This window comes from Elephas maximus, chromosome 13 (genome assembly GCF_024166365.1).
Source record: "Elephas maximus indicus isolate mEleMax1 chromosome 13, mEleMax1 primary haplotype, whole genome shotgun sequence".
Taxonomy (NCBI): Eukaryota; Metazoa; Chordata; class Mammalia; order Proboscidea; family Elephantidae; genus Elephas; species Elephas maximus.
Window position 1 is genome coordinate 41075576 of NC_064831.1, and position 129189 is coordinate 41204764.

General features: G+C 40.0%; 1 protein-coding gene across 1 annotated transcript; it reads left to right on the forward strand.

Annotated features, from left to right (window-relative positions):
* Nucleotides 1-2552: 2552 nt before the first annotated feature.
* Nucleotides 2553-120519, forward strand: FREM3 (FRAS1 related extracellular matrix 3). Its single transcript, XM_049852823.1, is given in 24 exon segments — nt 2553-2680; nt 2975-4048; nt 4050-4173; nt 4176-4356; nt 4359-4740; nt 4742-5061; nt 5064-5378; nt 5381-5704; nt 5707-5752; nt 5754-5968; nt 5971-6246; nt 6249-7077; nt 7079-7527; nt 7530-7610; nt 7613-7726; nt 7729-8214; nt 9610-9699; nt 66659-66805; nt 70311-70541; nt 73329-73454; nt 87818-88069; nt 115794-115943; nt 120279-120452; nt 120455-120519. Coding segments are annotated over 24 exon segments (6579 nt in total).
* Nucleotides 120520-129189: the final 8670 nt, after the last annotated feature.

A 129189-nucleotide genomic window follows, 5' to 3' on the forward strand; every position in this document is an offset into this window, starting at 1 on the left:
GCATAACTGGATATCCATTTGCAAAAAAATGAAACAGGACCCATACCTCACACCATGCACAAAAACTAACTCCAAGTGGATCAAAGACCTAAACATAAAGACTAAAACGATAAAGATCATGGAAGAAAAAATAGGGACAACCTTAGGAGCCCTAATACAAGGCATAAACAGAATACACAACATTACCAAAAATGATGAAAAGAAACCAGATAACTGGGAGCTCCTAAAAATCAAACACCTATGCTCATCTAAAGACTTCACCAAAAAAGTAAAAAGACCACCTACAGACTGGGAAAGAGTTTTCAGCTATGACATCTCCGACCAGCGCCGGATCTCTAAAATCTATATGATTCTGTCAAAACTGAACCACAAAAAGACAAACAACCCAATCAAGAAGTGGGCAAAGGATATGAACACGCACTTCACTAAAGAAGATATTCAGGCAGCTAACAGATACATGAGAAAATGCTCTCGATCATTAGCATTAGAGAAATGCAAATTAAAACTACGATGAGATTCCATCTCACTCCAACAAGGCTGGCATTAATCCAAAAAACACAAAATAATAAATGTTGGAGAGGCTGTGGAGAGATTGGAACTCTTATACACTCCTGGTGGGAATGTAAAATGGTACAACCACTTTGGAAATCTATCTGGCGTTATCTTAAACAGTTAGAAATAGAACTACCATACAACCCAGAAATCCCACTCCTTGGAATATACCCTAGAGAAATAAGAGCCTTCACACAAACAGATATATGCACACCCATGTTTATTGCAGCTCTGTTTACAATAGCAAAAAGCTGGAAGCAACCAAGGTGTCCATCAACGGACGAATGGGTAAATAAATTGTGGTATATTCACACAATGGAATACTATGCATCGATAAAGAACAGTGACGAATATGTGAAACATTTCATAACGGAGGAACCTGGAAGGCATTATGCTGAGCAAAATTAGTCAGAGGCAAAAGGACAAATATTGTATAAGACCACTATTATAAGATCTTGAGAAATAGTATAAACTGAGAAGAACACATACTTTTGTGGTTACAAGGGGGGGAGGGAGGGAGGGTGGGAGAGGGTTTTTTACTGATTAATTAGTAGATAAGAACTGCTTTAGGTGAAGGGAAGGACAATAATCAATACATGGAAGGTCAGCTCAACTGGACTGGACCAAAAGCAAAGAAGTTTCCGGGATAAACTGAATGCTTCAAAGGTCAGCGGAACAAGGGCGGGGGTCTGGGGACCATGGTTTGCGGGGACTTCTAAGTCAATTGGCAAAATAATTCTATTATGAAAACATTCTGCATCCCACTTTGAACTGTGGCGTCTGGGGTCTTAAATGCTAACAAGCAGCCATCTAAGATGCATCAATTGGTCTCAACCCACCTGGATTGAAGGAGAATGAAGAACACCAAGATCACACGATAACTAAGAGCCCAAGAGACAGAAAGGGCCACATGAACCAGAGACCTACATCATCCTGAGACCCGAAGACCTAGTTGGTGCCCGGCTACAACCCATGACTGCCCTGACAGGGAGCACAACAGAGAACCCCTGAGGGAGCAGGAGATCAGTGGGATGCAGACCCCAAATTCTCACAAGAAAGACCATACTTAATGGTCTGACTGAGACTAGAGGAATCCCAGTGATCATGGTCCCCAAACCTTCTGTTGGCCCAGAATAGGAACCATTCCTGAAGACAACTCATCAGACATGAAAGGGACTGGACAGTGGGTAGGAGAGAGATGCTGATGAAGAGTGAGCTATTTATATCAGGTGGACACTTGAGACTGTGTTGGCATCTCCTGTCTGGAGGGGGATGGGAGGATAGAGAGAGTTGGAAGCTGGCAAAATTGTCATGAAAGGAGAGACTGGAAGGGCTGACTCATTAGGGGGAGAGCAAGTGGGAGTACGGAGTAAGGTGTATATAAACTTATATGTGACAGTCTGACTTGATTTGTAAACGCTCACTTAAAGCTCAATAAAAGTTAAAAAAAAAAATGAATATGAAGCTGTTAAGTGCCTAACGCTACACCAAAGGACAAGAATCGCCCTTATCTGAAAGTGAGGTGTTAACTCACAAAAAATGACCCAAGTATCTGTGTTGTTTCATCTGTTACTGTTGCACTTCACCTCCTCCCGTTTGGTCACTATGCATTTTTCTCTAAAGAAAGTAATTAGAAAACAGCATGTCTAATAAACTCAGGAGAGTCACTGTTGAGCAGGTATGGAAACCACAGCCTAAGCAAATGGAAGAAAGCCGACCTACGTGCCAGATTGTGGTATGTGACACTCACGGACTACTAACAGATTAAAAACTGTTCAAGATCACGAACCCGGATGCTAATCGTGTTTCCTAAACGCCGAGCAAAAGAAAAAATGTCAGGGTTGTTTTGGAAGCACCGAATTAAAAGCTCTGAGATAAGCTGCTTCATCAGACAGCCAGCCAGAAAATCCTATTTTGCAGAATTGCTCCCACTGGCCTTCTTTCGTGTCCAAAGTGAGACTTAATTTTCCGCAGAGCAGGCATTGTTGTCAGCAGTAAGGATGAGGAATGGTATCTCCCGCTATCAGAAACACCATTCCCTAGAGGAACGGACTACGGAAGCGCAGTGTCTCACGCGCGCGCGCAGAAGCAGCCCTGGCACAAGCGCCATCTGTCTCCCAGCCCTGAGGTACGATCCTTTTGAGGCCCTGGGAGGGGACAGTATCCAGACACTCTAATCAGAGGGAGGCAGCCCAGCACTGCACTGAGGCCAGCCACTCCTCGGCGCGCGAGAGTCTGTGAGGTAGCCCGCGCAAAGGCACAGAGGTGAGGAGGCGCGAACTAGGTCTCTGGGTGTTGGGGCGTTATCTGTGCAGTCTCCGGTTCCAGCAGAGGAGAAAACGCCGGACCCGGGTGGGGTAGAGAGTGGACAGACGTCCTTCCTCTCTCTTTCCTCCAATGTTTTTACCTGCTACAGCTGAAGGGTCCGCGCGTCGCTCCGACTGGAGAGCAGCCACCACCTAAACCGCCACTTGCCGCTGAGCGAGCCACCTTTTGGGTTGGGCAGCCTCCGGCAGCCCAGCTCCAGAATGTCATCCCTGGCCAGGGCTGAGGTTTCGCAGCGCCCGGCAAGGACACACCGGCAGCTTGTCGTGGCTCTCGCCTGCCTGCTCCTGAGCTGCCCTGCGCTACAGGGACAGGTACCTCCGCCTGGGACCGAGCCCCATCCGGCGCTCTACCTGCCAGGACCCCCAGGATCACTTGGTCGCAGCATCCCCGAAGGCTCCGGTGTCCTGATCGCCAACCCCGGGCTCCGGGTGCGGGTGGGGAGTTCGCTTTGGCTCGATCCGCTCTGGGACCTGGTGATTCTGGTACAGCCTGAGGACAAGCGAGAAGTGACGGTGCTGGATGCCCTGCCGCTGCAACAGGGCGCACTGTCCCCAGGCCACTTTCCCTGCGCCTTTGGGCCCCACCAGATCCAGTATACTCACTTTGGCAACCCAGCACACGCCCTAGTGCCGCTGCAGCTGCGCTACGACGCCCTGGCTCACTCGCTGGTGCTGCCCTTCACGCTGGTGGTGGACGTTGTCTTCTCCCGGCTGGAGCTGATGACGCGCAACAGGCCTTTGGCGGTGGAGAAGCTGCAGGGCTGGAGCCACACCATTGACAGAAGAGTGCTGGACTTCGCCTCCCCGGAGTCCGGAGCCGCGGTCTCTCGCAGGTACCGGCTCACCCCTCTTCCACTGGAGGGCGGCCCACTGCCCAAGTATGGGCGCTTGGTAGACGCAGTGGGGACCCCTCTCCCCAGGGCCAGGGGCATAGACTGTGAGACTTTCATCAGGGCTGGTGTGCGCTACTAGCGCACGGTAACCACCCCCTCACTCAACTGGGACTATGCGCCCATTATGGCAGAGCTGCTAGGGCCAGAGGATCCAGGCACTGGGTCAGTGGAGGTGCTGTCCTAGGATTATTTCCAGGTGCTGGTGAGGATCCGCCAGGGAGCCAAGTACACAGCGCCCGGGCCCACCTTCCTGGCCACGATGATGATGGAGGTTGATCACCTTAACAGCCCAAACGCCTGACGCCCTGGCCCCTGAGGACATAGCGTCAGACCCTGATGACCTGGTTTTCAGCGTTCTTAATGTCCCCCACAGTCTGGCCAGAGTACCTGGATCAGCAGGGGTAGGTACCTGGTCAGCACAGACAATCCCCTGGGCCTTCCAGTCTTCTCCTCCACTCAGCTAGAACTGTGGGAGCTGAAACTTGCGTATCAGCCCCCTACAGAGGATTTGGATGAGGAGTTCCTCTTACAGCTGAAGCTGGAGGTGATGCATGGAGATGGTGCCACCTCAGAGCCCTTTGCCTTACCGTGGTAGTGAACCCTATAAACACCCTGGCCCCAGTGGCAACCCATAACAGGGGACTACTGCTTTTTGAAGGCCAGTCAAGGCCCTTGACTAGCACCCACAGCCTGCAAATAAGTGACAAGGATAAGCCAGAAGAGGTCAAAGTGGCTGCTGTCAGGGACTTAAGACATGGGCAGGTGGTGCTTGGGGCACCTGCCGGGTGCAACCATTTCACACCAATGGGCCTGGCAGCAGGGCGAGTAGTGTACCTGCACAATGGCAGCGACACCCACAGTGATAATATCATCTTCCGAATGGAGGATGGGCACCACCAGGTGAAATTCCTCTTCCCCCTCACCATTATACCTGTTGATGATGAGCCACCAGTAGTCATTACCAACACTAACTGAAGGGCAGGTGGTCCAGATCTCCCCCTTTGTCCTGAGTGCTACAGATATTGACTCTGAGGACTCCACCATCAGCTTTGTGCTGGAGAATCAGTTTAAAGAGGGAGAAGAGGGAGGAAGAGGTTGGGAGCCGGTCCCTGGTTCTTCCCACTCAAGCCAGCACCTGGTGGAGATGCTGCTGTGGCAGGCTGACCCACCTCTGTCTCCCATAGATGAAGAGTGGCATTATGTGGAAAAGAAAGGACTTTATGAGAAGGTGGTGATGGAATGGCTACAGCGAGATATAACGGAAGGGAGACTCTTCTATAGATATCTTGGACTCCACTATCTGTAGTGACTCACCTGACTTCCCATGTGCAAGATGACGATGACCCACCCTATCTATCTAACCAGCACTTTTTCACTATCAGGTTTCAGCCAGTAGACGTGCTGAGTCCAGAGCTGTATCCTAGAACTATTCTAGAAATGAATGTGCAAGAATACCAACTCACTCACTTGCAGAAGAAATTCCTCTGATATATTGATTAAGACTCAGATGATCAGAACCTGCAGTATACCCTACTGACACCTCCAACTGATGCAAATGAGAATCACCAAGTCCCAGTTGGAGAAATTGTGCTCACTGATGTACCAGACACACCCAGGCCCAGGTAAATCACCAAAAAGTTGCCTACCAGCCTCCCCAGACAAAGCCAGATATTGCACTCTGGGTTGTACAATTCACCTACCAGGTGGAGGATGCTGCAGGCAATAGTTTACCAGGAACATTCACATTATTCCTGTAGCCTTTGAACAGCCAGCCTCAACGAGTCACTAACAGAGGCTTTATTGCCTTGGAGGGAGGCAGCTTTATCCTCAGCAGTAATGAGCTGGATGTTACAGACCCTGACATAGGTGATGACCAGATCATCTCCATGTTAATCTGGGATCCCCAACATGGACACTTGCAGTACTTGAAAAACTTATGGTCCCAGGAGACTCTTTTATGCAAGCTGATATTATTAATGGAAGTCTCTTAACAGCACGGCAGAGACCAGACTACTAGTGATACCTTTCAGCTAGAGGTAAGTGACAGGGTATACCATGTACCCATTACTGTCCAGATTTCTGTGCATCCCACTGCTGATGAGAGTTCTAGGATCTCTATAACAGGTAATCCATTACTGGATGTCTCCATAGATGTACCAGAGAATAGAGCCACTGAAATCACCATGGATATAATCCATGACAAAAGGACACAAGTGACTAAATGCTGACTTTTATTTTAGAGGACAGCCCCAAACTGGGCACCATTCTGGTGAATGGTTTGCCAACAGAATGATTCACCCAAGAGGATCTCATTAGTGGGGCAGTAGCCTATACCCACACTGGAGGTGAAGTTGGCTTCCAAAAGCAGCATGATGCCTTCAACCTTACCCTCTGTAAGAATTCTTATCAACGGGTGGTGGGGAACAGCGTAGAGAAGAAGGTGCAAGTACAAGTTACTGGGCTGCCTGTAGACAATGTGGCCCCCAGGTCTCAATGGGGGAGTCCTACATTGTCTATGAAGGTGGAAAGAGTCCCTTGACCTTGTAACATCTCAGCATTGAAGATGTGGACACTCCCCAAGATAAAATATTATGCACAATTACCGGCCAGTCAGCCTCCAGCTACCTGGAAAACAGTGCACCAGCTCCTGGCTCAGATGTGTCAAGGATGGGTAGCTCCATCAGTGCTTTCTCCATCAGATATGCCCAAGTGAGGCTTATCAACTATGTATAGAGTATTCACAAGAGGGTAGAGCCACAAGAAGATCAATTCAACTTTTATTGCTCTGATGGTATCAACTTCTCCCCCAATGTCTTCTTCCCTATAACCATCTTACCCACCTATGATGAACAGCCTAAACTTTTCATCCTTGAGTTTGTGGTGTTAGAGGGAATGAGCCTGGTCATAGACACCCCACTGCTCAATGGAGCAGATGCTGACCTGCCACCAAATGAGCTTCACTTTCAACTCACAGCGCTCCTTTGGCATGGACGAATCATACAGCAGCTGGCCACAGGCAGCCATCCCATCTACAGCTTCTCCTTACAGGAGATCCAGAAGGCCTCCACCACTGTGTATGAATATGATGACTCAGAGACCACAAAGGACAGTTGTGAAGTCTGGCTGAGCAATGGCAAGCACATCACCCACAGGAAGGTACCCATCACAGTGATCCTGGTGGATGATGAACCTCCTCAACTGGCCATCAACAATGGGCTGAAAGTAGAGACTGGACACACTGAGGTCATCACAAACTGGGTACTCAAGGCCACTGACCTTGACTTAGATGATAAAAGCCTCAGTTTTTTCTGGGCATCAAAAAGGGTTTCTATAGCAACTGAGAAAACCCAGAGGGGAAGTGAGGAACAACCTCGTTCTGGGAATGAACTTTACCCAGGATGAGATTGATCGAGTCCTCATATGTTACATCCACACAGGCCAAGAAGGAGTTCTAGACCTTATTAAGTTTGATATGACTGATGGGGTTAACTCTTTGATAGACGGCTACTTCTATGTCACAATTGGCAGCTTAGATGGAATTTTCGCTGAGGTGGTGAGCAAAGGGATTCCCTTGAAGGAAGGTGGCAGAGTGACACTCACTACACATCTGCTTAGCACCAGTGACATCAACAGCCCCAATGAACAGCTTCGCTTTAGCATCACACAGGCTTCTCACCAAGGCCACTTGGAAAGCTCTGACCATCCAGGGGAATCCATTGCCTCTTTCACTCAGCTTCTATTGCCTGACAACAAATATTCTACATCCACACTTCAAATGATGAGATAAAGATGGACAACTTCAAGTTGCACATGACTGATGGACATAACACTGTGTTCAGAACTTCAGGATCTTCATCATGGATGTGGATAATAAGAAATCTGTCTTGACCATCCACAAGCTGGTACTGCAAAAAGGTGATAGCAAACCAATCACCCCTTTTGAGTTGACAGCTGAGCCCCAGATGATCTTCTACTCTTTACTATCATCCATGTCCCCATCCATGGTAGAATTTTGTATAATGGCAGTCATCCTGTTACCACCTTTACCAAACAGCACCTGAACAAGAACCTGATCAGCTACTGGATTGATGGCAGAGAGACCAATGAAAACAGTTTCTCCTTGATTGTGACAGATGGCAATCACACTGAGTTCTATGTCTTCCCTGATGCTGCCTTGGAGACACGCAAACCACAGGTAATGAGGATCCAGATAAGCTCCCCAGACAACAAGCTCCCCCAGATTATCGTTAACAGAGGTGCCCCAGCCTTAAAGCACCTTCATGCTGGACACATGGGCTTTTTGATTACCAATAAGTCTCTGAAGGCAGAGAATCAGGACACATTTCACAAGCTCCTGAAATATAAAGTGACCAGAGGACCAGAGCATGGTTTCATTGTCAACACTAGACTTGGAAATGAGAGCATGCAAATGTTTACACAAGGTTAGTACTTATTTCCCCTTGCCACTGTTCCTCTCCTTGAGTATATCAGTTTTCTGTGTAAAATTGTACTGACCTGAGACCATATGCAGAAAGATTTGGATTCTAATGAAATACTGTAATGCCTAATAATAAAAAAAGCAACAAGTCCTTTTGTTTAGCTCTTTCAGCAGAACGGTCACTTCACAAGAACCCACGGGTATTTAATAAGGCTATAGTTATGCCTTAAAACTGTAAAACATGGGCAGATTCTGCTCCTGAAACATAAATTAAGGCTATGTGTTGATAATTTGGGTTTGAATTTTAATTTTAAGAATGACATATCTAAGAATCATTTGCATAGTTTATTAGTAAAGCTGGATTTTTTAAGATGTCTGGTACCCAGATTTGGAAATAAATTATACTATAAACATTTGAATTGTACTATGTAAATGTAATTTTTGCCTCTATAAAAAAGCATAGAACTAACATTGCATGAATGTGTAGGGGGTATGTTTTAAAGACCACTTTCTTTATAGATGATGTTGCTATTAATTTTGAATGGGAGATGAAGGAAAAGGTCCCTCTGATTTCCCAGGTGATGTGACACAGACGTGTGTCTTTTGGTTGCTCTTTAGGTAGTCTTCCAACTTCTTTATGTAGCATTACAGAAGTGATGAGAAGAGATGTATGGAGTTTCCAACATATGATACATTTATACCTAGATGCAATCTCAGAGTAAAGCGACCTTATGAAGAAGATTTTAAAAATAGTTTGGTTACATTTTCAGAGGCACTACATTGTGCAGGTGAGAATTTTTGTTCTTAAAGCAAATGAAATCATATGTGGTTTGATAAGGACTGTTCTTATACATAAAAAAAAAAAATCCCCCAAAACCAATTGTCTTTAAAATAGTAGTAATTAGCAATATAAAAACATAATTATAGACACAAGTGAAAAATTCTTTAAAATCCAAGAGAATGGGCAATTGAAAAATCAAGATTTTAGTCTCCTTTTCTTTTTTCTTAGAAGGCAGCAGTTATTTTTCTTTCAATTCAACTCAGCAGGTAGTTGAGTACCTACCATATTCCAAGCTCTATACTTGTGCAAAAGAATTAAAACTAGATAGACTTAGCTCTCCACAGAGTGACAGAACGATGTAGCCATGCGTAACTAGAATGCCCTTCTCAGTGGGTGTCATCCCAGGGATCACACACACAGTAGAACTGTAATATATTTTTTAACTGAATTTCTATTTTTGCCATTTTACTATAAGAAAAAGTTAAACTCATGTTCACTTAGTTGTGGTTTTAAATTTTATTTATTGGAGTGTTTCCGTGTCCTATTAAAAGATTGAAGTTCTTGACGTATTAATTCTCTGTTATGCTAATATGACTTGGTGTGATGCTCTTTTTGTAACTGATATTAATGAGATGAGAATCTGCTACATCTTAAAAGAGGGCAGCAATGCAACACAGGACACTTTCTACTTCTCTGTTGAGGACAATGGTAAGACAATATTGAAACTTTATACAGATTTTTTGCTAATTAAAATCCATATGAAATTAAATTCCATATGAAATTAAATTAATATCATAAATTACCAATAAATGAATTCTTTTTTTAAACTTATGGTCCTATGCCAAATGATCCTTGACAAGTACCTTTTCAGGAAGAGAAGCAACAAGGAACTTTAGTAATGTAGTACTTCAGTAATACATGAAGTATTTACCCAACCTAGATTATATGTGACATCTTATAGGCAAGTATAACCCAACTGAATGTAGAGACCATCTCAAGAATAGATTTGACATGTTGAATGCTAATGACCAAAGATCAGATGCGTTGTGGAATGACAATAAGGACATCGTACATGAAGAAAGCAAAAAGTCATCAAAAAGACAGGAAAGAAAGAAAAGACCAAAATAAATGTTAGAAGAGACTCTGAAACTTGCTCTTGAACATGGAATAGCTAAAGCAAAAGGAAAAAATGATGAAGTAAAAGAGCTGAAAGGAAGATTTCAAAGGGCAGCTCAAGGAAACAAAACAAAGTATTTTAATGAAATGTGCAATGACACAAAGTTGGAAAACCAAACAGGAAGAACACACTCAGCATTTCTCAAGCTGAAAGAATTGAAGAAAAAAACCAAGCCTCAAGTTGCAATACTGAAGGGTTCTACAGGGAAAATATTGAAAGACGCAGGAAGCATCAAAAGAAGATGGAAGGAATACACAGAATCACTGTGCCAAAAACAATTGGTTGACATTCAACCATTTCAGGAGGCAGAATATGATCAGGAACCCATGGCACTGAAGGAAGAAGTCCAAGCTCTAATGAAGGCATTGGCAAAAAACAAGTCTCCAGGAATTGACAGAATACCAGTTACCAGTTAAGATGTTTCAACAAAGGGATGCAGCTCTGGAAGTGCTCACTCATCTATGCCAAGAAATTTGGAAGACAGCTACCTGGCCAACCTACTGGAAGAGACCCATATTTATGCCTATTCCCAATAAAGGTGATCCCACCGAATGCAGAAATTATTAAACAATATCTTTACTATCACACACAAGTAAAATTTTGTTGAAGATATTCAAAAGCGGCTGCAACAGTACATCAACAAGGAACTGCCAGAAATTCAAACCAGACTCAGAAGAGGACATGGAATGAGGGATATCACTGCTGATTTCAGATGAACATTGGCTGAAAGCAGAGAATACCAGGAATATGTTTACTAGTGTTTTACTGGCTATGCAAAAGCATTTAACTGTGTGGATCATAACAAATTATGGATAACATTGCAAAGAAGGGGAATTCCAGAACACTTAATTGTGCTCATGCTGAACTTGTACATAGACCAAGAGGCATTCATTTGAACAGAACAAGGGGATACAGTGTGGTTTAAAATCAGGAAAGATGTGTGTCAGGACTGTATCCTTTCACCATACTTAGTCAATCTGCATGATGAGCAAATAATCCCGTGAAGAAGAACATGGCATCAGGATTGCAGGAAGACTCACTAACAACCTACAATATGCAGATGATTCAACCTTGCTTGCTGAAAGCAAAGAGGACTTGAAGCACTTACTGATGAAGATCACAGACCACAGCCTTCAGTATGGATTACACCTCAACATGAAGAAAACAAAAAATTCTCACAACTGGACCAATAAGCAACATCATGATAAATGGAGAAAATATTGTAGTTGTCAAGGATTTTGTTTTACTTGGATCAGCAGCCAACACCCATGGAAGTAGCAGTCAAGAAACCATTGGAAAAATCTGCTGCAAAAGACCTCTTTAAAGTGTTCAAAAGCAAAGATGTCACTTTGAGGACTCAGGAGTACCTGACCCAAGCTCTGATATTTTCAGTCACCTCGTATGCATGCAAAAGCTGGACAACGAACAGCGAAGACAGAAGAAGAATTGATGTCTTCGAATTATGGTGTTGGTGAAGAAGGTTGACTATACCTTGGACTACCAGAAGAACAAACAAATCTGTCTTGGAAGAAGAACAGCCAGAATGCTCCTTAGAAGTGAGGACAGTGAGACTTCATCTCATGTACTTTGGGCATGTTTTCAGGAGAGACCAGTCTCTGGAGAAGGACGTCATGCTTGGTAAAGTAGAAGGTCAGCAAAAAAGAGGAAGACCCTCAAGGAGATGGATTGACGCAGTGGTGGCAACAATGGGCTCAAGCATAGCAACAATTGTGAGGATGGTGCAGGACTGGGCAGTGTTTCATTCTGTTGTACATAGTGTCGCTGTGAGTCAGAACTGACTCAACCACCTAACAACAATGTAGGCAAGTGAGTCTTCCCTTCAGGGGGTTTCTGACACTCTAGCTGGTGGTTTCTATCATTCTGACACAAACCAGAAAATCCACCTTTCAATTTTGTTAGTGGTGTTTTTACCTCCAGAATGGAATTTTAGGGGCTTCCATGATCTTAGAATTGCAGTCTTCTTGAATGGAGTGAAAAATATATTGACTGGCGTAAAGGAAGAGAAAACTTGCCAAAAAAACCTACCTTTTTATGAAAAAAAAGATCTTTCTTTCTTTTTTTTTCATATCAGTGTATTATGTCTTCAAAGTAGCAAAATGAGCAGCAACTAGTTAATAAAAAGTACATTCTTTACCCAGCTAGGGATATGCTGATTATGTGGTCAAGGGAAAATCATTTTTGCAGTATGACAGAATAATAGCAGAAATTATGTCTACGGGCTTCTTGCCACTCAGTAATCTCTTTCAGTATAAATCATTACTCATTCTCAGTGAGTAGCATGCGTTTTATGCCTAAATTGTGTGTAATCAGCCAAGGATATATTTATTACAAAGTGGGCCTCTGTTAGAGGCCATCTGGTATACTGGGTTAGGATCCCAACTTGCCTACTGTGACCTTGAGCAAATTATTTATCTGCCCTGTGATTCAATTTCCTCATGTATGTAATGCTGGTATTCATACCCATCACAAAGTGTTGCTAAGAGGAGTAAGTAAAATAATTCATGTAAAACCCTTGGCACACAGTAGGTGCTCGTTAAATGTTAGTTACCCTCTTCCCATCTACTGACACTAAGTCAGGTGGAAACCACTGATCTCTGCCCCACATCGTCTCACTTAAAGTTTAGAAACAGATCATTTCTCCCTTTCCCAGGTTCTCGAAAATCCAAGTTATTCAGAAGACGAATTCACCCCTTCTAAACTGATTCACTAAAGTAAAGCTAATGTAAGATTTGAATATTTTATGGCAAATATTTTCCTTTCTGTTATTGAGAAGAAGGATACCCTGGAAAAAACACACAACTGATTCTGACACTTTGCTTTCTGGCCAACATTAGAAATGGGAACCAAGGTCGTGATGAAAAATTATGTTAATTTTAGGTAGACACTTTTTTTTTAAGTGCTTTCTATGGACTAGGTACTTCTTTATATACATTGACTTTTGATCCTCACTACAAAATAAGAGGGGGTGGTGGTGTTTCAGTGGTAGAATTCTCGCCTTTGATGCAGGAGACTGTTCGATTCCCAGCCAGCGCGCCTCATGCGCAGCCGCCGCGCATCTATCAGTGGAGGTCTGCGTGTGGCTCTGATGCTGAACAGGTTTCAGTGGAGCTTCCTGACTAAGACAAACTAAGAAGAAGGTCTGGCAACCTACCTCTGACAATCAGCCTATTAAAACCCTGTGGATCACAATGGTCTAGTTCATAACCAGTCATGAAGATGGTGCAGAACCAGGCAGCATTTCCTTTCTTTGTGCATGAGATGGCCATGATTCAGGGGTTGCCATGAATCGAGTCAGTGTAAATTGGGGGTTAACTCTAACAACAGCTAACAACAGCAAAATAAGAGATAAATGATATGATGTCCATTTTATGATCCCCAAGACACCAGGGTTTAATAACTTGCCCAAAGTCATACAGATAATAAGCAGATGAACTGGAATCAAATCCAGGTTTTGAAAATTCCAAGACCAGGATCTCAATCAGCTTCCCAAAGCTACGCCACCTCTTTTTTGGGAAGCTGAAACCATGGAGAGATGTCAGAGAGCAGGACAAAGGCTTCACTTTCCAACCTGACAAAGAAACACTTTGTAAGTTACAGTGCTAAGAAAGATCAAGCACAGACTCGAAAACATTTGAGGCCACATTTGTTCATAGTTGGATCTTAAAACATGTATGTATATCCATAAACTAATTAAATATTTTGTTGTTGTGTGCCATTGAGTCAATTCCAACTCATAGTGACCCTCTACTAGAGAATAGAACTGCTTCATAGGGTTTACTAGGCTATAACCTTTACGGGAACAGATCACCAGGTCTTTTCTCCCACAGAGTAGCCAGTGGGTTCGAACCACCAACCTTTAGGTTTGCAGCTGAGCACTTAAGAATTACGCCACCAAACCCATTGCCATTGAGTCAATTCTGACTCATAGCAACCCTATAGGACAGAGTAAAACTGCCCTATTTTTTTTTTTTTTATAGGGTTTCCAAGGAGCAGCTAGTGGAGTCAAACTGCCAACCTTTTGGTTAGCAGCTGAGTTCTTAACCACTGTGTCACAAGAGCTCCACTGGTTGTGCCGCTAGCACTTCTTAATTAAATATTTAGGCGTTCTTTTCTTCAAAGGATTTTTTATTGCCTTCTCAATGCCATGCGCAGTGCTAATACCCATGTCTGCCTGTGGTGAGCATTCTTGGAACAGCTTACGACTACTAATGACAACTCATTTTAAAAGTTTTTACATCTGAAACGTTCACATTCTTTGGATATCTTTGTAGTAGTCAGCTTAATTTTTTTTTCTTTCAAAACATCCCCCATTTAAAAAGACTGTCCAAATGGAATGTTTAATGAAAATTATAATTCGATTTATTAATATTTTTATTTCCTGACAGCATATAGCAGTAAGAAAAGGTACTATTTCCAATTACAGTAAATGTTTTAGATGGACATAGTTTTAGGGGTCCATTTTTCACCACTTGGCTGGAGAAGAATTTGTTAATGTTGTTGTTGTCATTTGTGGTCCCAACATTCAAACCATTAAGAGAAGATTATGCCCTCCTTCCAGAACTGAACATCAGGCAAACACTACAGGTGAGCTCATGGGTCTTAAATGTGGAAGCAGTGGCCAGATGCCCTTAGAGCTACAATTTCTAAGACTCCAAGATTAATACCAAAAAACTCCTGTTCACAGGCTCTGGAGCCAGGCTACCTGCATTCAAATCCCATTTCCACCCTTAGAGGTTGTGTGTCTTTGAGAACCTGCCTGTACCTCAGTTTTCTCCTCTCTGAAATGTAGGCAATTATAGCAGGTACCTCATAGGATTGTTATGAGGGTTGTATTGGTTTCCTATGGCTGCTGTAACAAATTGCCGCACATTTAGTGCCTTAAAACAACACAAATGTTTTACAGTTCAGCAAGTTTGAAGTCCAAAATGGTGCTTACTGGGCTAAAATCAAGATGTTGGTTGTGCTGTCTTCCTTTGTGAGGCTCTGGGGAAGAATCCATTTCCTTGCCCTCTCCAGCTTCTAGAGGCCGTCTTCTTTTCTTGGCTCATGGCCTCCTACCTCCATTTTTCTTCCTCGAGTCTTTCTTATACTTCACTACTGTGACACTCACTTTCCTCTTTACTTCCTTCACTTGTAAGAATCCATGTGATTACGTTGGACTCACTCAAATAATCCAGGATAATCTCCACATCTCAAAATCCTTAACTGCACAGTCTCTTTTGTCTTGTAAAGTAGCATATTCACAGGTTCCAGGAATTAGGATCTGGGCATCTTTGGGGGGTTATTATTCTGCCTGCCACAGGGTTGAAATAATTAACATACAACAGCACTTAGAAGCCTGCCTGGCACATAGTCAACATTCAATAAACACTATTACCATTAGAATAATAAAGTGGAATACCAAATTTTGTTTGTTTTTTGTTTTTTCTGGTTAAAAGGCAGTTTAATGATATATTCTGCCAAAGCTTCAACTAGATCATTTGATAATACAGGATCACTTTTAAACTATTAAGAGTAAATTCTTTCATTCAGGTATTGCTTGGAACCCTTGGTTTCTCCCCTCTTTCGTGCTTCCCACTTCTAAATTGATTTCTTATTAGATGTCCACCAAGTGGGCAAGAGAAAAAGAAGTACCTCAAATTCACTGTTCAATTCTGTTTTAATTATATAGTGCTGCTGTAACAGAAATATCACAAGTGGATGGCTTTAACAAATGGAAGCTTATTCTCTCACAGTCTAGGAGTCTAGAAGACCAAATTCAGGGTGCCAACTCCAGGTGAAGGCTTTCTCTCTCTGTCAGCTCTGAGAGAAGGACCCTGTCATCAATATTCCCCTGGTCAAGGAGCTTCTCAGTCCAGGGACCCTGGGTCCAAAGGATGTGCTATATTCTTGGCTGTCATTTCTTTGTGGTATGAGGTCCCCCTGTCTCTCTGCTTGCTTCTCTCTTAGAGATTCAAGATACAACCTGATCTTGTAGACTGAGTCCTGGCTCATTAACATAATCTCACCTCATTAACCTCACAGAGGTAGGATTTACAACACATAGGAAAATCACACCAGATGACAAAATGATGGACAATCACACAATACTGGGAATCAAGGCCTAGCCAAGTTGACAGATATTTTGGGGGATACAATTCAATCCATGACACAGTCTTTGAAGGTACACACTGAACTGCTGCACAAGGAAATATCTTACCTATCCACATCTTGTTTTCTGTGTAAATTGTGCCTTTTTCTTATTTCTGTGCTGTAATTAAATGAAGTAACATATGCTAAAAATGTAATATGATGCCTTACATATAGGAATTTACCAATAAATATGAGTTCTCTTCTCTGCTTAGCTACAAACATAAATATACTCGTGTATACAGCTTAACCTACAATTTAAATTGAAATTTTTTACAATGTACCTGATTTGTATGATCCATCAATTTCTGCAGTTGAGTGATCTGGGCTAAGACTGTTTTCAGTGTAAGCATTACTCAGTCTACTTTTGTTACCCCTGAGGGCACGAAGGCCCTCCAGACTCAATGGGTCCTTGTCTTTCTCTTGTAAGAACACACAGAGGAGACAATTTTGGGTTCAGCTCTAACAGGTTTATTTTATTTGTGACAAGTAAAAGGAGTCAGTGGGGGCTCATGCCACTCCAAAAGACTGACACAAAAAGGAAAGCAAGGCTAGCGCTTATATGTGTTCAATGGAGTCAATAGGGTAATGAATATTTAGTGGGTTTCTTTCATGGAGCAGGTACTTCTCAGAATGGCAGTGCATACTAATTATGTTGTGTGTGCATCTGGAATCCAAGATGGAACCCACTGATATTCAAGATGGAGTCCTCCCGGCAGCCCTTGGCATCACCTATTACAGAATATAGCCCAGACGCACTGATCTTCTGCACTACTTCTGCCCTCTTCGGTAGGCCAAGGAAGGTCAAACAGTGATCACACTTTGTTCTGCACATGCGGAGCCTGTAAAAGGGGGCAGGGACTAGAAAAACACTAAGGAAGAGCAGTAATTCACTGGTTGTTCTAACCTTATTTCATGTCGACAGGATATGGTTCCCGTTTACCCAACTTCTAGGTGGTAATCTTTTAACAGCTCTTTTATTCCGCCAGCACAGTTAACCATATTTGTCTCACTTTTAACAGTGGTGGTAAAACTTCATTATGCTCAAGATTATCATGAAAGCCATCAGAAGAAATGTGGATACATTTTAGATTTCTAAAGCTCTGAACCGTACCAATTAAGCATACTGTCAGGTTCATTAGACTTCCCCTTCTTATACTCAGAAGTTTGAATTAAATTTGACATCTCTCTACAATACATACAATAATGAATGGGTATTTTCCACTTAACATATAAAAATATTACCTTAGTTTTAAACAGCACTAAACATTTCTACAGAGCATCCAGGTCATCCAAACAGTTAATGCACTTGGCTGGTGATTGAAAGGTTAGAGGTTCCAGTCAACCCAGAGGTGCCTTGGAAAAAAGGCCTGGTGATCTGCTTCTGAAAAATCAGCCATTAAAAACCCAGTGGAGTATAGCTCTATCCTGACACATATGGGTTCACCATGAGTCGGAGTCAACTCTACAGCAATTATTTTTTTGTTTTTGTTTTTATGATTTCTACAAAGTAATTTGCCAGTTTTTTTTTTCCTTTTAACCCTTACCACAGTCTGTGAGGTAGGAGCTATTGCACCAAATTTTAAGATGAAATTGGCTTGAGGAATTAAAATGATCCGTACAAAGTCATTCCGAGGAACTAAACCTCTTCTGCTTTCTAATACACCACATCGAATAGATAGATTGGTATGAGACCGTTTTGATATTGTGATATACTATAGACATTTAACTTTCTTCTTAAGACTGCAAACAGATTGTTCTCTTATTCTCTTATTACTGTTCAGTGTTTAAAGCCAATTTGACTAATGCTATGAATTTTTGATATTTGACCTGAAACTTGCCTGAGGATTCCTAAAAGTACAAATTTTCTGTTGAGGTGAGGTGTCTTTTTCAAATGAGGTATGGAAATAAAGCAATAAGAAATAAACAGATTTTCTCTAGGAGAATGAGAGAACTAACCATAAAATCAGTGAGTTTGCCCATGCAGTTAAAGTTAATATACACTTATTTAGAACCTTAAACCGTCTGGAACACATCTGAAAATTAAGAAGCAATTTTCACGCTTGAATCAAAAGAGCTCTTATCTGAAGTCTCCTTACTCTTCTTTCCCAAACAATGCTAATTTTAGTTCATATTAAATTAATTTTAATTTAGCTTATATCAAAACAGTATGAGTTAAAAGCAAAGACGGGCAGAATGCTCAACATATTTCTATAGCTCCTTATAGTAAAGCAGAAGACTGAACCGTAGCAAAAATATAAACATTCTATGGTCTTTAAGAATGATGTAATGATAAATTTATATTCTTCGACACGTAAAGAGATTCACAATTTGTTGTGAAATGAAGAAAGCTGGGTGGAAAACAGTATTAAGGATGTGAAGTATATATATATATATGTATGCATAGAAAACGCCTGAAGTATATATAGCAAGATGTTAAAATGGTTTATAATGGCAATGATGGATTATACATTGCTTTTATTTGTTTTAATTTTTCTTTGCATTTTCTTTTGTAAATACTTCATAAGGAGCACTATATTACTAGAAAAAAGCAATTTCCATTTAAGAAAATAAAACACTCGAATACATCACAACAAGTTTGGATCAATAATATTGAATAATATGACTAACCAAGTTATTCTGGTTTACGGATAATTAAAAAATGTTGCTTCTTAAGCAGGAGAGCAATGGGATGCAGACCCCAAGTTCTCGTAAATAGACCAGACTTAGTGGCCCGACTGAGACTAGAAGGACACTGGTGGTTATGGCCCCCAGACCTTCTGTTGGCCCAGGACAGGAGCCATTCCCAAACCCAACTCTTCAGACAGGGATTGGAGTGGACAATGGGTTGGAGAGGGATGCTGATGAGGAGTGAGCTTCTTGGATCAGGTGGACACTTGAGAGTATGTTGGCATCTCCTGCCTGGAGGGTAGATGAGAGGGGGTTAGCAGCTGGCAAAACGGACACGAAAAGAGAGAGTGGAGGGAGGGAGTGGGTAGTCTCATTAGAGGGAGGGCAATTGGGAGTATGTAGCAAGGTGTGTGTAAGTTTTTGTGTGAGAGACTGACTTGATTTGTAAACTTTCACTTAAAGCACGATAAAAATTTTTTAAAAAAAGTATTCCCTTTAATAATGTAATGGGTTCAAAACTATAAGCAAAGGAGAATCAATGTGGATTCTTCTAAGAGAGGAAGGAATCAACAATTATAGTTATTGACAACTCTTTCTTTCATGAGTCCTTCCTGGTGTGTACTCTTATTCTTTGACAAATATTGACTAAAAATGAATTATAAGCACGTGGACAAGTTATACACGGGCAGGTCCCTAGATAACAGAGCAGATCATTAGAGAGACAGATGATACTCACCAACCATGCTCCCAGGCTCAGTAGAGCCAGCCTGTAAAATGGAGGAAATAGTCACAGATGGTTGTGTTTATTAATCCTAAGCAAAATTTTATATAACCCACACTCTTCTATGAGATATGTTGGATAATCTTCCCCAGTGTTACTTGTGATTTCATTTGATTTTTTCATTTTGGTTATATGCTGAAAACCATTGATTCTTTATAGAAAGATGGGAAAAGTATTTCCCATTTAACTTTTGGAGTCTCTGGGTGGTGCAAATGGTTGACACACATGGCTGCTAACCAAAACGTTGGAGTTTCAAGTCCTCCCATGAGCACCCCAGAAGAAAGGCCTGGTGGTCTCCTTCCAAAAGATCCCATGAAACATAGTTCTACTTTGACACATATGGAGTCACCATAATGCCAACTGGCTTTTTTTTTTTTAGCTTTTGATCACCTTAGGATTTTATCCAAAGAGACTTAGCCATGCTTTCTCTTTTTATTATGGAGGCTAGATTTTGAGTTCAACTGTTGTTGCAGGAAATTTTTTGCTACAAATTATCAGTTGCCATCCAGTCGATTCCGATTCATGGCGACCTCATGTGTTACAGAGTAGAAATGTGCTCCATAAAGTTTTCTTGGCTGTTATCTTTTACGGAAGCAGCCCATTAGGCCTTTCTCCTGTGGTGCTGCTTAGTGAGTTCAAACCACCAACCTTTAGGTTAGCAACCAATAACAAACCACTTGTGCCACCCAGGGACCTTCGCTACAAATTAATTACTTTAAAAAGGGCAACACCTTTTCACAACATCTTTTTAGAAGTAGATTCAGTGGATAGGAGAATGGTAAATCTGGGAGTCTCTGGGTGGTACAAATGGTTAACACACATGAAAAAAGGTCAACAGTTCAAATCTACCAGGCGTTCCTTGGAAACTCTATGGGGCAGTTCTACTCTGTCCTATAAGGTTGCTATGAGTCGGAATCAACTTGACAGCGATGGGTTTTATATCCATATCTATATATCTATCTATATCCATAGCAATAGATGGAGACCTGCTGGCTCAGTGGTTAAGAGTCTGGCTACTAATCAAAATTAGCACCACCATTGGTGGTTTCTGGCCATCCCTCAGAAACCCTGTGGGGCAGTTCTACTCCACCCTATAGGGTTGCTATGAGTAGGAATTGACTCGATGGCAACAGATTTGGTTTTTTGGTTTTTATAGCAACAGACAATTATAAACTAGCACAAATCTTCTCTGCCTTACTCACCTTATTCCTTTTCAACAGCTACATAGTATTTTACCTCATGGCTATCTTGTAGCTTAATTGTAGTCATTCCCCCCTCTCGTTTACAATGCTGCCATACAGGACTGCTTTTGTGAACCCATATTTTTCTTAGCATTGGAAATGCTGATTCGACATGGATACTTAAGTGTTCAAAACATTCTAACATCTTTACTAAATGGCATAGTTGCTTCAGACAAAGAAGTCTTTTTTCATAGGAGGATGCCAAGACAAAGGTGTGGTTAAGGCAGAAAATGTCAGAGCGGTATGTTCCAAGGTTAACTATTAATCCTTAGAGGTAAAAAGTATGAACAAAGAAACAGACAACAAAGGGTTTCTTGCTAGTAGATGCTCCAAGAAACTCCTCACATTGTAAGCGGTGTCAGTGGTGGTTCACGCTCCCCTGGCTCTTTGGGTGGTTAAAGGTCTGGGGGAGCCTCTGTTGCTATCGTTAGTCACCGATTCCAACTCATGATGACCTCCATTGTTACAGAGCAGAACTGCTCCATAGGATTTTCTTGGTTATAATCTTAATGGGAGCAGATCACCAGGCCTTTCTTCCACAGTATCCAAGGGGGTATTTGAACCACCAACCTTTAGTTAGCAGTCGAGTGCAAACTGTTTGTGCCACCTAGGGACCTCGAAGGAGCCTCTACCTCTGGGGTTTAGAGGCTTGTCATGCTGTGCTGGTAAGGAGGGTCTTATAGAATCAAGTCAGTGAACTGCCTCAAGATGGACTGTTCCTCTGACAACACGTCTGTATTAGTCTCCTACGGCTGCTGTAACCAATTACCATACAGTGGATGGCTTAAAATAGCAGAAATTCATTGTCTCACAGTTGCAGAGTCAAGAAGTCCCAATTCAGGGCAGCAGCAGGACCCTGCTTTCTCCAGAGTCTCTCTCTAGGAAGGATCATTCCTGTCTCTTCCAGTTTTAACAGGCCCAGGTGTTCCCTGGGCTATAGGTGGAGTATCACTCCAATCTCTGCCTTCACCTTCACATGGCTGTCTTCCCTCTGTGTCTGTTCTCTTTTTGTTGGGACAGCAGTTATATTGAATTAGGGCTGACCCTACTGCAGTATAACCTCATGTTAACTAATTACATCTGAAAGACCTTATTTCCAAATAAGGTCTCATTTACAGGTACTAGAGACTAGAACTTCAACATATCTTTTTTGGCGAACACAATTCGACTCATAACAGTATCAAAACTAATTATGCTAATTTCTAGCTTGCTAATCAGTGGAGTTATGAGCATTACATGTACAGACAATGAGACAGGGGAAGATCATCCAGTTATATTTCACATGGAAAAGTTGGGTGTCACCTCAACAGTTCATGAAGTAGTCTACATTGATGCTGGGTGCTTAAATGTTGAAACTTATTCAGATCGTAGGATCAAAGCGGCTTTTACACCTTCTAATTTTAGATAATACCTGTACCTGTTTTGTATAATGTATGCTTGCCTACATTTGAGAAAAATAGTTGCATTTTCCATGTATTTACAACAATTAGAATTCTTTACATCTAGTTTTCATGTAGAAAATTAAGTGGGATTTAAGGTAAATGTTCTTCATATTTGAGGCAAAGGCGAGATGATTTCCAGATAGTTTTCTGTTCCCTATTTTATTCTGCTAGTGCCGAAATATTCTTAACGTTTTTCCTCATGTTTTAAAAAATAGAAATAATACATACACACGATGGAACAAATGCAAACCATACAGAACAGAATAAAATAGAAGCCAAAGTTTCCTTTTCTGCCCTCATTCCTTGTCTGATTCTAGAGAAACTCAAAAACTGTATCTACGTAAGCAAACAGATAGATAGATAGATATAGATATACAGATACACATTTATTTTTAACACACACCTTACTCTGCCTGTAGCTATACTAAAAACCAAATCTGTTGCCATTGAGTTAATTCCGACTCATAGCAACCCTATAGGACAGAGTAGAACTGCCCCATATATCTTTCATTAATTTTTTAAAGTCATAGAAGTCTAAGAGATAGCAGAAAAATTTAGATTTCGTTTACTCATTGTCTAAGTTTTTAATCTTTATGTAAGAGGGAACTGTTTAGAATTTAGCTTTGCCTGTGTATAGTTTTGGCTAAGTAAAGAAGAGAAGATAATATGACTAATTAAATTAATATAGACAATCAAATATAATAATGACATGATAATGATTATCATCTATGTTGGAATTTAAATGCCTCCCTGACAGTTGCCTAGTGCCTGACATATAAAACCCAAAACCCGTTGCCATTGAGTAAATTCTGACTCAGGTAGTAGGTACTCAAATCGTATTTATTGAATAAGAGGACACATCCAGTCAAATTAATGAAACAATTACCAAATTCATTTTGTGATTTGAAGGACTGAACGTTTAGTATGGTTTTGATTTAACAAATTGTGGATGATTTGAAGATGGTTTTTTTTTTTTAATAAAAATTAAATAAACTATTGTGGGGTATAGGAAACCCAGGCGCTCCTTGGAAACTCTATGGGGGCAGTTCTACTCTGTCCATAGCATCGCTATGAGTTGGAATCAACTCGACAGCAGTGGGTTTGGTTTTTGGTTTTTTTTACTGTGGGGTATAAGATCTACAAAAAAAATAGCCTCAGAGAAAATAGCTTTTTTCTATTTATCTTTGAGTATTTGCATGTAAACGTTTTTGCTCATATTTTTTTCACGTAAAATAAAGCCTGGGTTTATTTTCTCACTGTAGTTTTTTTTAACCATGCAATTCCATGTGTGAAAATGGAAGGCCAGCTGGAGCATGCAAAAGGAAGTTCTGGTGGAAGAAATAAGTACACTTCAGAAACATGATTCATGGAAGGAGAAAACACTTTTCGAAAGAAGAAAATATTACTAAATGATATTCTTTGAATATTCTCAGCTAGTGAATCGATACCTACTTGGAGAGGAGGCCATTTGAATCACATTATTGTGCACCACTGCCTCTCATTTTCCAGTTGCTAAATATCCTGGTTACTGCATACTTCAATTTAAGAAACATTTCATTGCTTGAAAAAGTCAAAGCTGTTTTTTCTTTCATTATGTAAGCAGGCTTTTAAATAGTCCCTTCAAGGATGAATTTAAAATAACACTTTACGACCCAGGATTAAGTTCTAAATTCCAAGCACACACACACACACACACACACACACACACGTGCCTCGTAAACAGATGAAAATAAAAAGCACATGTGTATATACATATTCACATGCATATGAGCATAGGAGCTATATATGTGCACATACAGCTCTCTAAAGAGAAAAAAGTTTTTGATTTAATTGGAATGGTTATTTAATGGATCTGTCTTGATAATGAGAGAAAATACTTCAGTTTCAAACTCAGGCTCAGCACTTATTGAGCACCTATCTCATCCCAGGTGTTGTGCTAGACATTTGAGCACACATTGTTTTTTTGTTAGCTGCTATGGAGGTTGCCCTGACGCATGGTGATGCCACACACAAAGGATCACCATTGTGATCCATAGGGTTTTCGCTGGCTAATTTTTTAGAAATAGGCTGTCAGGATTTTCTTCTCAGTCCGCAAGCTCTGTTGAAATCTGTTCAGCATCACAGCAGCATGCAAGTGACCACTGACAGGTGGCTGGTGGCTGCTCCTGAGGTCCACTGGCCAGGAATCACACCCGGGTCTCCGGCATGGAAGGCAAAAAATCTACCCCCAATACAAGCACACATTAAAAAAAAAAAAAAAAAATTTTTTTCTCTCATTTAATCTCCACAGCACCATCATGAGACAAGTGTGATCCCACTTCATAGACAAGGAAATTAAGTATTGAAAGGATTGAATGAAATGGTCAATGTTATTAGAGCTCAAACATTCTAGGGGTCATGTGGAGGGGTACAAAAATTTTGAAATCCTTCCGAAATTAGGTCAATATTAAAACTACACTTAAATGTGTTAATCTATACTTTAGTTCAAAAATTACATGTCTCTCTGGAATGTAGACGCCGTTTAATTTAAAGCAAAAATTACAGGCAAACACCGTATGGTGATGTTTACATAGGGTGTGTGCTTGAAGACAAATCCTTTAGAGAGAGGTGAGCAAGTATCACAAATGACTGAATCATTCCAATGTCACTTTTAGAAACCAGAAATCACTGTTTTAGCACGAATTAGATGACTTACCTGTAGTCGTGATTGTCTACAGTCACTGAACATGATATTTTAATAGAGAAATTACCTTCGGATGGCCATCTGATGGAGCTTCAAATGTGTTGGGGCTGCAGAGCATTTTGCTTATCACTATCAGGACACACATACACTGGGTTGTCTCCATGTATGATAATTATTTGGGCTTTTAAAGATTTATTTGCAATAACTAGAGTAAATACACATATATCCTTCTGCACATGTTCTCTCAGCCTACATGTATGCAAAACACATGTAAGAAGCACAGAGTCATCATCAAACCTTGGCCTCATTGGCAGGAGGCTGTATACTAAAATGTGCAAAACATGCATGGTGCTTAACCTGGTCAGGTTTTGAGAGGCTCCTGCTGTAGCAAATAGTTCAAAACTGGAAAGTCAGGAGCAATGTGATTTCAGAAGTTTCAGGCCAACTTTAAGGGTGAAGGATGGTTAACTTTTTCAGGAGCCGCCAGGCAGTTTTCCACAGTGACTGTACCATTTTACAGCCCCACTAGCAGTAGATGAGGCTTCCGATTTCTCCATATCCTCACCTACACCTGGTTTTTTGTTGTTGTTGTTGTTTGTTTTTTCTGTTTGCCATCTTTGTGGGCATGAAGTGATATCTCATTGTGATTTTGGTTTGCATTTCCCTAATACCTAAAATAAACAGATACATGTACACCAGTGTTCATTGCAGCACTATTCGCAGTAGCCAAAAGATGGAAAGAGCCTAAACAGTCCATCAACATGTGAGTGGATAAACAAAATGTGGTACATACATACAATGGAATGCTACTCCACCACAAAGAGATAGGAAGCCACGATACATGCTCCAACGTAGATGAACTTTGAAAAGATTATACTGAGTAAAGTCAGCCACAAAAGGACAAATATTGTGTGATCTTAATTATACGAAATATCTAGAATAAGCAAGTGTATAGATACAAAAGTTTATTAATGGTTTCCAGGGGTAGGTGGGAGAAAGGGGAAAAGGGAGACTCATTGCTTAGAGGACACAGAGTTTATTAAGATTGAAGGAGAAATTTGGAAACAGATGGTGGTGATAGTTGTACAACATGATGAACACAATGCCACCGAACCGTACGTTGAAGAATGGTGAAATGGCAAAAAGGTTTTGTTACATATATATTTACCGCAATTAAAAAAAGAAAAAAGAATTAGGGATGGACTTGATCCAGGATGGCAGTATCCTGTTAACTACGTTTGTTGTCAGAAACAGGGCATGCAAGTAGAATGTTACAGTTTTGCTTTTTGACAATTGTTTGAGAAAGGGACTACAGGAATGTATTGTTACCCAATTGTGGCACAAGCAGAGATAGGCTTAAGGCCTCCAGAGAGTTGTGAGTGACGCCATCAGTATTCCAGTTCTTTCCTGTTACTATTTTTTCCTTTCTACTTCCACTTCTACCTTCTATTCTTGTTTTCTTTGTCATTGACTTTTTATTCCTGGCAGCCAAGATTGTAGAATTAGATCTGTTTGTCCATCATATACATGCTATTGTTCCCCTGGTTCTTGGTTCTCTTTCCACCCCTCCTATATACTCCACCTGTGACTTTATTTATATTACTTAATCCTACTTATGGCTTTGGAAACCCTGGTGGCGTAGTGGTTAAGTGTTACGGCTGCTAACCAAAGGGTCAGCAGTTAGAATCCGCCAGGCGCTCCTTGGAAACTCTACGGAACAGTTCTACTCTGTCCTACAGGGTTGCTATGAGTCGGAAGAGACTTGACGTCACTGGGTTTGGTTTGGTTTTGGTTCAATTATGGCTTATTTTCCATTCTGAAAAAAGAATTTTAAGAAATAAAAGATCTTTTGGTGTGTTTATTAAAAAGTGCTTCATAAAAAAAAATTCTATTTTCAAAGTAGCCTCTTTCCCATTTGCCATTGAGTTAATTCCTACTCATGGTGACCCTACATGGGTCAGAGTAGAACTGTGCTCCATAGGGTTTTCAATGACTGGTTTTTTTTAAGTAGGCCATCCAGGCTTCTCTGGATGGACTCAAACTTCCAATCTTTCAGTTAGCAGCTAAGCACATTAAAAGTAGTCTCTATATTTTCTAATAAACAGCATTCATTATACCTGACCTTGCTGTTGTTAGTCACCTCTGACGCATGACAATCCCATGTACAATAGAACCAAACATTGTCCAGTCCTGCACCATTTTCATGATCATTGGTATGCTTGAGTCTACTGTTGCGGCCACTGTGTATTTTGAGTGCTTTTCAACCTAAGGAGCTCATCATCCTTCACTATGTCAGACAATATTCTGTTGTGATCCATACAGTTTTCATTGGCTAGCTTTCAGAACTAGATCACCAGGCCTTTCTTCCTAGTCTGCCTTAGTCTAGAAGCTCTGCTAAAACCTGTCCACCATGGTGGCCCTGCTGGTATTTGAAATACCTATGGCATAGCTTCTAGTATCATAGCAACATGCAAGCCATCACGGTACAACAAACTGATAGATGGGCCGTGGTTTATCCAGCTTAGTCACATGTAATAAATGTGCAGAGGAAGGTTTGCAATTAGTTATTTTTAGGATCAAAAATTCTCTGAAACAGAATGATTTGTTATGAATTTTACAATAAAAGGGCAACAACACCAGAAAACTATGCTAGAAAATAAAGTCTTACCAAAGAGAAGGAAATTGAATTCCGTTTAAGACTGGCTATGTAAAATGTCTTATTCACACAATGAGTTTCAAGGAGCTAGACATCTATTTAATAACCAGAATAGGCACTAAGCCACACTCAGGGCAGGCGCTTTGTAGTGTTGGCAGTATTACAGCTGGAAGCATCCTGGCTCAGGAGGGCCAATTGCGTACTCAACTGACAAAGTTATGACAGGCTGAAAATGGCCTGTAGTCCTGGCATCCTGTGTTGAAAGAAAGTGAAATATGCACCAGTTGGCAAAGAACTGGGAGAAAATAAAATGGATTTCTTGAGACAATGACTTTCTAACCTTTTTAAGTGATTGGATATAACTGCTGGAGTTGAATGATGATTTGGAGAAAGACTTAACAATAGATATATCATTTCCTTTTTAAAAACATAGCTTGATTTAATATGCAATGGTAACCTAATAAATGCTGCCCAGCATTAGCTTCTCAGTTGCTACACTTACTTATGCAGATGAATTAAAGGGAACCGAGGCAAATCAATTTTCCCCTAATGTAGTTTATTTTCAATAGCTCTTAACCCAAGAGATATGTAGATAGAATCGGGGAGCCAGTGAACTAGGAGGAAAAAATACATATATAACATCTTTATTTTTACTAACCTTCACCTAAAAATAGCTTTTTCACCAATTATAAATGTGGGTAACAAACAACAGTACTACTAGCAGTACCCCTGACTTTGTAACCAGTGGAAATAACAGATATTTTAATATCAAATTACAGGCATGGTGGCGATCTCAAAACGTCTTTTACAGTTATCATTACTTTAAAATTTCTTTAGTAATTACGTTCAGAAATGTCTTTTTAAATATTCTGGTAATGGTGTTATAATGTAATGATTTTATGTAACCCTATGCATTTTCTTGTATGCATTTAAAAACATTATTTTAAGAAGGAGACCATAGGCTTCCCCAGACTGCCACATGCACTGCCAAATGGCTCCATAGCGTACCTAGATTCTCATTCATCTAAGGCAAAATAGCTGAAATCTGCAAGATTTGGGTGGGTGCTTGGTTTCTGGAACTAGAGGGACAATCATTATAAAAATGGTGATTTTCCATAATCCTGGAGGTTTAGTAGAGTAAAGCTGTGTTAATGACTAATGGTTCTGCTTTCAGAATCAAATTTTTCGTATTGGTGACATAATAAACATGGTTACAAACAAGTATAAGCCAAGAAGACGGAATATGTACTTCAGTGGGTAAGTATAAGCATAAGGCTTAGCTGGGTGACTACACTTTGAAAAGCCAGATAGTTCCTGCAATGTGGTTGGTTTAAGCAATCAGTTTTATTGGAATTCTGAAAGGGGGATATGAAATGCTCCAACAATTTGCACCTCTTATATAGAACTGTACTTAATTTAAAACTTCATAAACCCCATTCATTGTCATTAGCGTTACTATGTCAGTTTATATAGTTTCACTTGATTTCTATATTTTATAAAGAGAAAAATATTTTAACTACTTGCTCAATTTATTTGAAATTCAGAATATGATTATCACCAAATATGAAAAAAAACACATAGCCAGAACTTGGACTCAGCTTCAGAAACAGCATAACTATTCCGATGTTACTATAGTGTCATTCACGCAATAAACATTTACTGACTACTTGCTATATGCCAGGAGAGGAGCCCTGGTGGTGCAATGGTTAAGCACTTGGTTGCTACTTCAAAAGTCAGCGGTTTGAACCCACCAGCCACTCTTCAGGAGAAAAATGTGGCAGTCTGCTTCTGTAAAGATTTACAGTCTTTAGAAACCTGATGAGGCAGTTTTACTCTGTCCTAGAGGGTCAATGGGGCTGTTCTACTCTGTCCTAGAGGGTTGCTATGAGTCAGAATAGGCTTGATGGCAATGGATTTGGTTTCGGTATATGACAGGGCATTGGATCGACAGAGAAAAGACACAATTCCTGCCCTCAAGGAACTTACAGTCTGTCTAATGGGAGATAACTTTAAAAGGCAGAGTAAGTGGTATATCAAGAGTAAGCTTAGTGGTTATCAGGGGTGAGTGGGATGGAGGGGAAAAGGGAAACTCACTGCATAGGGGATTCTGAGCTTCTGTTAAAGGCAATGGGAAAATTTGAAAATGGATAATGTTAATGGTTGAACAAGATGATAAACATAGCTAATTACACTGGATTGTACATGTGAAGAATGTTAATATGGCAAACAACTTGTTACATATATATTCACCACAATGATTTTTTAATTTGATTTTTTATTAAAAGAGTAAGTTTAGGTTGCTATAAAAACAAGATGCAGTCTTTGGGGATCAAGAAAGGCTTCCCAAGAAAGTGACATTGAAGCTGAGACCAGAATGAGTAGGAGTTATCCAAGTAAAGGAGAAAGAAAGAACAGCACAGAAACCTAAAAGGGAGAAAGAGCAGAGGAAGTTTGGGGAGCTGCTAAGAGTTTACTCTGGCCACATGCTCCAGAGTGCAGAAGGCTGGGACAGGCTGAGGAAGGGTGTTCTAAATGATCTCTTTGGATTTGGACTTCATCCTGAGGGAAATGGAGAAATGGTAAAGCGTTTAGACAACGAGAGGATATGATCATCATGGGCTTTGCACACATAACTGTGGTTGCAATATGGAGAGCCATTTGCAGGTAGATACAAAACTAGAAAAAGGGAAAAACAAAACCCATTGCCAATGAGTCGTTCTGGATCATAGGCACCCTGTAAGACAAAGTAGACCAGCCCATAGGGTTTCCAAGGCAGTAAATCTTTACGAAAGCAACTGCCACATCTTTCTCCTGTGGAGTGGCTGGTGGATTCAAACCCGAGTGCTTAACAACTGTACCACCAGGGCTCTTTTCAGAAAAAGGGAGATTGTAGTAAAATAGGTGAGGGATAATGTTGGTGTAATCTTGTTACATGCTGTTGAGTTGATTCCTACTCATAGTGATTCCATGTGACAGAGTAGAACTGCACCATAAGAGTTTCCTAGGCTGTAGTCTTTACAGGAACAAATCTCCAGGTCTAGATGGTGGCAATAAGGGTAGGAAGAAAGTGGAAGGATTAAAACAAAAAATAGAAGTGGGATCGACAGTTCATAGGCGTGGAATCAACAGTTCTTAATGATTGGTTGGATGTGAGGGAGTAAAAAAAGGAGGAAGTCAAGAGCCTGGCACGGGGAAGTGGGTAACATGGGGGCACCATGCACTGAGATGGGAAATAATGAGTTCAGTTTGAAGAATATTGAGTGTAAAGTTCTCATTCCAGATATAACACTTACTAGATGTATGCCCTTGAACTTTTTTCTAAAATAACCCATTGCGGTCAATTTTGACTCATAGCAACCCTAAAGGACAGAGTAGAGCTGCCCCCATAGGGTTTCCAAGCAGCACCTGGTGGATTCAAACTGCAGACTTTTTAGTTAGCAGCCATAGCTCTTAACCACTATGACACCAGGGTTTCCTTTTCTAAAACAGAGATAATATTTCCTGTCTAGCACATAGGATTGATGAGGACCTAATGAAATTATTTCTGTGGATTGCTGCTCCAAAAACTATTTCAAACTTGATTCAATACCATCACTGCTATCATGAATTATCATTTGGAGGCAGCAAGGCTTAGCCGGGAGAGCATAGGCCTGAGACCAGGAGGCCTGAGTGGCAGTCCCCGCTGTGCTGGGTGCTAGCTCTGTGATCTAGGGCTGGTCACCCCTCTTTCTGCCTTCATTTCCTTTCCTGAAAAATGAACAGATTGGACAGTTCCTCTCCAAAGGCCCTTCCAATCCTAAAATTCTAAATGCTATTGACTATCCTATTGAATTCTATTGAATTTTCAGCAGGATCCCAGTAGGCCTAAGTAGATAATTCTTACGGAAAGCATTTCAAGAAGAATTTTCAGTCAACATTAACCTACTTCAGGAGAAAGGAAGGCTTAGGCTTTCTGAGAAACCATTATTATACAAACAAGCACATATGTGATTAATATGTTACTTGACGAATTTGAGTGTGTTGCAGAAACAATATAATTGAGTATGACAAAGGGATGGTAAAACGTAATTCATTTGCTGCAGTGAATAGCCAAGAAAGGTATGAAATGATTCTAGCATCTCTTGTTGAATTTCATTTTGTTGGCATGAATACATAAAGCTTGGTTTTCCCTTGTGTTTTAAATTACAAAGAGCAGAAAATTTGTAACACTCTACACAATTACCCTGCAGATTATTTTGTATTCAGCACTATAGAATATAAATAAGCAGTCACCCCTGGGGATTCAGTTTTTGTTTGTTTTGTGTTTTACAGAATCTATTTATTTACATAAAATACTATCCTAGGCTGGATTGTCTAAAGAAGCAAAACCAGTAAAGAGTATAAATATATATATAAAGAGAGAGATTTATATCAAGGAAATGGCTCACGCAGTTGTAGAGGCTAGAACATCCCAAGTCCATGGGTCAGGACAGAGGCTTCTCCTGATTTATGTAGCCAACAGGGGCTGGAAAACCCAAGATCAGCAGGTCAGAGAGCAGAGCTCTTGCTCACAGGCTCCAAAGATCAAACAGGAGCCAGCTACAAGATCCAGAGCAAGAAAAGCCCACTAGCCTTCCCAGAAAGTCCACTTAACATTCAATAGAGGCCAAGCCCCCAAGGAAACTCCTTTTCAACTGATTGGCTGCTCACACCAGATGCCATCATGGAGGTGACCCATTATATCAGGCCATCACGGAAGTCATCACATCATCTATGACTGCCAAACTACATCACAACTGCCAAACCACTGAGAATCATAGCCCAGCCAAGTTGACACACAATCTCAATAATCACACACACTTACCACTATTTTAACATCTTTATTGAGATATAATTCACATACTCTATAATTCACTATTTAAGGGGCACAATTCAGTGTTTTTTAGTATATTCACAGAGTTATGCAACCATTACCACAACCTAGTTTTAGATCATTTCCAACCTCCCCAAAAGAAGCTCCATTTCACCAGCCATCACTCATATTTCTCACCCCCATCCTCCACTCCAGCCCTTGGCGACAACTAATCTACTTTCTGTCTCTGTAGATTTGACTATTCTGGACATTTTCTTGTGAACGGAATCATGCAATATGTAGTCTTTCATTTCTGGGTTAATTTCACCATGTTTTCAAGGTTCATCCATGTTGTAGCATGTGTCAGTACTTCGTCCCTTTTTATTGCAAAGGGATATTCCATTGCATGAATATATCAAGGAACCCTGGTAGCACAGTGCTTAAAGCACTTGACTGCTAACCAAAAGGTCAGTGGTTCGAACCTACCAGCTGCTCTGCAGGAGAAAGATGTTGCAGTCTGCTTTTGTAAGGATTCATAGCCTTGGAAGCCCTATGGGGTAGTTCTGCTCTGTCCTATAGTGTCACAATGAGTCAGAATTGACTCAATGACAGTGGTTGGTTTGGTATGAATATATCACATTTTATTTACCCAGTCAGCAGTTGATAGACATTTGGGTTGTTTCTACTCTTTGGCTGTTCTAAATAATGATGCTATGAACATTTGTGTACAAGTTTCAGTGTGCACGTATGCTTTTATTTCTCTTGGGTAAATAACTAGAAGTGGAAGCCTTCCTCTCAATTTTGACATCTGCTGTCATTGCTGTCTTGAGGAATCTTTTATTTCATCAAGAAGAGTAATGAGTGTCAACAAACAGGAAAGCAGTAGGATTTGTTTTGAACACGAGCATAGGCATTTTCTCTAATATTATACAGAACACTTGTTTTCAAGCTTATGATTACCATGGGGTGAGAAATGTTTAGTGCATTTCATCAGAGAGGTCAGTAACCTACGTTTGTGATGTGCTTTCTTCACTAACACTTGTCCCAAGTGACACTGATCATTTAATGTAGGGGTTGTGTCTGGAAGCTAGGGGGTGTGAGAAGACTTATACTAGTTGACGTATATTCTTTGAACACAGTTCTACTTTTATAATAATAACCCAAAACTGAACCCATTGCCGTTGAGTCGATTCCAACTCATAGCGACCCTATAATACAAGTCCTTATATTGTGAAGTAGAATACAAAATTCACAGTGAATTTTTAAGAAATCTGTGAGACTTCAAAGCTCCTAGCCTGGCTGCCTCTAACCATGCCCCAAGTCCCTAGTCCTTGCCCCTGCTCAGGACAGGTTCACTCTCATTTGCTCAGTAGGGTATTTTGGTGTAAGGTTTGGGGAGGGCTTATGGAATGAATTTATGTTTTTTCATGGCATTTTGATACAAATTCAGAATAATTTAAACAGTATTTCCTAAATGGAGTCCTGTAGAACTCGTTGTTAATTGGTATTACATTAAAAGAAAAAAAAATATTCCTGTGTTCAAATAAGTTTGAGAAGCACGGGATTTAACAAATTTACAGTTTCTTTAAATGAAAACTTCTCAGATCCCAGAAAGTTCTCTTATCCCTTGCTCAGAATGAAAGATGGAGAACTACCTGCTACAGCCTCATACTGTGACCCCTGTCAGTGGGCCCTTGAGCATATAGAGCGTTTTGGCAAAGTTGCACATTTGCCTTTTATTTCTAAACTCAAGTTGACCAAAGCAATAAATTAGAAATTATCCTAAATATTAATCTTAGAGCACTGAGAACAGAATAATGAAAGAGTGCTCTGTGGACATAAAACACTCCAATTTATTACTTACTGGATCCATTTTTGTTCAGTTGCAATTTTTCTCTTCTTTCATTTTATTGTGTGTTAACAGTGTCGGGTCAGTAATGCTGTTTCCCGTTTCACCTGAGTTATTTTCTGAAAAAATGGCTTCATGCTGGCAGACACATTTTCTGTGATTAATTAGGCACGAAAGGGTGCTATTTTTCTACATAATTTCACCTTTTATGCTTTAAATTGATTTTCTTTCGCAGCTCCAATTTTTCTTTCTTGTAAGTTCATTTGTTAGGAAAAAAGAATTCTAAATAGGAGAATGCTGGTGCACGAGATAACGCGGATATTTGGAAAGGATCTCCATCAGTCACTGATTTCTACCCAGAGCCATGGCCTTTCAGCAGCTTGTGGCTCCCACAGGCTCATCTGCCTCACCTGGAGCACCTGAGGAGCCCCTGGGCAGTGCAAATGGTTAACGCACTGGGCTGATAAAGAAAAGGCTGGACATTCAAATTAACCCAGAGACACCTCCAAAGACAGACCTGGTGATCTACTTCCGAACAACCAGCCATGGAAAACCCTGTGGAGCACAGCTGTAAGTCTGACACACATGGGGTCACCATGAGTTGTAGTCAACTCTAGAGCATGGTTTTCTTTTTCAGCACTTGATGAGGAAATGGAGGGAACAGCTCCACTATGACTCTTTCCATTAACATTGCTCCTCCATGCTTGCTCTGATTCCTTCACTTGCTATCTCTTTAACCTGTTTCCCCGCATACTCTAACTTAGCACCCTCTGGGTGGACTAAAACCTCCAACTTTTCGGTTAGCAGCTGAGCATGTTTACTCTTTGCATCACCCAGGGACTCTACAATGCAAGGTAGTAAGACTTTATAAAAAGAACACAGAAAGATAGGGAGACAGAAAGCACGGGTTCCAGTCCTGGTGCTACCATTTCCTTGCACAGGTGTTCCAAATGCCAAGGAAAAGGAGGTCACTCCCGATTAGTGGCCATCATTGCTTTATTCACAGTTGTTTGGGAAGCACATGGTATATTCATCATATGGAAAAATGTATAAAACACATTTAATGGGAAGCAAGTATAGCTAGAAGACCAGAAAGAGTTGGATTCACCCTAATTTATCTGTTCTTTTATTCTTCCCAAACATCTTTCCCTGAGTATTTGGTGAACTCATTTTACTTGACTTTTTTTTCCTCGAGTGTACTTTACTTGAAAATAATTTTCTAACAGGTATAGTTCTCTCAATCATTTTAAATAAATTTTTCATTATACACCAAGTTATTAATGTTAATTTATAGACAGAAAAGATTGTTTAGTTTATTGTGCTAAACCAGGATTTAAAACAAGAGTTCTTCTAAAGGTATTATTAGCTTACCTGCTAGACATTGTTTTGCTTATTCTAGAACTCTCACTTTATGCACCTTCTAGTGAAAAGAGCTTCATTTTTTTAATATATTGTTTTTAATTTTGGGGGGTTTTAATCACTCTGGTATCAAAAGAAGAGGGTCCCCTACAACCAAAATTTCTCAATGGGCATACATGATCCTTTCAACAATATCTGTTATATAATTAAATTACCTGAGAAGTTTTATAAAAATAGAAGCCTGGTGGTTCAGGTGGACTCTTGAGACAATGTTGGCATCTCCTGCCTGGAGGAGAGATGGGAGGGTAGAGAGGCTTAGAAGCTGGCAAAATGGTCACAAAAAGAGAGAGTAGAAGGAGGGAGTGGGCTATCTCATGGGGGGAGAGTAATTGGGAATATGTAGCAAGGTGTGTATAAGTTTTTATGTGAGAGACTGACTTGATTTGTATTCACTTAAAGCACAATAAAAATTATTTAAAAGAAAAAAATAGAAGCCTGGGATCAATCCTCCAGATACTCTGATTTAGTTTGTCTAGAGTAAATTTGAGCAGTCCGGTTGGAAACCACGGTAGGCAAAATTCCAAGATGGCCCCCATACGCGCTTGCTGTATAATCTCCTCCCCTTGAGTGGCTTTCTGCTAACCTGTGACTCGCTGCTAACCAATATAATATGGGAAAGGTGATTGAATCTCACCTCTGTGATCAGGTTACTGCATGCATATGGCTCCATCTTGCTGGCACACAGTAAAGAGACTCCTTGGCCTTAAAGGGTCAAACAGCCATGTTGTAAACTGCCTGTTGAAAAAGCCCCATGGCAGGGAACTGCAAGTGGCCTCTAAGAGCTGAGGCAGATCTCCAGGCAATAGACAGTAAGAAAGCGGGACTCTCAGTCATACATCCACCAGAAAATGAAATCCGCAACAATGCAAATAAGCTTGAAAGCAGGTTCTTCCCAGTTCAGCCTCCAGATGAGAATGCAGCCCAGCTAGCACCTTGAGTGCAGCCTTGTTGTTGGTGTTAGTTGCAGTCAAGTTGATTCTGACTGATGGCAACCCTATGTGTGTCAGAGTAGTACTGTGCTCCATAAGATTTTCAAGACTGTGATCTTTCAGAAACAGATCAACAGGTCTAGCTTCTGAGGTACCACAGGTGTTTCAAATACTAGCAGAGTCGCCCATGGTGGACAGGTTTCAGAGTCTGTGATAATTAGAGTAAAACTAGCAGCAGAAAAAAGCGAGGTGGGGGAAATGTGTTTTAAAAAGCACGCAAGGATGCTACTGTGTCTTAACTTCTGGAGGCACATTGCTTATTTGTGCTTCTGGCAAAACCCAGATAGGCTTACTATCTCCTACTTAAATAGTGATTAAAATAGAAACATGAATATTGTTAAGATAAATACTAAGACCACTGAAGTGATCAGCTAACCAAGCACTGAGTTCATTTACTTGCCAAACAAGGGAACTCACACCAAGGAAGAAATTCAGAGTGGTTCACTAACAGAAAGAGGGAAGTCAGAGACAGATGGACCCTGGAAAGATGCAGTTCACTGTGATTATACTTAAGGACTAATGTTTGCATGCAGAAGAGGGTAGAACGAGTCCATAAGCATTTATATAATTGATTAAAACAAGTCCCATTGTTCATTGATCAGACTCTTCATCGGGCAAGGATTTAGCATACCAGAATCATTGATCATCTTTGGCTGGTGGGTTACTTTAAATTCATTGTGGTGTATCAGCTTTGGCTGGTTAGAACCAACTGTGGGTAAACATAGCACCCAAGTTTTATATATCCTAGGCAAGAGCTACTGTAAGTAGAAAGTTCTCCTTTTATAGTCCCTTCTCTTAGTTCTCATGCAGCCAGACAAAACAAGATGACTGCAAAAGGATAGGCAAATTATCAGATTTTCAGGCCTATACCATTTTGGCTTGGGGGACTGATAACTGTGTTTATTAGAGCTGCTTCAGGCTCCTTGTGTTGTAGAGTCGTAAGATGGAATCAACTGATGGGATGGTGACAGTGCAACAGCATTTATGATTCTATTAACAGTTGACATGACAATAGCAGTGACTGAGAACAAGGATGTTGTTGTTGTTGTTGTTGTTGTGTGCCATGGAGTCAATTCCAACTCATAGTGATTCTATAGGACAGAGTAGAACTGCCCCCATAGGGTTTCCAAGGAGCAAATGGTGGACTTGAACAGCTGACATTTTGTTTAGCAGCCTGAGCTCTTCATTACAAGGGCTCCAAAAACAAGGATAGAAATCACATAAGTAATGTTTGTAGAATGACCCTCAGCTAGCTTCCTATTTTGCCAAGCCCAGGCTTTGAGAGTAGATGCCATGGACTGGTTAGCTCAATTTGAATGACCAATTGGTTTGTTCTTAAATTTTATGTAAAGGCCTCTCAACTGGTCCTGATACATTTATCCAGATTCAACAGGAGGTGTTAAACAGCATGCAAACAGAACCTTCGTTTGGCAGTAAATCATCTGAAGTGATTCTGTTATCTAGTACCATTCTAGGAAATGAGTAAAGGTTTATTTGTCAAACCTAGATACAGCTAAACCTGTAGGTATGGTTTTATTTCAATGACAGACAAGGTGAGAAAAAGATTGTATACAGTTTTCTAATTCAGGTACTCCAAGCCAAGGAAGAAAACCTCATGGAAAGTGATGGTAGTCTTCAACTCTTCCAGGAAGGCTTAACTATCATTGAAAGTGTTGTCACTAGGTATTGTTGATGTCTGAAGAAAATGAGAGGTTTAAATCTTGTGAAGGATGTTAGTAACACTCCAAGATTCCAATTCTTTCCCCACCTCCAGATTGGTGTTAATATATTTAATTTTCACAAAAGAAAAATAAACAAGAGTCTATATCATCTGCATATGGCATTTTACTATGAGTGTCATTTGTTTAAACTGACTGTTATTTGCTTAGGAATAAATGCGCTTGCTCTCCTCTCTCTAATGTTGGCCTAAGGCTTGGTTATTGGTCTAAACATCAGTTTAAAAATTTTATTTTGAATCAGTAAATTTTTCATGTCTTGGATACTAAAGGAAACCCTGGTTGTATAGTGGTTAGGAGCTACGGCTGCTAACCAAAAGGCCAGCAGTTCGAATCCACCAGGTGCTCCTTGAAACTCTATGGGGCAGTTCTACTCTGTCCTTAGGGGGTCGCTATGAGTCTGAATTGACTCAACAGCAATGGGTTTGGTTTGGTTTTTGGTTTGGATATTAAAATTCAAGAAAGTCATTTTACTGTTGCTCATGAAAATCACCATATAATAATAAGGATTCAGGTAGAAATATCTGCGAAAACTAACACGTAGTCTACTAGTTCAATTCATATCATTATCTCCTGTCTAGAAATCAGGGCTCAGTTGAAAAAAAATTTTCTGGTGATGCCCTGTTGGTAAGTCAAAATGTTAGGTACACATGCTTATGTTTTCCTGCACAAACAAGGAAAGTAAAGTTTACAGTTAGTTAGGCTGAGGATTAGGCACTCCTGGAAGTCTATGAACGTGGTTTTCATAGTGTAGTGGTTATCATGTTCGCCTCGTATGCGAAAGATCACCGGTTCAAAACTGGGCGGAAAAAGTTGCTTTCGGAAACCCTGGTGGCATAGTGGTTGAGTGCTATGTCTGCTAACCAAAGGGCCAGCAGTTCAAATCCGCCAGGTGTTCCTTGGAAACTCTATGGGGCAGTTCTACTCTGTCCTATAGGGTTGCTATGTGTCGCAGTCAACTCCATGGCACTGGGTTTGGGTTTTGGTTTGGTTTGGAAGTCTATGAAAACAGTTTAATGCTAGGCTCTTACATCTAGTGAAAACTAATATCCTTTTCCACTAGCCCATTAACAGGCAATATAGGGATGATGATCCATGGACTAATGCAAAGAGTTGTCAGTCTTGTTCCATTAGAGAATCTGTCTCATTCCTGGTACTGCTCCTGGTTTCAGAGGACCTTCGGGTAGCTTGGGCAATCTCGTTATGAAAATCTGCCCTCATCATGGCAATAGAGATATTTTAGTCCATAAGTGCTTAGGCACTAACTAAAACAAAGAAAATAAAGCTTCAAGAGCAATTTTATGGGCAAGTTCAGGAAAGCTGAGTCTAAGCAGCATGATTGTGAAGTTGTCCTCCTAGAAGTTCCTTTGGAATTTCCAAGAATAACTTTTCACATGTGACCTCCATCTGACTGTTCCTCAGCATAAATGATCTCTGTCAAGTAGGTATGTAGGTGAGGTATGAGAAAGGAGAAATGGTTGTTTTTCTTCTAAAGTTCTTAATACGATACTCAAAAGTGAGAAATAGATTGGTTGAAAATACTCACTTTGGTGATACAATGATCGCAACATTACACTTAGTGACAAACAGTTTTTATTCAGTGAGATTCAAGATAGGATCCACGGTGGTACACTTATCAACTATAAATTTGCATTTTATCCCCACCTTATTACAGAAAATTATTCCCCTTGTGCTGATATCAGTAGCAGAGGGCATAGCTGTGCACTCTTATGTTCCTTGAAGATATGTCATCGAGGGCTCTTTCATCTACAGCCAAAATTTTGCTATAAAGCCAAGATTATGCAATTATTTTTTCAATGCCCAGATGCTTGCAATATCTACATCTATTCTTCCAATCATTTTGAGTCTTTCTCTGGGTAAACCGAGATTAAGGTTTTACAAATGCTATTACCCCTTGGATTAGGGTTTTCTGTGAGCTATCTAATATTGAGGGCCATTAATTTTGTACCTTTTTCTTGTGCATAATTAAGGCCTTTGAAAATGATCTGCCATATTCTGTTGTTCTCCTAACTTTGCTGTTTCACACTCAATCGAATTTCCTCTGCCTAATTTCATTTTTTTAAATGCAGATAGAGCTCCTCAAGAGTTCCATCTTGTTATCAATACCTTAATACTGCATAAATATTTCCATTAACCTGTTTTCTCAAGTCTCCAAAAGATTCTGAGCCTTCTTACTTATGGTTTTGGATTCGAGTACAATCTATTCTAGATTTTTTTCCAGTGCTCCAATCAGTATAAAATCTCATTGAAATTGAAGGTGCGCTATAAACGAACCCTTGTTAAAAAACTTCATTTGCTCAGATAAGCACAAAAATTAGGGTTATAACGAGTGTACACAGAAGTTATATGAGTATACATAGAAGAGCTTACACTTGCCATGTATAAAACAGAAAGGACAGAGAATGGATTCCTTATACAGTTGAAAGACAACATGTTCCATTATGTAGAAAATGATGCAAAGAACTTTCTTCAGTGTGTGATTGAGACCAGCCTAGCAGTGTAGTAGCTTCAAGACCCTTTGAACCAAGCATGAAGTGGGTCATGGCCCAATCACAAGCTGTCTGCAGAATCCCTAGAATAAGGCATACACAGTTGGTGATGTATGACAAATGTAAGGTATAGAAAATGACCAGAGCTATTTCCCAGTAGAGTCAGGAGTGGCCTAACGTTCTGGCTACTTTTGGTACCTCCGACTCCAGTGTTCCAGTTATGTATTACTGCATAATAAAGTCCCTCAAAACAGTGGCATAAAACAACGACCATTTCAGTGTATCTCAAGAGTTTGTGGGTCGGGAATTCAAACGGGCTTGGCTAAGCAACTCTTTCAGTTCTTAGTGGCATTGATAGAGATCCTTTGGTGGTATTTAAATAATCAGATGGGCTAGTTTAGAGGGTCAAAATAGCTCCTCTCACATGTCTGCTGCCTTGTCAGGGATGACTGGAAGGCTGAACATAGCAAAGGCTATTGGCCAGAGAGCCTACACTTTGGCAGTCGTAGGGGGGTTGGACTTCTTCCATGGCAGCTTGAGGCTCCAAGAGTGAGTGTTCCAGTGAACCAGGTGGAGGTTGCATAGCCATTTATAACCTAGTCTTGAAAGCCATATAGTGTCACTTTTACCATATTCCCTTATCCTAAGCAATTGTGAGCTTACCTAAGAAAAGGGACAATAAACACCCCCTCCCCACCTACCTATCGAAGAGATGTCGAAGAATTTGTGGTCATATTTTAAAACCACCACACCAATTGTGTGTGAGTGATGAATGAGAACACACAAGTAGTGAAGGAATAGGTAGATTCATTAAGTACTCTTTGTTGACAGAGCCAAGACTGAACCCAGTAACTATTGGTTCTCAGGTTCAGGGACAAATTTTTTTCATGATAGACAATTACTGACAAGGAAACAAAGTACCAATGTTGCAAGATCAAACAAAGAATTCTAAAGCCACAGAAAAGTCTCACACTTATGCCATTCACAGGAGACTTCTGGCCAAGACACAAACCAAAACTCATTGCAATCAAAAAGAAATCTATTGCCATTGAGATACTACCAGGAGCAACAAACCCCAGAATCTGAACTCATGAGGCCTTTTAAGGAATGCTTTTTGGGTTCATTTTTCCACCAATCCAGAGGATGTTATTGTTGTTGTTAGGTGCTATAGAGGCAGTTCCAATTCATAACAACCCTATATACAACAGAATGAAACACCGCCAGGTCCTGCGCCATTCTCACAATCACTGCTATTTTTGAACTTGTTGTTGCAGCCACTGTGTCAATCCATCTCATTGAGAGTCTTCCTCCTTTTCACTGACCCTCTACTTTACCAAGCATGATGTCCTTCTCCAGGGACTGACCCTTTCTTATAACTTTCCCAAAGTAAGTGAGACAAAGTCTTGCCATCCTCGCTTCTCAGGAGTGTTCTGGCTGTACTTCTTCCAAGACAGATAGGTTCATTCTTCTGGCAATCTATGATATACTGAATATTCTACACCAACACCATAATTCAAATACATCAATTCTTCTTCAGTCTTCGTTATTCATTGTCCAGCTTTCACATGCATATAAGACAATTGAAAATACCATGGTTTGGGTCAGTCTCACCTTAGTCCTCGAGGTATTTTGCACCAGATTTGCCCAATGCAATACATCTTTTTGATTTCTTGACTGCTGCTTCCATGGGTGTTCATTGTGGATCCAAGTAAAATGAAGTACTTGGCAACTTCAAACTTTTCTCCATTTATCATGATGTTGCTTATTGGTCCAGTTGTGAGAATTTTTTTTTCTTTATGTTGAGGTGTAATCCATACTTAAGCCTGTAGTCTTTGATCTTCATCAATAAATTCTTCAAGTCCTCTTCACTTTCAGCAAGAAAGTTTGTGTCATTTGCATAGCGCAAATTCACAGAGACAGAAAGTAAATTAGAAGTTACCAGCAGTTAGGGGGAAGAAGAATACGGAGTTATTATTTAATGAGTACAGAATTTCTGTTTGGGTGATGAGGAGCTTTTGAACAACCTAGTGAATGTAATTAATACCACTGAATTATACATGTAAATGGTTAAAATGGCAAATTTTATGTTATGTATAATGTTTTTTAAGTAACTAAGGCAGGAGATTTTAGGAGATGTCTGCAGTGTAGAAAAGTTTCAGAAAATTTTAATGTATTAAAGAACAAGTGGGATAAAAATATTATAGTGACTATCCTGTCAAAAAGTTTTTAACCACCCTTGAACAAAGTAGAACTACCCTCCCGTTGATGAAAGGACAATCAGAGTAAATTGGCTCAGTAACTACAATGGGGAGTTTAGAAAAGCAGAGAAGCAGTGGCAGAGTCCACGAGTCTTTTAATTCATACCTAGCAAACCCTACTGCTTTCATTGTCTAGTCGCCATCTTCTCAGAGCTCTGAGTGTCTCCTCTTGAGCCAGGCTACCGGTCTACTCTGAGCCTGCTGGAATCGCCTAAGTATGGGCTATGTGAGAAAAGCAGCTACATATGTCTTAACTTAAGAGGTGTTGCTCCTCTTTTCTGTAGTGATATTATCCCCATTGTGTTGGGTCACCCATTATTAATATGTAGAGAGGAGGTCAGAATCTGGGAAATTACGAAAATCATTTTTGAAAGGGCAGGCTTGAGAGCAAATCGGCATTTAATCCTTGATTCATGACATATACCTAGACCTGCTTTGAAAAACTAAAAGGCCGCCAACTCTCATATTACTGTGGAAACTGAGTGCCTGGGCAAATGATTTTAGATTAAGGAGAGAGTCATAATTTTGTTCTATAGCTCATATCATAAAGCGCACATGCTCTTTGTGGGAAAATTCTTTTTCTTATAAATACAAACTCTAAGAGATGCTTTCTAAAAGAAAATTATATGCTTTGCAGACTGAAACTTCATGTTGTTAAGAAAAGAAAGTAAAATTACAGAAATTATTATTACTGCAACTTACTTAGAATTATAGATCAGAAGACTGGAAACAACCTTGGAAATCTTGCCCATTTTTATGTCTTTGTTCAAAGAAAGATATGGGAGTAAAGTGTCGAGTTTTTAATCACAAACTTCAAGGGGACTGCTAGGCTGGATTCCAGTGGTATAGAAAAGGCAAAGAATAAATTCAGAAATCACTTCATAGATGTTGCTTGCTAAATAAGCATTCTTTATTTTTGGATTTTCGAAAGGCAGTGTATACAAATACTAACTAGTCTTCTAGAAGCATGAAAGAAGAGTTCATGTATACATAAGGAAACAGAAATACAGATAGAAAGGCAGGTATATGAAGAGCAACAAGATGAAAGACAAAAGAAACATAGGGAAAGAGATTTTGATTAAAACACACACATGTAGTTGTTGTTAGTTGACATCAAGTCGATTTCAAAACTAAAAGACACAAGCAATTAGCTCCAAGTCTAGAAAGAGAAACAGACATGTGGACGATTAACTGCAGGAGTGTGCAAGGAGCTACCAAGGAGGTATATGAATGGGTGGCAGAGATGGAAGCTGTTCCCCAGGGAAACTTCATGAAAGAAAGGTGCTTAAATTTGGCCTTGAAGGATGAACAAGTATCTTCAGAGCTGCAATACAGCACCATAACCTTGACACACTGCACATAGTTTGGTATAGCTGGCTCATAGGCTCCAAAGGCAGCAAGAGAGGTTGGAGATGATGAAGAGGTAGAAAGAAAGCACGTTGTGGACAGCTTTGCATGTGTTGAATGTATTTTCGAACTGTGTGGCCTCAAGTAAGGCACAGTTACAGAACATTGGATACTTCATTTGTCAAATGTCAAGTGTGCCTGCTCTCACCCTTCAAGGTTGTTGTAAGGATCAAGTTTTCACATGGGATAATGGTTATGAAAGGAATTGAATTATAATATGCAGCCAGGGTGAAGATTGCTCCTTTAAATGTATCTGTATCCTTCCATACCCAGACTATTTGTGAGCCTCCTGGGAACTCATCCTCCTCGCAGGCATCTAAGCATCTGGTGAGATTAAAGCTCACACCTAATTTATCAAGTTATACTGACTTATGCTGAGTAATGTTAGTTTGTCCAAACTGCCAGTGCCACTTACTAAAAGGATGTTTTGGTCAGGGTTCCCTAGAAAAACAGAAGCAGTGAGATATATACATATATATATACACACACACACATGCATGTGGGGGCCTTGCATTCCAAAATCCATAGGTCAGACAATGGGGAGAGTAAATAATAAGAGCTCCAGCAAATTGTCTATTTGTAGTCTGGAAGCAGAACGCACCTGAGGAAACTCTCTATTTGGTCTTAATCATCAACTGATTGACTGAGGCCCACCCACATTATGGAAGGTAATCTGCTTTACTTGAGGCCAACTGATTTAATCACATGTAAAGACTTTATAACAGTAACTTAACCAATCAGTTGCCTCCAAGTGGATTCCAACCCATGGCAGCCGTATGTGTGCAGAGTAGAACTGCATTCCATGGAGTTTTAAGATTGTGACCTTTCAAAAGCAGATCTTCAGGCCTTTTTTCTAAGGTGCCTCTGGATGAGTCTGAGTCACCAACCTCTTGGTTAGTAATTGAGCATATTAATTATTTGTACCGCTCAGGGACCCCATAATAGCAACTAGACTAGTGTTTAGCCAAACAACTGGGCACCATAGTCTAGCCAAGTTGAGACATAAAATTAATCATCACACAGGGAGGCAGAATGAATCTTGAAATGTTAAACCTGAAATGTTCTCAGAGATGTTCTAATTCTGCTCCCTCATCTGAGAGTTGAGGAAAGTGAGGTCCTGAGAAGTAAGCAACTCATCCAGGGTCATATCACACTTAGTGATGTCACTTAGACTCCATCCCAGGTCTCCTGATTCTGAGTTCAGTTCTCTTCACCCTACATCCTGCTACCTTCTATATGTCAGGGTGAATTCTATGAAATTAATGACATTCAGTCATTTTTTCACCTGATAAAAACAGCAATTTCATGTGGTTCAATCTGAAAGAAGAACTCACCCCGTTGGCCAGTCTGCTGTCCAATCCCCGCTCCCTTCTATAGCCTCTGCCAGTGGGGAAGCATTCTCTACCCACTCAGATCATGGCAAATTTAGGATTAGGAATATTAAAATTTCCCAACTCTTCCACAGCTATTATCACTTTTGATCTTTAAAACAATCTCAACTCAGAAAGAGAAAGAGCCTCTCAAAGAAAAAAATTATCATTAAAATATTACCAAATTAATATTTTGGAAACCAAAAACCCATTGCTGTCCACTTGTTTTCAACTCACAGTGACCCTATAGGACAGAATAGAACTGCTCCATAGGGTTTCCAAGGAGCAGTTGGTGGATTTGAACTGCCCACATTTTGGTTAGCAGCCGAGCTCTTAACCATGGTGCCACCAGAGCTCTAATAATTTGGAAGTGAGTGTAAATTGTTTCGCACAGTAATCAGAAGAGTGAATATGAAATAAGTGATAGCAAGGGCAGATAGGCTGAAGAAGAACTGATGTATCTGAATAAAGGTGTTGGTGAAGAATATTGAATAAACCAAGGGCTGCCAGAAGAATGAACATGTCTGTCTTGGTAAGAAGTACATCCAGATGCTCCTTAGAAGCAAGGAAGGTGAGACTTGGTCTCACATACTTTGAACATGTTATCAGGAGGGACCAGTCTCTGAAGAAGAACATCATGCTTGGTAAAGTAGCCCCATAAGTAGAGGGTCAGCAAAAAAGAGGAAGATCCTCAACAAGATGGACTGACAGACACAGTGGCTGCAACAATGGGTTCAAACATAGCAACAACTGTGAGGCTGGTGCAGGATGCGGGTATTTCGTTCTGTTGTACACAGGGTTGCTATGAGTTGGAATCAAGTCAACAGCACCTAACAACAACAACAAAGGGCAGATAATGCACTGGGATGTAGCACTTCCCTAGGCAGGCACTGGCTGTTTGAGACACAGGTGGCCACTGCACCTTTTGGCTACCCCACCTTCTCCATTAGTGTAGGATGCATAGCTGTAATATGCTGCATCTTTCTCTGCTTGCTAATGATAAATCAGGACTCTGTTGTGGGTGATTTCTTTAAATCGTTTAAGGCTCAGAGAACCATCGTGTCCCTGGCCCTACACTATGAAAATCAAATGCAGCCTCCACAGCCAACAAGAAAGGCAAAGAGAACAGAGTGAGATAGAAATGGAGAAAAGGGTTCTCTAGTTCAGCGCACACTGTTACCCAGAGTCATTTTTTCTGGACCTATCTAAGTTGGATCAAAAAATGAGCATGGCTGTTCTGATCTCCAAATAGGAAACAGTAATATATTTTAAATGCTCTGAAAGGAAGAGTTCTTTTCAATATCTTTGTTGAATCCTCTACACTCCTGAGAAGGAAGAATAGCACAATGGTCACCCCCTTCCAGTTATTAACCCATGTGGAGCCTCAACTCCCAACTAGAAATGACCATGTGGTTTCAATTTTCCGACTATTTGTTGGAAACTTCCGCTAACACAGTCACTTCTAAAAACTCCCTGAAGTTTTCTTTTAGTACTTCTTTGGATAGTTTTATTTTGTGTCAGAAGCAGCATGTGGTGCCCTGATTGAGGCATGCAAAAGAATCTAAGAAAAGCTTGTGATCTTTATTTTTTCACACTTCATATTGAAGAACTCTTTTTTAAGAAAAACGGGACTAAAAACATGCATTGTTATATGTGGAAGTAAGATGTTGGGTTTCTATTCCCAAAACGGAGAGACAAATACATCATCAAGACAGTTTGGGGACATCTCCAAAAAGAATACACCAAACACCTCTTTCTAAACCTCAATGGAGCTGGAAGCATTGACACTTGCCCCTTCTGCACCCACCACCCACCATGTGAGTTCAGAGGCTTTTCACTCTACCACCTGCCCCACGTGTCCAAAGACTGCAGATGTGAATTTCAAAGGACTGTCTGGGAGGTAGCAGCAAAGCTTATGAGAACACAACCAGAGGCATGGTTGCAAATACTGCACCTGTTTGCTCTTTTTTCTTTCTTCTTTTTTTTTTTTCCCCTCTCTCTGAAAAGCTCAGTTTGTTGTTGCTCAAAACAGCCTATTATTCCTCAAGAAGAGAACAGATATGAAGCCTGTGGCTTTGGGGACTCCAGGAGAAGGACTACCTCTCCACCCAGCTCCAGCAAGTGGGCAGTTGCAACCTGAGGCACTGGCAAGCGAGAACCAGGCAGGCCCACAGACTAGTTAGAAAGAAGTGAATTAATCAAAAGGCTAAGAAATGGGAGTGGACATTCAAATAGAGTCAAACCCTTGTGCAGGAAGGGGATGTGGCATATTTCACCCAACAAAGCAGGTTTTTGAAATAGTGGCATAGCGGTTAAGAGCTACAGCTACTAACCAAAACGTCGGCCGTTGAAATCCACCAGGCACTCCTTGGAAACTCTATGGGGCAATTCTACTGTGTCCTATAGGGTCGTTATGAGTTGGAATTGACTTGATGGCAACAGGTTTGGTTTGGTTTTTTGTACCGACAGTCAAGGAAAGAAAACGGTCACTGATAGCAACTTGGCTTTTTCTCTTACCTGATTTGCAAGTTCTTCTATCTCAAATTACTTTATTTTTCCAGGAATTTATAATCCTACTGAAAAAAAAAATACCACTATATTTATAATCTGTAATCAGGTACCTGGAGATGTGCACATCAAGCCCCAATTTAGAGAAACACTTTCTCACGAGGAAGCATGTGAAGCATTTTCTGAACGACTAATGATACCAACACTGTATGACAAACGTTGGTTATAGGTATTATTTCCAAATACATGATGAGTAGGTGCTTACAGAATTCAAGTACATTTTAAACTGATACTAGGCTGATAGACATAGAAGCTAAATGCTTATGACAATGAAGCTTTTTGAAAAATGTCATACAGCGTTAAAAAATATCAGTATATATAATGTTAGATTTTCATTTGATAAAGATTAAGCATTTAAGACCAAATGTCATATTCAATTACATCTTCTTTCAAGCTCAAGGTCATAAACCATTAATGTTTGACAATGACTAAAAGAAAATAACATTCCCATTGCTGTCAAGTCGATTCTGACTCATAGCGACCCTAAGGGACAGAGTAGAACTGCTCCCATAGGGTTTCCAAGGAGCAGCTGATGAATTTAAACTGACGACCTTTTGGTTAGCAGCCGAGCTCTTACCACTGCACACCAGGGCTCAAAACAATGGCTACCACATTCTTACTCTGTATTCAATTTTACCTATTTGGGAGTCAGCATTCATTAAATGTATTTTCAAGATTGTTTTTAAATGGCGTATAATCCCTTCTTTTTAATTTTGAAATTCTTGCATTTTTAAGAGCAGACTGTGTCAGCAGATACAATTAGAAATAAGCTATATCAAAATCAGATCTTCCTGAATACAGTATTTAGATAAAATAATTAATGTGTTTTTCCTTTTTTATTTTTTTTTTAACCTAATAGGAGACAATTGGTGAAGACCTAAACGTCGCTAACCAAAAACCAAAACTCACTGCCATAGAGTCGATTCCAACTCATAGTGACCCTATAGAACAGAGTAGAACTGCCCTGTAGATTTTCCAAGGAGCACCTGGCGGATTCAAACTGTCGACCTTTTGGTTAGCAGCCGTAGCACTTAACCACCACGCCACAAGTTTTCCAAAATAGAGTTTCCAAGGAGTGCCTGGTGGATTTGAACTTCCAACCTCTTGGTTAGCAGCTATAGCTCTTAACCACTACGCCACCAAGGTTTCCCAAACGTCGCTATACACTTCAAATTTCAATAAGTTAGAAATCCGACAACTGGACATTTTTCTCCATCATTACTTTAATAGTCTGTTTTTAAGCCAGTCCTATTCCAAAAATTAGGTCCCCAGGTGGCACAAATGGTTTGTGATTGGCTGATAACCAAAAGGTCGGTGGTTTGAAACCACCCAGTGGTACCTCAGAATAAAGGCCTGGCGATCTGTTTCCGTTAAGATTACAGCCAGGAAAACCCTATGGAGAAGTTCTATTCTGTAACTCGTGGGGTCACCATGAGTAGAGAACCAATTCAACGGCAACTAACAACAACAATTCCAGAAACTAGGTCCCTGGGTGGTGCAAACAGTTTGTGCTCAGCTGCCTTTGAAAACTTTACGTGGCACAGCTCTACTCAGTACCACACAGGGTCGCCATGCATGAAAGTTGGCACAACAGCAATGGGTTATTCCAAAAGTTATCTTTCTTCTTTTTTCACCTTGCTGTGCGATTCGGTGCTTTCCTCTTCTTGGCTGGTCTGTCAGTGCTTGTTCACTGGCCTCCGTGTCCTCCATCTTGTTTGCCTCTCCTTTTTCTTGTTCTTCTTTGTCCGCAGATGGCACGCTGCCTAGCGCAGGGCCTGGCGCCTAACCAGCACTGAAGGCATGGTGATCCCTTTTCTACCTCCAACCTTTTATTATGAGGTTGCATGTTCACTCTCCTCTGAGTTCAGTGTTCCCTTTTTTTTAAAAAACCATTTAAAAAAATTTAACAATGCCCCTCAGCTGTGACAACCAAAAATGTCTCCAAACAATTACTTTTAAACACAATTTATTCTCCTATCTGGTGAAAGAAAGAAAGGATCTTAATAATAATGGCATAAACTATAAAAGGCCTACATTCCCCTATGGAGGCTTCTCACATATGATGTCTTGTTTGCACCTCTCACCGATCTCAGAGTCATACACGAGGAGGACGTTTGACTGGTGAAGACAGACCTTCCCTCCACCTTGCTCCCTAGTTTCAAAGTCCAGGGGCCAACTAGCTGTCCATCGTGGCCCAAGTGACGGGCCTGAGAGAGTGAGAAGGGGTGATGCCTGAATCAGCTTCCCAAACCCCGGGATGTCTGTCTGATGTCAGATACTTCTCAAGGCCCTGTGTATGAGTGTGTGTGTGTGTGTGCACATGCATTGCATTAGGTGCCATACACTCGAGTCTGACTCATAGCAACCCTATAAGACAGAGTAGAACTGCCCCTTAAGGTTTCCAAGGCTGTAATCCTTACAGGAGCAGATTGCACATCTTTCTACCACAGAGTGACGGAGGGTTCGAACTGCCAACCTCTCAGTTAGCAGCTGAGCACTTAACCTCTGTGCTGCCATGGGTCCAGCTACCTATAAATGTTCTTACCATCTCTACAATTGCCTGAATCCTTTGAGATGTATGGCCTGACAGAATACAAACATTGTACAATACAAACTTAACTCACTATTGTTAAACTCTCGGACATTTGCCCTTAAAATTTCCTTTCAGAATCTTCCTAAAATACTAATATGCTAAGAAATCCCAAACTTATATGTCTTGCCTTTGTTGTCCCCCAAATCTTTGTCTCATATAATCCAAACAGCTGATCAATGTTTCCACTTGGACTTCTTTCCATCACCTCAGCCAAATCTAAAACTGAACCCCAAGCTGTCTTCTGATTTTTCTATACCTCTTCTTACTATGCAACTCTTCTAGCTGCCCAGTTTGAACTCTGTGGGTCATTTTTGACTGGTTCTCACATGTAGTCATCCACCAAGTCCTGTCAACCCTCCTTTCCCTTTCCACCGTCACTGCCCAATGCTTGAGTGCTTATCCCCTCATGAAACCTGCTAACATCCTCTCTGAAGAAATTATACCCTTAAATGTCTTTAGAGCCACAATCCTTAGCACTGTGTCTGCTGCGTGGTTCGTATTCAGTAATTATTGACGGAAACATATTAGAGAATGAATAAATAGCTCTCCGTACATAATTGACAGTCTTTCAAAAGATCAATTATTACTGATTTTCTCCTGCCTCTCCATTAAAATGTGTGCATTAATGTCAAGACAACCTTAATGTACCCAAGTTCTTGAGTACCTACTGTGTGCCAGGCATTGTGCTAATCATTCTCATCTCCATTTTTTACTATAATCCTTACAACTCTGTGAGGAAGATATTACTGTCGTTACTGTTACCATCCCTGTTTAACAAACAAGGAATCTAAAATTCAAGGGAACTTAGTAACTTTTTCAAGTTCATTAGCATCAGAGCAGCCACTTAACTTATATCCAGAGGCTTTACTCTTTCTGTCCTATCTGGATGCCTCCACATATTCTCTGCACATTTTATTTTGGAGATCTGAATGTACAAGAGTCCTTGGAGATAAGAATGCAAAAGGGCTTTCCAATATATCCACTCTGTTTTTGTGTCCTAATTAAAAGATAGACGCCATTAGGGTTATCTCTAAGTCTCTGACCCTTGTTTCTGAGAACTGCCTTCCTCCTCAGCCTGGCACTGCAGCCAAGGCCACAGTGAATTAGACCACAGCCAACTAGACCCAAGCTTGGCCACTGAAATTCCAAAATGCTCGTCTATGTCTGCTGGTTGCTTGAACTGAAGATAATCAAACTTAAGATGAGTGGGGCCACATGCCTAGAGAAGCAGAGAAGGCTGGCCTTCAAGATCACAGAATGAAACAAATGCCCGGACAGAAGTCTTGACAGGAGACCATGTGCCTCTAAAGGACGAAGACTTAGGGTAGCTGTTAGGGTCTCATGATATTCCATCACTAGTCCCCAGTTTCTGAGAAACCCAGCTATATTCCCTGTCATTGCATTATATGAACTATCCCTCTGTCCATCTGCAAAAACAAAACAAAACAAAAAAATCCTTCTTTTTTTTTTTTTAACTGATTTGGGTGCACGCCTATTACTTTCAATCTCAACTAAGACGAAAATGAGTCTGGCCTATCAGTCAAGCTTCTTAGTTGCATACCTACTTCAACTATTTAGACAAAAACAAAATTAATTGTGGTTATAGTAAGCTCTAGTATTATCGCCAGGAGATGAGAAAGAATGATAGCCTAGGCAACCAGAAAGGATGCCAACAGTACTCTGTGGACTGTCGTTGCCATTGGCATAGATACCAAACTTGCACGGCTGTCCCTGGACTCTGGACCTCTGCCGCCAATAGTCATGAGATCCAGATGCTTCCACTGGTGCCCTCACCAAAATGTGGACCCCATTTAGCACTTGCTTCCTCACATTGCTCACTTGTGAGTCAAATTCTTAAATGGTGCACTTGACTGGTACAGTCTAGGGGACATACTTATGCCTTAGCTGTGAGGGAGGCTAAGAAATGATATTTCCTAGCTTTTCCTTGAGGATGTAGAACTCTAAAATGTCAAATTCTCCAAACATAGAAAGGGAGTTTAAAAGTTGCTGGATAGTCAGAAAACAAGATCATGTTAACTAAATGATCATAATGAACACTACGGGGCTGAAAAAGTGAGTGCACCTCCTTTAATACTGACTGACAGGGAAGGAATGAAAACAGGATTCCAAGGGACCAGGGCCCAAGTAGACAACCGGTCATGACAAAACACTGATTAGGGTAAAGACGTGGAAGTATTTCTTTTGTGTTTGATCTTCCCTCTGCCTGTAATATGGTTCCTCTTAGCCTCTGATCGTATATCATCTTTTCAGAAAAGCCTTTCCTAACTACTGTATATAAAACAATACTAATTTAAAAAAGTTGCTGTCCATTCAACTCTGACTCACGGCGACCCCTGTGTGTCACAGTAGAACTGTGCTCCATAGCGATTTCAGTGACTGATTTTTCAGAAGTAGGTCACCTGCCCTTCTTCTGAGAAAGGCTTATTTTTCTTCATAGCACATATAACCACCAAGCATATCACACACTATTTGCTTATTTGCCCTGACTGGAAAGTAAGTTCCATGAGAACAGGAATTTTATTGTTTTCATTTCTCTATCCCCAATACTTAGAAGAGTGACCAGCATGTAATAGATACTCAATAAATGTTTGTTGAATAAATGGATGACTGACTTAATTAACCAATTAACTAAAGTTTTTTTATTAATCATACCCCAGAAATATAGGCCATAACTTGGAGCTACAAGAGAATTCTAAGGTGCGTTAACATGTTTTCTTATTAGAATTATCAAACCCAACAAACTAAAAGGTAACTTGGAACATTTTTGTAGTAAATGCATTTAAATATTTTGGCAATCAAAAAAAAAAAAAACTTCCACTTTTACAGTGAGGAAAACCAAAGACACAAGGGAAAGAATAGTCCAAAGGACTGATGGACCACAACTATCACAGCCTCCACCAGACAGTCCAGCACAACTAGATGGTGCTTGGCTACCACCACTGACTGCTATGACAGGAATTGCAATAGAGAGTCCAGGACAGAGCTGGAGAAAAATGTAGAACAAAGTTCTAACTCACAAAAAAGAAAAAAAAAAAAAGACCAGACTTGCTGGTCCGACAGAGACTGGAGAAACCCGAGAACACGGCCCCCGGACACCCTCATAGGTCAGTACCGAAGTTACTCAGGAGGTTCACCCTTCAGCTAAAGATTAGACAGCCCCTTAAAACAAAATGGGCACACCAACCCAGGGGCAAGGATGAGAAGGCAGGAGGGGACAGGAAAACTGGTAATGGGGAAGCCAAGGTCAAGAAGGGGAGAATGTTAAAGTGTTGTGGGGTTGGCAACCAATGTCACAAAACAATATGCATATTAATTGTTTAATGAAAAACTAGTAAAAAAAAATTCCACTTTTAGGTAGATATATTTTCTATGCATGACTTGAAAATTTTGATATCTGAATATAACCAGTAATTGCCTCTCCAATCCTCCAGTCTTCACGGAATACAGGTTGACATGGAGAATTCTGCTTTCTCTTATCAAGCACATGATGGTTATATTAACTCTCTGAGTTATTTTGATTAATACATTAGGGAACTGTCCAATTTATTCATTATTCTAGAAATCTATAGCCAATTTATGCATATAATAAGTTTTTTTTACTTAGAGTACAGTTTTTAAGGATGGACTAAACGGTTTCCATGCAAGGCAATTGCGATAAAATTTGGTGAATGTGTGCATTTTGGGGAGAGAAGTTTACTACCACAGGCTGAAAGAAATATGTGACCCCAAAACATTTTAAACCGGCTTAGTGTAAATCTGACTTGGAAGAAGTACAGCCAGAATGCTCCTTAGAAGCGAGGATGGCAAGACTTCATCTCACATATTTTGGACATGTTATCAGGAGGGACCAGTTCCTGGAGAAGGACTTCGTGCCTGGTAGAGAGTCAGCCAAAAAGAGGAAGCCCCTCAAGGAGATGAATTGACACAGTGGCTACAACAATGGGCTCAAACACAGCAATAATGGTGAAAACGGCACAGGACCGGCAGTGTTTTGTTCTGTTGTACACGGGGTCGCAATGAGTTGGAACCGACTCAACAGCACCTAACAACAGTGTATAAATGACCACACGTAACCAAGCAGGAGGTAAATACTTAGAGCCAAGAGCCAGAAAGTTCTATTACGTTTATTCCTAGAATCGACTGGTCTTAGAGTTCTGAAAGGTCTTTTCATAAGGTTAGAAAGTTGATAGAATCATTTGGCGATAGACTACAGGAATATTTGGTGGGAATCATGAATTATGAATCACCATTCGCAAGGGAATTTTCAAGAAGAAATACTTGTTGATGTTTTCTGCCATTGCTGGGAACTTTAAAGAATTATTTCATCTGGTGGACAGGGCTAGAAAAGGTTTGAAAACTTTGTTCATAGACTTGAAGTAACTTTTTAAATTAACTAAAAAAATACTATCTATCTTGGAGTTATTGTTTTTAGATTATTACTCTCAGATTCTTGTGATTTTACTTATGTCTACTAGGACTATGACACAAAGCCTACTACAGTTCTTTCAGATGAGTATTAGTCAATGAATTAGTAGTCTAAGAATTTCACCTTTGCTCCTGTAAGATGCCATACCTGGAAGTGTAATTTTCCACATTATGAAAATCTCTGCTTTATAAAAGACATCATTACTAAGTTTTCTTTAGAGTGAAAATTTCTAGTACCAAATGATCTGAATTGCAGAAAAGCAAATAATACGTAGTTTTTCAGTAACTTGTCTGATAATGCATAAAATGAGGTATATCTTTAGAACAGGTTTGTTTAGAAAGCAAACAGCATTCACAGAGGCTACGCGTGAATCCATTCTCCAACAGTCTTGCGTGCCTTAGAAATGGCACGTTTTACTGAAGAACATCGTGCCGCTAATCTTCAAGGGCATACCCTGCACCTCTATGTCTCCTTGACTCTGTTTCCCCTGAGCCCACTTTCTTCTCCCTCCATGTTAAAGTGGCCTCGCTCACTCTTCTCCACAGGTAGAAATTCTACCCCTCTCCCCCAAGTCCAGTTTCTGTTCTGCTCACTTTGCTTCATTCATTTCTATTCATAATCACATTGTAATATAACCATTTCACACATGCACACTTCATTTTCTGGTTGGACTGGAGACTCCTACAGCACAGTATCCATGCTAGGGAAATAATAGTTTACAGGTATTACCTTGCCTATTTGGAATGACTTTTATTTAAAGACATCGTTACAGTGACACAACTTTTCAGATGTTTATTTTGATGGTAAACTGGCATTTGCAATGGAAGATGCTCCAGGTTTTAAGTATTATGTACTAAACCAGCTCCTTTTATCTTTGACAAATGTTCACATTTAATTGTGTTACAGTAACATCTTTAACACAGGATAAGCAGTGGGTATTTAGGACCAATCTGAAGGGCATGACCAATACAATCAGGAAGCCACTAATCTCTGATTTTGGCTACTTTACAGAAAAGAGGAGAGAGAAAAAAAAAAAAAAGACACGCTGACTGGTCCTGCATCATACCCATGATTAGCGTTTCTTGGACCATTGTGACTCTTAAAGTTTTCACTGGCTTACTTTGGGAAATAGATCCCCAGGTATTTCTTTCTAGTCCCTCTTAGTCTGGAAACTCTGCTGGAACTTGTTCAGCATCATAGCAACATGCAAGCCCCCACCAACAAACAAGTAGTGACTGCACGTGAGGTGCATTGGCCAGGAATTGAGTGGAAGACGAGAATTCTACTGCTGCCCCCATCTCTTCCGCTCTACCACCGTTTAATTATTTTGATTTTTTATAATCAGCCTTTTTTTTTTTTTTTTTGGTTACTCTGCCAACACATGTACTTAATACGTTTTAGCTACCGGTATCTTGAGGCCAAAGTCCCATCAACTTGTTTCTTGGTTATGTACTTGGTTTCTGGGGCTGGTTTTATTTAGCAAAACTAATGAATATAACTTTAAAACATTAAACCTTCACCTTCTTGGACTCATCTAAAATTGAAAACATTTTCTGTCTTGTCTCTTTCTCCTAACACGCTGTTTTAAAACATCTTCTCTCTAAATATTTTGACACGAGAATATTTCTTATTTACTCCAGTTCATGTTTGTTTTTCTCCTTTCTTCAGAAGTGAGTTGATTTGTTGTATAATAGCCAGCATGCGTTTGCAGAAAACGTTGACCTGGCCCGGTAGATCAGGCTGCAGTGACTGCTCAGCTCATTCTTGGAGGGGGTGATGCTTTCACATTTATACAGCTCACTTAAGAGCTATACGTATTAAAATTATAGCAAAATAAATAATAATAGTGGTGTTGACTAGGAGGGAAGACAAAATGGAGGTAGATTGCAAAGAAATCTGAAATGTGATGGAAAACTGCTTTGAAATCAAAATGGTATAATAAAAGTAGAATTGAAAATCCTGACAAAGGCTGTCCCTATTATGTTAACCACGGGAATAAAAAAAAAAAAAAAAAAAAAAGTCATAAGAAGTAATATCAAACCCAAACCTATTGCCTTCAAGTCAATTCTGACTCATAGTGACCCTATAGGACAGAATAGAATTGCCCCATAGAGCTTCCAAGAAGCGGCTGGTGGATTTGAACTTTTGACCTTTGGTTAGCAATCATTGCACTTAATCACTACTTTACCAGGGTTTCAAAGAAGTAATATAGACTAATATAAATCAATGTTCTTTTAAAACCATGTTGATAATAAAAAAAAGAAACCATTGCTGTAAAGTCACCTCCAACTCATGGCAACCTCATGTATCACAGAGTGAAACTACTCCATAGGGTTTTCTTAGCTGTAATCTTTATGGAAGCAGATTGCCAGGCCTTTCTTCTGTGGTGCAATTGGACAGGTTCAAACTGTCATTGCCAACCTTTAGGTTAGTAGTCAAGTGCAAACTATTTGTGCCACTCAAGGACCTATATGATGATAATAACCCACATTTATTGAGCACTTAATTTGGACTGGGAACTTGTAGCATTGTTTTCTTTGATTCCAATAACAGTCTTATAAAGCACGTAATGTTGTTGTCACATTTACCTATGAAAAAACTAAAGCTAAGTAACTTGCCCAAGATCATACAGCCAGTAAATAGCAGAGCCAGAATTTGAATTTAGTTCCATCTGACTCAAGAACCTGTGCTCTTAATTAACTATTAGACCACAAATGAGCTACAGTTTCCTTTTGGAGCATTGGAGTTGCACTGATCCTTGACTCACAGGCTTTTGACGTCAAAGACAGAGCCCTGGACTTGTAGTCTGCAGGACTGAGTTCTTGCCTGGCCCTACCAAGAAGCTGAGTGAATGTGTTCAAGTCACTTCATCATCCCAAAATGATTTCTCTAGTTTAAAAATGAGACTAATATTTGCCCTGCTTTATACAGTGGTGGTAAGAATAAAATAAAGACTACGTGAAAAAACTGTTTTAAAAAACAGAATTTTGTATGGGAAACTAACTTGAGCTATAAACTTTCACTTAAAGCACAATAAAAAAAAAAGAACAAGCATAATATATAAGCTATAATTCTGACTCATGATTTCAAAATCCAAAGGCCTTTGGAAGAATGAAAGTGCTTTCAAACTGGAAACAAGATCAATAAAAAAAAAATAACATAATAGAAATCCTGCTATGTTCATTTGCGTTCTATTTTTCTGTATTGATTAGAATATCCACAATGAGATTATTATTGTTTTTTGGTGCCGTTGAGTCAGCAACCCTATGAACAATAGAAGGAAACACTGCCTGCTCCTGCACCATCCTCACAATTCTTGCTATGTTTGAGCCCATTGTTGCAGCCACTGTGTCAACTCATCTCTTTGGGCGTCTTCCTTTTTTCCTCTGACCCTCTACTTTACCAAGCATGATGTCCTTTTCCAGAGATTGAACCTTCCTGATAACACGTCCAAAGTAAACGAGATGTTATCTCTCCATCCTTGCTCCTAAGGAGCATATGGCTGTACTTCTTCTAAGACTGATTTGCTTGTTCTCTGGTAGTTCATTTTATATCCCAGTATTCTTCACCAACACCACAATTTGAATGCATCAATTCTTCTTCGGTCTTCTTTATTCATTGTCCAGCTTTCACATACATACGAGGTGATTGAAATACCATGGCTTGGGTCAGGCGCACCTTAGTCCTCAAGGTGACATCTTGGCTTTTTAAAATTTTAAAGAGGTCTTTTGTATCAGATTTGCTCAATGCAATGCATCATTTGAATTCTCAATTGCTGCTTCCATGGGTGTTAATTGTAGATCCAAGTAAAATGAAACTCTTGACAACTTCAATATTTTCTCCGTTTTTCATGATGTTGCTTATTGGTCCAGTTGTGAGGATTTTTGTTCTATGTTGAGGTGTAATCTATACCTGAAAGCTGTAGTCTTTGATCTTCATCAATAAGTGCTTCAAATTTCCTTCACTTTTGGCAAGCAAGGTTGTGTCATCTGCACATCACAGGTTGTTAATGGGTCTTCCTTCAATCCTGATGTCACGTTCTTCTTTGTATAACCCAGATTCTCATATTATTAGCTCAGGATACAGATTAAATAAGCATGGTGAAAGGATACAACTCTGCCACACATCTTTTCTAATTTTAAACCATGCAGTATCCCCTTGTTATGTACGACTGACTGCCTCTTGATCCATGTACAGATTCCTCATGAGCACAATTAAGGGTTCTGGAACTCCTCCCATTCTTTGCAATGTTATTATAATGCTAATAATGGTTTCTTTTTAAAGAGAGAGAGAAGACAGATGGAGAGGAAACAGATGAAAATAAACATGCATTTATCTACCAGTTATATATCAGTGAGCTACTAGTATGCCAAATAAGCATGATTTGTAATGTAACCAATTTGAAATGTAATACTATTTTATTTGTATGTCCTTTTATCATACATGCACTGGTGGTGGTTGGCAGGAAGGCTCCTTACCCTCCTCCTGGATGCAACTTGGGCAGGTCATATCACTTTTCTAATCAGTCTCTGATAAAAAACATTTTAAACTCTTATTAAATCAAAAACAGTGTCATTCTGATCACTAAAATTCACAGTCCCAAGTAACAATCAAATCTCAGAACTTGTTTTGTGTTAAACCTTCTTGGCTTCCCCCACTGGTGAAGCCAGCCATGGGCCAGGATCTGCAATGTGGGAGCAGAAGTGAGGTCAGCTTCAGCTCATTGTCTGCTCATGAGTCCCCTAGCTTACTAACAGAGATGTTGCCTCCCCCAGGTTGAGCCAAGAGAGAGAGGGGATCAGGGGAACAGATCATAGTCTGGTACGGAAAGTCCTGTTGCTTTCTGATGTTGGGAGAGGCCTGGGTAGCAGCTGTTTGAAAGAGAGTCTTTCTCTAGTAGATGTTTTCATGGATTCCTTGAGGATTCCTGTTCCTGGAGTCCCTTCACCTGCATTTGCTCGTCTCTTACTTTGGTGGTCATCTTCCTGTTGCTTCCTGCTGAGATCCCATGGCCTTCTTAATGAGACCTAGTTGGTAGATGACTCATATCTTGTCCACATGCATGTATTCCTTATCTCACCTTTCATGGGTGCTCAGTTGCTTCCCAAATACAACCCTCTATGCTCTCTCTGGAACCCTGGTGGCACAGTGGTTAAGAACTCTACTGCTAACCAAAAGGTCAGCAGTTTGAATCCGCAGCAGCTCCTTGGAAACCCTGTGGGGCAGTGCTACTCTGTCCTATTGGATCACTATAAGTCAGAATCGACTTGACAGCAGTGGGCTTGGCTTGGGGTTTTTATGCTCTCTCTGTGAGGCATTGGTGGTTCAATGGCAGAATTCTCACCTTCCATGCAGAAGACCTGCATTTGATTACCAGCCAAAGCACCTCATGTGCAGCCACCACCCATCTGTCAGTAGAGACTTGCTTGTTGCTATGATGCTGAACTGGTTTCAGCAGAGCTTCCAGACTAACTCAGACTAGGAAGAAAGACCTGATGGTCTACTTCTGGAAATCAGCCACTGAAAACTCTATGGATCACAAAGGTCTGATCTACAACCAATCATGGGTATGGCACAGGACCAGGCAGCATTTCATTCCATTGTGCGTGGGGTTGGCATGAACTGGGAGGCTGACTGGATGGAAGTTAACAACAACATGCTGTCACTGCCTGCCAAGTTCACTTAAGCTTTTTTAGAAATGCATCAGTCACTTGGACCTCCAACTACAGGAAGATATGTGGAGGTGAAAAAGTAGCCTCACGTCACACCTACACCCTTCTCGGGTTCCTATTATGGCAACAGCTTTTTTTTTTTTTAAGTACTCTCTCTTCTCATTGTCCACACACTTACCCCTTTTGATATGCTTGACCTTATTAAGGGGTTTGGTGGTTTTGGAACTGGTTAGTAAAGCTTTTCTTTGTAAGCTTTGGATATGGTGGCCTGTTTCAAACTCACTTTGGTATCTACTATCTATTATTCTGGCCCATCAGTTGAAGCTGAGTCATAAAGAAGCCTATTTTAACATCCTTCTACAAGCAATTCTTTGCAGTGGCCACTTCCCAGCTGAAAGATACTTGTTCTTTCTTCCAATCCAAACACTTTATACAGGTTTTTTGGTTTTTTGTTTATTTGTTTGGGTTAACAAGAGTCCAGTTGACTATTGGCAAAGAGGTCTATGACCTGGTATGGTCAAGAGGAAATCAGGATAGAGCCCTTATATTCTTATCTGTGGCCCTCTGCTTGGATATACTTTAAACATTTAAGCGCCTGAGTTCAAATACCATTCTAGGTCCTGATAGTGAAAAAATAAGTAAATATAAGTGGTCGCTTCTTTCAAGAATCGCCTATACTAATGTGAGAACAAACAGATACACAAATAATTAACTGGTTGCTGTTGAGTTGATTCTGACTCATGGTGATCCCATGCATGTCAGAGTAGAACTGTACTCCACAGGGTTTTCAATGGCTGTGACCTTGCAGAAGTAGACTTCCAGGTCTTTCTTCCAAGGCGCCCCTGGGTAAACTTGAACTGCCAATTTTCAGTTAGCACTGAATGAGCTCCTTAGCCACTTGCACTACCCAGGGACTCCACACAAATAATACAAAAGGAGTAAATCAGAAAATAGAAGGAAGAAAGCAAGGGAGGGAAGAAGAGGGGGAGGAAGCTAACAAGGGAGAGAGAGAGGCAGGGAGGGAGGAGTGGAGGTGTTGAATAAGAGCTCAGTTTAAAACTACCAAGCTTTGGCTCTTGGAACCCTGGTATAGTGAAACCAGTGAGAGCCAGAACTCAAAGGACTACCTTGTTTTTCCAGGTCTTACAAGTTTTCCCCCTTTAACAGTTCTTACTACTTTTCTATCACTCATTTTAGTAGAAATTATTTGAGTTTTCCTTCTCTGATAGGTATCCACCTTACACAGGTTCTGGCTTTCACAGGTTTTAGTGTAGATAAGACCGTATATAGGGTCGCTATGAGTCAGAATTGACTAGATGGCACTGGGTTTTTTAAGACTGTTTATGAATAGGAACCCCCACATGTCTGTTGGTTTGTCGTACTGTGGGGGCTTGCCTGTTACTGTGATCCTGGAAGCTATGCCACTGGTATTCAGATGCCAGTAGGGTCACCCATGGAGGACAGGTTTCAGCTGAGCTTCCAGACTAAGACAGACTAGGAACAAGGACCTTGCAGTCTACTTATGAAAAGCATTATCCAGTGAAAACCTTATGAATAACAGCGGAACACTGTCTGATTTAGTGCTGGAAGATGAGCCCCCCAGTTTGGAAGGCACTCAAAAGGTGACTGGGGAAGAGCTGCCTCCTCAAATTAGAGTTGACCTTAATGACGTGGTTGGAGTAAAGCTTTCAGGACCTTCATTTGCTGATGTGGCATGACTCAAAATGAGAAGAAGCCGTTGCAAACACCCATTAATAATGAGAACCTGGAATGTACGAAGTATAAATCGAGGAAAATTGGAAATTGTCAAAAATGAAATGGATCCCAAAGCCAACTCTTCGGACAGGGATTGGACTGGAAAATGGGTTGGAGAGAGATGCTGATGAGGAGTGAGCTACTTGTATCAGGTGGACACCTGAGAATATGTTGGCATCTCCTGTCTGGAGGGGAGATGGGAGGGTAGAGGGGGTTAGAAACTGGCAAAGTGGCCACAAAAGGAGAGACTGGAAGGAGGGAGCGGGCTGACTCATTATGGGGAGAGTAGGTGGGAGTATGTAGTAAGGTGTATATAAGTTTATATGTGAAAGACTGACTTGATTTGTAAACTTTCACTTAAAGCACAATAAAAATTATTTTTAAAAAAAGATGTATGCATTTTAAATTTTGCTAGATCATAATGTTGTTGAATATTCCTTAAGCATTTACATCAACAAACAGTTCCAAGAGTGCCTATTTCCTCATTCTGTCATCAAGATTAAGTATTATTAAAGTCTTTGATCTTGCCAGTCTAAAAAAAAAAGAAATGAAATGGAATGCACAAGCATCGATATCCTAGGCATTAGTGAGCTGAAATGGGCTGGTATTGCCCATTTCGAATTGGACAGTCATATAGTCTACTATGCTGGAAGTGACAACTTGAAGAGGAATGTTGTTGCATTCATCATTAAAAAGAACATTTCAAGATCTATCCTGAAGTACAACACTGTCAGTGATACAATAATATCCATGCACCTACAAGGAAGATCAGTTAATATGACTATTATTCAAATTTACACACCAACAACTAGGGCCAAAGATGAAGAAATAGAAGATTTTTATCAGCTGCTGCAGCCTGAAATTAATCAAACATGCAGTCAAGATGCATTGATAATTACTGGTGATTGGAATGTGAAAGTTGGACACAAAGAAGAAGGATCAGTAGTTGGAAAATATGGCCTTGGTGAGAGAAACAATGCCAGAGATGGAGTGATAGAATTTTGCAAGACCAACAAATTCTTCATTGCGAATACCTTCTTGCACCAACATAAAAGGCGACTATACACATGGACCTCATCAGATGGAACACACAGAAATCAAATTGACTACATCTGTGGAAAGAGACATGGAAAAGCTCAATATCATCAGTCAGAACAAGGCCAGGGGCCGACTATGGAACAGACCATCAATTGCTCATATGCAAGTTCAAGCTGAAACTGAAGAAAATCAGAGCAAGTCCACGAGAGCCAAAATATGACCTTGAATATATCCCACCTGGATTTAGAGACCATCTGAAGAATAGATTTGATGCATTGAACACTAGTGACCAAAGACCAGACGAGTTGTGGAATGACATCAAGAACATCATCCCTGAAGAAAGCAAGAGGTCATTGAAAAGACAGGAAAGAAAGAAAAGACCAAGATGGATGTCAGAGGAGACTCTGAAACTTGCTCTCAGATGTTGAGCAGCTAAAGCAAAAGGAAGAATTGATGAAGTAAAAGAACTGAACAGAAGATTTCAAAGGGCAGCTCAAGAAGACTAAGTATTATAATGACATGTGCAAAGAGCTAGAGATGTAAAATCAAAAGGGAATAACACACTCAGCATTTCTCAGGCTGAAAGAACTGAAGAAAAATGCAAGCCTCAAGTTGCAACAGTGAAGGATTCCATGGGGAAAAATTTAAATGTTGCAGGAAGCATCAAATGAAGATGGAACGAATACACAGAGTCATTATACCAAAAAGAATTAGTCAATGTTCAAACATTTCAAGAGGTGGAATATGATCAGGAACCGATGGCTGAAGGAAGAAGTCCAAGCTGCTCTGAAGGCATTGGTGAAAACAATGCTCCAAGAATTGATGGAATGTCAATTCAGATGTTTCAACAAACAGATGCAGCACTGGAGGTGCTCAATTGTCTACGCCAGGAAATATGGAAGACAGATTCCTGGCCAACTGACTGGAAGAGATCCATATTTATACCTATTCCCAGGAAAGGTGATCCAACCAAATGTCAAAATTATAGAACAATATCATTAATATCACAGGCAAGCAAAAGTTTGCTGAAGATCACTCAAAAACAGCTGGCAACTGCCAGAAATTCAGGCCAGTTTCAGAAGAGGACATGGAACCAGGGATATCATTGCTGATGTCAGATGGATCCTGGCTGAAAGCAGAGTATACCAGAAGGATGTTTACCTGTGTTTTATCGACTATGCAAAGGCATTTGACTGTGTGGGTCATAACAAATTATGGATAACATTGTGAAGAATGGGAATTCCAGAACACTTAATTGTGCTCATGAGGAACCTTTACATAGATCAGGAGGCAGTTGTTCGGACAGAACAAGGGGATACTGATTGGTTTAAAGTCAGGAAAGGTGTGTGTCAGGGTTGTATTCTTTCACCATACCTATTCGATCTGTATGCTGAGCAAATAATCCCAGAAGCTGGGCTATATGAAGAACGGGGCATCAGGATTGGAGGAAAACTCATTAACAACCTGTATTATGCAGATGACACAACCTTGCTTGCTGAAAGTGAAGAGGACCTGAAGCACTTACTAATGAAGATCAAAGACCACAGCCTTCAGTATGGATTGCACCTCAACATAAAGAAGACAAAAATCCTCACAACTGGACCAATGAGCAACATCACGATAAATGGAGAAAAGATTGAAGGTGTCAAGGATTTCATTTTACTTGGATCCACAATCAACAGCCATGGAAACAGCAGTCAAGAAATCAAAAGACTCATTGCATTGGGTAAATCTGCTGCAAAGGACCTCTTAAAAGTGCTGAAGGGCAAAGATGTCACCTTGAAGACTAAAGTGTGCCTGACCCAAGCCGTGATATTTTCAATTGCATCATATGCATGTGAAAGCTGGACAATGAATAAGGAAGATCAAAGAAGAATTGACACCTTTAAATTGTGGTGTTGGCAAAGAATATTGAATATCCCATGGACTGCAAAAGAACGAACAAATCTGTCTTAGAAGGAGTACAACCAGAATCCTCCTTAGAAGCAAGGATGGCGAGACTGTGCTGGACATGTTGTCAGGAGGGATCAGTCCCTGGAGAAGGACATCATGCTTGGCAGAGTACAGGGTCAGTGGAAAAGAGGAAGAGCCTGAACGAGGTGGATTGACACAGTGGCTGCAGCAATGAGCTCAAGCATAACAACGATTGTAAGGATGGCGCAGGACCAGTAGCGTTTCTTTCTGTTGTGCGTAGGGTCGCATGAGTCAGAACCGACTCGATGGCACCTAACAACAACAACAATGAATAGGAGGCACCTAGCTCCCTCCACGTTAAGCAGAGGAAACAGGATTTAAGACAGTGCTAATAACTTTCTCTAGAAAAGCAACAACTTTTTTTCTTTCCACACAAAAAGGAGCATTTATGTTGAAACCCTTGGCTTCAGAAGCAAAAGGCAACCTTGGTCGCTACGATTTTTGTATCAAATACTCGAACAGACTTTTTCTTTTCCTCTTTCAGTTGCAGGAGGAAACAAACTAACAAATCAACCTTGCCATCTAAACTGGGCTTGGATTTCTTTGGAGAACAGCTACTACATTGTGGATGAAGACTCCACATTCCTGGAAGTGACCCTCACACGCAGAGGATACCTTGCAGAAACACCTTTTATCAGTAAAGAACTTTGGATTGGTTGTTGGCAGAAGGCAGTGGAAAAATGAAACCTAGACTTAAAAATAATTTTGAAAGAACATATTGGAAGAGAATCAATACCGTTTGGGGGACGCTTGTGAAGGTATGTGTGAAACTGTGCTATGATTTTTGCTCCGTGTCAGTTATAGGCTTGTATGTACGTCAGATTCTTAGCCTCCTTTTCCTCTTTATGGCAAGTTATATTCTTTCTCTCTTTTAAATTGCCATTCAAGGGACTCCAGGATAATTAAGGCATCCTGTAGCCATATACCACAATCCCCAGTCACTCAGATTCTTTCAAAATGGTTTTTAAATATCTAATACAATGTTGTGTTTAATTCTAGCTATTTCTTTTGATTATGTAGAGTTGTTTTAACCTGCTGTTGGGTTATAAATTCCTTGAGGATGTGTACAATGTCAATTTTTTCTGCATTTTACAAGGACCTAGTGTAGAACTATGCCTCTCTGGGGTTAACAAGTAATGCCTACATAATGTATCTTATTATCATCATTAATAATTAACAATTACTCTAATAATGCATCACATTTCTATAACACCTTTAGCTGCCAGAGCTTTCAGAAATAGTTTTGCACTGATTTTTTTCACAGCCTACTAATGAGACACAGAGGGGTCTGTATCCCCCCCCTTTTTTTTTTTTTACAAGCGACCATTATGAATTTCCCCTGCTCAGAGTCCGGCAGACATACCAAAACTGAGGAAGGAAATGGACTGAGGAGAGAACAGGCAATCAAAAAAAAAAAAAAAGTCTTATTTCCTACTCTCCTCTCTAGATCCCAGCTTCTCCAGCCTTCTTCAGGACTAGGTGGGACTGGTCTCCTAGGAGAAGAGGTCAGCCAAAGAGCACCCTGATGTCTGGGTGGCGCTCAGCTTCGGTCTTCGCCCCAGGTTACTCTATCAACACACCGTGAAACTTGCTGCCAGAAACTTCAGCCGAAACATGCTTACTTTCTCTTGCGGGGTTCTGCCTCCACAATTCTTTATCTTGGGGCTTTCTTATGGGCACAAGATTTGGGTTATTAAGTCAAGACCTATTTTCATATCCTGGCTCAGGAAAAACACCGTTACTTTTGCCCAGAATAATTTGAAGGTTTGTTGATTAACTAACCCTCTCAGGCGACTTTCCTCAGCCACCATATCTGAGCCAGCCCCTCTGCCACACTATCCCCTCCCCCACGTTATGTTCTTCGAAGCACTTAGCATCCCCTGACATGCAGCAGACGTCTCTTTGCCCACCATCTTCCCCATAGATTTCTAGCTCCTTCAGGGCAGGAGTTACGTCTTTGGTTACGCCCATCTCAGAGAATAGTATGGAGCCTATGGTTCACCCAGCGTTGGTTGTTGAGAGAACTACAGTCAGCCTTTGTGATCTATAAAACACCACTTAAAACCATGTCAAAACCATGGAAATGAATCTTCAAAACATTTTACCTTTGCTCAAGAAAGCCTCCCTGTACCCTCATCCCACCTCACACTGTGTTTAGTGGCCTAAGCACAAAATCTAGAAGAAAAACAGCAACAAAAACTGTGGGGTTTGAATTCCCACTCTGTTACTTCCTCATTTTTGTGACATTCAAAAGAGCCTCAGTTCCCTTACCTGTAAAGTAGCCACCTCAAGTTTTGCTTGTGAATTAGTAAATACAATAATGGCTGCAAATCGACGTAGCATATTCCCTGGCACATAGTAGGTGCTCAGTAAATGTTAACTACCGTTATTATTCCATAAACCAAAAACCAAACCCGTTGCCCTCGAGTTGATTTCGACTCATAGTGACCCTATAGAATCGAAATCACCTGTTCATCTGTTTATCTTTCTAGTGGCAAAAAAAAAAAACAACTGTTGCCTTCGAGTCAATTCCAACTCATAGTGACCCTATAGGACAGAGTAGAACTGCGCCATAGGGTTTCCAAGTAGCAGCTGGTGGATTTGAGCTGCCGACCTTTAGGCTAGCAGCTTCACTTCATCGGTGGGTCACAAGGGCTCCTTTCTAGTGGTGGCTGTGCCTAATTCAGTATTACATCCTCAGCACCTAGCACAGAGCTGATGCTCAACAAAAACTAACAGCCATGTGCCTACTCGAGCCACATGGTAGTGCCACCTGGCTCTATTTAAGCTGTGGCTGAGGACGCCATGCACTGTTCTTTATCTTTTTACTTCCAACACATGGTCAGACAAGGTTTTTACTAAATAACAGATATTCACTCTGTTAGCAAGCTAGGATTAATGCTGGCTTTCTTTGACACTTTTAAAAAGTCAACATTAGCTATCCTACCTTGGAAATTATTTTCTCACATTGCAACTTTGGGTATTGTCTATAAAGCATCAGATTCTCTGAGAAAGAAGCAAAGAAATTGGCACAAGGGGCTCTTAATCTCATTTTATGTGCAGTTTTTCACAATAGCTGATGTCAGGTCATATTTGATTTCACACATTTGAAAAATTAAAGAGCCTAAACTATAATGAGACCTCAAGTCGTAAAGCATGGGTATTCTTCCTTCATTCAGTCTTCATTGGGAAGTTAAAATCAAAACCAAACAATACTAGAATGCTGCTTGAACTTTTTGAGGTGAGGGAGGACCTATTCACTCTGGAAGGGGTAACAACTTTCACCCTTAGATCTCACATTGGTTATTTTTAACACTATTTTGTTGCTGTCATTCAGTCTCTAGTAAATCACTAAGCCCTATTTCCTAACAGATCACTAATCTTCCGCTCTTTATTTCCACTGACACTGCCCTACTTGTCTGGAAAATTGCTAGCAATTTCTTCACAATCAAAAATCACTAAGCATACAAGGAAACAAGCCACCATGAGTGAGGACCTGCATGAGGAAACAAACTACAGAGTCATTCCCCCAAAGACTGTGGAAATTGGAATTATCATATACAAGGTATTCACTCAACAAAGTTATTGAATACCTAGCATGTGCCAGGCACTGTCCTAGTTACCAGGTATTCATCAGGGAACAAAACAGCCAAAAATCTCTGCCTCTACTGACTTTACATTCCAGTGTCTTCTTCTTCAGACTGTGATTTTTTGGGGGGCCTGGGACAGTTTCTCACTCATCTTTGATTCTTCAGCACCTGGCAAAGTTTGGCACGTCAGAGGCCTTCAGTAAATATTTGTTAAAATAACAAACAGGTTAATGACCATTCTCTATTTTCTCTCAGCCCTCCTTCCATACTTGATAACATAATCAATAGGTTAATCACTACTTTTTATCAATAATACCCATTGCCGTTGAGTCGATTCCAGCTCATAGCTACTCTATAGGACAGACTAGAACTGTCCCATAAGGTTTCCAAGGAGTGGGGCTGATGGATTCACACTGCCGACCTTTTGATTAGCAGCCTTAGCTCCTAACCCCTGTGCCACCAGGGCTCTTTTCATCAACAATAGAAACTACTTAAGAAGAATATTCCTTCAGTCATTTAGCTTTATATTTATAGTTTCCTGATATTTTTCAGCCATTGGAACCAAAGATGAAACTGCAAAAAAAGATAAAAATTTTAAAGGAAAGGCCCAGCAATTGGTCTAGTTCAATCCTGGACAGACTACAGCCACATGGAGGGTGAGAATTATATCTGACAAAGAATACGAAGCTTGAGAGACCTTCCAGATCATTCTGTCAGACCCTGTCATGGCTGCATTGGAGTTTCCAGAAATGGCAACAGTTGAAATTGTAGACCCTGGAGATGGTAAGTGATACCTATCGATAGATATATTAGCCAGCATAGATCCCTCAGTAAACTTCAGCCATTCGTATCTCCCTCGAGCTCTGTAAACTACAGGACAGGTTCATATCCATTTAGGATTTAAAGGTAAGTAAATCACTTTAAGGCATTCATTTTTTTTTAATTTGTTCTTAAGTTTTAAAAGGAATACAGGAGACTGAAATAGAGAGGATCTTTACCAGCATTTCTTTAACATATACTCAGATTCTCGTTTTAAGCTCTCTGCCCTTAGATATGGAGCAGCTTTGCCCCCAGATGGCTAGTCTTATTCCAGGCTCACTCCAGGCCCACCCTCTTCTCACAATCTTCTGGGATCCACTGCAGCCACCACTCCAGATGGTGACCTAGATGTGGCTGCTAGGAACCACTCAGCTTGTTAGTTTTACCATGTATTCTACAAAGTTCTGTTATAGTTGTGCATCATATTCTTGAATTCATTGATTTATTTTACTCATCCATTCATTCAGCAAATATTTAGCAGAGGAATTAAAAAGAAAAATGACTCTAACCAGTAATCCTGCTATTTGCAGCATCTTTTTGTGAAAGTAAAGAATATTCCCGAAAAGGGGACTTAACTATTCATCTTTTAACTTTAATTAGACATGCTGGTTATCATAATAACTGAAATAATTCACGTCACACCTGGAGGTGCCTAATTTTCACCAAAGAGTAGGTCTTAGTTCGATTCCACAAGAATCAAAGAAGTCTCTTTATTGGTATGTCCCAGACTGTATAACAGAGAACTTTAGTATAATAGCATTTCCACAGGAGGTGGACAGCTTTGCATTGTCAAATACATCTAGGAGCAATTTCAAACTCTACCCCCCTTTTGAAGCATCATAATTCACTTCAGCTTATTAAGGATTCTGAGAAACTCTGCTATAGAGACAAATGTTTAACTTTGTTTAGCCCAGTTTTCCTAAACAGGACCAGAGTTTTTTGGTTTTGTTTGTTTGTTTTTGTCATCCACAAGGACACAAGGAATGCCCTTTAAAGTCTCTCAGAGCTCTAGTTTTCCTAAGACACAATTTGAGAAATGCAGCTCTCCATGCTCTGCACTTTGTCAGTACAAAAGAATTAGAAAACCCTGTCCGTACCACCCAAGGAACAAGGTATCAAAGCAGTTTTATTGGTAACAAAGCTTAGACACTTGAATCATTTAGGATGTGAGAAGAGTTATAAGGTAAGGAAGTGGTGAGATCAACATGGTCCCAAGCAATTCAACTTCCTGGAGGTGGCAGGGTGTCAGCTGAGTCTGGAAGAGTAAATAGGGCTTTGATTAGTAAAGTGACTAGGAACAGGCTTTCCAGAATAGGAAAATGGGAGAAGTGATTAAATAACAGTCCTGTTGTAGTGGTTTTTTCACCTGATATTGATAACTTTAATTTACTTTCAGCTTCTTCTCTGATGTCAAAATTTTGGATTGAGAGATGGCAAGGTAGTAGACTACCAAAATCCAAACCACACCCACTGCCATCCAGTCGATTCTGACTCATAGTGACCCTATAGCACAGAGTAGAACTGTCCCATAGAGTTTCCAAGGAGCACCTGGCGGATTCAAACTGCTGGCCTCTTGGTTAACAGCCATAGCACTTAACCACTGCACCACCAGGGTTTCCAGTAGACTACCATAGGGGGTCAAATGGAGGAAAGAAAATTATCTCAGGCCTATTTCCCCTTAACCAGAAACAACTGTTTTCCTAAAGGTTGATACCAGTTACTATTGAAACTAATTTAGCCAGGAAAGTAAAGAAAAATAAAAATTAATGTATAATCACTAGATAACTTAGCATTGAGCTCTGGACTATCACTTTATAATATTTTCAAGATCCAAAAGAAGAAAGTATGGTGGCCTATATTTTTCCTTCCTTCTTGCATTGCCAAGAGGAAGAATCTATTGTATATATACTGCGGGGAAAAGAATTGAGGCAACTGAATGTGACGAACCAGATAGTTACTTCGATTCTTCACTTGACTCTATGAGAAGAAGCAACTGACTTTAGAAATTTATTTTTTAAACAAACACATATTCTATTTACGCAATGCATGCTTAAGGAAAAAAAACTTAGAAAACATAGGAAAACCCAGAGAAAATAGTACACTTATTTCCATCACCAAGAGATAACCAATATTCATATAGATAGTTTGATGGATGTTCTGATGATGTGTGTGTATAGGCACACATGCAAACACACACAGCTCAGTACATTTCAGCAGGAATATTTTTACAGTTGAGGGAATGTCCAGCACCTTATCTTTCTCAGCATATTAAGTGGCCAGTATAGTGTCTTACACATAGTGTCTGCTCAATGAATGTTGAATAAAATGCTTGTTAAAAAATTTTTTCTATATTTATGAATTAGATTACCTGATTGTTAGAAGTGTTAAACAGTTGAACAGTTAAAAAAAAAAAAAAGAAGAAGAAGAAGAAAGGGTAGAAATATCTGATCTGTATTTAGAAGACCTAAACTTTGACAAAAAAAACAGACACAGAATTGCTGCAAGATTTTCCTTTCCATTTTAATACTAAATATCCTCTTCAACCTTTCAAAAGGGTCAACCCAATTCCACTGCTTCTTCAGTTCAAATTCATAATAAGTATTTCTCATTCTCACTAAATTTAACATAGTTAAGTATGTTTTAAAAAAATGTAGAAGTCAAAAGATGATATACATTTCTGCTCAAGTATATTAAAAAATCACCAATCAAATTTAAATCTTGCTGAATAGTCTTCTATCTTCTTTTTTCTAGAATCAATAGTTTATATTCCAGAAGCAGGATACAAAATAGAGCAGGATATTGGAGAGATTTTTACACCTTTGAGATGGCCTGGAGATGCCAGCCAGGAACTAATGGTCCTTTGCTCTACACAGCAAGGTATGAGGGTTTGTGGGATAATCCTATCCAGGAGTAAGGTTATCAGTACAGGCTGGTTGTGTTGGGAGCAGCGTGGGCAGTGAGCAAGGCACTGCATGAGGACCTTAGAGACCTGGACTATTTACTGTCTAGGCCCTCTGCTCGCCTCCCTGGCAGCTCTGTGCAGGGGCCCTAACTCCTCCCAACTGGTTTTCACAATCAGGGATAACATTTTACTCAAAATTGGGATAAAAATATCTGTCATCTGTGTGGGCCTATTTCGGCAGAATAGGCCCTTGTTGGGAAACTGCAACCATTTCAGCTGTGTGGTGGAGAGATGGGTTTTTGACGTTTGACATTACTTTGCCTATTAAACAAGGTCCTCACCTACCCACATCAGGGACCTAAGGACTGGTAGCTCCACTCAGGTCACCCAGCCACCCACAACAGGGGTCCAATAACGGGTACCTCCTAGCCCTCACAACCAAAAACTTTGGGCGCCCATGGTCCCTCTGCAGAACCCACACACCAGCATGCTCTAGGGAACAGAGACGCATTTTATCAGAGATACTTGGGGTCAGTTCTCAGCCCCCTGCCTTGCTCAGAGTGTGACCCCCTACTGCAATCAGTTACCAGTATATATGCCATTCACCCCTGCCCCTCTAAGACTGTAGGACAGAGCCCGTACCACACACTTGATGATCAGCTACCTGGAAACCTGAGCTGAACTCATACAAGAAAACTGAATGAACTCCTAGACTGATATACCTGATAACAGCTCTAGCCAGCTGGGGACAGGACACTAGAGATCCAAAGGCGAAAATAATCAAACTAGCTCACTCAAGCAACCCATAAGGGTATACTGAAACAAAACAAAGCAAGCAGCTACGACACAGTAAGCAAGCATAAACTAATAAAATAACTTAAAATGGTTTGGAGACAACAGTCAATATCAAGTCACATAAAGAAACAGACCATGATCACCTCAACAGATTCTCAGAGCAAAGAATCCAGGGACCTTCTAGATGAAGGTGCTTTCCTGGAATTACCAGGTGCAGAACACAAAAGTTTAATATACAGAACCCTTCAAGACATCAGGAAGGAAATGAGGGAATACACAGAACGAGCCAAGGAACACACAGATAAACCAACTGAAGAAATTAGAAAGCTTATTCAGGAACATAAGGAAAAGTTTAATAAGCAGGAAAAATCCATAGACAGATAGCAATCACAAATTTGGAAGATAAACAATAAAATTACCGAATTAGATAATAGAAAGTCAGAGGAGCAGAATTGAGCAAGCAGAAGCTAGAATTTCTGAACTCGAAGATAAATTACTTGGCACTAATACATTTGAAGAAAAATCAGATAACAGAATTAAAAAATGTAGAAACCTTAAGAATCATCTGGGACTCTACCAAGAGAAATAACCTACAAGTGATTGGCATACCAGAACAGGGAGGGATAACAGAAAATACAGAGAAAATTGTTGAAATTTGTTGGCAGAAAACTTCCCTGATATTGTAAAAGATGAGAATATATCTATCCAAGATGCTCATCGAACTCCACATAAGGTAGATGTTAAAAGAAAGTCACAAAGACATATTATAATCAAACTTGTCAAAACCAAAGATAAAGAGAGAATTATAAGAGCAGCGAGGGATAAACAAAAAGTCACCTACAAAGGACAGCCAATAAGAATAAGCTCGGACTACTCAGCAGAAACCATGCAGGCAAGAAAGCAATGGGATGACATATTTAAAAAACTGAGGGAAAAAAATTGCCTGCGAAGAATCATATATCCAGCAAAACTGTCACTTAAATATGAAGGTGAAATTAAGACATTTTCAGATAAACACAAGTTTAGGGAATTTGTAAAAACCAAACCAAAACTATAAGAAATACTAAAAGGAGTTCTTTGGTTAGAAAATCGATAATATCAGGTGTATCAACCCAAGACACAGGGCAGAGCAACCAAAAGTCAACCCAGACAGGGAAATCCAAAAAAAAAACAAAGCAAGATTATTAAAAAAAAAAAAAAAAAAAGCCCAAAACAGGGTAACAGCGATGTTATTATATAAGACAACATTACAATAATAAAGAGGGACTAAGAAATGTAATCATACACCTTCCATATGGAGAGGAAGATATGGCGATAAAAAGAAATAAAAGATAGTTTAAATATAGAAAAACAGCAGTAAATACTAAGGTAACCACAAAGGAGGCAAACTATCCTACTCATCAAAATAAAATACAAGGGAAAAATACAGACTCAGCAGAAACAAAATCAACAACAACAAATATGAGGAAAGGGCAATATATAAAGAAACTCTACTCAGCACATAAAGTCAAGTGGGAAAAAGACACCGTCAACACACAAAAAAAGACATCAAAATGATAGCACTAAATTCATACCTAACCATAATTACCCTGAATGTAAATGGACTAAATACACCAATAAAGAGACAGAGAGTGGCAGAATGGATTAAAAAACAAGATCCGTGTATATGCTGCCTACAAGAGACACACCTTAGACTTAGAGACACAAACAAACTAAAACTCAAAGGATGGAAAAAATACATCAAGCAAACAACAATCAAAAAAGAGTAGCAGTGACAATATTAAATTTCTGACAAAATAGACTTTAAAGTTAAATCCATCAGAGAGGATAAGAAAGGACACTATATAATGATTAAAGGGACAATACACCAAGAAGATATAAACATATTAAATATTTAAGTACCCAATAACAAGGCTGCAAGATACATAAAACAAACTATCAGCATTGAAAAGTGAGATAGACACAATAATAGTAGGAGACTTCAACACACCTCTTTCGGTGAAGGGCAGGACATCCAGAAAGAAGCTCAATAAAGACACGGAAGATCTAAATACCACAACCAACTTGACCTCATAGACATATACAGAACACTCCACCCAACAGCAACCAAGTATACTTTCTTTTCTAGTGCACATGGAACATTCTCTAGACTAGACCACATATTAGGTCATAAAGCAAGCCTTAGCAGAATCCAAAACATTGAAATATTACAAAGCATCTTCTCTGACCATAAGGCCATAAAAGTGGAAATCAATAACAGGAAAAGCAGGGAAAAGAAATCAAACATTTGGAAACTGAACAATACCCTGCTCAAAAAAGACTGGATTATCAAAGATATTAAGGATGGAATAAGGAAATTCAGAGAATCCAATGAGAATGAAAACACTTCCTATCAGAACCTTTGGGACACAGTAAAAGTGGTGCTCAGAGGCCAACTTATATCAAGAAATGTACACATCCAAAAAGAAGAAAATGCCAAAATCAAAGAATTATCCCTGCAACTTGAACAAATAGAGAGTAACAAAACAAAACGCACAGGCACCAGAAGAAAATAAATAATAAAAATTAGAGCTGAACTAAATGAAATAGAAAACAGAAAAACAATTGAAAGAATTAAGAATTAACAAGACCAAAAGCTGGTTTTTTGAAAAAATCAACAAAATTGATAAATCACTGGCCAAACTGACAAAAGAAAAACAGGAGAGAAAGCAAAAAACCCGAATAAGAAATGAGATGGGCAATGTTACAACAGACCCAACTGAAATTAAAAGAATCATATCAGATTACTATGAAAAACTATACTCAAACAAATTTGAAAACCTAGAAGAAATGGATGAATTCCTAGAAACACACTACCTGCCTAAACTAACACAAACAGAGGTAGAACAACTAAATAGACCCATAACGAAAGAAGAGATTGAAAAGGTAATCAAAAAAACTCCCCCCCCCCAAAAAAAGCCCTTGTCTGGATGGCTTCACTGCAGAGTTCTACCAAACTTTCAGAGAAGAGTTAACACCACTACTACTAAAGGTATTTCAGAGCATAGAAAAGGACGGAATACTACCCAACTCATTCTATGAAGCCACCATATCCCTGATACCAAAACCAGGTAAAAACACCACAAAAAAAAGAAAATTATAGACCTATACCCCTCATGAATGTAGATGCAAAAATCCTCAACAAAATTCTAGCCAATAGAATTCAACAACATATCAAAAAAATAATTCACCATGACCAAGTGGGATTCATACCAGGTATGCAGGGATGGTTCAACATTCGAAAAACAATTAATGTAATCCACCACATAAATAAAACAAAAGACAAGAATCACATGATTTTATCAATTGATGCAGAAAAGGCATTTGACAAAGTTCAACACTCATTCATGATAAAAACTCTCAGCAAAATAGGAATAAAAGGAAAATTCTTCAGCATAATAAAGGGCATTTACACAAAGCCAACAGCCAACATCACCCTAAATGGAGAGAGCCTGAAAAATTCTCATTGAGATCAGGAACCAGACAAAGATGCCCTTTGTCACTACTCTTATTCAACATTGTGCTGGAAGTCCTAGCCATAGCAATTAGGCTAGATAGAGAAATAAAGGGCATCCAGATCAGCAAGGAAAATGTGAAAGTATCTCTATTTGCAGATGACATGATCTTATACACAGAAAACCCTAAGGAATCCTCCAGAAAACTACTGAAACTAATAGAAGAGTTCAGCAGAGTATTGGGATACAAGAGAAACATACAAAAATCAGTTGGATTCCTCTACGCCAACAAAAAGAACATCGAAGAGGAAATCACCAAATCAGTGCCATATACAGTAGCCCCCAAGAAGATAAAATACTTAGGAATAAATCTTCTAGAGAAGTAAAAGACTTATACAAAGAAAACTACGGTACACTTCTGCAAGAAACCAAAAGAGACTTACATAAGTGGAAGAACACACCTTGCTCCTGGATAGAAAGACTTAATATTATAAAAATGTCTATTCTACCAAAAGCAATCTATACATTTAATGCAATTCTGATCCAAATCCCAACGACATTCTTTAATGAGATGGAGAAACAAATCACCAACTTCATATGGAAAGGAAAGAGGCCCCGGATAAATAAGGCATTACTGAAAAAAAAGAACAAAGTGGGAGGCCTTACTCTACCTGATTTTAGAACCTATTATACCGCCACAGTAGTCAAAACAGCCTGGTATTGGTACAACAACAGATACATAGACCAATGGAACAGAATTGAGAATCCAGACATAAATCCATCCACGTATGAGCAGTTGATATTTGACAAAGGCCCCAAAACAGTGAACTGGGGAAAAGACAGTCTTTTTAACAAATGGTGCTGGCATAACTGGATATCCATCCGCAAAAAAATGAAACAAGACCCATACCTCACTCCATACACAAAAACTAACTCAAAGCGGATCAAAGACCTAAATATAAAACCTAAAACGATAAAGATCATGGAAGAAAAATAGGGACGTTAGGAGCCCTAATACATGGCATAAACAGTATACAAAACATTACAAAGAATGTAGAAGAAAAACTAGATAACTGGGAGCTTCTAAAAATCAAACACCTATGCTCATCCAGAGACTTCACCAAAAGAGTAAAAAGACTACCCACAGACTGGGAAAAATGTTTTTAGCTATGACATTTCTGATCAGCGCCTGCTCTCCAAAATCTACATGATACTGCACAAACTCAACTATAAAAAGACAAATGACCCAATTAAAAAAATGGGCAAAAGATATGAATAGACATTTCACTAAAGAAGACATTCAGGTAGCTAACAGATATATGAGGAAATGTTCACGATCATTAGCCATTAGCCATTAGAGAAATGCAAATCAAAACTACAATGAAATTTCATCTCACTCCAGCAAAGCTGTCATTAATCCAAAAAACACAAAATAATAAATGTTGGAGAGGCTGTGGAGAGATTGGAACACTTATACACTGCTGATAGGAATGTAAAATGGTACAACCACTTTGGAAATCGATTTGGCACTTCCTTAAAAAGCTAGAAATAGAACTACCATAAGATCTAACAATCTCACTCCTTGGAATATATCCTAGAGAAATAAGAGCCTTTACATGAACAGATATATGCACACCCATGTTCACTGCAGCACTGTTTATAATAGCAAAAAGATGGAAACAGCCAAGGTGCCCATCAATGGATGAATGGATGACTAAATTATGGTATATTCACACAATGGAATACTACGCATCCATTAAGAACAGTGAGGAATCTGTGAAACATTTCATAACATGGAGAAACCTGGAAGGCATTATGCTGAGTGAAATTAATCAGTTGCAAAAGGACAAATATTGTGTAAGATCACTATTATAAGAACTTGAGGAATAGTTTAAACTGAGAAGAAAACATTCTTTTGTGGTTACAAGAGGGAGGGAGGGCGAGAGAAGGGCACTCACTAATTAGATAATAGATAAGAACTACTTTAGGTGAAGGGAAAGACAGCACACAATACAGGGTTGGTCGGCACAACTGGACTATACCAAAAGCAAAGAAGTTTCCCAAATAAACTGAATGCTTCGAAGGCCAGTGCAGCAGGGGCAGGGGTCTGGGGACCATGGTTTCAGGGGACATCTAAGTCGATTGGCAAAATAAAACCTATTAAGAAAACATTCTGCATCCCACTTTGAAGAGTGGCATCTGGGGCCTTAAACACTAGCAAGCAGCCATCTAAGATGCATCAATAGGTCTCAACCCACCTGGATCAAAGGAGAATGAAGAACACCAAGGACACAAGGTGATTACGAGCCCAAGAGACAGAAAGGGCCACATGAACCAGAGTCTACATCATCCTGAGACCGGAAGAACTAGATGGTGCCCGGCTACAACCGATGACTACCCTGACAGGGAACACAACAGAGAGCCCCTGAGGGAACAGGAGAGCAGTGGGATGCAGACCCCAAATTCTCGTAAGACCAGACTTAATGGTCTGACTGAGACTGGAAGGACCCCAGTGGTCAGGGCCCCCAGACCTTCTATCGGCCCAGGACAGGAACCATTCCCAAAGCCAACTCTTCAGACGTGGATTGGACTGGACAATGGGTTGGAGAGGGATGCTGGTGAGGAGTGAGCTTCTTGGATCAGGTGGATACTTGAGACTATGTTGGTATCTCCTGCCTGGAGGGGAGATGAGAGGGTGGAGGGGGTTAGAAGCTGACGAAATGGACACGAAAAGAGAGAGTGGAGGGAGAGAGCGGGCTGTCTCGTTAGGGGGAGAGTAATTGGGAGTATGTAGCAAGGTGTATATGAGTTTTTGTGTGAGAGACTGGCTTGATTCGTAAACTTTCACTTAAAGCATAAGAAAAATTATTAAATATATATCGGTCAAGACTACCTCAGAAATTTTGTAAGAGTCAAATGAGACATTTTATATGAAAATCGTTTATATACATTGGTACAACGATAAATAAGAGATCTTTATTTTTAATAGTCAGCACTGGCCCTAGGCAACATTGGAAAATATATGTGTTGTTGTTAAGTACCATCAAGTCTGTTATGACTCACAGCAACCCTATGTACAACAGAGCGAAACACTGCTCAGCCCTGCGCTGTCTTCACAATCTTTGTCATGCTTGAGCCCACTGTTGAAACCACTGTGTCAATCCATCTTATTGAGGGTCTTACTCTTTTTAGCTAACCCTCTACTTTACCAAGCACAGTGTCCTTCTCCAGGGACTGGTCCCTCCTGATAACATGTCCAAAGCACATGAGACGAGGTCTCACCATCCTCACTTCTAAACAGCCTTCAGTCTGTACTTCTTTCAAGACAGGTTCGTTCGTTCTTCTAGCACCAACACCGCAATTCAATGGTATCAGTTCTTCTTCAGTCTTCCTTTATTCATTGTCAAGCTTATGCATGCATTTGAGGCAAGTGGAAATATTATGGTTTGGGTCAGGCTCACCTTAGTCCTCAAAGTGATGTCTTTGCTTTTTAAGATTTTAATAAGGTCTTTTGCAGCAGATCTGCCCAGAGGAATATGTCATTTGTTTTCTTGACTGCTGCTTCCATGGGCATTGATTATGAATCCAAGTAAAATGAAACCCTTAACAACTTCAATCTTTGCTCCGTGTCTTAGTCACCTAGTGCTGCTGTAACAGAAATACCACAAGTGGAGGCTTTAACAAAAAGAAATTTATTTTCTCACAGTCCAAGAGGCTAGAAGTCCGAATTCAGGGTGCCAGCTCCACGGGAAGGCTTTCTCACTCTGTTGGCTCTGGGGGAAGGTCCTTGTTATCAATCTTCCTCTGGTCTAGGAGCATCTAGTATACCCTCTGCTCCAGGTACTACTTTCTCAGTAGTATGAGGTCCCCGTGTCTCTCTGCTTCTTCTCTCTTTTATATCTCAAAAGAGATTGACTCAACATGCAATCTGATCTTGTAGATTGAGTCCTGCCTCATTAACATAACTGCGTCTAATCCTGCCTGTTTAACATCTTAAACGTAGAATTTATAACACATAGGAAAATCATATCAGATGACAAAATGGTGGATAATCACACAATACTGGGAGTCACGGCCTAGCCAAATTGACACACATTTTGGGGGGACACAATTCAATCCATAATACTCCGTTTATCATGATGATACTTATTGGTCCAGTTGTGAGGATTCTTGTTTTCTTTATGTTAAGGTGTAATTCATACTGAAGGCTGTAGCCTTTCATCAGTAAGTGCTTCAAGTCCTCCTGGCTTTTGGCAAGCAAAGTTGTGTTATCTGCATATTGCAGGTTGTTAATGAGTCTTCCTCCAATCCTGATGACCAATTCTTGTTCATATATTCTGTCTTCTCGGATTATTTGTTCAGCATACAGATTGAATAAGGATGGTGGAGGATACAACCCTGACGCAGACCTTTTCTGATTTTAAGCCACTCATTATTCCATTAATCTGTTTGAATGACTGCCTCTTGGTCTATGTACAGGTTCCACATAAGCACAATTAAGTGTTCTGGAATTCCCTTTCTTCACAGTGTTATTCGTACCTCATTATGATCCACACAGTTGAATGCCTTTACATAGTCAATAACACACAGGAGAACATTTTTCTTATTCTCTGCTTTCAGCCAGGATCCATCCAATATCATCAGTGATATCCCTCATTACACATCCTCTTCTGAATTTGGTTTGAATTTCTGGCATTTCCCTGTTGGTGTACTGCTATAGCTGCTTTTGAATGATCTTCAGCAAAATTTTACTTACATGTGATTAATATTGTTCGATAATTTCCACATTCTGTTGGATCACCTTTCTTTGGAATGGACACAAAAATTCTCTCTTCCAGTTGATTGGCCAGGTAGCTGTCTTCCAAATTTCTTGGCATAGATGAGTGAGCACTTTCAGCCTTGTAAAAGTTTGTTGAAACATCTCAATTGGTATTTCACCAATTCCTTGAGCCTTGTGTTTTTGCCAATGACTTCAGTGCAGCTTGGACTACTTCCTTCGCTACCATTGGTTCCTGATCATATGCCACCCCCTGAAATGGTTGAACATATATAGTTTATATATGCTAAACTCCTCCCTCCCCACTTTACAACCTCGAAACCCCCAACCACTGGCCCATGTGTCCTCACACCCCACAGCAAGGTCCCATTCTTACTGACCTTCCCACTTCTGTACAGTCAAAATTTAGCTCTCTCTTATTCCACCTCCTCAAGGACATATTCTCTAACTCATAAATAATTATGTAATAGAAAAAAAATCTTTGTTCAAACTTGCTGAGATGAGGAAGAGCTTAGTCCCCCAGCTTTTAGTCCTCCAGCTTTTAATCCTCCAAGTCTTCTTCATCTCCGGACAAAGGTTTTCTGACTACAATGTCCCCACTTCATCGTCTAACTGGAAATGTTACTGATGATGGACATCGCAGGTCAGGTAGGAAGGACAGGCAATGCCAATGCATATTGAAACTTGAAAGGTAGATCTTTGAGATTCCCATTAAGCACAGCATAAAGGTAGTTGCCTACTACCTGTAACCACGTTCAGCATCTAGTTTAGTTTAATATTTAGTATTTGTTTAATGGAGCCCCGGTGGCACAATGGTTTAAGTGTCTGCCTGCTAACTAAAAGGTCAGCAGTTTGAATCTACCTGCCACTCCTTGGAAACCTTATAAGGCAGCCCTACTCTGTCCTATAGGGTCACTATGAGTTGGAATTGACTTGATGGCAATGAGTTTGGTTTTGATTTTTTTATTTAGTATTTGTTCAGTATTCATAAGGAACCCTGGTGGTACAGTGGCTAAGTGCTTGGCTGCTAACCAAAAGGTTGGTGGTTTGAACCCACTACCTGCCCTATGGGAGAAAGACGTGGCAGCCTGCTTATGTAAAGATTTACAGGCTTGGAAACCCTGTGGGACAATTCTACTCTGTCCTTTAGGGTCACTATGAGTCTGATTCGACTCAATGGGTTTGGCTGGGGTTTCGTGTTCAGTATTAGTTTAGTATTTCATACAAAGCATTAGTTTGTTTTGTATTCACCTGTTTATATAGCTTGTGTTTATTTTATTCATGGAAAGAAGTAATTGTTCATTTTAAAAAGTTTCCAGAAATGTTTAACCAAATTGAAGTTTTATCTTCTGAGATATTTAAGGATATGTGGGGAGTAGGTGAGAGCAAATGCTGCAATGTACACAATACAAGTATAAGAAAACCAATGAGTCCTAGCTGTCATAATCCCACAAAGAGGGATGCAAGGGTCAGGGTGCTACTATACACACCTGGCTTCATGGCCCAGGAGAGGATCCTGCCCTTTCCATCTCTCCCTCTCTCTCTTTCTCTTTTCTGGAAGCATGAGAATAACATTTTATACGGGGAATCAAGAGTCTGGACTCAGGTACGAAGCAGTCTGAGTTTTACATCAGCAATGCAGGGAATTAGTTGTCTGAGAATGCCAGCTCTAGCATCTGGAAACCTTATGGGAAGTTAGATCCAGGTTGCAGAAAAAGCGAAGTTCCAGTCCTTGGGAAGCTAAATTTGGATGTAGCCCCTCCCTCTGGGGAAGAAGACCCCCCCCCCGTCATAGTTAGCTCACTACCAGACAATCTGAATTTTCCCAGTTCATTCTGCTTATCTTTCTTCAGTGTAGCTCTTTCCAGATGGTGAGGCATTGGATGATACTTCATGGCCCCTTCCAATTTAGCAATTACAAAGTAAAGATGATCTTTCCAATTGGACTGTTTACCATCTCAATTCTCCCATTCACAACTGGGACACCCTCACATCATTGTCCCCCAGACACTCTGGTTGTGAACGGAGCAAATGTTGCTGGTACCAGAAGAAGCCCGGCTGGAAGCCCAGAGCAGAAAATGAATGCACTTTCTCCAAAGCTGCTCTGTCCAGCTACAGCCACAGCCCCAGAGTTCCCAGGCACTCCATAATATAAGACTTGAACTAGAGCTTGGATGTGAGCTTGGAAGTGAGAGGGCTTGGCAGATTAGTTGACAAAGGGAACCCCAAGAGTACTTCACCTTCTTATTTCTCCTCTTCTTCACTCATTTCCCAGAGTAAAATCAGGTTAAACTTAAGAGGTGTTGAAATTACATGAAGTTGGCAGCATCTGATGCCTTCAAAAGAGGATTCTTAGTTAAAGAACAGACTATAGGGCTGTCCATCTCTGGTCATATAGCCAAACACAAACATGGAGGCCTTGAAAATGTGCTCCAGGGGCTTGTCCCTGTAGTTGGTTTTGCATATTTCAAAACAAATGATCTGGATACTATCAAATCCTCTGTCCTTTGGTACTTCTGATATTTTAGACATTTAGATTGAATAATTCTTTGTTGGGGGAGTGGGAGCTGTCCTGTGCATTGTAAGATATTTAACAGCAAACCTGGCCTCTATCTACAAGACACCAATAGCACTCCCTCTCCTCCAGCTGTGACAACCAAAAATGTCATATTCCCAAACGCTCCTCAGGGGGCAAAATCAATGCTTGGCTGCTAATCAGAAGGTTCAAATCCACCCAGAAGCTCCGTGAAGAAAGATCTAGTGATCTGCTTCCATAAATATTACAGCCAAGAAAACCATATGGGGCAGTTCTACTCTGTCACATACAGTTGCTATGAGTTGAAATTGACTCAACCATGCCCAACAACAGCAGTAAAATCTTTTAAACTCAAAGATAGTTTGTGTATATATATAAAAAAAAAGCCTATTGCCATCGAGTCAACTCCGACTCATAGCGACCCTGTAGGACAGAGTAGAACTGCCCCATAGTGTTTCCAGGGAGCGGCTGGTGGATTCAAACTGCTGACCTTTTGGTTAGCAACCAAGAACTTAACCACTGCACAACCAGGGGTCCATTTTGTGTAAAGACTTACAAATTAGACAGTTGTTGTTGTTAGTTACCCCTGAGTAGGCTTCAACTTGTAGCCACCCTAAGTATAACAGAACAAAACATTTCTCCATCTTATGCCATCCTCGCAGTCTTTGGTATGTTTAACCCTATTGTTTCAGGCACCATGTCAATCAATCTCATGGAAGGTGTCCCTCATTTTCATTGACACTCTGCTTTACCAAGAATTATGTTCTTTTCCAGGGATTGGTCTGCTTGATGAAATGTTCAAAGAAGGTAAAAGGAAGTCTCACTATCCTCACTTCTAAGGTGTACTCTGGCTGTCCTTCCTCCAAAACATATTTGTTTGTTCTTTTGGCAGTCCACAGTATATTCAATATTCTTCACTAGCACCACAATTCAAATACATTAATTCTTCCATCTTCCTTTTTCACTGTCCAGTTTTCACATACATATGAGGCAATTGAAAATACCATGGCTTGGGTCAGGCACAACTTAGTCATCAAAGTGACATCTTTGCTTTTTAACCTTTAAAGAATTCTCTTGCAACAGATTGTCTCAATGCAATAAGTCCTTGGATTTCTAAACTGCTGCTTCCATGGACATTGATCATTGATCCGAGTAGAATGAGATAGTTGACAACTTCACTTTCTTCATCATTTATCATGATTTTGTTTATGAGACCAGTAGTTGGGATTTTTGTTTTCTTCATATTCAGGCCTAACCCATGTTGAAGGCTGTAGTCTTTGACCTTCTTCAGTAAGTGTTTCAAGTGGTCTTCACTTTTGGCAAGCAAAGTTGTGTCAGCTACATATTGCAGGTTGTTAATGAGTCTTCCTCCAATCCTGATGCTGTTTTCTTCATATAATTGGCCTTGTTTTATTTGCAAGATAGATACCGTTCCTCTTTTCCTTCTCGTGAGTCACTCTCTTGGCAGGAAGCTGCTCTTATTGGAAGGCACAGCCAATGAGGAGCAAACCACAAAATCTGAAATCAAATGGACAAGAATAGCATTGAATCATCCTGCGGTTTTTGGTCAGCCCCAAGTCAAATATGTTGAGGTTTTAAATTGATTAACTTTTTCCGGTTGAAAGGGACTGTGCGGTAAACCACAAACCATGGACCCAGCCCCATTTTTCAGGATGGACGTTCTCTCTGAAGAAGGTATAAAATAGTATTCTGAGAGGACTCCAAGCACATTTAGGTGAATGACTTTCTCCTTTCTTTCCTTCTTAAAAATTACTTGGTGTGTTTAGTTATGCCTTGCATCTCAGAGGGTTTTTCGGCATCATTTTTAACCCTTCCTGAAGTACTTTCTTTAGTGGTTTCTTTTCTGTATATCTGCTGGGGAATGAATCTCAAAAGCACTATGCTAAGTGAAAGAAACCAGATACAAAAGATTGCTTACTGTATGATTCCACTGAAAACAGGAAATTCTCAAAAAGGCTAAATCTATAGTGACAGAAGGCAGAGTTTGTCAGGGGCTGCTGATGGAGGAAAGGGGTGGATTTTAAGGCAATACAAGTCAACTTTTGCAGAGGAATAAAAATCTATACGGTTATCATTATGCTGTAGAATCTCTGGACCACAGTTTTTCCATTTATAACATTTAGAATCAGCCCTAGAATCATTTGATCCTTTGGCTCATGTGGCCCCAAACCTCAACAAACTTTATTCAATATTGTTGCTGTTAGCTGCTGTGGAGCCAGCCCTCTGATTCATGGAGACGCCACACACAACAGGATCCGACCATGGTAATCCACGGATTTCCACTGGCTGATTTTTTCATAAGTAGATCGCCAGGCCTTTCATCTTAGTCTATCTTAGTCTGCAAGATCCACTGAAACCTGTTCAGTATCATAGCAACACATAAACCTCCAGTGGCAGATGGGTGGTGGCTGTGCTTGAGGTATATTGGCCAGGAATCGAACCCAGGTCTCCCCCATGAAAGGCGAGAAGTCTACCACTGAACCAGCACTCCCATGATTCAGCGTATACCCTATTTAAAGATAAATAAATCTCGATCATGTAAAAATACCGGAGTCTTTTCTGAAAGCCTTCTCATTGCAATATTAATATTGGTGGCTATAAGTTACAGATGAGTGTACCTTATAATTGAGATATCTATTATCTAGGAGGGAACAGGTACCTCTTTGGAATTATGTTTGGTTCTCATCTTCACTGTTCTTTCTCATATTCATGTAGGTTCAGCCAAAGGCACAGTTCCCTCCACAGTCTTGCCTTTCTCTGACTACATCTCACGTCCAGAAGGGTACAGCAGCATCCTCCGCTTTGACAAGGATGAGGCTAAGAAGACCTGCCGGGTCGTGGTCATTGATGACTCCCTTAATGAAGATGAGGAATACTTCAGCATCTTGCTGAGCCTGCCAGTGGGAGGGTGAGTTGGAGCCAAATTCCCCACGACCAATGTGATTATAGTGGTGGATTGTGAGGATGGTAAGTCCATTTCCTGCTTCCAAACTCTTAGCAATCGTTGCGTTGTCACAATTTCCCCCAGCAGCTGAAAGGCAAATCCAGCTTAAATTATCTTTTAAAGAAATGTTTGCTACTCGTTTTTCTCCAAAGGCTTTCAAAGACATAGGCATCACCAACAACAAGGGCAAAATAGTAGCACAGGAAAATGAAAATATTTGCCCATGACTTTATTAAAATAAACAAGAAAACAGCTCAAGGATGTACACCTAAGATTTACGAGGCTTGGGAACAGATAAGGTGATGGCTGAACAAGTGATGAATATAATGTCACTGATCTGCACATGTGAAGATTATTGAAACATCAAATGTATTTTTACCACAATTTAAAAAAAAAAAAAAAACTTATAAGGAAACCAAGAAGAGGACCTGATTACCCAACTAGAATGGTCCCACAGAAACCCTTCAATAAGTACCGGTTCTGTGGAGTCAATTCTGACTCATAGCACCCTTAATAGGACAGAGTAGAACTGCCCTATGGGGCCTCCAAACCTGTAAACTTCAAGGAACAGTCTGCCACATCTTTCTCACACAAAGCAGCTGGTAGGTTCAAGCCCCCGACCTTTTGGTTAGTAGCTGAGTGCTTAACCTCTGTGCCACCAAGGCTTTTTGCCCTTTCCATAAGAGCACTTTTAAGAGAAAATCTTGATAAAGGCAGGGCCAGGATGAGACTATTTTATTACAAGCTTCACATTAGATTGACTGTTTCGTTTCTCAACCATGCCTCTGTCACAGTTTGGGTGGCTGTGAGTTGCTGTGTTAGGTCTAGGCAAGATTACATTGGGCTGCTACTAAAAAAAGGCTGCTACTACAGACCCAAAATTAGTGTGACTGCTTTATGGATACAGCACAGAGCTTCCATTCAACTGAAAGCTGTGCCAAGAGATAAATACAGATCGAGTAGAGATTGGAGAGTATATACACTCCCCAGTTGGTAAGGCAAATTTCTCATGTACTAGGTTTTTTTTTTTTTTACTAGGTTGGTCTGGGTGAAATGATGTCTTTAGAGCAAGCGTAGAACAAGAGAAAATTTGAGTGGGATTAAAGGTGGGTTGGTTTTATTTTTATGTTTGGTGTCCTAACTGGCTTTTTAGCAATATTGTGCCCTGTGAACCAAATCTCAAAACTGCACAATAGGCAAGCTTTACTGAGATTAAAAAAAAAAAAAAAAAATTGTCAAGGGCTAAGTTCAGTTACAAAACACATTTTTTTAAGTATCAAAAGCTAAAAATAAGTATAGACCCTGAGGCCTATGCTTACCTCATAGTGTAGTTTTTTCTTCAAAGAGTTCTGAATTAGAATTAAAATAGTGATTGTTTTTCTTAAAGTAATATCTATTTCCAATATACTGCTTTCTGGAAATATGGAATTGGTCTTATATTTCCTGTTAAGCCAAAAAGATGATGCCAAGGAGTGCTTACCGGGAATAGTAGCATTTATTGTCTAGTTTTATTGGAAAGAAATTCTTTGTTTTAGAAAGAGAAATATTGCTCACACTGTTTTATATAGAAATTATCTTTTTGGGGGGGTTATTGAACTTTAGATGAAGGTTTACAGAACAAACTAGTTTCTCAACAAACAGTACACACATCGTTGTATGACATTGGTTAACAACCCCATGACATGTCAACACTCTCCCTTCTCAACCCTCGGTTCCCTATTACCAGCAATCCTGTTCCCTCCTACCTTCCAGTCCCTGCCCCAGGGCTGGTGTGCCCCTTTAGTCTTGTTCCACAGGCCTGTTCAATCTTTGGCTGAAGGGTGAACCTCAGGAGTGGCCTCATTACCGAGCTGAAAGGGTGTCCGGGGTCGATACTCTCAGGGTTTCTCCTGTCTCTGTCAGGCCAGGAAGTCTGGTCTTTCTTTTTGAGTTAGAATTTTGTTCTACATTTTTCTCCAGCTCTATCTGGGACCCTCTATTGTGATCCCTGTCAGAGCAGTCAGTGGTAGCCAGGCACCATCTAATTGTACTGAACTCAGTCTGGTGGAGGCTGTGGTAGATGTGGTCCACTAGCCCTTTGGACTAATCTTTCCCCTAAGTCTTTAGTTTTCTTCACTCTTCCTTGCTCCCAAAGGGGTGAGACCAGTGTATACAAATATCTTTTGTTTTCCCAAGAGAAGAGGAGAATCTGAGTAAATTGAAACGTAATTATATTTGAGACTTCTGATAGGTCATAGCATGGTCAAGTCTATCGGATAAATATGAAGAGTAAATAAAGGAATTAGGACACTCTGAAAGAAAAAAATGATACTGTTGGCATTCTGTGGCTTTTGAAGCCTAGCTGAAAGATTGAGGTTTTTGTTTATTTGGTGGGTTGTTTTCTTTTAATCTCAGGGCTATGGTTTAGATTAGGTTACAGCATCCATCTTGTACTTAAAAAACAGTTTCTTTCAAGTCAGCTCCAAGCCATGGCAATCCCACGTGTGTGAGAGTATAACTGTGCTCCATAGGGCTTTCACTGATTTTTTGGGAGTAGGTGGCCAGGCCTTTCTTCCAACCTGCCTCTAGGTGTTCTCAAACTTCTAACCTCTCAATTAGCAGCATAGTGTTTTAATTGTTTGCACAACCCAGAGTCTCACCTCTTACTCGTTTGGGGGTATGATCGAGTCCATTCCAACTCATAGTGACCCCATGTTACAGAGCAGAACTGCCCCATACAGTTTTCTTGGTTGTAATCTTTATGGAAGCAGGTTGCCAGATCTTTCTCCAGCAGAGCCACTGGGTGGGTTCAAGTCACCAACCTTCACGTAGCAGCCAAGTGCTTAACCTTCCCACCATTTGTGCATATCTTGATAAACCACTTGGGATACATTTTTCTCTCTCTTTGACTCTGTTACTTAAATATCAAATAATAAAGCTACATAAATCATGGTGGCCACTGAGACAATCGAATTCAAATAGTGAAAGTCAAAAACACCTGAGATGAATTTTGTTAGCACCACAGCATTATATGATCAACAAAGTTCATGAGATGGACTAATTTTAACTAACCTGTATGAGTAACTATGTGCAGAAACATACAAAAATAAGTGAAAGTCTTACTATCCATTTCTTGAAGAAACATTTTTTACTTGATTTTCCTACGCCATCCTATATCCCCACTTAATTTTTACTTTAAAACCCCAGCAATTTTAAATCTTCCTATGTTCAGGACAGAAAAATTGGGGACATCTCCAATGGCAAGTACAAAAAGAAAACAAAAAAAAGACCAAAGAAAGCAAGAAAATTAACACAAAATCCAGTATATAATCCAGGTGTCCATTGTCAATACTGTTGGAGATGGTTTTAGTAGGTTCTTAACGAGTGATTAAGTCATTCAACAAATATTCATAATGGCAAGCAGTGTACTTGGTATAAGACTACAAAATCAATTAAAGTCTTTCTGCCCCCCTCTATCATATCTGAACTGACCTTTAATTAGACCACCTTCAAGACTCTGTAATCATAATGCCTTTTTAACAGGGGAAAAAAATCTTCTATGGAAATAAAGGTAGAAAATTCTTAGTTCAGTGTAAACCATCCAACATGCTTCGTGCTTTTTCCAGCAAGTCACTGTTAATTGCTGGGTCCAGGGAATTTGCATTCATATTCTATAACATTTATTGAGGATCAAGCACTATGCTAAGCTTAAAATTTAATGCCAGAATCTATACATAGGGTCATCCATGTATAATGGATTCATGAAGTCACACTGAAGAATTATCACCTAATGAAAAAGGAGGAGGGATCACAGGTTTTGGCTTCTACTTGTTCTTTCGATAGCTTCCTAAATAATTTTGGTTGCGCTCTTGGGTTTTCAGCATCTCTGAGATCTGAGATCTACTTCTTATTTCTATCACTAACATGTTAGTAATCAATGAAAAAAGTATTTACCTTTAAAGCACTTCATTTGTGTCAGAAATAGATAATATATAAATTATCATTTCAAAACCAACATATTTATATTAAGTTGTTCCTTTATCTGGAGCTTCTCATCTCAAAAACATATCATGCTACTGAAGGTACAGAATGTATTAAATTCATCTACTATTTCTGAAATGCAGACTCTATATTTGCCATTTCACACCTGACATCACCCTGATGAGGGACAGCTGAGAGCAAAGAAATGAGATCAACAATAAAAGCTGATTGCAGTTGATCCTCAACCCCAGAAATCTAAGATAATGTATCAAAATAGTTTTAAGGTTAGATACTCATAGGATTGTTGTTCTTAGTTGTTGTTTTGTGCCATCAAGTTGTTTCTGATTCATAGTGACTCTATAGAGCAGAGCAGAACTGCTCCACAGGGTTTCCAAGGAGCAGCTGGTAGATTCAAACTGCCAGCTTGTTGGTTAGCAGCCCAGCTCTTAACCATTGCACCACCAGGGCTCTACTTATATGCTTATGTATGTTTAACTACCTCCCTTTGCTAAGGGAGGCTATACCAGTTGATATCCAGTCAATTCCAATTCACGGTGACCCCATGTGTGTCAGACTAGAACTGTGTTCCACAGGGTTTTCAGTGGTTGATTTTTCTGAAGTAGATTGCCAAGCATTTCTTCCAAGGTGCCTCTGGCTGGACTGGACCCTTCAGCCTTTCAGTTAGTAGCCAAGCACTTAACCAGTTGCACCACCCAGAGACTCCAAGGGAAGCTATAGAACTCTCCTTTTAGGAGAGGTCATACAGCCATGCAGAAACAGTTCTTTGGCTGGTCACTACAGTGCGTGGCCTGACTCTCAGGGCAGAGACCCAAAAACCTGATTTTAGAAATGGACCCAGACTTAGGATACAGACTCACAAGACCTTGTGGGATACAGATCAATAGGAGACCAACATAGCAGCCAAAATGCCAACGGGAACTCAAAACCAGAGTCTCTTCTTAAAGGAGAATCTACATGGGCCCACCCACTGCCGTCAAGTTGATTCCGACTCATAGCGACCCTATAGGACAGAGTAGAACTGCCCCATAGAGTTTCCAAGGAGCCCCTGGCAGATTCGAACTGCTGACCTCTTGGTTAGCAGCTGTAGCACTTAGCCACTACGCCACTAGGGTTTCTACATGGGCAGCTACCTTATAATCAGCAAGCTGTTTGATGAGCATGGTATCCTAGCAATGTCATCAAGCTGGTACAGCCATCTCCATCTCTGGCATGTAACTGCTGAGGGTCCATGACACTCAAAGTTCATGATCAGAATACCCCTTCTCTTTACGTGGCTGGAAACAGACAACACATTTTTTTTTTTCTTTTTTGGCAACTCTTTTCTCAATTCGTTGCAGGGTGAACTTCAGCTAAAACTATTTTTCTTCAAACATGGTACAGTACAGTTGACTGTGCTACAGATTTAAGCACGCTAAACTGAAGTTACACTTGGTCACGTTCAGTTAAGCCCAAACTTCCCTCTACTGGCTGAGTGCCCTAATACATTTCAATCTCCATAGTCCAAATTAATGATAGTTCAGGCAAGATAGTAGTTCTGTAAAATCAGTGAGATGTGACTTCCTACCTTCTTCAAGGTAAAGGGGCTCATTTAGCAGCTGTAGGTGAATGGCTTTCGTGGATGCTGCTTCTGCTTCAGTCCCTAGATTAAAGACATTCACAGATATTTTCATTCATGATGTTAATGGTTCCTTTAAGTGGGTATCATTGTATTTTGACCTTGAGGAAGCAACCACAAAAATCATTAGCGTATCTATCGCATAATTAAAATTTGGGGGACTTAAACAGATACAGGTAATCTCTAACTACGACTCTTAAGTCAATTCTGACAAAAGTCGAATACCTCTTTTATTTTTAGTTTACATTACTATTGCCTTTTAATATCGTTATCTTTGTAAATCTGATCTTTATTTGTCTTTGGGGATTGGAAACATTACATGTAAACTTATAGATATATTTTAATATATACATAACGTCGTAGAGCAAAATCACGAAGGCTGATTATAATTGAAAGAAAAGATCTTTATTGAAGGAATAGAGACAGCTGCAGCACAAAAGACATTGCAATGGGGAAATGCAGAATCCCAGCAAATGGAACACAGGAATCCAGAAGCAAGCAATTGGGAGTATGTGGTTACAGGGCTAGAGAAGGAAGTACAAAACCCAGTATTCTGATTGCTTTACAGTGACTGAGGTCAAAGACAAGATAAAGTAAAGCATAATCTTTGACATTAGTGTTGTGAGTTGTTAGGTACCATCAAGTCAGTTCTGACTCATAACAACCCTATGTACCACAGAACGAAACACTGCCTGGTCCTGCACCATGCTCACAATTGCTGTTATGCTCAAGCCCATTGTTGCAGCCACTGTGTCAATCAATCTCATTGAGGATCTTCCTATTTTCCGCTGACCCGTACTTTACCAAGCATGATGTCCTTCTCCAGGGACTGATGCCTCCTGACAACATGTCCAAAGTATGTAAGAGGCAGTCTCACAATCCTTGATTCTAAAGCATTCTGGTTGTACTTCTTTCAAGACAGATTTTTTTGTTCTTTTGGCAATCCACCGTATATTCAATATTCTTTGCCAACGCCACAATTCAAAGGCGTCAGTTCTTCGGTCTTCCTGATTTATTGTCCAGCTTTCACATGCATATGATGCAATTGAAAATACCATGGTTTGGGTCAGGTGCACCTTAGTCTTCAAGGTGGCATCTTTGCTTTTTAACATTTTAAAGAGGTGCTTTGAAGCAGATTTGCCCAATGCAATGCATCCTTTGATCTCTTGACTTCCGCTTCTGTGGGTGTTGATTGAGGATCCAAGTAAAATGAAATTCTTGACAACTTCAGTCTTTTCTCCATTTATCATGCTGTTACTTATTTGTCCAGTTGTGAGGATTTTTGTTTTCTTTATGCTGAAGTGTAATGCGTACTGAAGGCTGTGGCCTTTGATCTTCATCAGTAAGTGCTTCAAATCCTCTTCACTTTCAGCAAGCAAGCTTGCACAGGTTGCTAACGAGTCTTCCTCCAATCCTGATGCCCCATTCTTCTTCATATAGTCCAGCTTCTCGGATTATTTGCTTAGCATGCAGGTTGAATAGCTATGGTGAAAGGATACAACCCTGATACACAAGTTTCCTAACTTTAAACCACGCAGTATCCTCTTGTTCTGTCCAAATAACTGCCTCTTGATCTAAGTACAGGCTCCTCATGAGCACGATTAAGTGTTCTGGAATTCCCATTCTTCCCAGTGTTATCCATAGTTTGTTATGATCCACACAGTCGAATGCCTTTGCATAGGCAATAAGACACAGTAAACATCCTTCTGGTATTCTCTGCTTTCAGCCAGGATCCATCTGACATCAGCAATAATGTCCCTGGTTCCACGTCCTCTTCTGAATCTGGCCTGAATTTCTGGTAGTTCCCTGTCGATACACTGCTGCAGCTGCTTTTGAATGATCTTCAGCAAAATTTTGCTTGTGTGTGATATTAATGATATCGTTCGATAATTTCCTCATTCAATTGGATCACCTTTCTTGGGACTAGGCATAAATATGGAAATCTTCCAGTCAGTTGGACAGGTAGCTGTCTTCCAAATTTCTTGGCATAGACGAGTGAGCTCTTCCAGTGCTGCATCTATTTGTTGAAACATCTCAATTGATATTCCATTAATTCCTGAAGCCTTGTTTTTCACTAATGCCTTCAGTGCAGTTTGCTTGATATTTTTAGTTACATTAAATACATTGATTGGCTAAAAGACATAATTGAAAAGCTTGGGGTCAAGGGGGGGCTCAGTTACGGAAATTTTCAGGAGTGGTCTGTTAAAAGTTACCTTGCTCAGAGCACTGATCTCCACAGGAGACTGGAAACAAAAAGCACCCATCAGGGAACAAATGAGTTTCCATGAGGTATTCATATCCTTTAATCTGACCACAAAGAAACTTATTTCCTTAACAATTAATAGGGGTTGATTCCTAGGCAACTAAAGTAGAGTCTGAGGAAAAGTTTACACTGAGCTCTTGGAGTTAACTTAGTCATTTTACAAATGGGTCAGATGCTTCTTGTTGTAGAGAAACAGCTCTCACCAAAGCCTTCTGCAACAAAGACATTTTTATTGTGACATATCAGAAAACAAAAATGGGAAATTGCTACAAGCTCTCAGACTATAAACAGACCAAAATCCAAACAAGTACAATCTATAAGTGCTTTTTATACAATTTTGACAGGTGCTGATTCATTATGAGTAAATTACTTACTATGATTGGTTAAAATAAAGGAAAATAACTAAGATTATGATTGGATGACTTTTTCTTGTTTTTCTTTATTAACAATTTCATCTCTTGGCTCAGGGTCCTGGGTCTATCATATGATGGTTGACTTTTGTTTTTTATGTGGATATTGAGTAAATCATTAACTCATTTCCTGGGGTAAATTATTACTTAGTTTTGGTAGGTATGTCCACCGCCCATTGAACTGGTTAGAGCACTCTGAGCCACTCTTTTGATGCAGTTTGCTATTTCCGAAGCCCCTAGATTCAGACAAACAAGTTGACCTTTTGTATTTATGGCCTGCTGTGATATGAGTCAGGTTCTGGGTGGTTAGGTTAACCCTTTATTAATCCCTCCTTTCCTTCACTGATTATGGTAAGTACATTGATGATCACAAGATGATGCTTGGACTTTGTTGGGCTCCTAGATGTTGGCCATGGCAGACACTTTAAACTCATGGTCTGGTGTTCACCAGATACTATCTAGTTCTTCACCAGGGTTTTTAGGTGAGGGGTCACAGCTCAGTCAATCTTATTTCAGAAGTGGACAGAATCAATATACATTATTGGTTTAGGAGTTGGGTGTGCTCTAAGGTGCTTGCATTTATCAATTCAAGTGACCACACATCTGAACAAAATACAGATTAAGCCAATTAATATTATTATCCTTAAAATGCTTTGCAGGAATGAACAAGACCAAGATCCTATCCTTTGGAATAGCCACCGAAATAAATCTGGGGCTTGTAAAGGAGGAATAGAGTACAGCCAAACAACTGGCCATCTAATTTTATGGATATCTTGTTCTACAGTTTTAGAGGCATTTATCCAAGAGTAACAGGATGTATTGGCTACCACACATACTCCTCCTTGCTGTGCCAGTAAGAAGTCTAACACAATACGATTGTCAAGGCCACCTTTAAAAGCGAGTTAATGATTTTTGTTGAACTGACATTCCATCAGCAACATCATCAGCTATTTGTGCCATTGTGGCAGACATGTTTCGTAAAGATTTTTCTGTTTCTACTATACCATATGAAAGAATTAATGCCCTTAAAAATGACTGACCCCACCCTGGCTGTTCTGCCATGGGATTTTCATATGCTTCTCTTTTGGTTATCGAATTTAGTTTGATATCGCTCATCCAATGTGGACTAGTATCCTTGGAATAAATGTCAAAAGGGATACCCACTGATCCTAAAGTACATTGCCCTTGCATTCTCCACCCATTTACACACAGAATAGCCCATGCATAAGGACTGGCCTTAGGAAAGGGGTTGTTTAAATCACTGTAATTAGATCCCCCACATAGGAACACATAACCATAATGGGCACAAAAGATAGTATTGGTACAAGGCTCAGGAACAGAAAAATTTTGCATGCATTAGCCATGTCTCAAGTAGAATGTTATTACATACTTGAAGTCTCCCAAACTTAAGTTCTAACTTAGTGTATTCTCAGAACAAGGATTGTCATAAATACGATTATTTTATGTGTCATGTTTAGGATATAGCTCATTTAAGATTGTTCAACAATTCTGATACTGATGATTATAATACCTAGGTGATTCAGGATAGTATTCAATAAAATATAGTCCTAATTCTCCTGCCTGTACACAGGAAACTCAGGGGTTAACTGCCTTTGCTCCTTTACAATCTATAACTAGACGTCGTATATCTATGAGATTGAAGCATTTGGATGAATGTTATAATGGACAAAATACCTCCATTCATTTGGATGAAATGGCATGTTAGGGGGTTGCTGCAATTTAACTCTTATTGCTCATTTAGGACAGAACTAGAATTTGTTGTTAGTGAACAGGTAACATGATAGTTTAATATTGGGGAAGTTAAAGGATCTGAATCATCTTTTACAGATTTAAAATTATGATGACATATCCAATAATCAGTTAAATTCCCTGCACCAGCAACTGATTGAGCTAAATTTACAAATGTACTTTTCCTCCCAGGCTAAAGTAAGATATACATGGAGAAGATTAGAATTATCTTAATTAAATCCATATTAATATAAGTGAATAACAATGGATAAAATATAGTGACTATCATGATTATTGGTATGATTAAACAGACTAAACCACAGACTTCAGCCTAATGTATTTAATACTCCTCTCTTCAATATACAATGATTACAATAGAAAATCGAGTAAGTCCTACTAATTCAGCCAACTGGATTTTTCATTCCTTCACTTTCTGGTATAGGTTGGAGGGAAGATTTGGCCTTTGATGTGGAACAATTTGTGAAGGTGTGCAGGCAGCATTTAAACTTCAGTTTTAGTCTTTCTGCTGATTTAATAACCCATTTAGGGGCCTTGGTTTTCTTTAGCTGGGATAGATGTATCCACAATTTTACTCCCTGTAATTTAGCAGCACAATCATTAGTTAATAGCACTAAATAAGTTCCTTTCCATCAAGGTTCGAGGAATCAATAGTTTGGTGACATTTCTAATACACATAATCTCCTGGTTCAGGGTTATGATTTGAAGAATTAGAAATAGGTATGTTTGTTTGAGATGCATGTTGCAGCTGGTAAGCATGTTCTTTAGCATATTGAACTAATCCTTGAGAATATTTTAGCAGATTAGTAGAAAGGAGATTTGATTCAATATTATTAGGCCCATAAGGTAAAGCCATAGGGCAGCCAGTTATAATTTCAAAAGGGATTTTTTGTGAGGACCAAAGGGAATTGATCTTAAATTTATTAATACCAGGGGAAGATCTTGAGGCCAATCCAGTCTTAATGAACAGGTTAATTTAGTTATTTGTTCTTTATAATATCACTGGATCTTTCTACCAGTCCTGAGGATTGGGGATGATATGGACAGTGCAGGTACTGTAGGATGGGAAAAAATGTGCACATAGTGGTTACTACTTGCCTGGCAAAATGAGTTCCTCAATCACTACAGAGAATTCCTGGAGTTCCCCAAGAGGGAATTATATTTTCTAAAAGTCTGTTTGTCCTGTGAGGAAAAACCTTTACCCAATAAGAGTATCTACAAACCATGAATAATAAGTATTTGTATCCCTGAGAAGGAGTTAATTTAATAAAATCCATTTGCCATTCGAACATAGGTCCAATAGGAAAAGGGTACCTTCCAAGAGGGCGTCTATGTGCTTTCACTGGGTTAAGTTCTGCACAGGTTGGGCATTTTCTGACTACCTTATCTGCAGCCCTCAAAAACTGACCCACATAGTATTTCTTCATTCTTTGTACTGTCTTATCCCATCCTAAATGATCTTTTAAATGAAAAATAGTAGCCACCGAGATGTGTAAATACTTAGGGAGTACATAATGATTATTTGATCCCATCCACAATCCTGTTTTCTGGTTTACCTGACATCCTTCAGCTTTCCATTTATCTCATTCAGAGAAAGGGGAAGCTCTGATGTAATAACAGGCTACGCCATTTTTCTTCACCCTCTTTCCCTGAGTCCTTGATCTGAGGTTCAAGTAAGGGGGTATTTTGTCCATTATAACAAATCTGGCATTAGTCCCATCCAAGAAAAGTATACTGGGGCAGGGGAGGGGGGGTTGATTCATTTTATTGTTAGTTCCTCAAGCTATTAGCATTAGTCTAAACTCTGACAGTAGTGCACTTCCCACCTCATATAGACACTAGGCTGCTGCCTGAAATTTCCCCAGAAACTATGATCTAAAAAGGCAATAAGATCTTCCTCCCATATAGATTTGATTTCAAATAGACAAGTTAATAATAATGTAAGGTGGAGGCCTTAAGGTATTACCGGTCTGTTTCCGTGTCCCATCCATAATTGGGTGATGGTATCTAGATAACACTTTCTTGAGACCATACTAAGTACTTCTTCTAGAGCTAACTGCTGATGTTGTTTTATTATTTGAAACATAAGTAAATTATGAGTGGTGATTGGGAGTTAACAAGAGGAGGGAGAGGACCTCTAATTCTTCTGCTTTGAATTTTGGAAAGCCTGTACTAATTGCTTTAAAATGAGTTGAGCTCCTATTTTGCTTAGTTGTTGAGACTAAATATTCCTGAATGGGAGTCTGAGCAGCCAGTTTAGCAGTTTTGTCAGCCAATCTATTTCCCTTTACTTCCTCTGTTTGGGGGCCCCATTTGGGTTGGTGAGCTTGTATTTTTGTTACTGCTTTTCAGAAGATAATAAGACCGCTTCCACCAAATTGGCCACTAAAGTACCATTCTTTACAGTGTCCTAAGGAACTTAAAAATCCCCTCTGTTTCTATAGCATTCTGATATCAAAAATTATACCATAACCATATCAAGAATTGGTGTATATATTGACCAACTGGCCTTAGTACCAATTTACATGTTCTTGTTAAGGCTATAAGCTCAGCTTGTTGGGCAGAGGTTACCTCAGGCAAGGGTTTGTTTTCCAATACCTCTATTGTGGTAGTGATGGCATATACTCCTTGATATCTAGAACTAGAAGGTTCAGGTTTCATGTAGGAGCCATCTACAAATAGCACAGGGTTAGAGAGGAGAGTTTCTTGCAGAGCTGTTCTAAGGGATAAAACCTGATCTGTTAAAACAGTCATTCTCATTGGGACCCAGCATGAGCGTAGCTGGATTTAAGGCCTCTACACTGTATTATTTAAAGGCGAGGGCAGCTAGAAGAAGAGCTTCATGTAAAGATAGTTGGCTAGCAGAAAGGTGTTGGGTTACAGTAGAATTTAAGATGGCAGAAACTGCATGTGGAACATATACATTTAAATTATTTCCCAATACTATATTAGCTGTTGTCTCTACTAATTTGGCAGTGGCTGCAACTGCTCAAAAATGTGGAAGATAAGCTCTGGCTACTGGATCTAACTGTATGCTGTACTACCTTTACAGGTCTCTGTCTGTCTCAATGCTTCTGTGTTAAGACTCCTAAGGTATTACCTTGTCTTTCAGAAAGAAAAAGAGAGAAATCTAAAGAATAGTTAGGGAATCCAAGGGCTGGAGTGTGAGTTAGAGATTCTTTTGACTTTATTATAGCTTTCACAGCTTCCATTGACAGCTCTAAAGGTTCAGAGATATTAACTTTAAGATATACATAAAGAAGTTGTGCTAATAAAGAGAAATTTTGTATATAAGCTCTACGGTAGTCACACAATTCCAAAACTCTCCTTAACTGTTTCTTTGTTATAGGTATAGTGTAGGAAAAGATAGTTTCTTTTCATTTTGGGTCAAGTGAGATTCCTTCTGCTGAGATTAAATGACTGAGATATTTTACTCGTGGAAGAAAAACCAAAAAACCCGCTGCAATCGAGTCGATTCTGACTCATAGAGACCCTATATGGCAGAGTAGAACTGCTCCATAGAGTTTCCAAGGAGCACCTGGCAGATTCGAACTGCTGACCTTTTGGTTGGCAGCCATAGCATTTAACCACTACACCACCAGGATTTCCCACTTGTGGAAGAACAAACTGTAATTTTTCCCTGGACATCTCATGCCCTCTACCAGCCAGATAATGTAATAACAGAAGACTTTTATCCCGTATGTTTGATTGCTTGGTGTTAGAAAAGACTAAGAGATCATCAACATAATGGAGTAACACGGATTTATGTTCAAACTCTAAAGGCAACAAGTCAGCATGTAAAATCTGGGAAAAGTAGGTGGGGCTTTCAGTGAATCCTTGGGGCATGACAGTCCAAGAATATTATTGATTATCCCACTTAAAAACAAACAAAAATTGGCTGTCTGGATGAACCAGAACACTGAAAAAAGCACTACAGAGGTAAATGACTGTAAACCATGGGGCATCTTTTGGAATTTGGGCTAACAGCAAATGTGGATTCGGAACAACAAGAGTTCAAGGGATAACAATGTAATTAATAGCTGTAAGATCTTGTACAAATTGCCAACCACAGTTATTAGGTTTTCTGACAGGAAATACTGGGGTATTACAAGGGCTAGTACATGGAACAAGTAATCCCTTTTCTAAAAAAATCTTGGGTGATAGGTTTCAGCCCTTCTTTTACTTCAGGTTTTAAAAAGGGCATTGAGCTACTTTAGTTAAGGGCTTAGTGGAGTCTATTTTGACTTTAGTAAGTTCAGTAGATAGAATGCGGCCAGCATTGGTCGATAAGGAAGGCCATAATTGTGATGATATTTGATTAAGAATTTGTATCTCTTTTTCTAAGGGCAGGTTATCCTTGTCCTCCAATACCAAATAACCTGGTATTAAACAAAGGGTTTCCTCTGTCTCAGGCATCTGGGTCTTATCTTCATTTTCAAAGTCAGGGAAATTGAGTAATATATCTCCTGTGTCTGTAAACTGAATATGGCATTTCCATTTGGAAAGACGGTCACACCCTAACAAATTTACGGGAGTACTATCACTTAGTAAAAATGGGTGGAAGACTTCTATTCACCCTAACAAAACTGGTATAGGTAAAGAATGGGTTAAAATTTGTTCTTCACTGGAGACCCCTACAACACGGGAAGTCTGAGTGCTTCAAGGAAGAGGCCTTTGCAAGCTTGTAGGTTGATTGCCAACAGTGTTGCACCTGTGTCCACAAGGAAGGTACAAGCTCCTCATTTACTTGGAGTGTACTTGTCCCCATTGGGACAAGGGGACTACTGCCAAAGCTGCTATGATCTCCCCAGAGCATCGTCACATTGATTTTTCTAAAGGTGGCACCAAAGAAGTCACCTTTTATTTAGTATTAAGCTTAAAACAGTGCATTTTAAAGTGACCAGTTTTCTTAGAATAGTTACAGACCATGCGAACAGTATTAATTGGTGGGAGAAAATCCCTTATTTTGGCTTTGCTTTCATAGGTTTCTGTAATTGCTGCAATTGGAGAGCCATTAAATTTTCTTTGGGTTTTTTTTTTTTTCCCTCAGCCTCTTTCTTTTGCTGTTCCATAGTTTAGTTTAATTTAAAGTGGCTAATTCAAAAGTATCAATACTTTCCCAATTTAACTGATGCCTTTTTACCATTTGGGCTAATTCAGGATTCAATCCTCCTACAAACAGTGAATTAAAGGTGACCTTAGCCCTTTTATCCATAATTTTTATCCCTGAATGTTCTATAAACATTTTTATTAACCTGTGTCTATAATTACAAATAAATTCACCTTTTTCTTGACTTCAAGCTTGAAATTTTGCCCAAATGCTTTTTGGAGGGAAAATTTTGAAGAAACAGTGTATAAATTATTAATTTCTTGGTTTCTGTTCTAAACAGTTGTACCTGAGGCACCTATACCAAAAAAAAAAAAAAAAAAAAAAATTCCTTTGAGTCTATTCTGACTCATAGCAACCCTATTGGGCAGAGTAGAACCGCCCCATAGGGTTTCCAAGGAGCGGCTGGTGGATTTGGACTGCTGACCTTTTGGTTAGCAGCCAAATGCTTAATCACTGCACCACCAGAGCTCTGAGGTACATTAGAGACACTTAAAGTTTTTTTCAGGATCTACTCGTTTTGCTGCTTCCATCCACCCATGGGCATCACAGGGACCTAACAACATGTTTATTAAATTATAGATATCAGAGGAGCCGGGCTCATATATTTCACCTGATATCCTAAATTCGTTAATAAATTTGTGAGAATTTTCCCTTGGATCAAGGAACTCTTTTACAATAGCTCTGAGTTCAGCCCAAGACCATCCGTAGAAGGAGATCTCAGGGTTCCCACCTTCAGCCCTTTTAACTAGCAAAGTCATTGTGGGCCCAATATCTTCTGACCTAGAAAAAGACATTTCGGATGAAGCCAAATTTTCTAAGTCTGGGTAGAGATTGGAAGGCAATGATTTGACTGAGTCCAGTGTTGTACTGCCTTTCTACCCTTTCTGCAGCATTTGAATTTGTTAGCCTTGCTTCCTGAAGGGAGGAAAATTTGTCATGATGTTAATATCGAAATATCTCAAAATACCAATTAGAAAACATTTCCCACTGTGATAGCTTTACCCAAGAGCCTTGACTTTCTAGCTTACATCTCGAATATGTTTTAGCCAAATCAGAACTTCCATACAGGGGCCACTGTTCAGCCTCACGGTCCTTAGTGAGATTGTGCCATTTTTCTCAAAACTGTCAAGCAGCGGTGCCAAAGTTTGGAACCATGTAGGCAGCATGGGTCCTGGATTGGGGGATCTTGTCACTCTTGTTATTATTATTTCCCACTTTCTTTTGTTAGCTAATGCAGAAAAGGAGACAAAAAAGAGAAACCGACACAACCATAAAATCATGAACTGCAGTTTTACCAAAAGACCTCCAGATGGAGCTCTCAAACAAAAATCTCAAAATGAAGCCTCAAACAAAAGTTGCCAAATCGGTTTTTTAACAACAAAAAAAATGTTGCAACAATATTTCCTATTATGCAGAAAGGCAATAAAGTTAGTACTTCAACAGTGCTTACCTCAGTTGGAGGATCTCAGTTGGAGGATCTCTTACCTCAGTTGGAGGATCTCAGTTGGAGGATCTCTTACCTCAGTTGGAGGATCTCTCTTCAACAGGAGACGCAGAGTACAAGAAGCCAATACAATGGGTCCACTGTGGCACCAACAAGCAATCCAGGTCTCCTGGAGATCCAGCGAGGAAATTCACTAACGCAGGTCCTGCTCACGCTGCACCAATCTGTTGTAGAGAAAAAACTTTCACCAAAGCCTTCTGCAACAAAGACATTTTTATTATGACAGATCAGAAAACAAAAATGGGAAACTGGCTGCAAAAGCACTCAGGCTATAAACAGACCAAAATCCAAACAAGTACAATCTATAAGTGATTTTTATACAATTTTGAAAGGTGCTGATTCATTGTGAGTAAACTACTTACAGGCTATGATTGGTTAGAGCTAAGGCAAAGAACTAAGATCATCACTGGGTGATATTTTCTTGTTTTTCTTTTCTAACAATTTTGTCTCTTGGCTCTGGGATCCTGGGTCTGTCATACAATGGTTTTTTTTATTTGTTTTATGGGCTACTTGTGCTATTGGATAGATCTTTAACTTGCTTCCTGGGGTAAATTATTATTTAGTTTTGATACATACATCCATAGTCCATGGAACTGGGTAGAGCACTTTGTCCCACTCCTTTGATGTAGTTTCTTATTGTTCAAAGTCCCTAGATTCTGACAAACAAGTTGGCCTGCTATGGTTAGGTTGACCCTTTATCACTCTGTCTTGATTATATCCCTTATGAATACATACACACCTACATAAAAAAATACAAATTATAAAAACTTACTCTGAGGATGAACAGTTGGACAACCTTGGCATTTTGTTACTTGCGGTAATAACTCTACTTGTGGAAGATTCTGGATCACCTGGATTATCCCTGGGAATGGAAATAGCGTTCCTAGTCAAAAAATTAGAGTTGTCTGTGTGGTCTTTTTCTTTTTCCTTCATATATTTTACATTAGCACCTCACTGCTTCCCAAAACTGCCTATCATCTTTAGCAATGCGATCAGCATTTGGGTCCAAGTTTGCAAGCAACTGAAGCCTCTGCTTTAGTTTAGAAAAGACTTCAGCTAATCCTTTCACTGTAAATCATAACATTGAACTTCTGCGTGTGAACATCTAAGTATAATAACATCAGCAAATTACACACTACAACATTGTATGGATGTTATTGTTGTTAGCTGCCGTCAAGTCAGTTGCGACCCTATGCACAACAGGAAGAAACACTGCCCGGCCCTGCGCCATCCTTACAATCGTTGTTATGCTTGAGCTCATTGTTGCAGCCACTGTGTCAATCCACCTTGCTGAGGGTCTTCCTCTTTTCCACTGACCCTATACTCTGCCAAGCATGATGTTCTTCTCCTGGGAATGATCCCTCCTGACAACATGTCCAAAGAATGTAAGATGCAGTCTCTTCTTCCTTGCCTCTAAGGAGCATTCTGGTTGTACTTCTTCTAAGACAGATTTGTTTGTTCTTTTGGCAGTCCATGGTATATTCAATATTCTTTGCCAGCACCACAATTCAAAGGCGTCAACTCTTCTTCGGTCTTCCTTATTCATTGTCCAGCTTTCACGTGCATATGATGTGACTGAAAATACCATGGCTTGAGTCAGGCGCACCTTAGTCTTCAGGGTGACATCTTTGCTCTTCAACACTTTGAAGAGGTCCTTTGCAGCAGATGTGCCCAATGCAATGCATCTTTTGATTTCTTGATTGCTGCTTCCATGGCTGTTGATTGTGGACCCAAGTAAAATGAAATCCTTGACAACTTCAATTTTTTTTTGGTATGGATGAGATGTACAAAAAACAGATGCTCCTGAGTGCGGTTAGTCATAACCTAAATAAATCATAAGTCAGAGACTATCTGTACCTATTTTAAAAACATGAAAGACACATATTGCTCAGCTATTAAGCCCAGAAAACCAAGCAGAAGGCATAGTATCACTACCCAGCTACAAGGCTAGTATGTTATGATACAATTGCTATGGTCTTTAAAAGTCAGTAAAGTAGCAAAATCTTATCTGCAGTTCTTGTTTTTAAAGCTGAGGTAAAGGAAAGAAAATGGATATTTGCCGAACAATGAATGAATGGCAGCCTTCCTATTCGCTGAGCTGGCTTCAGACACTAACGTCCACTTGCCCTGTCACCAAGGGCGAGATGAAATTCGGAACACTTGTTAATCAGCAATACATGTCTGTCCTAAGAATACATAAATGCTTTATAGCACGCCCCTAGTTATCTTAAACCAAATAATTCTTTCTGTTTTCAGTAAGTGATCTGAAAACTCTGTGACCTGCCACAAAAAGGAACTAGTGTCCAGTTTCGCAGAAGGCTGTTCATTTTATCCTGAGCAAGAGGATTTGTAAATACGTACAAAATGCCTAGAAAGATTTTCAGCTACATTAGTATCTTTGTCATTAGATGGGCATTTAACAGCATGGTGACAGATATAACACAAACAAACTAAAAACATGATAAGGAAAAATTGTGGTAAAATCAGCTCTTCCAAACTGAAAAAAAAAAAGTGGTTAGCACTGTTGCTAAGGACCAAGATAGACTTCAACAAATAAATATATATATATATATATTTTAGTTCTTATTGTGCTTTAAGTGAAAGTTTACAAATCAAGTCAATCTCTCACACAAAAACTTATATACACCTTACTACATACCCTCAATTGCTCTCCCCCTAGTGAGATAGCCCATTCCCTCCCTCAGCTCTCTCTTTTTGTGTCCGTGTTGCCAGCTTCTAACCCCCTCTACCCTCCCATCCCCCCTCCAGGGAGAACATGTCAATATAATCTCAAGTGTCCACCTGATCTAAGGAGATCACTCCTCACCAGCATCCCTCTCCAACCCTTTGTCCAGTCTAATCCCTGTCTGAAGAGTTGGCTTTGGGAATGGTTCCTGTCCTGGGCCAACAGAAGGCCTGGGGGCCATGACCACCGGGGTCCTTCTAGTCTCAGTCAGACCATTAAGTCAGGTCTTTGTACGAGAATTTGGGGTCTGCATCCCACTCCTCTCCTGCTCCCTCAGGGGTTCCCTGTTGTGTTCCCTGTCAGGTCAGTCATTGGTTGTAGCCGGGCACCATCTAGCTCTTCTCGTCTCAGGCTCATGTAGTCTCTGATTTATGTGACCCTTTCTGACTCTTTGGCTCATAATTACCTCGTGTCCTTGGTGTTTTTCATTTTCTTTGATCCAGGTGGGTTGAGACCCATTGATTCATCTTAGATGGCCACATGCTAGTGTTTAATACTCCAGAAGCCTCTCTCCAAGGTGGGATGCAGAATGTTATCTTAATAGATTTTATTATGCCGATTGACTTAAATGTCCCCTGAAACCATGGTCCCCAAACCATCGCCCCTGCTACGCTGGCCTTTGAAGCATTCAGATTATTCCAGAAACTTCTTTGTTTTTGATTTAGTCCAGTTGTGCTGACCTCGCCTGCATTGTGTGTTGTCTTTCCCATCACCTAAAGTTGTTCTTATCTACTATCTAATTAGTGAATACCCCTCTCCCAGCCTCCCTCCCTGTCCCCTCTCGTAACCATCAAAGAATATTTTCTTCTCTGTTTAAACTATTTCTTGACTTCTTATAATTTTTTTTGACTTCTTATAATAGTGGTCTTATACAATATTTGTCCTTTTGCAACTGACTAATTTCACTCAGCATAATGCCTTCCAGATTCCTCCATGTTATGAAATGTTTCGTAGATTCATCACTGTTCTTTATTGATGAGTAGTACCCTATTGTGTGAATATACCATGCTTTATTTATCCCTTCATCCCCTGATGGGCACCTTGGTTGCTTCCATCTTTTTGCTATTATAAACAGTGCTACACTGAACATGGGTGTGCATATAACTGTTTGTGTAAAGGCTCTTATTTCTCTCAGATATATTCCAAGGAGTGGGATTGCTGGATCGTATGGTAGTTCTATTTCTAGCTTTTTACAAAAGCTCCAAATCGATTTCCAAAGTGGTTGTACCATTTTTCGTTCCTACCAGCAGTGTATAAGTGTTCCAATCTCTCCACAGCCTCTCCAACATTTATTGTTCTGTGTTTTTTGGATCAATGCCAGCCTTGTTGGAGTGAGATGGAATCTCATTGTAGTTTTGATTTGCATTTCTCTAATGGCTAATGATGGTGAACATTTCCTCATATATCTGTTGGCTACCTGAATGTCTTCTTTAGTGATGTGTCTATTCATATTTTTTGCCCATTTTTTAATTGGGTTGTTTATCTTTTTGTAGTTGAGTTTTTGCAGTATCATGTAGATTTTAGAGATTAGGTGCTGATAGGAAAGGTCATAGCTAAAAAGTTTTTCCCAGTCTACACGTAATCTTTTCACTCTTTTGGTGAAGTCTTTGGATGAGCATAGGTGTTTGATTTTTAGAAGCTCCCAGTTATCTAGTTTTTCTTCTACATTCTTTGTAATGTTTTGTATGTTGTTTATGCCATGTATTAGCGCTCCTAACCTTGTCCCTATTTTTTCTTCCATGATCTTTATTGTTTCAGATTTTATATTTAGGTCTTTGATCCATTTTGAGCTCGTTTTTGTGCATGGAGTGAGATATTGGTCTTGTTTCATTTTTTTGCAGATGGATATCCAGTTATGCCAGCACCATTTGTTAAAAAGACCGTCTTTTCTGATTTAACTGTTTTGGGGCCTTGTCAAATATCAACTGCTCATATGTGGTTGGATTTATGTCTGGATTCTCAATTCTGTTCCATTGGTCTATGTATCTGTTGTTGTACCAATACCAGGCTGTTTTGACTGCTGTGGCGGTACAATAGGTTCTAAACTCAGGTAGAGAAAGGCCTCCCACTTTGTTCTTCTTTTCAGTAATGCTTTACTGATGCAGGGCCTCTTTCCTTTCCATATGAAGTTGGTGATTTGTTTCTCCATCTCATTAAAGAATGTCGTTGGAATTTGGATTGGAATTGCATTAAATGTATAGATTGCTTTTGGTACAATAGACATTTTTATAATGTTAAGTCTTCCTAACCGGGAGCAAGGTATGTTTTTCCACTTACGTAAGTCTCTTTTGGTTTCTTGCAGAAGTGTATTGTAGTTTTCTTTGTATAAGTCTTTTACATGCCTGGTAAGATTTATTCCTAAGCATTTTATCTTCTTGGGGGCTACTGTAAATGGCATTGATTTGGTGATTTCCCCTTCGATGTTCTTTTCATTGGTGTAGAGGAATCCAACTGATTTTTTATGTTTGTCTTGTATCCCGATACTCTGCCAAACTCTTCTATTAGTTTCAGTAGTTTTCTGGAGGATTCCTTAGGGTTTTCTGTGTATAAGATCGTGTCATCTGCAAATAGAGATACTTTTACTTTTTCCTTGCCAATCTGGATGCCCTTTATTTCTTTATCTAGACTAATTGCTCTGGCTAGGACTTCCAGCACAATGTTGAATAAGAGTGGTGATAAAGGGCATCCTTGTCTGGCTCCCGATCTCAAGGGGAATGTTTTCAGGCTCTTTCCATTTAGAGTGATGTTGGCTGTTGGGTTTGTATAAATGCCCTTTATTATGTTGAGGAATTTTCCTTCTATTCCTATTTTGCTGAGAGTTTTATCATGAATGGGTCTTGAACTTTGTCAAGTGCCTTTTCTTCATCAATTGATAAAGTCATGTGATTCTTGTCTTTTGTTTTCTTCATATGATGGATTACATTAATTGTTTTTCTAATGTTGAACCATTCCTGCATACCTGGTATGAATCCCACTTGGTCATGGTGAATTATTTTTTTGATATGTTGTTGAATTCTGTTGGCTAGAATTTTTTGTTGAGGATTTTTGCCTCTAAGTATGAGGGATATAGGTCTGTAATTTTCTTTTTTTGTGGTGTCCTTACCTGGTTTTGGTATCAGGGATATCCTGGCTTCATAGAATGAGTTTGGGAGTATTCCCTCCTTTTCTATGCTCTGAAATACTAGTAGTGGTAGTGTTAACTCTTCTCTGAAAGTTTGGTAGAACTCTGCAGTGAAGCCGTCTGGGTCAGAGATTTTCTTTTCTTGGGAGATTTTGTTTACCTTTTCAATCTCTTCTTTTGTTATGGGTCTATTTAGCTGTTCTACCTCTGTTTGTGTTAGTTTAGGTGGGTAGTGTGTTTCTAGGAATTCATCCATTTCTTCAAGTTTTTCAAATTTGTTAGAGTACAATTTTTCATAGTAATCTGATATGATTCTTTTAATTTCAGTTGGGTCTGTTGTAACATTGCCCATCTCATTTCTTATTCAGGTTTTTTGCTTCCTCTCCTGTTTTTCTTTTGTCAGTTTGGCCAATGGTTTATCGATTTTGTTGATTTTCTCAAAAAACCAGTTTTGGGTCTTGTTAATTCTTTCAAGTGTTTTTCTGTTTTCTACTTCATTTAGTTCAGCTCTAATTTTTATTATTTGTTTTCTTCTGGTGCCTGTGGGTTTCTTTTGTTGCTCTCTTTCTATTTGTTCATGTTGTAGGGATAATTCTTTGATTTTGGCATTTTCTTCTTTTTGGATATGTGCATTTATTGATATAAATTGACCTCTGAGCACTGCTTTTGCTGTGTCCCAAAGGTTCTGATAGGAAGTGTTTTTATTCTTATTGGATTCTATGAATTTCTTTATTCCATCCTTAATGTCTTCTATAATCCAGTCTTTTTTGAGCAGGGTATTGTTCAGGTTCCAAGTGTTTGATTTCTTTTCTCTGCTTTTTCTATTCTTGATTTCCACTTTTATGGCCTTATGGTCAGAGAAGATGCTTTGTAATATTTCAATGTTTTGGATTCTGCTAAGGCTTGCTTTATGACCTAATATGTGGTCTAGTCTAGAGAATGTTCCATGTGCACTAGAAAAGAAAGTATAGTTGGATGCCGTTGGGTGGAGTGTTCTGTATATGTCTATGAGGTCAAGTTGGTTGTGGCATTTAGATCTTCCGTGTCTTTATTGAGCTTCTTTCTGGATGTTCTGTCTGTCTCCGAAAGTGGTGTGTCGAAGTATCCTATATTATTGTGGAGTTGACTATTTCCCTTTTCAATGCTGATAGGGTTTGTTTTATGTATCTTGCAGCCCTGTCATTGGGTACATAAATATTTAATATGCTTATATCTTCTTGGTATATTGTTCCTTTAATCATTATATAGTAACCTTCCTTATCCTTTATGATGGATTTAGCTTTAATGTCTATTTTGTCAAAAATTAATATTGCCACTCCTGTTGTTTTCTGATTGTTGTTTTCTTGGTATATTTTTTTCCATCCTTTGAGTTTTAGTTTGTGCCTCTAAGGTGTGTCTCTTGTAGGCAGCATATAGACAGATCATGTTTTTTAATCCTTTCTGCCACTCTCTGTCTCTTTATTGGTGCATTTAGTCCATTTACATTCAGCATAATTATGGATAGGTTTTTTTTTTATGAATTCAGGTCTTTGTAATAAAGAGGGCTCGCCAGAAGCATCTGTCTAGTCTGCCATCTTGGCTCCACCTCCTGATAAATATTTTTTAAATGTGAAAGATATATATTGCTCAGCTGTTAAAACCAGAAAACCAGTCAGAAGAAATAGTAATACTATACTTTATAGGTCTAGTCTATTATGATACAATTGCTATAGTCTTTAAAAATCAAAAAAGTAGCAAAATCTTAATTTCAGTGCTTATTTTTAAAGTTGAGATAGAAGAAAGAAAACATTTTAGAAGCCTTTACCCAACATCTCAGGAATAAAGACTTTGCCCTTCAGAAACAGAAAGGGGAAAAGAACATTCTTCGAATGAATTGAAAAGCCATGTCCCTTGCTTGTAATACTGATGATTGCACTGATAAGAAGTGGCTCTCAGGCAGAGATGTTGGCTGTGTGTGGTGTTTTTTAGTAAATAGAACATTTAACCACAGGTAGTCCATGACAAGTGCATCTGTGGTGAGTTTAATCTTTGGCATTGTTAGCATGTTACCCGGTCCTGCATCATCCCCATGATTGGTTGTGGATAGGTCCATTGTGATCCATAGGATTTACATCAGCTGATTTTGGGAATATCTCCAGGCCTTTATTCGTAGACCATCTTAGTTTGGAAGCTCCGCTGTAATTTGTTCAGCATCATAGCAACATGCAGTTCTCCACTGACAGACAGAAGGTGACTCTGCATGAAGTGCATTGCCTGGGAATTGAACCCAGGTCTCCAGTATAGGAACATGAGAATTCTACCACTGAACCACCAATGCCCCCTTAGCACTGTTAGTTATGTCAGATTTATTTCAGTTTCCATGTTGAATCTTTAAAGAAATGGGTTCTATTCTTCTGGTCATTATCAGACTTGAAAGTAAGACCACTGGAACCAGTTGGGAAGATTTTTTTTTTTTTCCTTTTTTTACATAGGTACTATTACTCCAGGGCACAGTGTATTCTTCAGCTCATCCTGGACTCCAGGACTAATCCTTGGGTCCTGGGGTAGCTCCCTGGGTTATATTCCTCTCTTCAAAGGGGGTGCTCCTGAACCCATAGTTCATAGCCAAAGTCCATCCACCCTACATTCTGTGTACCATTAGGTACTCTTGTGCCTGGAATCCTTTTTCCAAATTCCTGCCCTAGTACCCACAATACCTTGGTCTCTACCCTTAGGACTTGGAGCACAGGGCACAGAGTAGAGTATGAGAATAATTTAGAAAAAATGGACTCAAGTTAGAATATGAGAAGTCTTGGATGCTGTAGGAAAATATTTAGCAAAAATTTCTCAGCAGCTAAGAGAACTAAAATACATTCTGAGCAAATAATATTTACTAAATCTGATTTCTACCCTCCAACAACGTCATTTCATTATCTTTTCTATTTTTTAATTCAGGTATACTTCTTCACTGGAATATGTTTGCAAACGTATTGTCTCTGTAATTTTTATTTTCCATTTTACTACCTCAGGGGATATTACTCTGCAGTGAAGCTAGTGCAGCTGCTTCCTGATGTTTACATCTTCTTTCCTCCTCCTCCTCATCCTCTTCCTTCTTCTTTTTCTTCTCCTCCTCCTTCTTCTCCTCTTCCTTCTCCTCCTCCTCCTCTTTCTGCTCCTCCTCCTCCTTCTTCTCTTCCTCCTCCTTCTTCTTCTCCTCCTCCTCCTGTTGCTCCTCCTCCTTCTTCTTCTGCTCCTCCTTCTTCTCCTCCTCCTCCTTCTTCTCCTCCTCCTCCTCTTGCTCCTCCTCCTTCTTCTCCTCCTCCTCCTCTTCTTCCTCCTCCTCCTTCTTCTCCTCCTCCTCCTCTTCTTCCTCCTCCTCCTTCTTCTCCTCCTCCTCCTCTTTCTGCTCCTTCTCCTCCTCCTTCTTCTTCTCCTTCTCCTCCTCCTCTTCCTGCTCCTTCTCCTCCTCCTTCTTCTTCTCTTCCTCCTCCTTCTTCTCCTCCTCCTCCTTCTTCTTCTTCTCCTCCTTCTCCTCATCTTTCTTGTTCTTCCTCCAGATGTCACAGACCAAATATCACAGGCCAAACAAATGCATTCATTTTAAAAACCTTTTTATGATAGTATATCTAGCATAACATTTAAACCACATGTAAGCTTTCAATTGTCAGCTAAGCTCATCAGTTACTGTGTAAAACAGAGCAAAGCAGATATAGCTACCTTTGTTTGGCCAAATATTAACACTGTCATAGTTCAAACTTGTCCTCTCTATAGAAGCTGTGCACATCCCTTCCACTTGCCCCAAAAGCCTGATGCCTTCCCTGGCTTCCTTCAGCCCTCTCTTTCTAGGGAGCCAGTTTTCTGCCTCTGGAGGTAGTATTTCTGTCATCTAAGCTAACAGGATCACATATTTCCCACAGGATTTTTCCCAATCTCTGTGCTTTGCAAAAGTCAGAAGAAAAGGCATAGCAGCAATCTTCATACAGAGCAATTTTCTCCCAAGAAATTGTATTGTTAGTTGTATTTGAGTAAGCTGCTACTCCTGGTGACCTTGGTTATAACAGAACAAATTGTTACCTGGCTCTGCACAATCTTCATTATCGTTGGTATGTTTGAGTTCATGGTAGTGGCTGTTACGCAGTGCCTTCCAACCTGGGAAGCTCATCTTTCAGCACTATATCAGACAATATTCTATTCTGATTCATAAGGGTTCCAAGACGCCTTTAAAGTTCTAAAAAGCAAAGGTGTCACTTTGATGACTAAGGTATGCCGGGCCCAAGCCATACTCTTTTCAATTGCCTCATATGCATGCAAAAGGTGGGAAATAAAAAAAGAAGATAGAAGAATTGATGCATTTGAATTGTAGTATTAGCAAAGAATATTGAGTATGCCATGGACTGCTGGAAGAATGAACAAATCAGCCTTAGAAGAAATACAACCACAATGCCCCTTAGAAGCAAGGAAAGAGAGACTTTGGCTTGCTTACTTTGGACACAACATCAGGAAAGACTAATAGCTGGAAAAAGACTTCATATTTGGTAAAAGGTCAGAGAAAATGAGGGAAAGCTTCAATGCAGTGGGTTGACACAATAGCTACAACAATGGACTCAGACATACCAAAGGCCATGAAGACGCAGGGCTTGGCAACTTTTCTTTCTCATATACATACGGTCATCATGAGTCAGAGTCAACTCAGTGGCAACAACAATTTTCAGAAGTAGATTGCCAGGCCTTTCCTCCTAGTTTCTCTTAGTCTGGATGCTTCACTGAAGCCTGTCCACCATGGGTGACCATGCTGGTATATGAAATACCAGGTACATAGCTTACTGCATCAGAGCAACATGCAAGCCACCACAGTACGACAAACTGACAGGCAGGTGGTGGCTCCCAAGAAAAACCCTCATTATATTCCCCACTATCATTTCCCAAACAATTGCTGACTTGCCTGGGTAATGGCAACTTAGCTAATTTTCCCCAGTAGGGAAATTTCATCTAAGTGACAGAAATCTCTTAAAACAGAAAATTGAATAGAATTTCATCTCACTTCACTTCCTGGAATCAAAGAAATGGCATGTGACCCTTTTACATGGCTTTCTGTATGTGTGTTTGTTTTTTCCTCAAGCTATAGAGCAACAGGACCTGTGGTATCTATCAAGACTGACGATTTGACAAATACCAGGCTCACGCAGAGCCTGAGGGGACAGTAGGCCTGGGAGCTGAAGCATTTTCGGTTTGTTCTTTCCTGCCTGTCTAGAGCCTACCCTGCACTTGGAGGATGCTGTGTATCACATCGATGAAAGTACTGGCTACCTGGAGGTTTGCATCTGGAGGAAAGGTCCTGACCTTTCCCAAGCAGCCTCCGTCATTGGACGCTCCAGGAGGACTGAGCCAGACTCAGCAGAAGGTGAGAGAGCCATTGTAAAATTGTAATTAATAGAATTATTGTCATGATATGCATTTATGGCTGGGTCTAGTCTATCAAGGAGCCCCTGGGTGGTACAAACAGTAAAAGCACTTGGCTGCTACCTAAAAGGTTGGAAGTTCAAGTCCATCCAGAAGTTCCTCAGAAGAAAAGCCTGGCAATCTACTTCCAAAAACTCAGCCACTGCAAACCCTACAGAGCACAGTTCTACTCTGATGCATATGGGGTCGCCTTGAGTCACAATCGACTCCGTGGCTACCGTTAGTCTGTCAAATGTAGCATGCCTAGACTTTGTTGATGTTCTCTGGCTTAGACATGATCTGCACATGTCATGACTTCTGACTATGAGATATACCAAATATTCTAACAGCCACTTTTATGATTTATTCCTTACTCATTTGCTTGTCGTGGGTCCGAATTAATTTTCCGCAGTTCAGAATATATGTAGATACTATGAATTGCTCATAAACCTTATATCAGACCAGGGTACCTCTATCACGGCAGCCCCCTGCTAAGCGAAGCCCATCTCCCAGGGGAATCAAGTCGCCTATTAGACCTGTTAAGTGTAGGAGGTTTTGACTTCTGATTCTTGAACATCTTCCTTGGCTTCAAGCAACATGCCACTCATCTTTGCCTTTCCTGATATGGATGGTCATGGCCTAGTTGCAGTGGGGCTAGACAGTTCTGGTTACCATTTCCACTCCTAAGCCTGTCAGTTCCTTTACCAGAAAAAAAAAAAAAAAAACACAGTAGAACCCAACTGGAAAAGACAGCAACATTGTCATCTACATTGATACCCATATTATCCTACTCACCACCTGGAGCCTTTTGGTCTTCTGGGAAATGGACAGCCAGCAGAGTTCAGGACAAGCACCATATATATCCAAAACACGTGAGAATGTTTTAAGATAAAAGCATAACTCCTACAGATAAAACCCAGGAATCTAAAAGCCTGTACTCACGGACAAGGCAGAAAGAGAGTGAAATATGCATTTATCTATAAAACGGGAGCCTTGTTTCAGCATTTACTCAGAAACAGTTAAAGAAAGTAAAGTTAGCCAGCTAGCTTTACAGTCCAGTGCTTGAACTTGAAGAACCACATAACACTTTAGTGAATATATCACAGGACACCAAAAACAAAAAACAAAAAAAACCTAACCCACTGCCATCGAGTCAATTCATGAACCTAGTGAAGATTCTTACTTTTGGAGAGGAAGAGGGGGTTATGTTTGTTTTGTTTTAATTTCCTGAGAGGCCAGGCCATTTCTCTCTATGTGTCTATGGAACAAAAAGTGAGTTAGGCCAATAGACCCCATGGACTATTTTGCTTGTGGTTAGGAAGAAAAACCAAAACCCAAGCCTGTTGCCGCTGAGTAGATTCTGACTCATACCAACCCTATAGGACCACAGGGTTTCCAAGGAGCGGTTGGTGGATTCAAACTGCTGACCTTTTGTTTAGCCACCAAGCTCTTTAACCACTGCTTTACGGTTTTAGGAAGAACCAAAAAACCTGTTGCTGTACAGTCAATTCTGAATAGAACCCAAATTTGTTTAGATAAACTGCTTTTGAATCACATAAAAGTAAAGACCCTTCTGCTAGCTCTCGAATGGGGTTAGACTAATGAATAGTTGAAGTAGCTAATACCCATGCTTGGGGTGGTGATTCGTAGGTTTAAATATGAGAAATGTAAAGGTAACTGTTTGGACTTGATCATCAGTAAAAAACCCCAAACCAAACCTGTTGGTATTGTGTCAGTTCTGACTCATAGCGACCCTATAGGATAGAGTAGGACTTCCCCATAGGGTTTCCAAGGAGTGGCTGGCAGATTCAAACTGTCAACCTTTTGGTTAGCAGCCGAGCTCTTAATCACTGGCCCACTAGATCATCAAGAGAGCCTAATAAATATTTGACACCTGCTCAGGTTGGTTCATTAACAATAATACTTTAACATACATAATTACATGCAAGTGCTTATAATGTATAATTTTAATTATCAGTTATTATATACATGATAATTGTGACTTCATGTAGTAAATGTGTACTATTTTGAGACACTGTGATAGCATCTTTACCTTATTATCTAAAATCTTTACGGAAACCTTTTTTTTTTATTAACTTTTATTGAGCTTCAAGTGAACGTTTACAAATCAAGTCAGTCTGTCACATATAAGTTACTATACATCTTACTCCTTACTCCTACTTGCTCTCCCCCTAATGAGTCAGCCCTTCCAGTCTCTCCTTTCGTGAAAACTTTGGCAGCCTCCACGGAAACCTTTTAAGGTAGCTATAATTATCCCCATTTTGCAATTGAGGGAACTGAGACTCAAAGAGGCTAAACAATTTGTACAAGTAAGTAATGGAACCAAGATGGCAACCAGAGCTCATAGGATCCAAAACCCACACAGTTCCCACTACTCACCTGGATGCCATGATCTTCTTTTATTTATACTCTGTAATTATTTGATGACTTTTTTTTTTTAAAAAAAAACAATCTCAAACTTACAAAAAAAGTAACAACCAATGATTGCCCTGACAGGGAACACAACAGAGAACCCCCTGAGGGAGCAGGAGAGCAGCGGAATGCAGACCCCAAATTCTCGTAAAAAGATCAGACTTAATGGTCTGACTGAGACTAGAAGGACCCCAGTGGTCATGGTCCCCAGACCTTCTGTTGGCCCAGGACAGGAACCATTCCCAAAGCCAACTCTTCAGGCAGAGATTGGACTGGACAATGGGTTGGAGAGGGATGCTGATGAGGAGTGAGCTTCTTGGATCAGGTGGACACTTGAGACTATGTTGGCATCTCCTGCCTGGAGGAGAGATGAGAGGTTAGAGGGGGTTAGAAGCTGGTGAAATGGACGTGAAAAGAGAGAGTGGAGGGAGGGAGCGGGCTGTCTCATTAGGGGGAGAGCAATTGGGAGTATGTAGCAAGGTGTATATAAGTTTATGTGTGAGAGACTGACTTGATTTGTAAACTTTCACTTAAAGCACAATAAAAATTAAAAAAAAAAAGTAACTAGTACTCTAAAACATTGTGTTGGCAATGTGATGCTCTATCTCTCCAAACACTTAGAGTGTAATTTCTACAAAGACATTCTACTATCTCTCCACAGTACAAATACAAAATCAGTATATTAACTTGATACATAAGCACAATATAATGCTCAGATCTCATTCAAGTCTCACCAATTGTCCCCAAATTCTTGTTCATAGCAAAAGGATACAGTGTAGAACCACACGTTACATTTCTTTGTCATATCTCTTCAGTTCCCTTCAATCTGGAACAGTTCCTTGATCTTTCCTTGAATTTCATGATCTTGAGCCTTTTGAAGATCACAAGCTGGTTTTTGTAGCATGTGGGATGTCCCTCAAATTGGATTTGTCTGATGTTTCCAAATAATTAGATGCAGGTTAGGCATCTTTAGTAAAAAAACTACAGAAATGATATTGTGTTCTCATTGCATTCTATTAAGTGGCACAAAAAGCTTAAATTTGTCCCATTACTGGTGGTGGTAACTTTGATCACTTGGTTAAGGTGGTATTTACCACATTTCTCCACTGTCAAGTTAGTCTTTTTCCCTTTGTAGCTAATAAGTATTTTGTAAGGAGATTTCTTGGGACCATGTAATTATCCTGTTCCTCAATTTATTTGTGTATTTATTTATATCACTATGGAATCATGATTTCTGTTATACTCAATTGGTTATAATATACTGCTGTCATTACTTATTTTGATGCTCAAATTGCCATTTGATGGCTTTTTAAATGAGTAGCAAAGAAGTTATACAGTCAGGTAGACCCGCTTGCAGAATGATGAATAACAACCTGGAGAAGGGCAGAAACTTCAGAGGCTGAGTAAAATAGAGTGGATTTTGTAAGATTAAACCTGATGTCAGCCAAAGGTGAATGAGTTAAATCTAATCAAAATGAAATGCACAACAGATCTCTTCAAGGATAAAAATAACAAAGGCAAAACTCTTCATTTCAAATTGAAGTTGCCTTCAGTGTAAGCAGTGGGATTTTTGTGGAATGCTTGTAAGGTGATATGTATCCTTTGTCTAGACACGGAGAGCACTGATGATGGTGGCATATAGATATGATATGAGCAACTATCCTGGCACTTGATAGAATATGGACATTTTTCTCTTCTGGGAATTGAACGCACAAAATACAGTTCTTAGAATGCTGCTATGTATGTAGTATATATATAGAGAGAGGAATGCTGCAGAGTTCACGAGACCTCTCATTTTTCTCTGAAGGTAAACTTATGACACTGAGTCCTTCTGTCTCACTCTTGCCTTTTCCTTTCCGACCAGCCGGAAGAGATTACGTTGGCATCAACAGAAATCCGGACTTTGCTCCTGGGATACACATGCAAATATTCCGTGTGACGATCCACGATGACATAGGACAGCCCATCCAGGAGGGTTCGGAGAGGTTCGAATTACTTCTCCAGATGCATGTGGGTGCGGTGCTTGGAGAACCAAATAAATCACCATATTCATCAAGGATGCCACCATTGACTGCAAGCAGAGTGCGTACAGTTTCTTTGATTGAAAGGCTTTAAAGAACAAAAACAGCCAAAACAAAGTTCCTAACAATAGAAGGAAACTCTATTGTTTCTAGATCTTAGTAACTCTGGGATATTAATGATATTTTACTGTCATTTGGAGTTATATTCCCATGATATGTACACATGTAATTTGTGTGACTACATATGCATACATATATGTGGGGCTGAGCCCACAAAGGATTACATGGTGTTCTTGCTATCCTTTTTCTATTCTCTTTAATCTTGTTTCTAAGTCCAGAGAAACCCACTGTCATCAATTAAATCTATAGTTAAGAACAAAAGGTTCGGTCCCTTTTTACTGAATGTTGCTGGACGTTAAAAGTACTTTTGAAATATATGTCTGCTATTTGTGAAACAAACAGTGATCTTTTGGTTTTCCATGTTATTGTCATAAAAGCAGGACTTCAAACTGGTTCAAACTAGTTTACCTATGGCCAGTGAAGCAAAACTGGAACAGACTAAAATTTTTAAAATTTAGATAATCCAGAACTATAACCAGAATGGGAAAAATTACTCATCAAAGCCCTGGAATAGGAAACTAGGAAGAGGTGTAGTGAGCCCTTTCAGGAGCCTGATGTGTGAGACTGGATGATTGCCAGGACTAAGGAGAACAAAACACATTCAGAGCGGTACAGTCAGCTGCCGTCTTTGAGTGGGGCACTGCTGTTTTCAACTCTGTGCAAAATCCCACTGGCAAAAGATTTGGTTGCTATACCACGTGTACACTGCCATTGTTTTCTAATAAGGAGATTAAGTTTCTAGCAGGGCTTTGACCTGTAATTTTTCCTATTCTGTTTATGGTTCCAGGTCACCCATATTTAAAAATTTTGTTCTGTTCCTGTGTCACTTCCTTGGCCATGATTGAACTGGGAGGAACTGGCTCAAAGCCCTGGATAAAAAGAGCCCTAACTGAAACTTACAAATAAACCTAAAGCTTGTTTTGTCTATTGCTCTATTTTCTTCTACAAAAAGTTTTTTTTTATCAAAGCCACTTAAGTACCAGAATCCTTTCATCAACTCTCACTTCCTTTGCAAACTCTTTTCTAAAAGAATATAATAAACAGTAAAGTGATACAAATGTGAGTAGCAAAAAAAAAAAAAAAATTTTTCTGTTTTTTTGTTGTTGTTTGTTATATCTTTTTTTTTTATTATTGTACTTTAGATGAAGGTTTACAGAACAAACTAGTTTCTCATCAAACAGTTAGTACACACATTGTTCTATGACACTGCTTAAGAACTTCATGACACGTCAACAATCTCCTTTCTCAACTCTGGGTTCCCTATTACCAGCTTTCCTGCTCCCTCCTGCCTTCCAGTCCCTGCCCCAGGTTGGTGGGCCCCTTTAGTCTTGTTTTATTCCATGGGCCTGTTCCATCTTTGGCTGAAGGGTGAACCTCAGGAGTGACCTCATTACTGAGCTGAAACTCTGTCCCGGGCCATACTCTCAGGGTTTCTCCTGTCTCTGTCAGGCCAGCAAGTCTGGTCTTGCTTTTTGAGTTAGAATTTTGTTCTACATTTTTTTCCAGCTCTGTCTGGGACCCTCTATTGTGATCCTTGTGGTGGTGGTAGCTGGGCACCATCTAGTTGTACTGGACTCAGTCTGGTGGAGGCCATGGTAGATGTGGTCTGTTAGTCCTTTGGACTAATCATTCCCTCATATCTTTAGTTTTCTTTCCTCCTTGCTCCCGAAGGGGTGAGACCAGTGGAATATCCTAGGTGGCCACTCACAGGCTTTTAGGATCCCAGACGCTACTAACCAAAGTAGAATGTAGAGCATTTTCTTTATAAACTGTTATGCCAATTGAGTTAGATATTCCCCAAGACCATGGTCCTCCCCAAATTTTTTTTTCTTAATGTGAGTAGCAGAAAGGAGAAGAAAGAAAAGTTGAAGGGTTGTATAACCCCAAAAACTGCTCAATTAATTCTTAAATAATTTTAAATTGACCATATAAACAGTCATTAGTAGACTCCATTAATTAGCACATAAATCAAAGTTTCCAGATTATTTTGAAAACCATGTTTGTGCCCCATTATTATCTTTAAAGTATTTCTTGTTCAGTCTTTCTTTTTTAAATTCGTGTTTCAGATATTACTTAACCTATTCTCAAGTCAAGAAGACACATAATAGAAGCTATTTCAAGAAGCCTTTCCCCAAAGTATTGACGAAGAGATAAGAAAGTTCTCCACTGAAGCAGTAGTCTGCATTTATAGACTGAGAAGTCTTTGTCTACCTTCAGCTTGGTTTTTGCTTCCTTAATAAACAACTTCATTTTCTCCAGCCAGAGAGGAGATTTTTCCAAGGCGACCTCATAACACTTGACTTCATTTTTTCCCCTCTGTAAAATAAGGAATTTGGACTAGATTTCTGTTAAGATCCCTTCCAGTTCTAAAAGCAAGTGTTTCCATTACAGTGACTGAACAATAAGCCACCCCAAAACTTAGTGGTGCTAAACAATGTCAACATTTATGGTACTCACATATCTCCAGTTTAGGCAGGGCTCAACTCTGCTCTGGTCAGCACCAGCTGGTGCAGCTTAAAAAGTTGTGGCCTGGAATCATCAAAAGGTTCATTTCACTCACATGTCTAGCAGTTGATGTTGGCCGTCAGCTGAGATTTTAACTGTGGTTCTTGGCCAGAACACCTACATAAGGCTTCTCCACATAGACTGCACTTTTCTGCTACTTGGTGACTGGGTTCCAAGGACAAACTTCCCAAGAGAGAGAGAACTAGACGAAAAAGCTTTTTATGATCTTAATGTGAAATTCATGCAGTATCACTTCTTCCCTATTCTCTTCATCAAGATTCACAAAAGCTCATCCATTTTTAAGGAGAAGGGTGTTTGGCTCAACATTTTGATGGAGAGTGGCAAGGTTCTAGAAGAGCACAAGGGACCAGAAATATTGCTATGGTTATTTTGGGAAAATACAATCTGCCACAGGGTTTTACACGGCCAAGTCCAGGTTCAAGGACAGGAGAAATACATTCCACCTCTTCTTGGGAAAACCAGCAATGTAACATTTCAAATGAATGTGCCTACATGAATGGGAGGAATTATGGTGGCCGTTTTGCAAACTATCCCACAAAGGCTGTTAAAACTATTACTACAAGGGAGTTCCTACTACAGCAAAGGTGGAGAGGGCTATTACATGCGCTAACAAGGTCCCCTATTAGTAGACAATCTTTTGGCTTTTTTATATCACACATCATATAATGAATCGGAATTTTACAAATATTTGTAAATTTTACCAATATGTATAATATGTATAAAAAATATGTATATCAATATGTATATCAGACCAAAAATAGAACCAGATCTCGTCTTGCTGGCTACCTGCCTGAAAGCAGTCTATGATTTATTAGTTAAATTTCTGAAAGTAGGTCTCTGAACTAAAGGAGGAAAAAAAAAAATATATATATATATATATGAACACCTTCTAAATAGTTCAGACAGCCTGTTTTCTGAGACAATTCTTTAAGCTCTTTTCTTCATGTCTTCAAGAAACAATCCCCATGCATTTCATAAGGGTAACAACCTTGTCAAGCATTGGGGTAAGGGGACAGAAATGCTTTTAAATATTTTCCTCCCACAGGTGAGCTCTGATGTATTTCCTTAATAGATTGATACGTGGCTTTTCTTCTTCTCCTTCCTCCCTCCCTCCCTCCCTCCCTCCTTCCTTCCCTCCCTCCTTCCTTCCTTCCTTCCTTCCTTCTTTCTTTCCTTCCTTTTTCATGTAGGAAAAACAGAAAAGGTCTGTGTGGGTCAACTTAGTGGATGATGCAATGAGTTCAAACTTCTACCTGGCACCCCAAAAAGCAACACTGCTTTTGGAGTCTTTGTTGGGAAAACAGATCCCTTATCAGGATCAAGGATGAGGAAGACAGTGAAATTTTACTTACTTTCTAGTTTTAAGACACACAGAAAATAACAAGTTGGGGTGCTAGAAATTAATAAATAAAAGGAGTGTCGGCCAACACTTTTCTAAATCTAGATGGATGAATTCAGTTGGAAATGTCCTGCCTTAGGACTGATGAACCATTTAATATTATTTAAATGAGCCATTATTAATCATTTTTATCCCATGAGATTTCTTATTGCATACTTTATGCACTAGCTCTCTAGACATAACAGTGGAAGGATCTCTATCACCTAGAAGCAGGCCTTCATTGACCACGTTTATTACACTCCTTGGCAACTAGTTTAAGTGACCAGCCATGAATTGAGCATGCTTTCCTTCTTCCTCCCAGAAATATTTTTAAAATAAAGATTGGTCATATATTTGAGTAAAAAAGGGCTTGTAAATATATTAGAAATTTCTATAGTTCAAAATGTTATAAATTTAAAGGGGAATTTCCTGTCCCTATTTTCTTCTCTGTAGCTTTAATAGATTATTTTTGGCCAGTGATTTAAGATGAATGAACCTAAATAAATGGGACTTCCACCTTTCCAGAGCCAGTGATCAAATTCTCCAAAATAAAATTCAGCACCCAGGAGACCCAAGGCACTGGGGAGATTGTCTTGGTCAGGATCTCAGTGATGCCCCTTGGTGACACTTCAGGAATCTCCATGGTGAGAGTCCACCTGAAGGATGGCTCAGCCACTTCTGAGGAAGACTACAGTCCTGTGTCCAGAGGTGAGGGTCACCAGATATCATGCCCATTAGGGACCGTATTCTTTGTTCATTGTGCACCTCACTCACAGTTAGCCTTGCCAGGGAAGAAGCAGAGAGAGGAAGTGCCAAGGAAACATCACCTAAGCCCCAAAAAGCCTGTTATACATTAAGTTCAACCCTGGAAGTACCAACAGGTATGAAAAGGACCTATTTATATTTTGCTTCTCAATCCTTTCATTGTCCACTTGTTAGTAGCTATGCTAATGACCAGCATTTTTTTTTTTTTTTTAATGACAAGAGGAATAGGACAAAAATTATGGAAAGAAAAGGAACTAGTGTGGTGTCTGGATTGTTCTCACGTCACATCTTTAGCAACCTCCAGTGGAGATGCACAGTGAACTCTGTAAGTAGGACGAGGAGGCCTTGGAGGTACTGAGGTGTCAGGCAGAGGAGGACAAAGTCACAAGAGGTGGGCACAAAGCCCTTTGTACTTAATAATATTTGTAGAGCGAGTGAATGAGTGGGTAGAAAGTTATAGGGCCGCTCAGGCCTGATGTGGGGGAGGTTGCTGTTCTGGAGTGTTCTGAGAGGATATCTGCCCAACCTTCTGCTGAGGCCAACAGAACACTGAGTGATCTCCAAACGCTTTATAGAAGGGCCTCAAAGAACTAGAGAAAAGCAATTAAAATGAGAAAAGAAATGGGACTGCCTGATGAAAAGAGAACAAAACTTTTCAGGCTTTTCACTCTTTAAAGACAGAAACTGAGAAGGGATCTCCATTCATTCATAAAATAGTTATTGGAAACTCATATGCCAGACACTTTTGTAGACACAAGGAGTAAAGCAGTAAATAAAACTAAGTGCACACGTTCATGGGACTTTTATTCTAGTTGGGGTGGGGTAGGGGGTGAGGGAAAGACATGCAATAAACTGGACAAAACAGACAGAATCAAATAATATATGTCAGGTAGTATAATAGTTATGTTATGGGTTGATTTGTGTCCCCCAAAAAGATATGTTCAAGCCCTAACCACCAGTACCTATGAATGTGACCTTATTTTGGAAATAGCGTCTTTGCAGATGTAATTAATTAAGTTAATGTGAGGTCATACTGGAATAGGGTGAGCCCTAATATAATATGGCTGGTATTCTTACAAGAAGAAAAGAGACAGAGACACAGAGGGAATACAGCCATGTGACCAGAGAGACTGAGATTGGAGTTTTGCTGCCATAAGCCAAGGAACGTCTGGGACCACCAGAAGCTAGAAGAGGCAAAGGAGGATTCCTCTCCTAGAGCATTCAGATAGAGCATGGCCTGGCTGACACCTTGATTTCAGACTTCTATCCTCTAGAACTGCGGAAGAATAAATTCTGTTGTTTTAAGCCCTGTTCGTGATACTTTGCTATGGCAGCCGTAGGAACTTCCACACGCTATACAGCAGAAAAGATCCCAGTAAGGGAATGCAGATGATTGTTGGGAGAAGGAAGTTATTCTGATTAAGGTGATAAGATGCCATTTGAACAGAGACTGGAATAAAAAGATGGAGTGACCCGCATGGACATCTGAGGAGAAAGTGTACAAGACGAAGGAACAGCAAAAAGGCCAGGTAACTGGAGCTCAGTGGCAAGAGGTACGCTGTGGAGGGAGCAGGGAGACAGAGCATGCACGTCTCTTAGGCCAGGATGGGCCTCGTGGACTTCCCTCCGAATAGAAGGGAAGTCACTGGACAGTAGTGAGCAGTGCAGTGACAGTCTTGTGTTTTAAAAGAGTCACCTTGGATAATGTGGAGAGATAAGGGGACAGCAGGAAGCTGGTTAGGAGACTTAACAAAACTTCAGGTGAGAAAAAAAAGAAACCTGTTGCCGTCAAGTCAATTCCAACTCATAGTACCCCACAGGACAGAGTAGAACTACCTCATAGCATTCCCAAGGAGCGCCTGGTAAATTTGAACTGCCATCTTCTTACCCACTACGCCACCAGGGTTTCCATGTGAGGGATAGTGGTAGCTAAACTAGGTCCCAGAAGCGGGTGAAGAATGGTTGGATTCTGGGTAGACTATGAGACAGTGGGATGTGAGGTGAGAGAGAAGAGTGAATGGTTACTCTGGAGTTGCCATTAACCGAAATGAAAAAAAGATGCTGGGACAAGGGATTTGGCGGAGTAGAGGGAATTAATTTTGGTTTGGGGCATATTATGCCTGAAATGTCTGTTACGTATAAGGAGAAAAGTCTACAGCTGTGCTGTCTAATTTGGTAGTCAATACCTACCTATGGCTATTGAGCATCTGAAATTGTGGCTCATCAGATAAAGCTGTGGTAAGTGTAAAATACACACTGGATTTTGAAGACAGTATGAAAAAAAGAATGGAAAATATCTCATTAATAATTTTTATATTGATTACATGCTGAATTGATAATATTTTAGATATGTTTAGTTAAATACAGTATATTTTAAAAATTAAGTTCACCTGTTTCTTCTACTGTTTTAACGTGACTCGGAGAAAATGTGAAACCTTATCAGCGCTTCTTATATTTCTATTGGGCGGTGCCGGTCTAGACACACAAGGGAAAGGTCAGGATTAGGGATGTAAATTGGAGCATCAGCTTTGTTGTTGTTAGGTGCCATCCAGTCAGTTCTGACTCAGAGCAACACTACATACAGCAGAACAAAACACTGACTGGTCCTGCATCATCCTCACAGTTGTTAATCTGAAATCCTTCAGGCCTTGAATTCCTTTTAAACCTTTTAAGCCTTGCTGTTCCTTGGTGTTTCAATCTGTGAGTAGCTATCGATTCTTCTTAATTGGACTATGATTGCTTCCCAACAGGTACATGTGTCAGGGGATGTGCCAAACCAGACCATATATGAAATATGATGCATCTTCCTCAAGTATTAAGTATATGAAGTATTTTAATAAAAACAAATGCAGTACGGACTAAAATAGAGCATTTGCCTTACAAGACCAGCCACAAACATCAAAACATTTCACCACTTCTGCTTCTTGCCTGGGGGCAGTGGTTGTTCAGTGATAGAATTCTCGACTTCCATATTGGGGACCCAGGTTCAATTCCAGGCCAATACACCTCATGTGCAACCACCACCCTTCTGTCTGTGGAGGTTTGAGTGTTGCCATAATGCTGAAGTGTTTCAGCAGAGCTTCAAGACTAAAACAGAACAGGCTAGGAAGAAAGGCCTGGCAATCTACTTCTGAAAATTAGCCAATGAAAACACGATGGTAAACAATGCAGATTACAGGAATTGTGCAGGTCTGGGTAGTATCATGCTACATTGTGCATGAGGTCGCCATGAGTTGGGGCCGACTCAATGCAACCGACAACAGCAGCTCTTGCCCAGATCCCTAGTGTTATCCATTGTTTTTGCAGAGTTACCATCAGTAGAAAGTTTGATATACACAGACATAGCTATGCATCTTTTTCTCCCACTTCTTATCTCCTCCTATTCCTGTAATCCTAAATTGTCCAGTTATGAGAAGACGGGAGCCATCTGCTCAGCGGACAGCATTAATGACAGCCTGACCCCCAGCAGCAGTGACGAGCGCCAGCCCCGTGCAGGCAGTGGACTTCAACACTTTCTTTGCTGACGCAGATTGATCACATTTGACTCCATTTGCTTCCAAGCTGGGTCAAGGATACCAGATGCAGCTTGAACTGTCAGCTCCAGTGGTGATGTGGGCTTGAGCTTCTGAGTCCAATCGTCATTGAAAACAAAAAGAACAGTGAGGCACCACAAAAGGAAATCCCATGACAAAAGGGCTCCATAATGAAAAGAGAAAATTATCATTTCTCAAAGCATATGGATGTCGGTCCATGTCAAATTCATTCTTCATCGCTGGAATAATACAACGACTTCTCATTTATATTAAACAACTAAAAGCACGTTAAACCAGATTAAGGGTAGGGAATTTTTTTTTTACATACATTTTGCACTTTTTGCATTGTAATAAGAAAAAACTGAGAAAAAAATAGATTAAAAAAAAAAACTAACAAGAACATTTTGTCTTGTAAATTTAAAACCCAGTCCT